The sequence below is a fragment of the Aulonocara sp. 'chitande type north' Nkhata Bay genome, linkage group LG18, assembly GCF_057382095.1.
Source record: "Aulonocara sp. 'chitande type north' Nkhata Bay isolate Kocher_YH1m ecotype deep benthic linkage group LG18, A_spYH_male_GT1.1, whole genome shotgun sequence".
Lineage (NCBI taxonomy): Eukaryota > Metazoa > Chordata > Actinopteri > Cichliformes > Cichlidae > Aulonocara > Aulonocara sp. 'chitande type north' Nkhata Bay.
The window spans coordinates 9,125,848-9,251,502 of NC_141361.1; the positions used below are offsets into that span (position 1 = coordinate 9,125,848).

The window sequence follows — 125,655 nt, forward strand, 5'->3', positions numbered from 1 at the left end:
CTTCTTTTTTTTAGAGGGATACACTGCACATCATTCTGAGAGATGACACATTTTCAGCTAATAGCTGGGAATCACCTTGTTTGTGCAAATATATTATTTCATGCCTGTCAAACTGTTATCTTTGGCATTTGTTGCAGATTCAGCCAAAGAAATGGGAATATATTGGATGTTTTGGTGGCAGGCTGCAAGTAGCAGCGCCTAAAGACATAATTAGAATTGTTTTTTGTTTTTTTTTGCTAAGCTGTATGTTAACAGTGTTGCATTATCTGTGGACACAACACTGGGTCATCTCTTAAGTGGCTCTTTTATGGTTTGCTAAAAGTAAAATTGTTAAGCAGCTTAATAAACATTCATCATTCAATTAAACTATAGCCCATGATAACTTAAAGTCTGTTTTTAGAGCAAAATCCAAAGAAATGAGGAGTGACTCAAGAGTTTTAAATAGGATTCTCATTATTTTCAGTGCTTGTTGATAAAAATTGGAAGAAAAAAAATATATATATCTGTCTGCATGTGACAAAGCAACACTGAAGAAAGAAAAGTGTGCACACATGAAAAAAAGATATCAGTAAACATTTTTGTTTGGTTTTAAAATAAACAGCCTGGTGGAAGTAGAGTGAGGAAGAAGAAGATTGTTGCACAAAAAATTTAAATAATTTTTAGCCCTCAAGATTTAATACTCATCTATCCTAATAGGAGCTAAAAGGCTCAGTCTGACATGAGATTAAACATATACAAGTATCAGGCTTACCTCATTGACCTCTAAGGTAGCAATTTTCCCTTAAGATGAAAAACATTTTAGCTTTTGTTCCGCTATTGCCCTCACTGATTTTTAACAAACCAGAACTATAAACCAACCACGGCAGGCAAGTCCTCTACTGCCACCTACTGGTTGTAATTTAATGTAACGGCAGCTGTTACCTCTGACAAATACAAAATGCCTTCTGTGATTGGTGGATGGATGTGTGCCGCTTATCTGAATTTGGGCTTGTAAAGACATTTCAAAATGTTTATAAAATTGCAGAAAGCAACCAAAAGTGACATAAAATAACCACAACAAGATGCAAAACTACAAAGACAAAAAGTGATGGACTTAACCAAAGAGAGAAACACACACAGACACGCTAAAAAAGTGATGCACAAACAACCTAAAAAAGAAAAGGTGTGAATCAACAAAAAACTGAGGAAAATAACGACAAAAGGATGAAAAACGGCTTCAGAGAGATCTGAAATGCTTCATGCTAACTGTTGGAAATGAATAAAACCAGAGATACAAAATGATTGAAGAAGAAACAACAACAACAACAACAAAAAAGGCAAAGTCTTAATAAAAATTAATTAAACTAAATCAGACATGCATTAATGAGCACAAAGAAAGAGAAATAGGACAGGGGTGTCTACCTCAAGGGCCGGTGTCCTGCAGGTGTTAGATATCACCCTGGGTCAACACACCTGAATCAAATAATTAGTTCATTACCAGGCCTCTGAAGAACTGCAAAACATTTTGAGGAGGTAATTTAGCCATTTAAATCAGCTGTGTTGGATCGAGGACACGTCTAAAACCTGCAGGACACTGGCTTTTGAGGCCTGGATTAGACACCCCTGGCATAGGGTACCAAATCAAACCTCTGGTTCACTAAACTGCTGAAATCCTTGGTAATAATAAGGTATGTGTATGTAAACACTGTATGTGTTTCCAAATCCTGACAACAACCCAAACCCAGGAAACTCGTCTATATGTCAGGCTGATTATGTTTCCATTTGCAAACAAGCTTACAAAAAAAACCCCACAAAGCAAAAAGCAAGCATCAGATTTAATCACAAGGTTGCTTCACCACATCAACTTCCATCTTGCATCCCCCCCCCTCTCTGTTGTTATGTCATGTCTGATGTGAAATCACTAGTTCCTACAAAAAATGGACTCTGAATATAGAACAACTGCTGCTTAGTTTTGACTCCCCTCATGATCCACACAGCAACTGAACAACAGTAAGAGCAACAATCGGCTGTGTCACGAATATTTATAAAAGCTTGATTAACTCCATTTATAACTAAAAGTGCACACTTGGAGTAAAAGTCTATTATTAGTGTTTATTTTCATAATAACCTGGATACTGGGGGAGGTTTGTCTAATAACAGCTGCTTATATGCTGTCTAATCATCCTCTTCAAGCTTTCAAAATGCTGTTAGAAAACTCTTTTTGTTGCTTTGCGTCCTCATAATCCCCACTGCATATTTCCCCTCTAATTGCAAATTAAAGCTGGAACCAGCCATGCATATAATCTGTCATTTGCTCATGGGTGAGTAAGATAATTGCTAGATTGCATGGATTCATACTCATAGATTGCAATTCTTCTTACCACTCAAAGGACACATGATGATTTTTAATAATAATGGCTCATAACTCAATAGTTTATGAATGGCTGATCTCAGGAGATATTGTGGTCTGCAGCCCTGTGGGCTTTCTGGCATTGTAAAAATGTTTCCTGGTCTCACAGCGCCACCTGGTGATACGTCTTCATTTAGATTTAGGATATCCAAACAAAACGGAAAAAACTCTCTCATTTTTAGTATTTTACTCTGTTTTGAATCGGTGCCAAAAACTATTACATTACTTTTTTTGTTCTACATACGTTATACATTAAAACATCTCTTTGCAGATAGCTCGATTCAAAAGTTACAGGATGTCTTCTACTACCACTTTTAGGTTAGATGACAGTGACGTTTAAAGCATCCACACTTGTATAAGTGGCTTACTTATTATCCCAGTTACATGTGATTGATTACAGCGGTATGTGAATAAATTCTGAATGTCTTCTTTACTCCAAGATTATTCGTATGCTCAGCATTTTACTGTCTATCAAGTCGTTAGATACCTGAGTCTGTAATGAGTTGATTGAGTTCTTGCAGCTGAACTATAAACTCTGATGTGGATTGATAACATGCGTGTAAAAGAAGATTTAAGTAGCTTTAAGTCCTCTTGCATACATAAAGTAATGGAGTGTCATTTTTGGACTTTTCCCACTCATATCATTCCTCAAAATATATCAGGCATGATTTTGTGCCTCTACTATACAGTATTACAATATGGATGAAGCTTCCAGGTCAGAAGCCTTGAACCTGCATCCTATCTGAAGGCCAGCAGATGGCGATAGATGTGGCTGCAAAAAACATTTCCGTTCAAAGTCTATGGGAAAAGGGCTTTCTTGTCTTATCTTAATGCTTCAGCAGACTTTTCTGCTGAGCTTATGTGTTCAGTCCCTTATTTTGATTCATATTCTACAAAAAAAGTTTGAATAACACTGATATACTGAAATATTAAATTCTCACCTTTTAATGTACATGAAAAAAAAGTTTTCTTTTTCATCATTATGAGGGAAGTCTGTCTCTTTTACTGTTCAGATCATCTCAGTAGCTGCTTGATAAACACACGACTTATATTCATATATTTATATAAATATTCATAGAAATATTTGCACTTTGCATTTTTTTTTCTTTTTTTGATATATTTATAGATGGAAAGACCTCCGGTGTTACTTGAAACCTGAGGAAACGACCTTACAGAAAATTTCCATCAGATGACTAACAAAACAATCCAGTCAGTTTGAATTGCTGTCTTACATTTTATTGTGATGGGGAGTCATAGAAATGGAGCAAACCTAAAATAAAAACAATACAAAAAGACAGTGGATTTACAAAGGGTGCGGAGAGGACAAACAATATGCAGCCTTCAACAGTACAATGGAACAAGTTGGCACAGAACGGAAAACAGGGTGACGGGACGTTGGAAATTTGGCTTCAAAATAAAAAGAAATTTAAAAAGGGGAGGAGTAACGTCTTCATAACAAGATCCTTCATTTAAACGGCGACGACTCATGCTTTTAAAAAGTTTTAGAATTCAGTAGCTTTATAACGACGCAAAGAGCGGATGCACATGTAACAGTTTCTATTTGTCACTTCATTCCTGTTTTTTTTTTTCTTTTTCTTTTTAGCTTAAAACAGAAGTCAAGTTTACAGAATACATGTTTTATATTTTTAGGGTTTTTTTCCTTTAATGTCTTTCTTTTTTTCATTTTTTGTTAAAACAAACTTCATTTCCCAGAACCACATTTTGGGATTTTTTTTTTTTTGTTTGTCTCGAGATTATTTTTCATACTAAAATATATTATTGTATCAATTCAAACTACAGTAATGTACACTACAATGTGTAATAAATAACCATAAAAGAAAATATAAAAATAAGACACATAAATATAAAAAAGTCTTCTAAAAACTAAACAGGTATATTTTTTTTAATCTGTGGAAAGGGTTCTAATACTGCCATTGTTGACAAAAACATACAGAGGACATAGTTTTAAAACAAAAAAAAGTAAAACAGATTAATACTATAAACACTGTCTGGTAAAACCAAAGCAAAACTCTTCAACAGAGACCACATTCACTAACGCTTGTTACCTCAAGTGCGGGACAGCTTGCCACAATGAATTTGTTTCTTTTAATCGTCATCTGAAAATAATAAGTGCACAAGTGAGACTAACTTACTGAGTCTCTCTATCATTGTTTTATACTTTAAACTTTTGTGGGTTTGGTCTGGTTTATCTCTTCCTGAGCCGACCTGGTGAGGCACATTACTGAGTTTGAGTGTTGAGGGGTTCTTAAAAATTTGGATTTATGCAGTTCGAAAGTTGGAAACTGATTATCTTACATTAGAAGGCATTTTAAAAACATTGCTCTAAACCTCAGACTTTGGACCTACAAGCTGCAGCCATTGGATACTGATGAGTTAGTAATTCATAACAAAAAAGTTTTAGTCAAGAGCAAATATGCAATTTTAAGTACCAGGAACAAAAGCAGAACTTTTAGACATGCCTGTAGATTTAATTTACTGATAGAAAAGTGCTAAACATTCTCTGGCTTTAACTTGTCTTTTTGAAAAACAATCATTGTAAACTAAATAATTCTAGCTTTTAGTTTGGCAGATAAAATAAAACAAGACGTCACCCCCAAGTGGGCTATTTGGACAAGGGGTCTGTCTTTTTACAGACAAAACAGCCCAAATACTGTTTCTCAAGTGTCCTTCTTTGTTGCTGTGACAAATCTGCTGTTCTGTGCAAGTCAACAAACATTAGTCAACATGGCTCCTGTGTAAGTAACAGAGGGACATAATACTGGCTACATGTGTGAGGAAAAAAAATAATAACACTGTTCAATGGCACTTTTAACAGCACACAGGTCTTGCATAAGGCTGGAGGCATTGGGGTGGAGCAGGAAAAAAAGCCCCGATCCTTCACGTACAGTTTGACTTCATATATAAGCCGATAATACTGAAACACTCGCTGAGAACTAAAGTCAACCAAAATAAGGAGAAGCTTGGTAAGAACAGGCGCGTCTGTTTTGGATCCACAGCCGAGCCACGAGGTCGGAGTCTGCTTTTATGTCTTCACCTGGAGACTCCACCCGTTCGGGCAGTGCTGAGCAGCAAAACAAAGGCGCGCCATGCTGGCTTTGAGGTTGTGACTCTGCCTTCCCTGATAGGACAAATTTGGTTATGGCGTACAGAAGCCGCATTCTCATCCCGGACTCCCCATCCCACCCCCCAACCCTCCCCAAGAATACTTTGTTTTCCTTAAGGCTAACAGTCAAACTGAAATCAACAGTAATGCTAGCTAGCAAAGAGTAACACTAACACAAACAACATTTCGCTAGCTAGTGTACATATATAACACTGAAGGGCATACAATGCATGAGGCATGTATCCATAGGTAAACCAGGAATACTGTAGTGCAGAGGTTTTTGTTCGTAGAACTCAATAAAATACTGATTTTAGGAAACTTCATTGGCAATAAAAAGGTATAGAAATCTTTCTCATCTTTAAAGGTTAAAAGGTTTTCAAACAAGAACACGATTAGTTAACACTGATTGAATGAAAAGAAACAACAAAGCAACCTGGGATGTCTCAGTAACAAGTCTAATGAGTTGATGGGTGAGTTCTACTTTAAAATCTGTACTTCTATAAACAATTTTAAACACTGATATTTCATTTTCACAAAGAAAAAGTCACGTTTTTTCTTTTTTTCGATTTCTTTTTTTCTTTTTTCAAGTTCAGGCACACCTGGGTTTTTGTACACAGTAGTGGACCGTTAAGATCAGGCAACTGCCGTGACTTTCTTCTGATGGCAAGATGTGGTTTTTGTCTAAGATTACCCGACTTCAATAACCGACACACTCAAACTGTCCCGAAGAATATTCTTCCTTCATTTGGTGTCTGTCACCGCTTCCTCTGTTGTTTCGGTGTTTCCTGTCCCGTCCCTGATGCTGCTGTCTGTATTGACTTCACAGTCTGCCGCTTTCTCTGCATCCACACTTGCTGATTCCTCCTTTTCTTCGGTTCTTTCCTCCATCTCGGCGTCCTCCACGTGGTCATCTCCCAGCTCCACTTCTACTACGTCACAGGCAAACTCCTCCTGCTCCTTCTCTTTTTCAGTCTCTTCTTCTTCTGCTGTCGCCTCTTCCTCTGCTAATTCCTCTCCCTCTTCCTCCTCATCATCGTCGTCAAAGTTACCCTCGTAGATCTCGCACTCGCCGTCGTCCACCTGCACCACCCGTATGTCGTCCATGCAGATGGCCTCGTCTTCCTCTTCCTCACTCTCCCTCTCGTCTGAGTCCATTTGGGAGGGCGGGGTCGTGGTCCGGCTGTCTGACTGCAGTCTGCCGCTTGGGCTGCCGAGCTCTGACTGATCCCTGGGTGGCCCCGAGCCAGAGCCCGAGTTTGGCCCGTCCTTCTTGCAATAGGAGTAGCGGTGATTCATATGCTGGGAGTACGAGCCTGAGTGAGAGAAACGCTTCCCGCACTTGTCGCACTGGTAAGGTTTCTCACCGGAGTGCAGCCTCGAGTGTTCGATCAGGTGGTGTTTGTGTTTGAAAGCCTTCTTGCAGACGTTGCACTCGTGGGGTCGTTTTCCTGCAGATGAAACCAGAGCGAGTTAGAGAGGAACTGTGCTTAGTATAGAAAAGTATAGAAAAAAATATTCAAAGCAAGTGTTCCTTATTTTGGTTTGATTTGTTTTATTATTATTTATTATTTTGTTGTTTCACTGCCTGTGGCACGCTTTTATACTTGTAATGAAATGCACTATATAAATAAACATGCCCTGCCATCAATCAAGCTTGCGTGTTCATTCAAATAAACATAAGCAGGTTTGAACAATTCAAATATTACATAAATATAATTAAAATAGCATAAATAAATGAATGCGTTTGTAACTATAATAATTAGGTGATACAGAATAGAGATTTGTTACCGTAGCTAAACATCGGTCTCTTTGTCAGCATGAATATAACAATAAAGATTTCACACAAGTTTGTTTGTCCACTTCACTGTCCTTGTACCAGCAGCAGTGCAGGCCTATCTGAGGTTTACACTGGACAGGTAAATAAGACTGCAGCCGAATCACAGGTCTCTTTAACACAAACCCAGATGCATTAAAGGTACTCTGCAGTGAGGGAAGCAGACAGCTGCTGGCAGTGGCTGTCACTGCCATCAATCTCCAGATGCACTACAGATAAAGATTAACATGCATGACTAAATCTAGTTCATTTACATGATGAACCTAAGGGCTCATGTTAATTATATGCATTGTACCTTTAAATTAAAAACAGACAGAAACTGCTGCTTTATTTCCCAAACAACTGAATGTTTAACTTTAAGATTTACTAGCGCCAGTTCCAAAAATGTGAATATTTCTAGCATTTCTTCATTGGGAGCCATATTATACTAAATATCAGAGTTTGTTCTAGCAAAAACATTTTGGAAATACAACAAAACGCCTAAAGGCAAAACAATTAACTATGAAAAAATAACCTGATACTTTACAATCCATTGGGAGAATTACACAAATATATATATATTTTTTTTTAATTTGCTCAAATCAGGGAATCAGAAGTTTAAATTGTTAAAAAGCAAAAAAAGCTTGGGAGCCAATGTTTGTTTTAAGTATTCAGAACTCTCAGCACCTGGAAAAGTAATTGCTGACATACCCATACAAAATGATCAAAGCCACACATTATCAGAGGCTTTTATGGAACAGACTTTAAAGTGTCTTTAGAGTATAGCATTTAATAGTTTTTAACATCCCCTGCCAAAAGAAAATCTCACTAACAAAGCTCATATGTTATAAGAGTACGGCAAATTTGAAGGATAAGGATGTTTTCTTTCTTTCTCTTTTCTTTCCTTTTTTTAAAGTGGATGTCAAGGCTGAACCAAAACACAGTAGTGCAGAGTAAAGATAACCGCTAACAGATTTGAATAAAACCACTGCCAATATGATGCTACCTGGAGCTACTAGGAAAATATCCTTTTTAATTCACCGCACGAGTTACGTGTCTATAAGCACTGATGACAACTGGGACATTTACAGGCCAGGTGTCCCATAAAAGTCTCAGAGTACCGCGTAGTTAACGAGGGATGATGTCACACGTAAAAACACAGCCTTCAAAAGTAGAACTCTTTTGAGAAGTAACAGAAATCCTGCTTAATAGACTAAAGCTGAAAAATTCACTTAAACAAGACGTACCTGTGTGTTCATATTTGTGCCTGAGCAGGGAGCTGCCCTTCTGGAAGACCTTGGAACAAAGATCACAGGGGTAGACGCCATTTTCTAGCCGCCGCTTCTTCATCGCCACGGCTGAATCTGAGTCGTTCTGCTCCTCCACTGTGGAAACACCCTCAGAGCTGCTCTCCAAACGCTTCTCCTGTTGTAAACAGAATTACAGTATGTCGGAGTCACATTATTTACTCTCCCATCCTACCCTTCAGGAAAGCAATTTCACCATAAATATTGTGTGACAGGTATGTGAAGAGCTCATTCTTTGACTGAGTTGTTCTTGAAAATGTTTTCCTGAGAGCCTGCAGTGAAGCTCTTCACTTTAGAGGTAGATAATTCTCCTAGTGTGAATACTCTAACTTACTGAGAATTAAGCAGCAACAATCATGGGTGGAAATGTGAAGCTAAGACCCGAGTGCAAACATAAAAAATCCTCTAGGTGACACTATAGGCTGGCTACAAAAGCAAGTCGATACCTTAAGACTCACATTTAAAATGCATGTTTACAGCCCTGCACATATAACAGCCTCGTATTTGAGCTCTTTGGATAGTTTTTCCCTTCATAAGAACTCGTCCCCCCCTAACTCAATCATCTGGATAATCATTAAGGTTTAAAGATATAGATTAACTAATGCTGGATTAACTGAGCTGTCTCCCCTTTGCTAATTTAAGTCAATGGCTGCTTGGCCCTGAGCGTGGTTCTGTTGGAGATTTTTCCTCTTAAAAGGGAGTTTATCCCCTCCACTGTTGCCATGTGCTCACTCACAGGGGGTCGTTTGATTTTGGACATTTTCTCTCTATTATATTAGCGTCTTTACGTTACAAAATAAAGTGCCTTGAAGCGACTGCTGTTGTGATTTGGTGCTATATAAATAAAACTGAACTGAACTGGATAGTTCGACCCACATCTACTGATGAAATTCATGCTGCGGTGCACTGTCCAGATGGTTTCTATCAGCAGCTCCACAGACACGAGGTTTCATGTTTAAGTAAATTTGGTTTGAGGATATCGTATTACTCAAAGGCAGTTTGGGTGTTCTACAAAGTCATCACATGTAACGAGGACAGGATGTTATTGAAATGTTTAATGAGTTCACGGGGCTACTGCCATCGATTGAAACTGAGCTAATGGTATTGGTGAAGTAGATATGAACAGTTCAAGTTAATGGAATCAGAGAATTACCTAAAAACTAATGAGTCATTACTGGTAAAATAATGACTTCAGGTCATCGTAAGTGGCAACCGCAATGCTAACGATGTCTGGTACATTCTGACTCTGACTGGCTCCAGCTCAAGTAACTAATGTTTGTTGCCGTTTCTTATATAGCATATAATGGCTTCTTGCAGACTTTTATGACTGCTTTGTGGCTTGACTACCGATTCTCACTTTGACTGCTGAACTCAGCATGTCTCAGGCTTTTGGAATTTTCTATTTCTCTTGACGCACATTTCTTCAGTTTTTTTGTGTTGAAGGACTGACACTAACAGGATGCTTTTTATTTTGGGTTAACTCTGGTACTTTCCACAGCAAAATGCACCTAAAGGTAGCATGTTAGTCTTTCCAGTAATCTATAGATGCTTAGTTTGTAAGTAGTTTGTTTCAGTGTAAAAGGAAACAACCCTCACTCCCGGCAAAGAAACTTGATTAAAAAAAGAAATAGTCATTGCAATAATCAATTCTGGACTGGTCAAAAGTGAGAATTTTCTCCTTTTCTTAAATTTCCAGTTAAAGGGGAAAATTTTAGTTACATAAAACAAATAGTGCAGTGTCAAGTTAGGCCCTGGGAAAGTCGTATAGAAATTTGAAGAACTAACTAACCAATAAAAACTGCAAGCTGCAACAACAAGGTTTTTATACCTCTTCCACTTCAGTGTTTTTGGGGTTTTTTTGTAATTAAGACTTATGTATAGTCGACTCTCCAGGTACTGAATTTGTCTCAGTACAAATAGACACATACTCTTTGCTTCAGTACTTCAAAGTAGGCGTGCATGACAACCATTCACTTTAGGGAATCAAACAGAGCTCTAATTAGAAACCTCTTGCTAACTTTTTTTACATATAACTTTGTTATCACTCGCCGCAATGATCAGCTTCCCATTTATTCTGATGTTGGATGACAGACTACACAAGCAGCTATGTCTCGCTCTCAAAGTACTTTCATAATGTGACTTGAAAAGTTTCAGTTCTTTCTCAGTTATTCAGCACAAGCAAATTAATTCAAATCCATTCATTTGAGTTGCTAGTTCCTGGTGACTGGTGATCACACAGTGATCAAATAAAAGATATAAAACCTTTTATAATAAGAAAAAATAATCACATTGTATAAATAAAAAAGAAGTAACTGTTTTGCATTACTAACCTTATGACCATTGAGAACAACAGTCTTTGCTCCAGTGGCGTTGCCAGCTGTAGTGGCGTAGGTATATGTGAGCTGGGGGATGAGGATGGTGCGCTTCGTGGTGGTGTTGAGGCAGCCCTGACCAGCGATGGCAACTAAGGTAGGAAGCTGTGCGGCAGTGACGATGTTAACAGGTCTTCCGGTCTGAGGTGTGGTCACATAGATGGTTCGACCCTCGAGCTCCTCCTTCCTTAAGCAGGTCAGGTTCAGAGGCTGTTCTTGCTGCTTGGCGGGAGGTGTAGTCATTTTGTTTTCCGATTCTGTTGCGATCTGTTTAGGAAGAGAGAGGTCCAGAGGTTCCGCCTGGGAGTCAGAAGCTTCCGGGTCTTCTGGTTCACTTTTAACGATGACAAGGTCCTCGTTGTTGAGTGATTCAGAGTCTGATGGGGAGGCGCTGCGAGAGTCTGACGAGGCTTTGTTGGATACCTCCTTGATTGTATTGTCTTCTTCTTCCTTTTCATTCTGATTCACAGTGACCTCTGAGCTGGAATTTGTGGCTTCAGTGTCTTTAGAAACTGCGGTTGCATCATTGTGGCGCTTGCTCACACTTTTCCCCGAGTTCATCTTCATAAACCACTTTCTAACCACATCCACTGGGATACTGACAGACTCTGAGATCTTTGTCAGCTCCTCATCACTGGGATTGGCATTGGAGGCAAAGTATGTCTTAAGAAGTGAGAGGAGATCGACGACAGGCGGCTCCTCCAGGGTCACCCCTGCCTCGTTTAGCAAGGCGGCGAAAGACGGGTCCAAAGCAGCAGAGTCGACGGCCTCTCCGTTGGCTGCTTTGCGATGCTGGAGGAGATGCAGCGCCTCCAGATTGTCAGGACAGTCATCGCAAAGTAAACATGTACTGGTGCTGTTGGGCTTTGGCTTCTGAGCTGCTTCTGAAGTTTTATCGGTTGCCTTTTCTGTCTGCGTGGATGCCTCCTTCTCCACATCTGCGATGGGGACTGTTTCCGGTTCTTTCTTGATAATCGTAAGGTCGGCCGCCTCTTGGGTTTGGGGTTTAGTTGTTGTGGTTGGAGTGGGAGCTGCAGCATCCACAGTCGTGATAGTGGGAGGCAGAGTAGGGTTATTTTTGACAACAAGCGGTGTAGGCTGGGCGGTGGCAGTTGTGGCAGCAGCAGGGCTAATGCTGTAGTTGATGATGATCTTCGTGGTACCGTCGTGATCCACGAAGGCAGGAAGGCTGATGATCTGTTGCTGCGGCTGCTGGACCACAATTCCCTGCTTCCCCTGCGTCACCACCCCATTGGCTGAACCCAGCACCTGCCTGAGCACATTTCCATCCATCGCCACCTTGAGCACATTCTGCAAGTCATTAAGATTGATACTGATGGGTGACATCAGACCTACTGTTGGTACAACCATAGCCACACCCTGAGGCAGGGTTGCAGCTGGGACCACAATCGGCTGTGCTGTTCCTCCGTTCACCACGCCGTTACTGCCGGCTGAAGTTGCCGGTGCCGCCGTCACAGGCTTGCACTCAATTTCCACAGGTTCTGATTTGATCTGGGTGACAGGCAGCTGCTCCTGGAGGGGTTTGCTTTCAGTCTTGTCTTTAAGAACCACACGAGCTGGAGCGATCACAACAGGTCTCGTCTGTGCAGGGGCTGGGGGGGACTTAATCGATGTTCGAGCAACACCGTTGGGGGGTGTAGCACCCACACACTTTTTGCTACTGATGTGCGAGCTGTAGGAGCCTGAGTGGGAGAACCGCTTCTTGCAGTTTGAGCATTCGTATGGTTTCTCACCTAAAAGTATCAGAGAGCGAGAAAGAAATGACAAAACTTTCAAAGAGAAGATTCGAAACATGAAAAACCAAAAACAATTCAAATTTTTAGTAACTTATTTTGAAAAGTGTTGGGATTTGATACTGAGCCCAACTTACAGAATTGACAAATTGATTCATTACAGCAGAAAAACAGAGTTTGGTCACTCCGGCCATAAAACCATTTAAAAATACTTGTTATATGTAAAGGGTATTAACTTCCTTCTTTAAGGAAAGCAGGGCATTTAAACTTCCTTTGGTATGGCAACTGGAGTGGACACCCATTACCAATCTGTAGCAAAAGATGATGCAGTAGGTCAGTGCAACCTTCATTTAACTAGATCAATTCATCAAAACACATTCCTATGTTCCCTTTTGAAGAAACAGGGATGGGGTAAAAAGCGTTAAACAGCAGCACAGATTCAAAAAAGCTTTAAAGCCCCCGACTGATAAAACAAGCACTTTTATGAGACTTTATTAAAAAAAATGTACTGACCAATTTTGCACTAGAGGCCTCATGATGTCATATTTGGACAAACTGCATTAGTGTGTCTACAGCAGGGATGCCAAACTCATCGAGGCCCACACACAGCCCACTCTGATCTTAAGTGGGCCGGACGAGTGAAACGTCACTTTCTGTCAATGTAAAGACGTTTAACTACACATGTAACCCCTGAGATATCTTAATATAAGATAAAGAAGTGCAATTTTAACACCACTTCTCAGTTTTTCTACACAATGAAATTCACTGCCCAGGCTGTCCTGTATTTATAAAACATAAAGATTTGGTTGATTGATGAAAATGGTCTTTTTTTTTAAACTAAATTTTTCTGTAATTTAACTGTTTAACTCTTACTTAAATATTTTCTTTGTAGTATATATGGCTGTGGGGGAACTTTATCAGCAGGGAAAGCTGTAAAACTTGTTTGTCCTCCTACATGTTTTCCAAAGCCGTCCAGCAGCCCATTCTGAGCCAATTCTGGCATCCAGGCCTTATGTTATTGACATAGCTTACCAAGTGCACTAAGGAAATGCTCTATATTAACCAGCTTTAATGGAACACCTGAAATCTGGTGTCCATTAACATACACAGTGCCAATTAAATACACGAACGAAAAAACAACCTAAAATTTTCAGTCGGTTAATGTGTACATTTAATGATAATTATTAGTCAGTTGTAAATGCAGTAATTGCAGACAAATGTTCGATGATTAGAGGCCTGCAGTTTGGAACAGCTACACAGGTTGTAGCAGACTGTGCATGTGTGCAGCAGCTCACCGCTGTGAATGCGCAGGTGCTCCTTCAGGTGGTGTTTGTATTTGAAGGCCTTGGAACACTCGGTACACTTGAACTTGCGAGTTCCACCTGTTCCTACCGATCCTCCTGTTGACTGCGAAACGTGACGCTGAGTCAGAAAAGAAGAAGGTCTCTATTATTTTTCTGTGTCGTTCAGTTCTTTTAATATCAGATGAATATTTCATAGGAATTCTGTGTGAAAGCTTTAACATTTTTGAAAACTGTAGCTCGAAGGTTTGAAAGGAGCACTGGGGACGTGTTTTTGCTTACATAACAGACCGAATCTCATGCATAATAAATCAAAGTGCACAAAATTTTAAAACCGAAAAAGAAATATCAGTGAATTAAAGTTGAACAACATGACAAAATGTTCATCCTAGTGATCCTGAGGCAGAGATTTGAGTCTGGGTAACAGTTTCACGTATCAGACCTGATTTCGCTCTTAGTTTGGCGCATTGCGTCTTCGGTTCTCATGCTAAGAGGTGTTACCTGCTCTCTGGAGCCCCTGTGGTGGCTCATGTGCCTCTCCAGCTGCGAGCGATAGGTAAAGGTGTAGCTGCAGTGCGAGCAGCTGTAGTTATCCTCACTGGTCTCGTGGCGATACTTGATGTGTTCCTTCAGTGAGGCGTTGCGTTTGTAGCCCCGGGAGCAGTAGGGGCAAGTGTGCAACTGGGAAAAAGAATCAGGTGTTCCTGTGGTGGAAGAAAAAGGGAAACGTGGATGATAGATGATGATTTTTTTTTTTCTTACACTTCATATGAAGAGCATGTCGGACAGTCTAACAGCTCCTCCTCCTCCTACACCTTTCTGATGTTGGTTAGCTCATTTCCTTAACTTTGCTCTCCAGCATCCACAACTCTCCATACAGTAACTAGCCAGCTGGATGGAAGGAAAAAGTGACATTCCTGTGCATCTACCTCTGGTTTTCCCAAACATTTTTTGTGTTAAGTCCAACACATAAGCTAAATATTTTGGATATAAACAACATAGTTTCCCCACTCTCTGTATGAAGGCCTGAGAATAACCTGCCCTTCATAAAACCTCTCTAGACTGTATAAGTTTTACTATTGTCTTTGCCCTTAAATCTTCCTTAAAGCTATAACAAGCCAGCTACTGTTATTATTTCAGCATTTATGCCTTTCTCGTGCTCCAGAACATTCAGAGCTTCCTCCAAGTAAGTAATGTTCTTTGACCTGTGCTATCTCAACTTTATCCTCAACTTGAGTTTAGTGGTTATACTTTGGAGTTTGAACCTTAGTGTCTCAACTGTAAATGGCAGATTTGTGTGACAATATCTCACTTTTCTGATTGTATCTTTTATTATAACCTCAGAGGTCCATTATCAAGAAAATGTGTTCTGAGATCTTCAGTGTTTGAAATAAAAGCTCTGAAAATGCAGCCGTTTGTTATCCACCCCAACAACTAGTTTACCTGTCAGCTTTTCAAACAATTCACAATCCCACTTATTTACTGCTCACTTCTGAAGTGAGTACTAAGCTGAGTATAGCATGCTATGAACTCCAGAATGCTGAGCAGGAAGAAGTTGGAAATTTGTAGTGCTTGACATCAAAGAATTTGAAATTTTGACACAGCAATAGTAATACCTGAACATCTGCATCATGACATTCAGTATAATATGTGATGTTGGCGTGTTACCGTTTTCATCGGCTCCTCCCGTCTCTGTCGGACTCTGCTCGTCCTCGGGGGCTTCAGGATAGATGATGGCTGTGTCTCCCTGCTGGAGAATCTCCTCCACTAGAGCATCCTTCTCCACCTCCTCTTCTTCCTCTGATGCACACTCCTCCTTCACTAAAAACACAAATGCACAAAGGTTAGTGTTGCTGTATACAAAGAACCCAATTATCCACCACGGACAGCACTACAGATACAGACAGACTGAATGACTTTGTGTTTAAATCATTTTAAACGACTTATTTTCTCTGTGAGGAATCCCTTCTATGAGCTAATGCTTGAAGTACCACCACTAGAGGGCGCCATATAACTTGTAAATGATTTGATAACGGGCTCATCACTTGAGCTATCGTTGTGCACTTTGTATTCTCAAAAAACATTTGTTGGGCAATTTAAAAATGGCATAGCTGCCGAACATTATTCTTAAAGAAACCTGGACTAGTTCTGCTAACAATGTTCAGAGATCCCTAAAATCAGAAGATTCTGAATTTGGGAAGTTGTAGCTACAATGCTGTGGAAAACTATGGAGCAGCTTGTTTTAGCAGCAGTAACTTGAAGGGATCATTTATTGTATGACTTTATCAGTCTCTCTCGTCATTGTGGAGGAATTTGGGCCCACTCTTTTTTACAACATTCCTTCAGTTCATTGAGGTTTGTGGGCATTTGTTTATGCACAGGTCTCATAAGTTCCTGCTACATCATTCAGGTTGAGTTTTGAGTCCCTTGATTCTTTTCTTTTTCAGCCATTACGATGTAGTGTACATAAGACCATCCTGTTGCATGACCCAGTTTCATCCAAGCTTTAGCTGCTGGACAGAGCTCACATTTGGCTCTAGAATTCTTTGGTACACAGAGTTGACTCAATGACTGCTGGGGCTGAAGTCCCGTGGCTGTAAAACCACCCTAAATGATCACCACTGTGTTTGACAGTTGGTATGAGATGTTTGTGCTGATATGCTGTGTTTGACTTTCATCAATGTGGCACTGTACATTCAGGCCAAATATCTCCATCTTGGGCTTGTATATCCAAAGGACACTGTTCCAGGAGTGGTCTGTTCACATGCAACTTTGCAAACGTAAACGAGAAGGGGATGGCTTTCTCTTGGCAAACCTCCAAAAAAGCATACACATTCATGTTTCTCTAACCGTACAGTCAAGAACTTTGCAGACCTCAGTTAGCATGGTTGATGTCAATGTCTGCCACATAGCTCTTGGGCTTTTTGCTGTTTATTTGCATCTTGACATTGGCATGAATTTGCTTCAGACCAGCAAACTGCTAAAACATCTGCTTGTATCCAAAGTGGTCACACCTGCTGATGATCCGTTAATCAAGAGCATTTGATTAGAAGCACTTGATAGCTTCTTACCCTCCTAATTAATATAGAAGCAGTAAGGACATAATTAGAAAGCTCTGACGTGAGTATGCAGACCAGTGAAAAACTGAGCCACGCGACTGTAATGCTGACCAAACATACAGCATGAACCTCTGTAAATGTTATCATATTTAAATATTGGAAAACTAAACACACTTGAAGTAATTAGAATTAACACTCTACTACAAAGTCCCAGCACATACTGTTCGCTAAGATGAAATAAAATCAAACCTTATTATACTGAACTTTTAAAAATTAATTTGGAGCCAAATATTAGACAGACCAAACCGTACTGTGATGCTGTACTGTCATGTTACTTAGGACAATATTAAAAACAGAAACCCTTGCTTCCTACATACCTGCTAATATTCATACATCTTTAATCATCTATAGCTACAGCCAGCTGAACTGTTAGCGATGTTTGAGTTAGGGCTGAACGATTATGGAAAATAATCTAATTGCGATTTTTTGCCCCAATATTGCGATTGCGATGCGATATGCGATTATTTTTTAAGGTCTTTGTCTTCTGTATTATTAAACAAAGACAAGCAATACATCATATAGTATGGCCAATACTATATTACATTAATTTTAAACTGTTCTTTCCTGGAAGACAGACCTCTGTTATGATGACATGAGGTGATGCATGAATTGATGACTGACATTTTTATTTAACTTCTTCAATCACAACAGTATATTTGAACATACACAATAGTTTATTTTTAGCTTACAAACATCTGAGCATAAAGTGCTGACAAGGAACCCTGGTGTAAACATTAAAATGAAAGTCAGTACAATGTGCAGATTGCAGAAATATACATAAAAAAAAATCAGTGGCTTTACCACACTCAGTTTTTCGACATCTGTGAACTACTAGACAGTCATTCAATTAAAAAATAATATTAAATAAATAAAACTAATAAATAAAAAATACACACATCTTACTGATCTCTGCAGTCAGTAACATTACACATAAAGTGCAAACATAATAGCAATTGTATAAACACACACACAAACACGGCTTTAAAGTTTAAAGGCGTGAAATTGGACGGTCTAGTTCTGATTAGCGTCACCGCTGTCTCGGTGGAGTTTAATAAACTCGGCCGTCTGCTTCTTGCTATCTAAAATATAACCAGACACTGGTGTAAATTCTCGACTGTCTCATACTTCTGTTTAATAAGTTTTCTGTTTGACGTTTAGTCAGCTGTGTGAAAACCAAGGAGGAACCCACCCGGGGGATTAATAAAGTTTTATTTTATCTAATCTAATAACTTTAATCTCAGCCAAACCGATTTACTCACGAACAAACAAAACACTGAAAAAAGCCCAACAATAACATTTTTAGGTTGTCTAAGTGACTTATATATTACGTTTAACCCGAGCAGCGAAACTCCGCGGTGATCTGAAAATGATGTGCCGGGAGTTGTGCCGTTCTCGGCCACATCAGTAACCCTCGAGTTCCCGGCTAGCTGTCGAGCTGGTGGGTAGCAGACGCCTCTGAAAACGTCGAAGCACTTTTGCAAATATGGGATATCTTGATAAACCGAGCAGATATTTGATGTTTACACAACTACTTTCTCGCCTGAAAATATGTTAAAAGTTTATTTTGTGACCCAGAAAGATTAGTATGAGTAATTTTAAAACTTAGTAGCGGCCGCCATTGCTGGAAACTGGAGTTTGGCTGGGATATGAATTCTATGAATTCTGGGATATGGTAGTAATTTGGACAGCCTTATAATCGCAGTATAATCGCAGCCTTTGCGGTTAGAAAATTGCACTTGATCATGTCGCGATATTATCGCAAATGCGATATATCGTTCAGCCCTAGTTTGAGTTCACTTGGAACAGCTGGTTTGCTGCACAGACACAGACAGTATGTTTCCCTGCAACCATAATGAGCCTTACAAAGAATAATTACAGCCCTGGGCGTGATTCAAACGTGGCACTTCAGAGGGAAATGAGTCAGGGACGTAACAGTGGCACCACACTGACAGTCTGTCCTCTACCCAAACACTCCCTCTCATTAAACCAAACACACTCCTCTATTCAAATTAACCTTAAGTAGCCGACATGGAACAAAACAGATAGCAATGAATATGCTCAGGCAAACTTGGCATCTACAAGTGCTTCAAAAAAGCACTGCGTGCAATTTTATATCAAATGCATTTTGAAAAGATGGTGACCTGAATGCAAGTAATAATTTGCTGTTACCTGTTACTTCAAATGTTTGCAGAGCACCATCAAAGAAATGGCAAAGAAGGCCAAGCCACTTAATTGAAGAAATCAGTTTAGGATCAAAGGCTTCCTCATTCCTATTTTTTTTGCCTTTTTTTCTTAAATATGCGAAGACTGTGACGCATTTTCCAACACTCGTCTTATTTTTTCCATCCACGATCATTCACAGCATACAGTTAAACTAGACAGCCATGCAGATAACACTTCAGACTGCAGAAGAAACAGAGTAACACTGCACCGCCTGTTTATAACACAAGGTCCCCGTTAAGTAATTGAAGTCTCAACACCAATCTGAGATAATGCTGATGGCATGATTTATTTTTCCACTAACCCCCAGCCCCATCTGATTTACTTGTTCAAGTACACTAAACTCCTCTGTAAAACTGGTAGAGTGGTGAAAGTGAGTCTAATGTTAAGGCATGCATAATAAGCAGATTATCTACTCATTTAAATAGCCAGTTGTTTGATTCCTGACTTCTACAGTCAGCATGTAGAATAACTTTAGGCAAGATACAAATGCATGAATGTGTGTGGCTGAATATTCCTTTGAGCAGTGCACTGATAAATGGATGCATAGTATATACTGTACAGTATACAGTGATTTTCTTTATTTTAGAGCTCAGTCAGGGTTTTATTCTTGATTTTTTGCAGTTACAGCATTTTTTGTGTGCATATTGCTCTAAGCAGGATTTCATCCCTCTGAGACAAAGACTCTTGCCGCTCTTCCCTTGATCAGATCGGATGCTGTGCTAAGTGCAAATATCATAACAAGTGTAGAAGAGGAACTTAGGCAGAGCGCTTACTTCACTTTCTGAGTATAAAAACACTGATAAGAGAAAGCAGTGAGGTGAAACTGTGACCAGTGTTGTCATGGTGCTCAAGTATTTTAAATGCAGGCAGAATCAGCAGGAAAGGCCACGCCTCTTCCTGCTGAGCCGTGTCAGGGACAGGTGCAGCTGCGTGTGTGTGTAGTCAGCAGGATCTGCAATCACAGAACCAGTCATAAAAAGAAAAAGAAAGGAGGGGTCTATGCTGAACTGTGTGTGTGTGTGTACGCCTTTATAAAGAATAGGCGGGCCCAGGCCGAGCCCTGTTAAGCCTCATATTAAACACACAGATCTTTACTTCCCATGATCTCATCCAAAAGCTTTCCAAATCTCTTTTCCCCCTCTGAGACTCGCTCATCTACCCTTCAAGCTTCCTTCCCCACCTCTCTTTGCTCATTCCTTTCTCTTATAGCCTCTTATATCGTCATTTTCTCCTTATCTTAGTCCTTCCTTCAGTTTATTTATGTAGCTCACTAACATGTACAGCATTCAGCATCGTCTGTCTTTAAACTCTTCAATGAAAAAAGGGAAAAACTTCACTCCTCGAAAAAAAAGAAACCTCAACTAAAAGGAAAACATGAAAAAGACTTCAAGAAGAGCAGAGCAGAGGAGTCTCTTAAATCCGTTCTAGAATATGCCCTCACTAAGCAAGCTAAAAACACATTTTGGCCCCCTGGCATTTGAAAGCCGAGCTCTTTGAAAACAGTCTCCATTTAGGAAAGTGCAGGGATGAATGTGAAAATGCTGACCTTGACTGACTGCAGACCTTTGTGTCAGTAAAATCAAGGACACAGGTCGACTCTGACTCTGATTTTAAACATAAATACTTCTAGTTACACAATGCAGCTCCATTAAGCCATTTCCATGATGATTTTGGGGGCTTTTACTATAATACTGTGTCAAGGTTGACTGCAACAGCTGACGAGTTCCTGCCGGATTAATGTGTCGTATTCATCAGATGCAATTCACAGTTTTCTAATTGTTCAACTATTAAACAGTCAAAAGTGTCACAGCTTCCATAAACGACTTGTGCATCGTTCTTATGCATGTAAGCATGTGTCCACCTACCGCAAAGGCAACAAGTCTGATAACATATGTGGCAGAATCTTATTTCCGATCATTTGATGAACAAATATATCGCTCTATGCTGAACCCCTATTCGTGGCGGTAGTTAACAAAATGCAGTGCAGTGTTGGGTATTTTCATTTGGCTCTGGCTGAAACTGTTTTGCAGAGGTTACCAAAAATAAAGACCCCGCTAAAGAGTAAGCGAACAACAGTTTGGAAAATGGCAGGTTTAGCAAGCTGAGACTACTTATTTACTGAGTTATTATTTAGAGAACTTTACAGCCACAATAAGATTATTTCCAACTGTCCCTAAGCTGCAGAAAGTTGCAGGTCTTAAAGATTTAATTGAGAAAGGATGTCACTTTCTGTTAAACGACTACTTGATTAACAGACACATGTTTACGGATTAAAAAGGTTTAAGCTGCAATACTATTCTTTGTTCGTTTGCCATTCAAAAAAGAAGAAACAAACATGTTCTATTTTCAGCTCACTACACTTGGCTGCATTGCTGTCATGTTTTCTTTTTAAATTAGCTTCCTCCTCTCCCTTTCTGTCTTTGTCTCTTCCTCTTCCTTCTCTTCAACCACGTTACCAACTGCTTGTTTCCTCAACCTCTCCCCTCCCCACAATTTCTTTAATCTAACTTCATCTCCCTCCCTCCTTCACTTACTTTATTTCCCTCCATCACCCCTTCGTTCCAATCCCCCCCTCACTTGATACACCTCTCTGCATATTTTCCCACCACACTCTACAATTACTCTTAATGCCTCACAAAAAACATACATGCTGTAATGACAACCAGGACCCTGCAACACACACATGTGGAATATCAGAATGGAATGAAAACAGGAAATCATGTGGTTCGCACACACGCAAACACACACATACACTTGCATACTTACACCAGCCGAGTTATTCACAGGCACATGCACTCTCTGCACACAGCACTCGTATACCTTGCCAGAACCTGTCACTGTGAGTCCGTGGTGAATTTATAAGGCAGGATGGATTGGAGCTGCAGTGCGGCCTAGACTGCAGGGGGAGTAGCGCACACTAATCTCTCACCAGAGGACCAATTCAACACCAGCTGCTCTCCGTTCTTTCTCCTTTCGCCTCAGACGGGGAGGAAAGAAAGGACTCAAAGTCAGACTATCCAAAAATATCACGCAAAGCCTTTGAAGGGTTCCCACCGTGGCCTTACAGCGCTGCAACATTTCATGACTTTTCCATGACTTCCCTCCAACACCGTCAGAGCTCCTCTGCACACACTAAATATGTAACTCCTTCCTGGTTTGTTAATGTTTTTCTAAAGGAGTGAACAGGCTGCTTTCTATCGCAGGTGCAGTTGAAAAATAACAAGTACTGCCGTGAAAGCACGAGTCAATTCAATTCGTTATATTATACATTTATATCAAGACCCCAAAGAACATACTACTACTACTACTACTACTACTATCACCACCTCTGCTGATGCTTTCCTTGTTTAAACTGTCAAGGTTTTGCAAACTGAGCATTTTTAAGATGTAAAATGTAATTGTTAATGGCACATTTATTCTATTTAAAAACTCTTCTTACTGTGAAGTCAAGAGAATTAGTGCATAACTACATATACAAGTTCACCATCCTACCTTATTACAACAAAAAGGCACCTGACAGGACCGGTCAAAGGTGAAAAAAACAGAACATTCAGTCAATAAATGAAGTCTCTCTCTGCTCAGCACTGCATATTTTTCTCACATTGCAATCTTTAATCAAAGTGTTTATCTAAAGCTATGAAAAAAGTTCGATTTTATTAAGAAAAGTGTACAAATCTAGGTATTTTAAAAAAGTCGTTTTAGCTAACCAAACACACCTTTTTATTAGCAGAAATTAATAAATAAATGAAATCACTCTGATTGGCTGCCCTTTTCAAACAGAAGCTTTGAATACAAAGGTGCGTGCTGCTTCTGTGCTCACAGTCAAAGTTGGTGATCATGAAAAAAAAATTTTTAAAAAAAAGAAAGAAACACAAATGTGTATGCCTGGAAATTTTAAAGTCAGGCCCAGTGCTAACAGTATCACATGTATTTCCATCATTATTCTCTGTAAAGCCCTCTAAAATACCAATCAAACCCTGCACTACTGTGAATATTTGATGCAGACCTGTTTAAATAAATATACATGCTGCAGGTCAGGAGGTAGAGTGGGCTGTCTGAGTATATGTGTGACAGTTAGATAGACAGTGAATATTCAGCCCTGTATAAACGTGACTTGTAGTAGTATTTGAGTGGAAAACTGCTGTATAAGAACAGTCCAAACCTACTAAACTTTGCTATGTAGTCTGGGTGTACAATCATATGTACTATTCTGATGTCAGGCTAATAAGTGAATGTATTATTTCACCTGACGTGCTAGTTTATTGTGAGAATAAGGCTTAGAAGTTTTAGCTTGTCCCAAAAAGTTGAGGTTTACTGAACAACAACAAGCGTAGGAAAACCTCCATGGATAATTAATAATATCCAAAGTCAGAGCACCACCTATCACTTCAAACACTGTGGGGAGGCTTTCCTACAATATCTGTAGTTGGATACTCAGCCGAAAAAGAAGGGAAACAAAAGCAAGAGAAAGCAAGACGAAAGCCTGGCAGAAAAATACAAAGAAATGAGAAGGGATCAGTGACTGCAGAAAAGTAGTGAGTACAGAGGAGAAAGGATAGAGCTGAGAGAAAGAGGGAGAGAAATAAAGCATGGTGTGAGCAGCACTCATGAGCACTGCTCACACCATGTAAGGCTTTATTCAGGAACAATGAAACAAGCCTTGAGAGCAATATCTCTGAGTGTCACATTCTCGCCGTCTCCATGGTTTTAGTATTTCCTGCTTGGCTGTAACTAACTGCTGTCGAGATGAAGGCAGATGCTTGCGTAGGCTGAGCTGTTTGAGAGGAATCGAGGATTAAAAGGGCATTGAGAATCGGCGTAAACACAAGCCAATCAACTTCGGCTGTTGAATGCAGAGTTGGTTCTGCTTCTGCTCGTTAAAGCTTGTGACACTTTTGCTGTTTTGTTTGGATCCTGAGGTGTGTTTTTGAAAGTGTGCGAGCACGGGTAAGCGCTGATCCTGCAAACGTACTTACTTCGGGGTATCTGGAGGTTTAAAGAGTTTTAAAGAGCTTTACCATGCTGCCTGAACGTGGAGTGGAAACCAATTAAAAAAATAAAATAAACACAAAGTCTCTAGAAAGTCTATTTCTGTCTGCGCTTCCTGCAGCTGGTAAAACTTTAGAACTTCGGAGTAGGAAGAAGGACGGCAGGAAGTTGATGGATGAGCAACTTTAGGTCCAAAACTGTTGACTGCATCAGATGTGAATCATCATGATATGACTAAACCTGTTCCGCGGTTCCCAGCGGACGTGCAGCGCACAAAAACCCTGTCTGCAAAGGGAAACAACAAGCAGTTCAGCTGACTCAACTCCACACAGTCACACACCATGTCAGCAGTGTTAATGAGGGAACTCATTAAGCTGTTATTTCACTAATATATAAACCAAATCTCTTGTTTTTATGTTGTTTGAATTATAGAAATAGCACTGTAGAACTGAAGCGATAAGCTGATTTTATAATATTCAATCAATTATTCATTTATGTAAATGAGCACAATATTTAAATTAGAATTAAGTGATTATATAATTTGGTCTTTCCTAATGAATATTAATGCAGCAAAGGGTCAACTGCAAGAGCCTACAGACAGAGCCTGTTAAAGTCTGACATGAGGAACGTGGCGTTGTTGCCTGCACACATTTGCTATGCATCTGCAAGCCACTTAGCAACCCACCACCATCGCAACTCTTCTTTTTATGCTGTATCTGACATGGTTAATGTCTGTTGTCACTAGTGTCATATCCTCTGTACTGTGCGGGTCTTGCTGATCTCTCCTTGCCTCATGCTGTCCTCGTATGCATGTGGAAGGAACAGATTCATACTTTAAAATATAATTAAGAAATAAAATTCTTCTTCCTTTACTCCAGCAGTCCTGACTGAAAGGTGTGACACATCAGCAGGAAGAACACTGAGATCCTGACTGTCTATTTAGCTTAAGCTAAATGTTGTCACTGACAAATCTAAGGCTACGTTCACACTGCAGGTCTTAATGCTCAAATCCGATTTTTTTGTCTGCTTGTTCACACTACAAATAAAATGTGACAGCAAACGCGCTCTTGTGTGACCCCTCAAAGCGGCCCGCATGCGCAAAAGAAGACGTCACACACAACGCGCTCTGTTTCGACCCAGAACAAACAGTATTGTTTGACTGATGGCCTTAATATAAAGACTTGTTTCGGACTTTACGTTTCCCAATTTTGCTTTAAGTTATAAAGTTATTTTGTTATTTACAAATGGCCTAATAATGATCCTTATTGCTGTTTTAGAGAAGAGCGGTGCTTCAAAGGATAGTTGGAAATTTCTGTCAGAATCTGCCGATTATACAGTACAAATAAAATGTTCACGTTTCTCCAACGTTGTCTTCCCAACAGTTTCACTGGATGACCAGGAAGCGTTCGCGATGTCTTCTCCGGCGCTGATAATTGCCGTCTGTCAGTGACGTAAAAGACGGATTTAATGCGACATGACCATTCAAACAGCAGTCATTTTCTGAAACATCAGATATGTATCAGATTCAGTACCACATACCAAAGTGATATTTGAAAATATCGGATTTGTACTGTTCAAACTGTCATACCATGATCGGGTATGGGTCGCATAGGGTCAAAAAAGTTGGATTTGATGCGCTTTCGCCTGCAGTGTGAACGTAGCCTAATATGTGAACATCACTAATATTTTGAGCCACCTTGAAACATGTTATTAGTATTTTAGCACTCTGCAGCATATCTGTTAACAACTCTTTTCCCCTCCAGTGGGCGGGGCTTTCACTTACACTACGTCTAGTGTTTATCTAATTTATAGACACACAGTGATGACAAGAGAGGATATTAAAAAAAATGCTCTTTTTTACATTTTAATGTACATTTTGTCACCAGAAAGAAATTCAAGATGTTTCTGGCATGTCACCTGTCAGTGAGCACTTATTGTTTGGAGAACAGATAAGCAGTCAGACACCAGTCAGAGGAGAAAGATGACAAGGAATGATGATGAAGCTTGTCTCTGTGTTTTATTAAAGAAGAATAGAGAGGGAGAAATTCGATTCAGAGGGAGGAGAGAGTGGATGTGTTGGTGGATGTGTGTGTGTGTCATAGTTAGATTAGCCTTTAGGATGTGGTGTCATACAGGCTGACCTACAAGTGCGAGACAGAAAGAGCAGAACATCTGGCTGTGGCGGGCGAACGGGCGTTCCCCGAGGCTTGGAGGAGGATGAACTAATCCGATCAAAGAGAGAGATGAGATGTACAGACAAACAGTCTTATACAACTGGGCTCTATCAGCAATATGGCTGTCTTTCTACATGTCACACTGCAAGATGGTGCTAATAAAATCTTGGGAGTACAACCTCAATATTGGAACAGATCAGATTGTGTGATGGATACCTAGTGGACACAGGCTCTGTGATTTAAAAAGGAAGGAAAAACGCATGCAGATCTGCAACACAGGCTCTCATGCTGATTGGTTAGCTTGTACATGTGGGTTGTATACCGTCAGAAACAATGGTACCATAAAAATCCACCTATGTCCGTAAAGGTAAAATTCAATGTATCTCTCCAAGGCTAATTACAAAACTGCAAGGTGTAACATTTAAGGTCTCTGCATGCAGTTACAGGTGCATATTTGCACCATTTCTATTTGATTTTTGTAATATACCATTTCTGTAATATACTTACATATCTATACTATTGCTAATATATATTGTAATATATCTATATCACTAAAGCACTTCTGGATGGATGCAAACTGCATTTCGTTGCCCTGTACCTGTGCATGTGCAATGACAATAAAGTTGAATTCTATTCTATTCTGATTTCAAGGTGCAGTCCAAGGACACAGTCTGTTTTCAAGCAAAAAATGCATGAATCTGCTCAGATTTCAAGATTTGATCACTTAAGCTAAAAAAAAAAAAGCATTAAATACACACTGACAGAATTTATTTTGCATCTGTCAAAATGAGATGGCACAAAGGTTAGTAAGTAAGGATCTTCTTTGTTAGTACTACTAGAAAATGGTTGAAAATGTGCCAGTACAGCTCCTTGTTTGTGCTGATGCTATTCTTGTAGGAATTGGAGACGATGTGTGGCTTGTAACAATCAGCAACACTTGGTCCCGGTGTGCCTGTGCTCCATAAAACACTTTTTTAGAGCTTAGTTGCTGTTCTGAGGGGTATTCTATGAACAAAGCTCAACACAACCAGGTTTTCTTTCCCTTTGCTGGATTAAAAAACTTGAAACCCCAGTTGGAGATAATGGGTATGACGGTGGTGGTTATTAACGTCCTTTTCTAAACCGGACTTTCTGCCTCAGGCTCTGTGCGTGCTCACATAAAACGGGGCATTTCACAGGTCATATGATCCTTCTGCAAAAAAATATCCCCGAGCGCCACCAACTCCAATCAGAGACATTATCAGATCTATAAAGAAAATAAAAAACAGAAACAGAAAAACCCAACACAGTTCCAAACAACACAAGAGAATAATGCTGCAGGAAATTGTAATCTTGTGATTGAATGCACAGAGCGGTAAAGTTTATATTTTATATAGTTGCTTGTTGCTTTGAACTTCTGTTAGTTAATTACATTAAGATCCATACAAACACACATCACACTCCAGTCCAGTCGCTTTTCTTTCCAAGCTCCCTAGATTATTTTGGACAGTTAACCTGAAATTCTCACAACTCACTAGATTGGCCGGTAGACCTAAAAACCCTCGTAGGGGTTTTTTTTTTAGGTATTTTCCACATTTTAGATGCTAAAGCGAAGAACAAGTTGATGTGCAAAGCTTGAAATACAGCAGACTTTCTTCAAGAAATGACTGATTAAACATCTGAAAACTCATCCCTAATATTATTACCACATTGGTTGGCTGCATGCCAAATATCCCTGGGCAAGAGACTACCCCATGTTTGCCTACTGGTGGTGGTCAGAGGGCCTGGTGGCGCCTCGCCTCTGTCAGTGCGCCCCAGGGCAGCTGTGGCTACAATGTAGCTTGCCATTGCCAGTGTGTGAATGTGTGTGTGAATGGGTGGATGACTGAATGTAGTGTAAAGCGCTTTGGGGTCCTTATGGACTGAGTAAAGCGCTATACAAATGCAGGCCATTTACCATTTACCATTTACAATTGATCTACTTGCAATCAACACCATTTATCAGCATAGCAAAACATTCTGAAAATCTCCGACTGGGTTAGAGTTTCCCTCTGAGTCTCACTTCACCAGCCGTCACTTTAATCTCAGCTGAAATCACATGTGAGCATCTACTGTGTTTACACTATGCGGCATGCCGTGTGTAAAGCAGCATATGGAAATGGTTACCACTTATCTGTATTATACGTAACAAGTTAATAAGTGAAAATGTTAAAACGCAAAGGGTCAATCTTACAGAAGGTAAGGTAAGGTTACAGAAAAATGTAGGAATAAGATGTTGCTTTAAGTATTACTGGCACTGACAAAAATGTTCAAGCACAGAAGATGCAGCATAAACTGCATGTAAAGACCTGCCCTTAGGCAGAGCATTGTATTATTAAAAGGAATCTTTGCCAGTTAGGGAGTAGATGGGATTTATTAAAGTTTGCTGGATGTGAGAACTGGAGATTATAGAGAGAAACCTCTGCAAGACTGCCGGCTAGATTAAGGATTAATGAGGGCGTTACAGAAACATGTCTATTCCTCAGACGAGCTTACTTCCCCTCCTTATTTATATATCTCTTTCCTCATTTGCATCCTCTCTCTCGCTGCTATAAATTCTTGGTTTCTGGTTACTCTTTACTACTCTTTACTTCTCTTCTGATCTGAAAAAGGCACACCACACTGAGCTGTGATCGTGTTCAGCTGACTCATGCCTCCAGATTTTACACCCACCAGCACCGCATGCAGGTTGCTTGGTTCCTGTGTTCATGTGTGTGCCCCCTTCAGATCACTTAATTCAATAAAAGCACTACGTATGTGCTTAAGTTAGTACAGTTCTTCTCCACAATGATCCACAACAAAGTCAGTGAACATAACGCTACTGCTGCTCTGATTTGGATTTACTTGCTAACAGTTGGGTGGGTAATCTCCCCACCTGCGCTAATATACAGTATCTCCTGAAACACAGAAGCCAACACTTGATTACATAAATATGAGTACTGAGCGGACCCGTTGCTGTATTAATGCACCTTTTAAGCTTCACTTACAACAGCAATAAGGACAAATTACACATGCCAGCCCTAAGGACATTTTTGTGAAAAATACTGGCTGTTACCCTCCAGTGTGATAATTGACTTCAAGGCATTTGGGGTCAAGATTTGTTGATTCAATTCTGCAGAAAGGCTGCATGAATTACAGAGAATTATACTGAAACCACCATGAACTACTCTTACCAAGATACAGCTGAGTAAACGTCTAACGTATTTCCCGTGAAGTGCTACACATCTGTGTGGAAACAGCTTGTATAAGCCCGTGGGTGTAGCGAGCATCTCCTGGATGAGATGCTAAGAAAGCGCAAGCATGCCCAGGAAACTGTCCCAGATTAAAAGATAATAAGATCAGTCTTAAAGGCCTAGTCTTAAGATATATAAATATAAACAGAGAAATTATGAGAGAAAGAAATGCCAATCAGAGAGTGAACTGAAAAAAATGCAGTGACCAATGAAATAAAAGGTTTTTTAATGTATTATCTAAATTATCTAATCAGAGGTTTTTGAAGATGGCTGCTAAGTGGCAAGATTGGCTCCTAGAAACACTTTGGACCTGGTACCTGTGTTTAATCTCACCTACATACTAATAGTTTGTTTACTCTAGTCCGAATCAGTTTATAACTTTTTTCCAGCTTTTCCCCATCATTTGGCTTCTAAAACCCAAATAAACTCTAAGCAAACAAAAATGCGTCACTACAAACCACGTGAGAATGTTCAGTGCGCTCACTGGCCAGATGTGTCTGGGGTCAGAGCAACAAAAGTAAACAGAAATAAGGTGGAGAACTTATATTAATCTTAGAGCTATTTTAGCCCGTACAGATATATAATACCTTTCTGCATCGCAAAAAACAAAGCATACAAAGCTACAGGAAGTTTTTTACCTTAAACTTGCGACGTACATGTGGTAGCTGGTTCAGATCACATTCACATTATTAAAGAACCACTACACCTACATCCTCCGCCACATCCTCCAAAAGGTCTCGATGCAGTTGTTTTGGTCCGCACCCGAGTTTGATTCAAAGAAACTAAACACTGCAGGTGTGAAAACACCCTGAAAAGCACCTGTTGCTGTGCTAAACACACATTCCTCATGGCTCGTGCCTCACCTCCATTCCAGGACCCGTTGTGGGGTAATACTGTTACGGTGGCGTCATGGTCATGGCTGTCCAGCGATGTGGTTCCATCAGCATCTGTAACCTCAGGCTCCTGCAGGCTGTCCTCCTCCACAATGTGTAGCTTGTCCTCGTCATCGGAGTCTGAGCTGGCCTCCAAGCCATTGTTGAAGTTTGTCACTGCAAGGAAGGAAAAAAAAAGATTTAGTGTTTTGAAATGATCTAACCACTTGATAACCACATAAACAACTCGTTCTCAACCCCAGCACTGAAAAGCCAGCACCCTGTTGCTGTAATCAGTGTTTGATTCACATGTGGTGAACAGAATAAAGGCAATTAACTTCAGTGTGATTAGCATCTGAGCTGCATGGGGAAAAAGCCTCTATGTGCCCCCTTAATGTCTCCCATTCGTACATTTCACATCATAAAAGAAATTTCTTGAATTCAACTTATGCTTCTAGTTTGTGTGTAACAAAACAGAAAGTTGAAATGTATGTGTTGCAAAAATACATAACAGGCCATGCTGACATTAAATCATCTACTTCATTTGTACTGCAAGCACCTGTGATCCTGTATATACATAATGCTGGGCTTACACTGCGATTTTTGGCCCATTTTGAGCCGATTTTTGAGTCGTGCGACCGTTTTGGCGACCGGCCCGATTTTGGCCTTCATCGTGCGTCGTGCATCGTGTAGTATACGTGGGGTAACGAGAATCGATTAACACCTCACGACCAGCTCCCAATCATCAATCGCTTGGTCGCAGGGGATTTCAAACCCTCGCGACCGTCGTGAGGCTGTCAGCGCAGCTTCTCACACTGCGCACGCGCAAACACAAATGTCAGCGAAAAAGACGGAGTAGCACGGCAGTGCAGCGTGTGATCTGGACACAAGCGATGGAGGCACAACTTGTAGAACTATGGCAAGCTCATCCGAGCCTTTTCCATGTGGCCTCACAAAATTATCACGACCACAACAACCGTGAAAATAGCTGGATCTAGACTGCTGCCTGATCAATGTTTTTCATTAGCAATTTAGCAAAGTTGATGGTGGTGGTGTGCGTGTCTGTATGAGTGAAAGACAGAGAGGGAGAGCGAGCGACAGAATTTCTGTTATAACCTTCATTTTATGGACGCACAGTGTGAGCACTCAGGTCGCATCAGAGCATCGGGCCGTATAGTGTGAGACCCTGCATCGTGACCTACGAACTTCTAACCCCCGCGAGTCAATCGTGCAGTTTGAGCAGAAGCTGGTTAACGCGACTGAAAAAAATCACACAGTGTATGCCCAGCTTAACCCTGCTATCCAGCAGGAAACGCATCACTCCCTGATATGAAACCCTGACTCTGCCTCTGAAGAATATGCTGTATTTTCTTGTCTGTTCACTCTTTTGTTTTTAGCATTTATTGAATTAGACACAAGGGAGGGAACAAGGGGGACTCGCATGCAGGAAACTGTCTGAGGCAAAATCAAACCCTGGCCCCTGCAGCCTCTCTGCCTCAGTGTATGTGGGTCACCTGCTCAACCAGGTAAGCTATAGCAGCACCTGACTTGTTTTTCCAGGAAAGCACTGACTGTAATATTTTGACCTTCAAGTTAAGCCTGTAAAATCTGTGAAACGCATTCATAAGTGAAATGACTGTGTGTGTGTGTGTGTGTGTGTGTGTGTGTGTGTGTGTGTGTGTGTGTGTGTGTGTGTGTGTGTGAAGTTTGCGGACGACACTACAGTGGTGGGTCTTATCACCAACGGCAAAGACAAAGGAGTTGATAGTGGACTTCCGGAGGTGCAGAGAAGTACACACCGCCATCACCATCAACGGCGCTGCTGTGGAGAGAGTGAGCAGCTTCCGGTTCCTTGGAGTACATCTGGCTGAGGATCTTACGTGGTCAGTACACACAAACAAAACAGTGAAGAAGGCGCAGCAGCGCCTCTTCTTTCTCAGGAGACTGAAAAGATTCGGCATGAGCCCCCGCATCCTCAGGACCTTCTATCGCTGTGCCATTGAGAGCATCCTCACTGGATGCATCACCACCTGGTATGGCAACAGCACCGCCTACAACTGCAAAGCTCTCCAGCGAGTAGTGCGGTGCTCTGAACGGATAATTGGAGGTGAGCTTCCCTCCCTCCAAGACATCTACAGGAAGCGGTGCCTGAGGAAAGCGGGGAGGATCATCAAGGACTCCAGTCACCCCAGCCATAAACTGTTCAGACTGCTTCCATCAGGAAGGAGGTTCTGCAGCATCCGGTCCCGTACCAGCAGACTGAGAGACAGCTTTTTCCATCAGGCCATCAGACTGCTGAACACGTCATAGACACCTCAGCTTCACTACTGGAACTTCAACATTATGCACTCCACACTGTATATAAATGCCACTTGTTTTGCACATATTTTATATATTTTATTATTATTATTTTATTTTATTTTTTTACTATTTAATTTGTAAAAATGTGTATATACACACACACACACACAGACACACACACACACACACACACACACACACACACACACACACACACACGTAGGAAAATATTTAGTATACACATCCAGAAATGCATACACTATTATATATTGTACATATATTTATTAGTTTCAGGTTGGCCATTCTTGTATTTTGCTCGTTTGTGTTGTTGTGTTTGCACATCTCTGTTGCTTGTGGGGCTCGCACACAAGAATTTCACTCGCATGTGCTGTGCCAGTGTGCCTGCACATGTGATGTGACAATAAAAAGTGATTTGTGATTTGTGATTTTGTGTGTGTGTGTGTGTATATGTGGACGGGTATTAACATCTTTGTGGGGACCAAAAATTGGAAGTTTACTATATTCGTGGGAACCGACAGGCCTCATGAGGACCAAAATCCCAGTCCCCACAAGTTTGAAGGCATTTTTGAGGCTCAAAATGCGGTTTTAGTTACAATTAGGTTATGGTTAGGTTTAGGGTAAGGGTTAAGCATTCATTTTTGATGATTAGGGTTAGGGTAAGCGGCTAGGGAAAGCATTATGTCAATGAGATGTCCCCACACTGCTAACATAAAACACAATAAAATGTCAATGCCCACTGAATACAGAAAGAAATCCATTATTTTGAACATGTTTGTATTAAATGTGACAAAACAAATGTATCTTATTTGAGCCACAAATGTTGGTTTTAGTGCCTTCTCTCTGTGAACACTGCAAAAACCTTTTTAATAGACCATATTATCATATCTTAATCTTTAAATCCTGAAATCTGATCCTCAAAATCGTTGCTGCCCTAAAACCTGCATCAACAAAAATAAACCATTGACTTTATGCACGTGCAATTTTCATCTCCAAATACGAGGAGACGATATTAAAAAAGGACAAATGGCAGCCGAGGGTAAAAATAATCACTTGTTTACCAGCCTCTGAAAGCAAATCTATTTCACACTGCGCTGCAGTCACTGAGTTTGTCTGTAGGATACGACTTCTTAATGGAAGCTCGGTGTGAAAAATGGACCAACTGGACCGATCTGAATGAAATTAAGAGCGAGAAGTGTGCGGGGGGGGATTTAGCACAAAGCTGTAGATGCTCGAGACACGGATGCATACAAGTAAGTGATGATGAGCAAAATATGCTGCAGTGGCTTTTTAACTGTCAGCATGAAAACACAAACGAGCGCGAGCGAGCACACGAGAGTGTGTATATAAGTGAATAAAACTGCGTGTAAGTGTGTGCGCTCCACAGGGAAGATGTACGTCTCTGCAGAGGTGCTGAAGACGCCTAATGAGGAGAAGAGCTCGGGCTGTTTGTTCACAGGTGACAGGTGCACACACACACACATAAAAAATGCACGCACGTCTTCAACCACAAGACAAGCTCTACATGTATAGTTCAGGTTGTGCCGTTACCTCATACCTCTTTGCATGCAAACACTGCACACCAGATCACACACACCTACTGAAACCCACCTACATTTAGCCTATGACACCTACTGAGCTCACACACTTTATTTAAACACACAGAGACTCCAACACCACCCCTCAAGAAGTGAGGTGGTGCTTTCTGGAGACAATTCAGTCACTGCTCCAGGCAGACGAGCAGAGCTGTGAATGCAAAGCCCTGTCTGTGTGTTTATGGTGTGAGGTCGATGCCTGTCTGGATCGATGTAAGAGGCTGGAGAGTCATAAAAAACATTTGCTGGGGCTTCAGTTTATGATGTAACACCAACCAAATGATGGAAATACGAGTACTCGAAACATTTTAAAGGTTGGTGTTAGAAATCCTTGAATGTGTTTATGTTAAAAAGCAATACAGGAATAATTTTCATATGGCATCATGTATCTGTGATGAGCAGAGCAACAACAAAAATGAATAAATATCTCATCTGTACACTGTGATGAAGCTGGTGACCTCAACTATATCTGTAATTATTTAAATCTTCGCGTTAGTCTCCCAAACACTTAGTAAAAGATTTATAGACATATCTATCTGACCAATAGTCTAAAACCCAAACACCCATGTTTGGACTCAACATGCAAGCTGGAGCTTTGTATGTATACACGGATTTGTATCTTTGTTCAAAAAAGAGAAAAACCAAATGATCCAGTGATCTGCTATGAGCAAACACTCCAACAGCAGGGAGAAAAAAAGCTCCTTTTAAACTAGGCTCAGGGAGGGCGGCCATCTGTCGCGACCGGTTATTCTGTGGGAAATGGCTTCTGGATAGTGAAAGCATCAAAGTGTGAAAGTGATCACTGTTAAAATTCATTGAAGCTGTTTATAAATAAACTGCAGTGCCCATTTCCTGTGTTCGACTTATCACTGAGTTTTTTTTAGTGTTTGGGTGGTCAGTTAAGCTGTGTGTCACTATTGTGTGGCTATAGCAGTGTTGGGTAAGTTACTTTAAAAAAGTAATTAATTACTAATTACTTAGTCAATATTGTATCTAAAATACTTATCTAATTACTGTGTCAGAAAAGTAACTTAATTGGTAAATAAGTAATTTAACTAAATACTTCTTAAAATCCCTATAAACCTTGAGTGGGCAAACAATAGAAATTAAACTCTTTAAATAATAAATACATTTTTTTAAAGATGGAGACTCTACGCAGCAACAGTATATAAAACATGGACGTTGACCAATGGTTGAGGACTTGTGACAAGACGGTGGGGTGAAAAATGAAGTAAAAGACCAAAGCAAAAGCTTCATGGATATACCTCATACTGGACATGAGGATATATTATTTGTGAGATAATGCAAGTAAAATGCTCCAAAAGGTACCAACAGCACAAATACATTTTTAATGCTGTTAAGGTGGACATTAGGAGTCTATCGGGACTGACTGGACCAGCCTCTAGTGGCCACTCAAGACACTGCAGTTATTAGCATGTCAATGCAGGTCTAGCTCTTTGGTCCTAAAAGATTTTTTTTATCGGTCGTCCAAGTTAAACAGACAAAACTGTTACCAAATTTCAAATTATTGATAAAAAAAATGTCGGTTTAGCTACTTGCTGTCTTGCTGCTCAGTCTTATAAAAATAATGCTTTCTTTCCTGACCTCAAACTCAGCAACTTTAAACACATTGTTGTCATTTAAACTAATCTTAGCATCAAAATATGATTAGTCTTAAATAGTGTGACCAAAAACCTTAATGGTATTTTAGGTGAACCACTGTGGTTTGGCTAGATGCAGATTAATAATGTGTTTAAGTACCACACCGCAGGCATTCAGCGTAAACACACCACCGTAGGCAGCAAGTTCCTACATAAAAAGTCAACAAACTGTGTCTCTCTTCATTTAAACAAAAAGTCACATTATTAACCAGGCAGGCTTGTGACAGTTCCGATAATAGAAAGCACTTCTTCTTTCCTACACACCAGAGGCTGCCTGTTGCAAAATGGTTTGGAATTCTTAACAGAACTGGCTGGAGGGAAGCGCGAGCAGCTGAGCCCCTGATAAAACTGCTTAAGCATCACACACATAAATTCTTTTTTCCTGGATTTTAGTCAGCGTGTTGAATTTAACAGAATTAATCTTGGGAGCACGATAGTGAAGGTGACAAATCATGTGCATTAGCAGATGAAAATGTAGTTTCTTAAACTGCATTCCTAAATCTCACTCTGTACTTTGTTTCTGGTGTCTAGTTAGCATGCTAACTCAGTGATGAGCAATGCTAGGTCACAGTAAGGTTAAACCCCACGCAGGGCTCCTTCTGTGGCTCCATCGTGGCTATGTGTGCACCTCTGGGAGAATGTAATTCATTATTACTGCCAGAAGGGGAGCACTTGTGCTTGTTTAATGGTGACTGTTTCACAATCACCATTAAACAACAGAAATAGAAAACGGATGCAAATGAATGTAAATGAGATCCAGTGCACACTCTGTCAGATAAAGCTACACTGTCACAAGTCTGCAACACTCTCACAGTCAAGTGAGAGCGGTTTGAGGTGGGAGGGGATCAAATAAAATACAGCTGACAGAAAAGTCGAGTAGTTCTCAGTGCACATCCCTGATATGGAGAGGAGTGATCTTCTCCACGTTCATTTAATTCCATCCATCCATCCATCCATCTTCATCCGCTTTGTCCGGGGCCGGGTCGCGGGGGCAGCAGCCTAAGCAAAGAGGCCCAGACCTCCCTCTCCCCAGCCACCTCCTCCAGCTTATCCGGGGGAACACCAAGGCGTTCCCAGGCCAGCCGAGAGATATAATCTCTCCAGCGTGTCCTGGGTCTGCCCCGGGGCCTCCTCCCGGTGGGACATGCCTGGAACACCTCACCCAGGAGGCGCCCAGGGGGCATCCTTGTCAGATGCCCGAACCACCTCAGCTGGCTCCTTTCGATGTGGAGCAGCAGCTGCTCTACTCTGAGCCCCTCCCGGATGGCCGAACTTCTCACCCTATCTCTAAGGGAGAGGCCAGCCACCCTTCGGAGGAAGCTCATTTCTGCCGCTTGTATCCGCGATCTCGTTCTTTCGGTCACTACCCACAGCTCATGGCCATAGGTGAGGGTAGGGACGTAGATCGACCGGTAAATTGAGAGCTTCATTTAATTGCACTGATAAAAATTTTTAAAAAAAAGAAAAACACCCTCTCTGTCAGGTACCGTCTCGAAGTGCTGCCGTAACAGACATGTCTCATTTCATGTAATTAAGGTACACTTTAATACACTTTTCCCTGGTTGCCCAAATAATTTTTGGGTATTTACCAAGACGAAATAAGAACACAACAAACTTTAAAGGAGGTACAACTCTGCACTTAGAAAGCTGAACTCAGCACCCTAAATCTGCCCCCCCCCTTTCACCATGAGATTTAATCACAAACTCATCTGTTAAGCAGATATGAGCATGATGTGTGTGGTTAAATATGATTAGTTTAAGGATTTGTGATTTGAGACGTTTACATCCTTATGCAATGTTGAAATTCGCTGTGGTCCAACTATTGCTCTGAAGACACCTTAATGAAAACCTATAACCAAACAGCAGCTGAGCGGAGCACACCCTGAATACAAATGATCCTGAGACTCATAATTCTTGCAGACCCTGTTCCTCCTCTGCTGTATTTTACATAGTTTTGTTACAAAGTCAACAGACAGGGGGCAGCACTGAGCAGAGCAGGACAGACAAAAACATAATAGGTAAGCCAGAGAGGGTTATTGTGTAGGAGAAAGAGAGAGACACAGAGACCTGTCCACATCATCATGACAATGCGTCAAGTGAACTGTTAATCCCCCATCTGGAGCTCTGTGAAGAGGAGAGGCCGGCTAAGAGAGGAAGAGAAAAGTCTAGACAAAAGCATTCCTCCCTTCCTGCCATCCATCTCTCTGATTAAATCTGTTTCATAACAGGCTCCTTCATTACTACTCCAAACTAATGTTTTTTTCTGATTTTTTTTCTGCCAGTTTGAGTTTAAAAACTAGCACAAAAATACATGCATTTTTCCTGCTTTTTTTCTGTTCATGATTGAAATCATTTTTCTTTATGAAAGGCCACATATTTTACTTAAAATATAAACTTTATGTACCATATGATTCAGCTTAGGTTAACATCAGTGAATTAATAAATAGGTAATAAAACTGTGGAGAGCAAGTGAAAAGTTTTCATCCTTTCTCACCTTATTCAAGCACATTTTCTAAGCTTACACATTGTTGTAAGATATATATGAAACAGGTTAAGAGTCATATATTGATATTATGGCCTATATTCAATAACAGCAAGGGCTGCGTGCCACCACTGAATAAAAAGACCAGGTTTCATTTCAATAGCACTCTGCTGGCACACACAAAGATGCGGAAACAACATGTCACAGGTTGGAATTTACAATATCTTGGAATTTATGTTTGCAGTTTTAAATTATTTATCCATTTAAAGAGGTATTCTCACTGAAATTAAAAAAAAAACATCTTTGAAATAAGAATTGAACTGGTGGTTAAAAACATCAATAAATAATAGACTTTAAGAACAAACAGCTGCTCTAAGAAATCACTACTATAAATACACAATTTCCCTCACTGTCACCTCTGCAGCTACTGCCCTCTACACAAAGCCTTCATTTATCGTTCAGCAACTGAAAAAATAGTAAATGAAAAATTTCTCCCAACATTTGCTTTACGGAAAACCATACGCAAAGCAAAAATCATCAACGGTTCACTGAGTGATCAGCAAGGCAACTGATTTCCTCAGTTTTAGCATCAGGCAGCCAAACCCACATCAAGACACGTGACCATGGAGAGGAAATCACGTTGGCCTGACACACCACAACATAACCCGAAGTGGACCACATGGTCTGGTATCTGGGTTAAAGGTCAGCTGCTGTGCAGGGACAGAAGGGGGGAGGGAGAGCAAAAGCTAGAAATAGATTACTATCAGTCTGCATATGTGATTTATCAGTACTATGCTATTTATCAGTACTATATAAGTATGTGCATGTATGTGAGGCTGTACTAACTAAGTTAAGTTGTTTAACAAGTCCTCTAATTAAATGATCCTTCCTGAAATAACTATTGTAAGGACTTCTGATATGATAAATAGGGTCATTTCCACTGTAAATGTACAATCATGCCTGACTCATGTCTGAAGCTATTCTTCAGTTTCAGTTTCACTCAATTTATTTTCGTTTTCACTCGCTGTTTGGCTGGTATAAGTTTGATTACTAAGTTAGGATTAGAGAAAATTTACTCGAGTTCTACTGCAGGTGAAAATCCCTCCTCGTGCTGTTAAACAACTATGAGAAATTCCCATTTTCTAGGTTACTAAAGTCTAAAGGTGATGACATCAGAGCTCATTGTACTTGCACGTATTCACACAGCCACTAGCTGTCAATTAATGCTAAAACTAAATTAGAGGTTGTAATAAAAGCTTGCTCGATTGACCTGTGAGGTCATTTTTCTAGGAGAAGGCTACTGTTACATATTACAATTCATTCTGAGGGGACATGAATGTCTGTAAAAAACTTTGATCAGTTTCACTAAAACCACACACATCAACCTCATGATGATACTAGAGAAAAATCCAAAGGATCGTTTGTACAGAGGTTACCAGACACCATATCTTTATTGGTTTCAACGGTCACTGAAGCCCACAAAATCGCAGACCCCAAAACATTTGAGTCTGGAACAGTCATAAACTGACTGACCCACTCCGTCTTTAGATCTTCCCGTAGCTAAACAAATGAATCAATGTGTCTTGGCATATATTTAAGTTGAATACTAATATATTACTCATTATTGTCAACACATGACTAAAGACTAAAGACTCCAGCTGAGCAAGTACTACTGGGGATGAATGAAAAAAAAAATCACTTTTTAAAAAAGTCCCAACTAAAGAAAGATGTGTGAGCAAAACATCACACTGTGACAAAACCGCAGCTAGTTTGCTTGGTGGGTGTGTGTGCATGTGTGTGTGTATTGACCCAGTGCAGCTGTGCAGCTTGGGATCTTTGCCAAACCTCTAACAGACAATTACCCCACTGTGTGTGTGTGTGTGTGTGTGTGTGTGTGTGTGTGTGTGTGTGTGTGTGTGTGTGTGTGTGTGTGTGTGTGAGACAGCCAAAGAGGAGTGTACATCACTAAAGCTGCCTGTCTGCTACTAGATGTGACCAGACTTTAACATGGTGAGCAGCTGCAGAGAGAGGCAGCCCACTTAAAGGTGTAGTCACACATTTTCTTTCCTTTGTAGTCGACAACTATGGTAGTTTATGTGAGAGACAATCTATATTTAAACTCTAAATGACGATGACATAGAAGATACCTATATAAAATTATTTTTTTCCAATAAATACTCAGGGTTCATAATTTATAACATTCAGTGGCGTGTGTTGGAAAGCTGCAACATGCAGCTGGCCTGCCAAGATCCTAGCATGCACACCTATCTTGTCATCTCTGTTATTTTATCTCCACAGCAATGCTAGTCATTCATAATGAGAAGCTCAACAGTATCCTCCAGCTCACCACAACAAAAAGGAAACACGCCTTGGTGCACTATTCAGGCGTTGCTGTTGATAAATTACTTACTGAATTAAGTTCTTGAGGCAGCAACAAATTAGCAAATGCAAATACGAAAATCAGGCAAAAACCCCCCCAAAAAAGACAGCCCACAAATCGTGATGGACCAGACTGTAATCTGATAGCTGATTATTTTTGTCCAATCATCCGACCCCTGCTATAAAAGATTAGACCGCATAACAGATGCACGTAGCTATCATGAAATCATCCACTGCTTTCTGAAATCCTGTTCTGAAGCCTCGAGATGAGCGATTCTGCCGCCGCCATCTTGGTTGCAAAAGAACGGATATGACAATAAGGGGCAGGTCTGACATTCAAGAGTTGCTAGCCAATGAAAGTACCACAGATAATCCTCCTGTTTGAAACAGAGTCAAACGGCCAAGACTTTTTTTTTATTCAGTAGAATTCAAAACAAGTATCTGAGCTCAGCAGAAAAGTGTTCACAGAGTAGGGCTGAACGATTATGGAAAATAATCTAATTGCGATTTTTTGCCCCAATATTGCGATTGCGATGCGATATGCGATTATTTTTTAAGGTCTTTGTCTTCTGTATTATTAAACAAAGACAAGCAATACATCATATAGTATGGCCAATACAATATTACATTAATTTTAAACTGTTCTTTCCTGGAAGACAGACCTCTGTTATGATGACATGAGGTGATGCATGAATTGATGACTGACATTTTTATTTAACTTCTTCAATCACAACAGTATATTTGAACATACACAATAGTTTATTTTTAGCTTACAAACATCTGAGCATAAAGTGCTGACAAGGAACCCTGGTGTAAACATTAAAATGAAAGTCAGTACAATGTGCAGATTGCAGAAATATACATAAAAAAAAATCAGTGGCTTTACCACACTCAGTTTTTCGACATCTGTGAACTACTAGACAGTCATTCAATTAAAAAATAATATTAAATAAATAAAACGAATAAATAAAAAATACACACATCTTACTGATCTCTGCAGTCAGTAACATTACACATAAAGTGCAAACATAATAGCAATTGTATAAACACACACACAAACACGCCTTTAAAGTTTAAAGGCGTGAAATTGGACGGTCTAGTTCTGATTAGCGTCACCGCTGTCTCGGTGGAGTTTAATAAACTCGGCCGTCTGCTTCTTGCTATCTAAAATATAACCAGACACTGGTGTAAATTCTCGACTGTCTCATACTTCTGTTTAATAAGTTTTCTGTTTGACGTTTAGTCAGCTGTGTGAAAACCAAGGAGGAACCCACCCGGGGGATTAATAAAGTTTTATTTTATCTAATCTAATAACTTTAATCTCAGCCAAACCGATTTACTCACGAACAAACAAAACACTGAAAAAAGCCCAACAATAACATTTTTAGGTTGTCTAAGTGACTTATATATTACGTTTAACCCGAGCAGCGAAACTCCGCGGTGATCTGAAAATGATGTGCCGGGAGTTGTGCCGTTCTCGGCCGCATCAGTAACCCTCGAGCTCCCGGCTAGCTGTCGAGCTGGTGGGTAGCAGACGCCTCTGAAAACGTCGAAGCACTTTTGCAAATATGGGATATCTTGATAAACCGAGCAGATATTTGATGTTTACACAACTACTTTCTCGCCTGAAAATATGTTAAAAGTTTATTTTGTGACCCAGAAAGATTAGTATGAGTAATTTTAAAACTTAGTAGCGGCCGCCATTGCTGGAAACTGGAGTTTGGCTGGGCCGCGCTATGAATTCTGGGATATGGTAGTAATTTGGACAGCCTTATAATCGCAGTATAATCGCAGCCTTTGCGGTTAGAAAATTGCACTTGATCATGTCGCGATATTATCGCAAATGCGATATATCGTTCAGCCCTATCACAGAGGTGAAGCCACAAAGCTGTTTTCCCACAGACTTCTATAGGACTCCAAGTACTACTTTGTTTCTACAAATCCTGGTATTTGAGCAGCAAGTTTGCTCAGAGTACAGGTTTCTGGCATGGTTACACTTAACTTCCAAGATGCACGAAGAGGAACATAAAATCTAGACAGACTGAAGCTCCAGCAACACTTCTAGCATAAGGAACAACTTTTATTGCTTGACCAAGCAGTAAAAGTTGCCATTTTTGGACTGCTGGTAGAATAAACCAAGCTAAGCTTTGGGCTAACTGCCAATATTTCACTTTATTTTGCAACAATTTATAGCCATAACATTTCAGCAATGGAATCTGCAGCAAAGGAAAGACTGAATAGAAGAAAAAAAATGCTACTTGTATCATTTATAAGGTACCATTTCTATAAATCCCATCAACTCTTGCTGAAAAGAGGTTGTTATTTTCCTGACATTGTTTACTGAAAAGAATGAACATGAAGTATTTTGTCTGGTTTTCAGCATGCTGCATGCCTATAAGGGCTTTCCAGGCTACAAAGTGGTTATAGCAAAGACAAAACAGTCATCACTTTATGACTGGAAGTAGTTAACTGTAGCACTGAGTCATGTCCCTGAAGTTTCTGTTAAAGACGGGCATCATGAGGTAAGACTGTGGCTGCGTCATCGACACAGACAGATGGAGGTGAGGTGCGGTCGCTTATTTCCCTGGCACACAACGGCGAGTTTCCATGCCCACCTTGCTTTAACACAGCTGACAACCTCTGGACAAGCATGCGCTGTACAACTCTAAACGCAGCAGCTCCACACACATACTCAGGAAAGCCCCTCTGGCTCCAGCCAGCAATGTAAGTCACAAGCCAGGGACTCTCCCACCCTCCTCCCCCCAAAAGAGATAGAGCATCTGCCACGTGTATGTTCGTATATGTGTGTTTATTACTGTGACAGAGAGAGGGAGGCAACCTTTAAGGGCTTGGGTGTGATTAATAACCATCCAGTGAATCTCTATAAGTCACTGAGGGCTAACCTGCATTGAGAACTGTGCATGAGAACGTCTATGTGTGTGTCCACAGAGTAATCAGGACTGTCCAGCTGCTTCCTGCACTGCCCAGGTGCTCAAGCAGACCTTTTTCTCTTTCTTTGAAGGGTTGGTTCCTCAGTAAGCACGAAGTAAAGAAAAGCTGCCTGACCTCTGTATTCTGCACAAGGCCTACAGCTTACACAGAGAGAACAGCCTGGGACTTTAAATGGGATATAGGCTGAGCTCATATTTAGAAGGCTTGACTAGTTTTGGTAAACGGCTACTTTTCTGACACTGTGTCCTAAATCTAATTTCACACTGAACCAAATAAGTCATGTGCACTATCTTCCTTTAACATATCCATAAAATGACATTTGCATGATTCTGAATTCTCAATTTACTACTTACTATTGTATAAACTATTGCATATCTATTACATGTGCTTTCGGTCTTTATGATAAGCTAAAGTAATGATGGCTGGGCTCTGTATAGCATGGCATCTTCTAACCCAGTGGTTCTCAAACTTTTTCTAGCATTCTCCATTTCAGAAGCCAAAAAAGTTCACAGTGTGACTCAATCTCAAGTGGGTTGTACCAGTAAAACTATTGCGTAACCTACAAGAAAAAGACTTCTACATGTTCCATAAAATACAAGTAAATTAAAAAAATATTTACATATCTTCAGAGAACAAAACAGATGATCACCAGCCTCAACTTAATTGAAAATTAAATCAGTCTTCTGTCATTGCAAAAACTTTTACTGAAGATCACATCAGCCTATCCTCTCTTATTTTGGTGTGGTATGGCAGATTATTGGTTATGTCTTTGTTAAGATTCATGTTCTACGAACACTCTCCATTCTTGATGATATATCATGAACTTGCAACACAATTATGGTTTATGGTGACATATGTCCAAAATAATACCCTCTTTCTCTGCACAATCCACAAACCATCCAGTAAACCTGAGTGAACAACTTAGAGGGTTGTTTCTGGCCTGTGTAGGGACGTGCGACACCCCAACTTAAAAAGTATATGCTAGAAAATGCTAGCATCTTCTCAGGACCCTAATGCTAAGTCCTTACAATATAACAGAGAAAAAGACCTATGATTCAGGTTGTGCGTGCTGTTGGCAAAAGCTGTAGTTAACGTCATACAAAGTGCAGTAAATGGAAAACAGCTAAATCAAATCAGTATTTGATGTGACCTTCCTTCACCTTGGAAATAGCACTAGCTCTCTCTAGTACAGTTTTCAAGATATCTGACCAGTAGAGAAAGAAATGTGTCTGCAACAGTACAAATCTGGTTTGTAACATATATAATCAAAACCTCAAAATTAATTTCAGTATTTAATGATGGACACAATATCTCGCCACAGACCAGACAACTTAATGAATGCATAAAAAAGGAAAGTACCAGTTTTTATCTATTATTTACCATTACAGTCTTAGCAGGTTACTGAAAATGTTCAGAGAGTGAGGGAGTGAGAGTTGACTACCTGATCTACCTCTTCTTGTCTTTCTGAGTGAGAGAATCATCACGAATCTAGGTTAGTCCCACTGAGATCAAGGATCCTCTTTACAAGGTAGACCTTTTAGCACAGCTCCATGAATGTGAAGTGTGAGCGATTGATTTTAAAAGTTTCATTGCACTCTGGAGGCAAAGGAAAATCTATGAGAAATTCACATTTCAGTGTCACAGCAGAGGTCTAAAGCACGTAGAAATGCTTTGGTTGTGTGGCTATGAGATTCTGTTTTAGAACGTTTGAGGAAATTAGGATGCGTAAGGAGATTTAATCCATGAAGAAACCTTGGTATGGGATGTTAGTCCTTTTAACTGTTAAATTAGTACAATATGAAAAAAATTGACCAATGAAAAAACGTAAAAAAAAAAAAAAAAAAGTAAAAAAAATAATGCAGTATTATATTATAAGATGCATAGTCTGTCCTTATTACTGGTAAAAATAGCAGTCAATGGTCAACCATTACTTTGTGTCCAACCAAAGTTTCTCATTATCACTGTGATCCATTAAGCTCCTGACAAAACTGATTATATGTACCTGAGTATACAGCTCCTACAGCTCCCATAATTCATGTGGAAATGAAAAGTGTAATACATCATATCCAATAACAGAAAACTCGCAGTGCTGTTATCAGTCAACTGCACCATGTTCTAACAGCAAACTAGAGGACGGAGCTTAAAATCCAATGTCATATCGGAAAAAGCCTTTTAAAAAAAAAAGTCAAGTACTCGACCACAATCAAATTCTAACATTCACATTAATCATACAAGAGGTACAAACTCACAAGAGAGATAAATTCCCAAATAACAAGTTTAGCCATAACAAATGATTCATAACTCTAATCGTAACCACGTTACCGTTTTTTCAGAGTGCATTTTTAATATTTGGCATTTAGAAAACTTGCACACTCTTCATAAAGAAGACACATACAGACCTCGAGTGACTCTTATACCTTAATCCCGTAATCTTCCGAGATGATGTTGGGTGGCTTATGTGGTACAAACCATGGGTGATGTCATTTCCCTCTGAAGCTACCATTTATTGTAAAGTATGGTCTCACTAGTGACTGACGGAAGCAACACATGATCGTAATTTAAATAAAGCATTGGAGGACTTTAGTAGTTAAGAAACGTATTAATACATTTGTTTAAAATGGTTTAATATTGTTGTGCTTGAACACAATTCCATATTTGGGGTGGTGAGCAGTGAGATAAATTAAACTGGTGACTCAGTTTTTGATTAGTCCTCACACCAAGAAGGCCCTGGGGTTTTTTGATTTTTTTCTGGGAGCTCCCCTTTATTACTTTATCACTCTTTATCAAAAAATATGGTAATTTAATAAGAGCTATCTTGGCCTCAGAAGAAAACAGAGGCTAACAGGATAATGATAAAGGATATTCTAAATCTCAAAAGTTTCACTTACTGGTTAAAATAAATAAACAAATAAAAATAGTCTTTCAGTCCACTATGTGCATTTATCTGACAAATATATATGTAAAGAAATATTAAAATGTAGATATAAACAAATGTGGCTGATTAAATTGGCCCAGGCAGATTCAGACCGTGTGATTATAAGTGTAAAATTCAAAACATGGACAACTGGAACATCGAGCACAAGTAAATCTTTTTGGGTCATCATCTGTGTCTACAGTTACATTTAAGTATTCAGACAATGAAATTATTTTTGTAAGTTTGCCGCTGATTTCAAATCCACTGTGGTAGCGTGCAAACAATCAAGTTGTGAATGAAGTGCAGATGTTTAGCTTTAATTTAACAGGTTTAACAAAAGTACATTGACTGTTTAGGAATCACAGGCACAACTATATATCTAACTATACCTAACTAACTTGGGATGTGCACACAGAAAGCAGTTACCGAGGACAAGTAGTATTAGTTGTTATACTTTTTTTTTGTCCAGTGCATGCCAGCTATAAGAGTGATTAATATATGTCTTTATCTTAAAATAAAGATTTGTATTTGTTTTTACTGCCACCTGGTGCAATACACTACTACTGCCAGGAGGTGTTGGTAATGTACCTAGAAGCTGTTTGTCAGACACAGCAAACACAGCAGAAGAACAAAACATGCTAACATATGTAAACCCAGTAGAAACCAAAAGTTACATTGCTCTTGTGCTATTATTTAAGTAAATAACAAACTAAATCCACTGAGCTGGACTCCTCTGAGAAGTCAGAAATTAATGAAACCACTAAAATAAATTTTTCTGTTCTGCCTTTTTTTTTTTTTAAACACTAAATTAGAAAATTCATTGACAACAACAATAATTATATTTTAGCATAACAAATATAATTATGATTAAAAAGCTTGTGCTTACTGTTGGATTTTGGTAATTACCAATATTTTTAATTTAGGGTAGCTGTGGAATAAATCACTGGGCGGTATACGTGCATTACATATATACACCAACACAACCGTACATAAATAACACAAATAAATGATACAAATAAAATGAAATGATGACAAATGTGAATGATCAAATCATGAATTTTAATATGCATCAGGCTAATGAGCTGCCCAGTGGTACATGCTGAATTTCTGCAGTGTATGTGTGTAATGAGTCATGCTCCACAGGGGGTGGCAGTGCACCGGGGCATTACGTAACATTCTCAGCTCAGATCTCAGTGCTGCTATAGCTGCCTGGAAAAACCAGCAGTTTGACTGCACCTCTGCTCTACATCATAATCTGTCTAATCAAGTACAGTTCATCGGTGAGTCATATCAACACTAATGGGTGATGAGGTATGCACTGAAGCTGCTCTGGAGAAAGATTTTCAGATAAAAGTCTTCCAGTCTCATCAGTCTCCCTAAAGTGAGGCTTCAAGTCGAGAATGTCATTTGAGCAATCTGTGTCTGAGTGTCACTGTTAGGTCAGATTAGCTTTAAAAAAAATGAAATCAACAAGTAAAAAAAAAAAAAGCAGTAAACAAGCACTCTGTTTACAGAAGGCCAGAGTCAACAACAGCAAGTCATCTTCTTGTTTTACCAAGAATGCTTCAAAATGTGGAACCGGCAAACCTAATGACGCAACTCAGATGGAAACCGCCTGAGAACTAGTGTTGCTATTTAAAGGACATTTCACAAACCGCAAAAAGGCAATAACTATGATGTCCATACAGTGTAAAAAGCATATTTGGAATGTTTCTTTAATAGAAATTTCCATTTATTTTCAGAATAAAACTGTCTATTTAAAAACACTTAATAAAGTGTTCCATGTTATGACACAGAGCTATTTGGTCCAATCAAATCCACCTCAAAACTGACAGCTGTGCACCATCAATGTCATCAAACGTATTGAAAATTTATTTTTTGCAATTTGCAATTAACCCTGCCACAGTGTTCTGCTGAGTCACATTCTCCAAACAATACCAACAGCCCCGAGCTGATCCTTTTGGAGTAGGAGCCGAAACATATTAAGCAACAGTTAGATGATCATAAGACTGCACTGCAAAAAAGGCAGAAGACCCTAGAAGAGACAGAGTATCTACACTAGACCGGGAAACACTTTTAAAGATCAAAGTAAACATAAATACAGTTTATATCAACACAATAAAACGTGGCCTATGTGCTTGTTGACTCTTCTCTTATTGTGTATGTTTTGGGCAAATATCTTCATTCAATAGCCTTCCACTGATGCATGCAAATAATAAACAAAATAATTATTTAAAAAGTATACCAACCTATGTAAATAGGTTAAATAAATTACTATAAATGACCTGAAGCAGAAGCTTTAGCATCTCTTTAATGTTTCTAAATAAGGAAGCTCAAAAGTATTATTTCTGTTTAAAATAAAAATGATTATTTTACATTATTTTAATGTATTTTTTTTATATTTTGAGAATACTTTGAGAACTTTGGGAGTCTGGGATTGGGTAGTGAAATAGCCACTGAAGATAAACAACAGTTGAATTAATGGTGCAGGAAAGCACAAAGAGCCTGTTCCTCACCGTCAAATCAAACTCTCTTCTCGTGTGAATGTGTCACATAGAGAGGTGAAACAATACGCTTAATAACTGAAGGTTTTCAACTAAAAAGTCTTTTCTGACGCCAGACTGAAGGCGTTTCTCTGCATGTGACCCGGCCTTCTGACCTCTGATCCTACGGGGGGGATGCAAGACAAAAGAAACTGTGCTTTTGTAAGTGCAGCTTCACAGTGAAAGCAAAGCTGGATTTTGAGATTTGCCCCAAGTCCCACTGAGCCTGTAAGTTGGTAAAAAGTGATCCACAGCCTAGATGCGTGCCTGACATTCACCTGCCATACTAGCTTACCGCTGCCTGCCTAACAAACTCAGAGTCCAGACTGTTTGACGGGTGTACATTCAGCAGGATTTAACTCACCATGACAACAACTGGGTCACACGCTAATATGACAGGATTGGGAATTGACTCCAATACAGTATAAACACAGCTTTGACCTACACATCACACACCACACTCCAACCAACTCACACTTTTGCTACAGAGGTGCGCATTCACCATTTGTGACAAATGTAACCTGAACGCGCTTACAATAAGCAGCCCTTCACATTCAGGAAGCGACATATTGGGAAGTGGGGGGTTTGCGTGGTGAGTGGTCACTTCCTGTTTACCTTAGTACCTCCCCCCTCGAGTCTTCCTCTATATACCCAGTCCTCTACTCTCAGCTCTGCTCTGCCTTCATTCCTTAAATCAGCGGCTGCTTTCTGTTCTTTTAGCCACACAAGGCATCAACATTTTGGTTTAACTGATGTAACAACGAAGCGAATAAAGTATCTGCAGGACTGTGTATTATGGAGATGAGTTGGGCAAACTAGATCCAGGCCAGAGCTTTTAGAAATGCTGTCCAGGTACTTTTAACTGCACAAGAACACCAAACTGACATTTTGCTCCTTTTCTTTTTCAATCCTAAATTCGGAAAGAAGTAATAATTGATGATTACATCTCTGGGACATTTCTACTGTTGTTTTCAGTCTTCTGCTTCAGTGACAATGATACTTCAGCATATCTATCTGCAGGTAGCAAAGCAACAACAATGCTCCCCCTTTCTCAAAATTAAATTAAACTTTGCACCTAAATCTCACTTGCTGTTCCATCATAAACTCATTAATGTGACTGAATCTGATATGAAAGCTGACAAATATACTGTATTTTCTCTTGTCCCTTTGTTGCAGATTTCCAGTCTGGCTCAGGCTAAGCTTCAGTGCCTACCCACTGTATTGGACTGGTCCGTGGCTTTACAAAACATAATCTAATATCATGCTTGCTAACAGCTTCCCAGCTGATCCTCTCTTCTATTTTTGTTGTTTCAGTGCAGTCTTAAACATCGCAGTATAAATGTAATATAAATGTAATGGGCTGTAATGACAAAGAGGCTATGCTTCTGTTTTGATGAGTAAAAATCTAGTATGTCACACTTGTAATTGGGTTTGTATGTCTGTGTGATGCACCAACATAGCTTACAGCTGCAGTATGCTAACCAAATATGGTAACGTCTGTCTTTATCTTAAAAAATTCAAATGCTGTCACAGCCCCCAAGATGTCATGGGGGCTGTGCTCATCTTTTATATGCAGTCCATGATCAGGGTCCATTCCACTGGCAGTAATGTCACATTACTTGATATGGTTTAGGTAAAATTCCTTGTGTTGATGAAACTATCCATCCACTCTGATGACATCCCTCAATTCTGCCTTTGCTTCCATAAGAAGCTAAGAAGCTGAAGATGGTTTAAGTTCTTTCAAAATACGATCAATGACCAGGATCCATTCACAAAAACACAGTCTGATATGCTGTAAAACAACGGTATCGATTTATTAGTAAATCGATTCATTAATCATACAAAGGCACCGTATGACACCAAAAACCAAGAGCTACAGATGAGCATGTGTAATTGTTTTCAGCTCTCACAGACTGATTTCTCACATGCTGGAAACTCCCTGCTGCCGGTCCAGTTCTTTTAAATGCATGGGAGGAGAAACAAGAGTACTCACTTCAAAACAATGAGTACCTAACAGCCTGCAGCCTGTTGGCGTGTGTTTGTGCATGAGAAGTAAAGTGAGCGAGAGATGAGGCAGGTCATCCAACATATAACCTGCATTGTCATACTCACTCAAATTTCCCACCTCCCACACACATGTGCATACACTTTCTCTATTTTAACACACACAAACACACACGAGTGCTCACTCATACAACCTCTCTGGCAGGGCGTTTCCCTTCTTCTTCACTACAGAGGCTGCAGCGGAGAGCTTAAATCTAATTTAATACTACAGTACATGCATTAATCTGCTGCATCAGGAGGCACACACACTCACTAATCTTCCCTTGCCAGAAGGCCATCCATACCAGCTCTACACCTGGATTAAATGGTTTCATACAGTAATCTATCATAGGTGATTTATTGCATACAGCTACTGTTTGTACACTGAACTCAGTGGGTTTTACCTCTTGTGTGGCAATTAAATCAGTGATGAGATCAGACATAGGCTAACAAGGTCACAACTAATGAGATAGCTGCAGCAACATTTTCATTCAATTGTTCAGTCCAGAAAATGTCACAAAAATGTCAACATCCCAAAATGTCCAGAGGAAGGAGAGGAAATCACTTTCATCAAGATGAATTCTGACTAAATGTAGTGAGGTTACAACAAAAGGTCTATTTAACATAGCATAACATAGTATAAAAGATGGCTGTAGCCATGTGGTTAGAGAGATACTGTTATGAAGCTTTGAATCTCACACACTCATTGACTAACGACTTGTCACTCACAAGTCAGTTGACATACCCTGGATAATTCTTACTTCTTATTCTAATAAAGGTTAGGTTTAGTCAATACGACCTGCAACATTATGACTGAATGCGTTAAGTTATCAGTAAACTACTTTCCGAGGTAGCACCAAGACAGTTTACAGCCATTTTCACATACATATCAATTAGGGCTGCACGATTAATCGTTCATACTTATGTGCGATCTCATTTCCAAATGACAACGATTTTTTTAAAAAAAAGAAAAAAAAAAGAAAAAAAAAAGACGACGACGATTTTGATCCGGGACGTACTCTGCATGAAAACAAGCGCTCACTCTTCCTGCTCAACAAATGACAAGGGCGGAGCCTTATACCACGTGATACAGAAGCTGTGCCGTGTGATGCTAAAATTAGCAGGGAAAAAACAACGGAGAGCACGTCAGGGATGACGAGAAAGTGACCGTCCCCGTCAACCACCCAAACATCAATAACGGGAACCTTATACAGCGCTATGTCGAACTCCCGCAGGCACAAAGAAATTACGGAGGCTATCACATATCACCTGACCAAAGATATGGCTCCCATCAACACTGTGCAAAACTAGGGATTTAGGAAAATGATCAACACCCTAGACAAACGCTACACAGTGCTGTCCCGCAACTATTTTTCTATTGTTGCACTTCTTGCTCTATGCACGCAGTGTCGAGCGACGGTGGAGACGGAATTTCAAGCAGTACAACATTTTGCGGCAACCACAAAACGTGAGACATTTGTTGTTTTTATGTTTATTTATTGTTTTTATGTTCAGTCTCAACTGTTACGAAGTTGATGTGCAGTTAATAAGTGCAATAAATATTTATACTGGAAAAGAAAATCGTGAGAGAATCGTGATCTCAATTCTAAGCCAAAAAATCGTGATTCTCATTTTATGCAAAATCGTGCAGCCCTAATATCAATACAATCAGAAGTGTTTTTGCAACCAGAGGAGTCGCCCCCTGCTGACCAGTGGAAAAGATGCAGGTCAGACCAGGAAGTTGGCTTCATCTTTTATGTTATCTAAAGACACAGTTCACTTCAGTTTGCTAATTGAGATGAAAAATATAGAAGTTGAAAGTTGTTAAATATGAAGCAAAAGACTGAACGAACTGAAAAAACGGCACATTTCCAAATGTGTTTGTGTGAAGCACCACAGCAGAGCTGAAACAAGCTGATTAATCAGCCACTGCTCCAATAATCGTCACAGCTTGTCAAGTTATATGATTTATAGCTTCTTTTTTTATCATTTAAATAAAATATTTTTTTAAGTTTTTGTATTTAGTCAGCTACAAGATGAAAATTTCCCCTCAGGCTCCAGGAAGGTCACTTCTTACTTTTTTCTGACAGTTTTAAAGAGTGGGCCAGAAAAAGACAAGTAGACCAGAGAATAATGTACGTTATATTTTACAACAGAAGTCCTTATCTAGCAACCGAGATTTCTATGTTTTCATGTGGTTTCACTAATATACATCAGTAAACAGGAAAAGCACAAAGTTCTTAAGGGAACTAGAACTGATCAGTGTCTGTCTATCAAAGTAACTTCTGCTTTGCTAATCTGCTTTCTTACATTTTTCAGAATTACTTTCAACAGTGGACTAAAATTGGGGACACAAACACTTCTGGTAAATTATTTAGACACAACATACATATTGATAAGACATGAGCATGTGTAATTCTGGCTTCGGCCTCCTGTTCATCTTGATGAGCCAATCTACTTAATTCATTATTAATGGGGTACAGAAACCAGTTTCTGCCTCTTCCAGGGAGGATTTCTTCCTGTTTAAAGGCCTTTTTTCACAGCAGACATTCTGACTTGTCATAACAGGAGTTACAAAAAACTTTAACAATGGTTTTATTCCATTCAAGTGTCCCAGTAAGCCATGACAGTGTTACAATAATTTCATTGTTAACATCTGTACTTTTCTTACTCTGACATGTCAAAATGTGCTCTGTAAAAAAATACAGGCCTTTTGTAAATCATCCGCGAAAAGTGAAATGTGTAGATAAAAGCCCTCCTTTTTTTGCAAATTGGACAGCTTTCTGATATCTGACTTCACATAACAGGACTAACAATTATTTTTATTCTAAAATAAAAGCCGTTTACATTTTTTTTTTATTAAATGTGTCCTACATGCCCCAGATCTGCCTTGAAACCCATTATTTTTTCCTTTTAAACACATGATTTTAAACATTACATTTTTGACATTTAACTCGAGACAAAAAACAACAGCAAAAATTACCACCGAGCACAAAAGGTCTGGGAATTCAAGAAAATCTGTCCATTTGAGATTATCAAAACAATTAAGCTGTTTTAAGTAAGCTGGGATTTTTTTTTTCTTCTTATAAGCCGAACAGCTTCTCAGCTCAGCCTGACTAACACTGGGACACCACTATAGGTCCCTATACTAAAGTCTCAGGACACCTTTAAAAATACTATTTAGGACAAACATTGTAGCTGATAGGGTCTCTGCTACAATCACCCACCTATGAGTAAGAGGATATAAAACTGATCAGAGTGATGCTGCCTGACCCTTTAGTCTGACATTCAGCCTGCGAAACAAGACATTGAATTTTGGTGAAATATTTCTTTAATCGTCTTCTGAATCCGGAGGTTTAGTTGGAGGACAGGGTTGAGGGCAGGACCTGAAGTCAGGCAGAAAATAGCTCAAGAAGACGTGTGTGTGTGTGTGGTGTCTCAAGGCTGCTTGGCCAAGAATAAGCGATTAAGAGGAGGCGCTCTGACCCTGTTTTCTAGTAGTCTATGAAGCACACCCGTGGGAATAAAAGAGAAGGGAGGTTACATAAGCTTTACTCTGAGAAACCCTCACATACAGCATCCGCTGTCACTGCCACAGAAAGACTGACTGACTATGCAGACTTACTACATGGTAGGAAGTGAGATAAGTCGAAAATAATAGTGATGATAAGCAGGGGCTCTAATGACTTCTGCAGGCAGACCCCAAGTTACCTGCTTCTAAGACTTTCAGCTCTGCTGGATCTACTCAAATAGTCAGACCATCCCTGATACACTAGGCAGAACAGAGGGGAAGCCGACTGTGAGAGCGAAAATCAATCTGATAGCTTGAGTTTCCATGATAGGGGCCGCATGAGAGCCAGAGCAACCGGGGAGCAACTGATTGAATTTACCTAAGAAACCCAGCTGCTACTGAGTGAGAGGGAGAGGGAGGAGACGTGTGTGTGTGTGTGTGTGTGTGTGTGTGTGTGTGTGTGCGCGCGCCTATGGCAAGAAAAACTGCCATACTAGCACTTTCCTTTCTTCTCTCTTTCTTTATGTAATTATGTAGGTCTCCACTTTGGCAGACGTGAGATCTGAGGCTAAGACATTAAATCTTTTTGGTCTGTTAAACGACTCGTGTGTGCGCATGCTCGTTCACAGTGCTCAGGCTCATGGCAGGCTATACATCATGCATACAGCACCTGCCTGTGACTCTTTGATTTTATTATGAGCACAAATATACCGCGGTGCATGAGCTGCATGACCTGCAGTAAACCGGTTCCTTACAGAAAGCTGCTTCTTCATTTTATATTACCGTTTATAGCCTGCGAGTTAAGGCTCATCCTCCACTTTAGTGCAGTGTGCAGTTTAATGTGGCAAATTTAAACAACTTGCTTGTTAAAAGCCATTATAACCTTTGATATAGAATGTCATATTGCAGTCTCTGCTCTCCCTGGTTTAACTCGTTTTTGGAGGCGTCTGGATTCCTGAAAACACCCCAGAAGGCAACACAAAGTGTTAATGAACAGGCCTCGGCACAAGCATTGTTGATCAATCACATGCTGAATCAGGTGACATATGTTCTTAAATGTCTTATATTAAAAAAGAAACTATATTCTGTTCAGACAACTCAAGCGTGAAAATAACTAATGCAGAAGTAGATTCTAATTAGTTTGGTTTCTATCCTCTGAGCTCATTATTATATACACAAATATAGTATATGTGATGATGTATGATGACTAAATATCCGCCAGCGCCTTTAGGTGACAGATCATTTTAGGGTCCAATATAGCAACTGAAACCACTCCTATTCAAGATGATGGCTGCAATTACAGCGTACTAGAAGCACCTCTCCACTCTGCATCACCTTTAAAAATAGGGGCAGGTCTATTTGTGTCAGTAGACCTTGGCAGGAAGTCACACACAGGAACAGGAACTGCATAGAGAAACCAGTCAACTTCCAAAATAAAAGACCAAAGGTAGAAATGCTCCTGGTTAGATTTGATTCTCTTCAAAGGAATCGAATCTGCATCTGAGACATCACAGTGTATTCCTGGGGTGAAGCATGTAAGTGTGTTTGGCACAGCACAGTTCGAGTTACTTGCCTGAACTATCTTGCAGGCTTGGCTCCATTTAGCTCCCAGCACATTTTTTCTCAACCGTTCTTCATGCTGAGTCGTTAAAAATGTATTATTAGATTTTAGGGAAAATTCCTCCTGTTACTTGGGAAAAGAAATGATTCTGGAAAAACAAGCCGGATGTGATAATAAAATCTGTCAACAGTGCCAGACACTAATGTGTCGGTATGACAATATGATACTGAATCATGATACTCGTTCTTTTGCTTTGTGCTCCTTGGAGAGCTGCAAGTCTCTCACCTCTCCACTACACTCTGTCTATAAAAACCTGACTCACCCAGAAAACCCCCTCTACAATATAACACAAGTATGACCACCAGACTGACAGATAAATAGTTTCCTCATAGCGAACCCAAGCTGGAGATACCAGTCCACGAGTTTACTGAAAACACAGTTCCAGAGCTGAGGCTAATTATTCGTCAGAGCTGATGAGCCTTGGCACCCAGAGCAGGAGAAGGTCAGGGAATACAGAGGCCTCGCTTTGAGCAAAACCACCCAGCATATTACTGCTGTCCAACATTTATATCTTGCTTACCCGGTGTAGAAAGGTGCAGCAATAAGCCCTGTTTAGATGAAATAGCAAAGGACATAAGGGATGTCGAGGACAATCTTTCAGTAGTGAATCAGCATTTAAATTTTTTTTTTTTCGTGTGTTCTGCCGATCCCTGCACCATCAGATCAATACGGGTGACAAATTAGGCCAGACTTGATTATTTGTATTCTGCTTGATGCACTGACAAGACCTTCTTGTGAGGTAATGAGGTCAGTCCTTTCCCAGGACTTCGCAGTCACCGACCGTCTGCAGCAGGACGCAGTGGATTACAAATGAGACAAAGGAGGGAACAACTAAGCTGTAGTGCCTCTTCACCTCACTGTGCAATACCTTTTGTGCAATACTTTTGTAAATAGTCAACGGTGCAATAGACTCAATACTTGAAATGTGCAATTCACTTGTATTTTTATTTTTATTCCTATTTATTCTATTTATCCCCTTCGTATATTTTATTTATATTGTCTCTGTATTTATATATATGTGTGTGTGTGTATAACTCTGTAACTTCTGTCGGTGCTGTGCTTTTTTGGAAATCGAATTTCCCAGAGGAACCCACCCGAGGGATTAATAAAGTTCTATCTTATCTTATCTTATCTTATCTTATCTTATCTTATTTAATTTAATGACTACAAATCAGATTTCTTCACTTAGCACAAAAAAGTGTCACTTGCACGCAGAACTGAATACTTATTGCTAATCAAATGTGACTTTAAATTACAGTTTTGATGTCAACATTTATGTTAAAATGCTTCTGTGTTGCAGTGATGTAACTGTTTTGTCTTGTCTTGTCTCTATTTTTTAATTTGTTTTTAAGTTCAACAAATTTATGATTAGCCTAATTGTGTTAAATAATCTTCATTTCAGTGTCGATAATTAAGTAGTTTTACTTCTTAGTTGGTGATTTCTGTATATTAAAGACTTGAATCTGCATGAAAAACCTTTCCTCTTTGTTTGTAGCTGTTTGTAGGTTTTCTTACTAATGAATAGCACACTCATTTAGCTTTCATTGCTTAGTAGAGAAATTACAATACAATAAAAAACATTTGAAACATATTAAGTACTATTAACTGAGTGCACTCATTGATGAAGTGCAGATGGTGACCACCATGCTGATGGTTACCAACAGCTTCTGCCACCCCCCAATGAGCAGCCTCGTTTTAGTGTAAGACCAGAGGCCAGAAAGAAGACGACGCAGCCAAGCTCAGAGCCACACAGTGTCCATTCGCTCTAAAGAGGTCGGAAAGGTCGCTACCCAGCCGTTGCCGTCCACTGACTGGAAACGACCAGTGATAAAGCATGCAGAGGCCATCTCATGGAAGGAGGAGGAGGCTGCAGGAGGAGGAGGAGGAGACAGGACAGGTTAGTGTGTTGGGGAGGGTGGAGAAACTAAGCGCATGGCCTTTAGCCACATGACACTCACTGAGGAAAAAAAGAAAGCAGGGCAGCTAGCTTGCGGTTAAAATTCAGAAATTCGTTGAGCTGGAGCTGAATCCATTCATTTGAATATAAATCAGTTTATCTTCCAGCAGACGCCGGGGAATCTTCCCCAGTGGCACCGGCACAGATGTAATTTACACTGTTGCATTACATGAGTTTTTTTTTTTTATTCCAGCCCAAGCAGTCGGGTTCGTCTGCCAAAACGAGCTGGAAAGACACCCACAAATGTCACAATGTTGAAATGATAATATTCCTAAGCATAGATTGAATTACAATTTCAAACATTAAGCCGGGACCATGTGTATTTACTTTAGTACTAATGAAAACATCAAGCTGGCATGTACTGAACAGCAGGGATGCACTCGGCCAGAGGATGATACACAGGCTTTCTACAGCGCTCCTGTTTTATTGCTCCCACCACATTGGCCAAAATTTCTCTACACAGCTACCATCGACTGATCCAAAGAGTACATGTGCTTTCAAACAAAGCAAATGTAGCAAGAGTAGGATGTAGTGACTAAAAGCCAGTTCATGCTCTGCCAGAAGTAGTTTCTGAGACATGCTGTCCAGTGATGTCAGACGTGTTTATATCTGATCGAAATAGCTGCACTCAAAAGCAGAGTGAAAGACCGCCTGTCATAAAGAGTAGACAGACATGATGAAGCCTACATTTTTTGGGGATAATAGCATGTTTCCAGTTAGTTTCCCCAGAGAGACATTGATAGCATTGCTCAGGGATGTGCACATGAAAAGTGCACAAACACTAAAAAATTTAAACTCAGCCTGCTTTCTCACCTCCGCAACCCTGACGAACGCTGGTGATGTGAAGTCGGATAATTGGTTTCAGAAAAAATACAGAAGTAGAGAAGTGGAGACAAAACCCTCATCTTTGTGAAGAGAGTCACAAAGGTATTCCTCCCTTTAGCAAGCTGCACAGACACTAAGGGTGTGTGGTACAGATTTTATCATAGTAGCACTCATTACCGTGATAAACGCACATAGGTCTGGATTTAAAAACATAAAAAGGGAAATTTACCTCCCGCAGCACCTGATGAACTACACCATTGCCACAGGTTATATACATTAACCAGACGCCCCTGGTAGGTAGTGCTTCTTTCAATCCATTAGCAATTATTCTGTCTTGGAACTAGGGCCAGATTCGTTATCGAATCCCAAATCGATTCCTGATCAATTTTGTGTTCGTAAAGAATTAGGCCCACACAGGTTTTGGCACTGATTTAATTGTTTCATTACCTCTGAGTCTGAGCACAGTGCAGAAACAGTAAAACAGAGGCTTGCATGTTTTCCAGTGTGCCAGAAAAACATGTCAGAACTGATAAAAGCAATTGATAAGCCTGGACACGTGCTGTTCCAGTGCACTGGACGATTCCTATCCCGAGGTCTCACACTCACTCATTTCGTTCCGGAGGATAAAGATCTTTTCTCTTAATGTTTTTTGGCCAGCAGTATTGTAGGTAACATACTCTTCCTAACATTAGGTTATTGTTAAGACAAAACACTGTGAATAAAAGTCTTTATTCACTGAAATGAAATGATTTGAGTATCTGAATGACCTTAACTTGTCATAGGACCTTTCTGTAATGCAGCCTCTGGTGCATATGAAGAGGAAGTCCTCTACTTTATTATTTTCCAGCCTCAGATTCATGAAATGTGCCTATCCAACAGTTTCCCTTCCATACAGCTGCCGCATTATGATCAGCAAAACACACAACAAACCGGCAGCTGTGTAGCAGACGACACATTCATAAAGAATTGAAGGTACCCTGGACTTGTCCTTTGTTTTTGCAATCCCGTAGGAGCCTCTGTTGTTCTGCTGGAGTGACAGATACTGGTGAGAGTAAATCTAGGTCATCGCTGTGTATTCGAGGCTCAGCATTAGTGTTTGACCCAGTAGTTTCACCCCACGGTGTTTTTCAAATTTTTGTGTCTGACTCTCAACCTCTGGATTCACCCTGAGAACAATAGAGTGATGAATCGTGTCTCATATCAGTAAAGTCAGGTGAAACTTTTCTGCCACTTTCGACAGCTAATCACATTTCAGTCCTCGTTTCCATGACAATAAAACCGAAACGAAAGACTCCAAAAAGAGTATTTGTAGAGCGGTTCATCACATCGCAGCTGGGAGAAGCAGAATACTGATTGCGCAGGTCTCGATGAGTCCGTGTGTTGGAATGAATTTAAAGAAAGACTCAATCAATAGCTTGTATAATAGTATACGTGATTTGTAACTGAAAACTACAACAACTCAAATACACAACAACAATATTACGTGTGACTCAGCAGGGATTCAGGAGAAGAATGAAAACGGGAAAAAAAATTCCCGTGGAGCAATTCTGCCAGCTCGAAACAAAAGAGAAAAAAAAAATCCAAAGCCAGTCACACATTAAAATATTTTTCTATTCTTGTGCATCATTTACTGTTCCTTGGCCCTGATCATGAGATATTCATCTTTGTACTTTCAGGCAGGTCTGCATCCACAGTGATCACAAACGACTCTTTTAGTGTACTTTTGTACAATCATTTATGTGAATTTGATGCTGATAATAATGCATGTGGAACGCAACAAAAGTACATAATGCCTGTTAAGCATGAAGCTCTGTTATGCACATGCATTGGTACAACAACACAATTGGCTCCTACTTTCACTAGCTCTTTGGAAACAAGCTTTCTCCTGCAGCTTTCTCTTCATGCTCCGTCTCTCTCTTTACTATGTCTGCCAGTTTGCACAGCCATCAGGAATTGGACTGTGAGTGGAGATATGTTGTTGGGAGAAACCCAAACAGCTGGTTTAACCCCTCAAACACCCAACCTGCTTAAGTGTCCTTGATGGAAAATCTCTTCTTCTTCCAGCTGAGATGCAGTTATGCAGCTGCTGCTGACCTGTAACCTCCATGTGCCAGAAGAGCAATTCATTGTGCCTCAAACTGTCCGTGCAGTACTTCCTTATACCCTTTAACAGAAAGCCCAGCCCCCTTTCTTTTGCTTCCATCTTTCCTGTCACTCTACCCTGTGAGTGGGGGGTTGTTCAGTCTCTGGTAGGTGCAGCAAGGTTAATATCCTCTCAATCAAGCCGCCCATCATCTATGGCCTCATGTGAAACTGTCTGGAAAAGCTACAAAGGGCTACTGGAAAGTAAAAACACAACGGATGGAAAAACACTTGACTTCTGCTGGTTTCTGCTTTACATGTTAATACTGTCTCCACTGACCTTTCCTTTAAGACTGCTGCGGGTTATCGCACTCAAAATGTCATTAAGGTTCACCTATTAAGTCTTCAATCGCCTATAGCGCTCTTCTCCCTGCCTGCCACAGCATTAGAAACATTTATAATGTAATAATTACCATTAAATATAATGGGAAAAACTGCGGTTGACAGCTTCTTGAACATGTGCCACCTGGAGGACTCTGTTACCTGCAAAATGACCTGTTTTTAAATCCATGCCTTCCGTTTTGTAAGATATGCTGTGGTTCATTTCCAATTTATAGAGGGACAACTTTAATATCCATTAGGCCCTTGGTATTGTATTACTGGTGCAAGACAAAGGATATCCTATAGCTATAGCCAAACCAGCTACTGCTGAAGCATGCAGCTAATCATACCATTGATCAATAAAACTCCAGCATCTGTTCTCATGGAGATGCTGCAATGCAAATATTTATATTGCCAAACCTATTCTTGACTAGGAATGGGTACCGGTATCCGGTGCCATAATGTGGCACCGGATCTGACATAAACGGTAGTAACCAGACCGAAAAGCAGCGCACATTTTGGTGCTTTATTTCTGCGCTTTTTTTTCTTGAGACGTCATACACTTTGGATTCTAGACAATCATTTTACGTTTCCAAGGATAGTAGGCAGGCCCAGGTACGTACGTTCTTTTAGAGCAGAGCTACAGATTAAAAATGCCCAAGGCGAAGCGGTCAAAGTCTGGCTGTACTTCACAGCAAAAGATGCAAACTCAGCAGCCTGCAACAAGTGCTTTAAGGTGATACTGTGCAAAGGAGGTAACACCTCGAATCTGATGAAACACCTAGCGATGCATAGCATTTTTTTAAAAGCCGAGAAATGCACCGTTTTTGATAGCTTGCTGCAAGACCTCACACCGAGCACATCTACTGCGGGTGTGGTGCCTGTTATCGGACCCGGAGTTAGCAACATCCTCCAAGAACCCGAAGAGTAGAGTCCTGGCCCCTAGCCCTGCCAGTGTAGCAGAAATGATGACGGATGATGATGGCAGCAGCAGCCGTTCTTTTCAACGTGAGTAGCTTAATTTTGCTCGTGTGTAATTTACGTTGAGTAGGCTAACCACGCTATTAAATTAATGCATGTAAGGTGAACTAGCAAACACCGTCGTAGTTACATGCGGCTGTCTTCTTGTTTGATAGAGTGATACCATATATGCCCTATAGCTGCAAAAAAGGCTAACATTGTTATCTTTTTACAAAAAAAACCAAAAAAAAAAACCATGAGAGGTTTTAGGACAAAGTTTGTGTTTTCCATTGTTTAAGCACCAGTTCCAACCCAAGGAGGTATGTTGTATCAACAGAAAAGGCTAACTTGGTTATCATTTTGCAGAAAAAAAGAGAATGCTAAAAATAAAAACATGAGAGGTTTTTGGACAAAGTTTGTGTTCTCCATTCTTTAAGCACCAGTTCGAGCACCGTTTAAGCTCCGGCACCGTTTCAAAAGTACCGGTTTGGCACCGGTATCGGATAAAACCTAAACGATACCCATCCCTATTCTTGACTGGCTGATGAGCTTGTAGCACAGCTGATATCGCAACGCACAGGAACATTTTCTCCTCCACTGTGTGATTCACCACAGGTGCCTAAAAGAATCATGAGGTATTTATATTCAGTATCTTATTTTACAGTTAAGTCATAAATCTTTTTTCTCTTCACCTTGCTTTTAGTCTGTACACTTGGAAAAGTCCTGCCTTCATAATTCATGTCCTTCCTTGCCTCACATTGGTCACTGAGTTTTACCAGGAAAAACACTTCCATCTTATCCATAATAATATCTGTGAGCCTGATTTATGCCCCAGCAGGTACCACTGCACTGCTGTGGTCATCTTGTACTCTCCACTAGCTCTCCCAACATTTTCCTTCTCACCTGCTCAGTATTCAAATCACACACTCTCCCTCACTGGCACAAAACTTCTTCGGAAATGGGTCGGAGAACTGTGCTGGTTACAAAGTGCTGCTTAGCATCAGCAAAATCTGAGCTCTATGATGTGCAAACATGACATCTGTGTGTTTAGCTGTGTCTCTGTGAGAGCTAGCCTTTAGGGTAGAGGGGTGTATTGCCGCAAGCAATTTCTGTATCCGTGCTGTGCTTCACTAGGCTAAACTACGCTAAACTAAGCGCCCAGATTAACACTGAGACAGTCATTGTGTGGGACTGGCCTCAGCTTCAGGGTAAGCATGCCGAAGCACAAACGGCTATTGCTGTCATGTCAGAAATATTCTTGGATCACACCGCTGCCCTCAGATATCTGGGCAAATGAAGGTCAACGTTAAGGTAACATCACTCAAAATGTTTCCTTTGGAAACCAGTCTTCTCGATGAGAAATGAGTTTGTTTAGCTTCGTACCAATTCCTTAAGTGTAGAGTAACATAAGGAGGTTGTTAAAATGGCTAGGTTAACATCTGGCCAGGGGACAAGCGTTGAAAATGAGGCATTTGGCTAACACGGGCAGTTTTACGGTTCTGCTGATTAATGTGCACTGTTCCTGGTTCTTTGTTCAACTGTTACTGGATATTTGGAGGGTAATTCAAATCTTTTTTTTCCCCTGATATATTTACTGATAGTCTTAATCAGCATGCAGTTGGCTAATTCAGGGGTTTGTTGCAAATGAGCTGAGTTCAACTAGTTATCAGCCTACCGTGAAAAAGTTTACTCGACTTCAACAGTGATACTATTCTTCTACGTATGCTGCAGATGGTGCTGTAAACACCAGTCAGAGCTGCTCTGACAGACAAACAGATGACGGCACCAATTATTTTTATATGAGATATCTCAGGGATTAAATGTGTAGTTAAACATCTGTACATTGGCAAAAAAAAGCAGTTTTCATCTTTACTTAAATGTGATTATTAAACAAAGCTAGACCCTGTTTTGCAAACTGCAACCACTCTTACAGATTTGAATTTGAACATTTTAAATATAAAATATAATATAAATATCATCTAGCAATGCATTTTCACTTTAGCTACTGTACTAGTCCATCTGTGTTATTGCACAGTCCCACCTTCCTCGCAGATTAAGCCCTGGTGAATGGGTCGGTGTATCCAGTCGGCAGCCTAATCTCATAATCAAAGCGCAGATGGAGAATGGACGCAGCTCCAGCTCCATCATCCGTTCCCTACTAACCATATCTCCATCTTTCACATCCAGCAGGCTGCTTCACACCATCCCACCATCTTACATCATATTACTTAATCAGCCCAGAGTATTTTTGGCACAGCCAGCACAATACCGCCCATCTACTGTATGTCAGGAGTTGGCAGCAGCCATTGCAAGCTCTGCAGGCAGCAATCTGGCAGCAGACTCGCCTGGCATGGGAGTTCTGTCCAAACTAAATGAAGACCAGCCGCTGCCGTCTGGATGCCGGACGGTTAGCTAGCTCTGTTTGAACGGCTGTCAGCGAGGGGCGTGTCAAGCTGGGAGATGAGACTGTGCCCAGGCACCAGAGAAGCTGGCACTGCTGAGGACAGCTTCATGTTTGAGTGTTAGTAAAATCAAGCAAGGCAACGACACCCATATGCTTTCCACTGTTAGATTTCAAGTTCAGCTGAACCTCTCGGATGGAGGGAGATGGAATGGGAAGTACTTTATTAAAGTGTTTCCAATTGTGTGCGTTTAGTGTAAATTCGAAAGGCTCAGTTCTCACAGCACTGTCTGAGAACATTTCAAGTGTCTTAGATGATCTATTATTGTACACACAAGCAGATCAATAAGTCGTATTTGGTGCTTTAAAACTTAGTTCCGCCTACGATTTGCAGCTCCTAATGTCTGAACACAGGAAGGACTGAGCAGTGATCCTCCCTGTATAGCCTGTGGAAAATACTGCTTTGTTCGGAGAGCATAATGAGATGCTACCCTACTTTTCTTTTACAGGTGTGTTTAGGGAAAACATCAAAAATAAACAACTCAAAGCTGTTCCGTGCGTGGCAGGCAGTAAAGACAAAGGCATAATCCTCAGCTTGCAGCCGTACAAAGCAAACTCCCCAGATGTATAGGTAGTCTGTGAGGATACACACGTGAGGTTTGTGTGTGTGTGCGTGAGTGCCTGCCTGTTTACCCAGTCGCACAATGCAGGGAGGAGGGGAAGGAAAACACAGGGACAGGCAGGACCTTCCGAACGCAGTTTAACAAAATGTCAAGCGCATTCAGAACGCCATTCGACTGAAATGCCATCCAGGCGAGGTAGCAGAGCGACAAACAGTGCAGAGATGGAGCTGCGTAAAGCGAATGCCAGACAAATATTTATAATTATAACACCTTCTGACTGATAATGTACTTGAATTTCTATAACAGTTTATGGATTCAGAGACTTAAAAATTCCAAACACCTAGGCCTGCACAGTGTTGATTTTCAGCACGGCTGAATGGGATTTACACACAGTGCTTCTGGAAGTGTGTGCAGTAAAGTTAAGTATGTGTTTTGGACAGGGTTGGAGTTAAAAATAAGAAAGTGTGGCAGGGGACACTGCAAATTCAAGAAGCATCCTGTTTTACAAATAACAAAAAAAGTCAAGTCTAATGAATTCACGAGGCCATTTTAAAGAAACAGGTTTCTGCCTTAAATGAGGGGAAAAAACAGTCCGAAGACTCTACTTGAGAGAAAGCATGTTTACTCAGACCAGCTCGGTCTGTTAAGAGGTACTGGGCAGGAGTCTAGCTTTCTTCCCCTGAAGTGTGGTATAATATAATTGTGCTGAAGGGCTGCACGCCACAGGAGGAGAGTTTTATATCGAAGCCTGCCTGCTGTAACGGTGTCAGGTGGTATTTATGAGACTTGTAATGGCGCTGAAGCCTAGGCACACCTGCCATGCTGGGAAGGGTACACACACACGCACACACAAAAGCACACATACACGTTCACTGGCAGCAAATCCTTCAGTTTCCTTGTTTCCGCTTGTTTTTAGCTGTTGTTTGGATGCATTTCGGTGCTCGGTTGCTTGAAGAATCTGAGGGTTTTATGTACACAAATAAAAACAGAACATGTCTTCACGTGGATTCAGTCTGAGAGAAAGCAGTGTGACATAAACAGTTTTCCCTTTTTCAATAGAGCAGCGTTTTTCAAGTCAAATCATCATCCAGCCGAAAATGAAACCAGTGTTTAAAGTAATCATTTTTATTAATCTGCCGATAATTTTCTCAAACTTTAATGCCTGAAAAACCGGCTTAACATTGATCAGTGAACACGGTGACACATCTGAACTGTTGTTTTGTCAGAGTAAAAGTAAAATACATATATAAATATATTTAAGCATAGTAAAGATAATGGAGCTCAATAGAATAAACTAATAATGGCTTCCTATAAAAGTGGTATTTGGGTTTCTCCTAAGGCTTTTCTGCCTCTTCAAATTAGAGAAGGCAGACTAACTAAAGGTTGGTGAGATTAACTCAAAGCACCTCTGAGCTCACATTAAGATGGCTGCTGCATGAGACTGAGAGGAAAAACAAACCGTGTTGATGAAATCAAGTCAAGACGTGAAAGCTGCAGCCTCTGAGCTGCACCTGTGCCAAATCTCTCGTACCTCTAACCCAAAAAGGGAAACTGCAGCTCAGACAGACTTGTGCTTAAGTTTCGTACATGATGAAAGCAGGAAATTAAACTTTTTACCCATTGACTAGAGGGGCTGAGTTTCCAAAAGCCAGCAGCTAATCTGGTATCAGAAGTGTCGACTTATTTTGCTGTCAGTTTGATATTCCCGTAACAGTCTGTATGAGGAAACCCATCATTTAAAGCACAGTTTCTGTTCAAGCCCAGCAGCTCGCCAGGCTTTGGGAGAATTTTTAAAATGATTTTCTTAAACAAAACAACTCTCAAGTTAGCAAAAGTATATTATTTACCTATTGTCACTTTTGTTAGGGTTGGAATGAAAGAGGTTAACCACCATCAGATGTCCTCTGGCTGGTAGAGGCTGTGTTACTTGCTCTTCATGCTGGAAATGGGAAATAACCTCTCTTCTTTTAACAGCGGGAGAGTCTCCCTAAAGTCTGATGTGGAGCCATCCCAACATACTGGTTTTACTAGAGCAAGACGGGAACATACATTTGAATCCTGTAACAAGTGCATCAACCTTGACATGTCAGTTATTGAGACCTCTACATTTTTTATCTGCATGATTTTCTTTTTTCCTGAAAAACCTGATTCCTACAATCACACACATGCAGTGCACAGATAATCCACCAGGGATCAGTAATTCATGCAGAGGGTCTATTGAGTCATCCAAAATGGCTGCTGTCAGTCAGTGACCCACAAGTGACTTTTCAAGAATATCTTTGCCAGAGTAAGAAAGATTGTTACTGATACTTCAATAGGAATATTTAATGGATTAACGCAATGTAAAACTGCTTACTTTTAAAATCGCCAGATGCAGATGTAGCAAAAGTTGATACAAGTTAAAACTCACATATGTAAATTGATATTATATTTCTTTTTTTTTTTATTCAGAAGGTTCAATAAACACTGTAGTTTCAAAAAATGTGAATTTTCTGGTAATTAATTCATAGTTCAGGCTTTACAGGGGCAAGTATTCCTGTAATGGTGCACTGCTTTCCCACACAGCTGCTTGACAATATAAGTCCTCCCACCTCATTCACTGGACTAATGTCACAATGCTTGAATTAGTAAACACGGTGTACATATACATGGACCCAAACCAGCTAATCTGAAGCAATATGGCCTATTTTTAAGATTAATTTTAAAATCGTATACTTTTAATGCAAAAAAAAGAAATGTTTTACATAGTCTACAAACTTGATCCAAAAACTAAATATCGCCTCATTTTCCACCTAAAACTGTTGCTTTCGATAGACATTAATAGTGTTCGTATAAACTGCAACCTATTCTGAATGCTTTTGTGGTTTGACATCTGATATTTATACTTCACAGCGCACACTGAAAATTACACATGATCAACAGGTGTAAAGGTTACATCTTCCCAGCATTAAGAAGAGACACCTCTGCAAAAATAATCCTAGGCTCGCTACAGTTTTATGCAATGAGCCCAATATATACTGCAGCAAAATTAGAGAGGAAACACTGGGAGGACACAGAGGTCCTGCTACAGTGACACATTTTTATAAGCAAACACCCCACAAAATCACACCTACGTGTATGTTTATGGCTAGCTTCCATCTTCAAAGCTATTTTCTAATGTTTGCACACAGAGTGCAGTGTACATATAGACTCTAAAGCCAATGAAGGTGGCCTTCTCAAACGTGTCTTCTTATGTGAACGCAAAGCAAGCCAAAATCCCACGGAGAGACAGCAACACAAACACGCAAACAAAAAGATGAGAAAGCCTGCGCTGTCGCTGCTCCACTCTCCACCTCTTGTCAACTCAACAGCTGACACCTCAGCAATCACGCTGCAACAGCAACACTGACACCAAAACTGCTTTGATCAACAGAAATATAAGTGCGTAAGCACAGCGGCGTTCTCAGCGGCACCGGAGAAGACTGTGTCCTATATATCCTGAATGCTCACCAAAAAAAACAAAGCGAACGGGAAATAACCATAAATCCAGCAAAGAATAAAAGCAGTAAAAACAGGAAGGAGACAATTTTTACTCCAATGACCTGTAGTTTTTTATGAATTAATATTCAACCATGAAACTAGACAACAGCTGCTGCTTTTGAATTGAATTTCTGAATCAATTTGATCAATAAAATGTCAAAAATGAATATCCTGTGAAACAAAGAAAAGCCTTACAGCTGAGCAGCTGAATATGCTCCATGTTAACCAACTGATGAACAAATTGTTTCAGCTCTACATCTACTAGGATATGAAATACAAAACATTTCAGCTGCTACTGCCTGGGACACAAATGAGGGACACAAAATCACACTTTAAGCACCGTTTGATTAAAAACTACTATCGCCAAATGTCCTCATCAAGTATGGATGCTGCACGAAGATATTCATGGCTTTTTTTTCTTGTCCATGTTTATTCTCTGTTCATTCCTGTAGCGCTCATTTCTGCTCCTGAAGGGTCCAATCACTGCAAAATTAGGATCCTTACCTTACAATATAATGCGCCTTGACACCAATGTTGTTGTGATTTAGCGCTATATAAATAAATTGAATTTAACTGATTGCATCTGGAGAGAGTTACTAGTGCTTAAGCTGATCAAAAAAGCCCCTTAATGTTAAAAAGTGTCTTTGGTGACAACCTTCAATCCTAAACCCTAAATATATATATTTGAAAGTATTTTTACTCACTTCTACTCCACAAGGTCGAACCAGGAAATATTTTGCACATTTATCAACCATTCGATGAGTCATTTTTGCATTTTTTAAATTTTTTGTTTTTTCATCAGTCCGTTAAAACGATGACTACCACAATTGGTATGCTAGTGGAAAATCCCCTTGCTTTTATTTTGATCTTCGATATAACTTAGTCTCCTCCTCCAGATGAATTCCAGTTTTGGACTACACCTGGTGATGACAGTTCTTCTTTTGCTCTGACGAGCCAGGGAAGGGTCGCTCTTACCAGAAACGTCTGGAGGTGGCAAGCTGCTTCACGTGATACCACACCAAGCTCCCCAAGGCTTCAAAGTAGCACAAAAAAATAGCAGCTGCGGTCCAAGAGTGTGGAATTACAGTGTGCCTGTGTGACGAGAGGAAGTTCATTAAATTCCTCAATTATATTTGTCACAAAGCACTTGGAGATTAAGACACAAACACTGCTACTGCCAGGAATAGAATCCAAATCTGTGCAAAACTGTCACAGAGTCGCTATAGGCTGAGTCGCTATCACGGCGTGATTCAATAACAGCAGCAAAAACACATATTCAAATAAAATGCTTGCAGAGTATGACTTTCAGATAGTGCTGACACCCTGCCAAGAACCACTGTGGAGTGCTAATGTGGTTATTGTCACAGCTTCAGTACAAACGTGTTGCTTCTTGCCTACAGCCCATCAAAACCCGTGCGATCTTCTCACGCAGCAAGCCACCTCAATTACGGCAGCGTCACCTCCGGCTCCATCGGCCCTTCATCCTTCCAGTCTGGGAGTAATTCATGAGGGCTGTGTGGCCTCCATTAGCACTCCTCCGCAGGGACGGGACAGACTCTAAAGCACAGCATTCAGGGAGCACACAGGGGCCCCGCACTTTACCCTAACAGCTTCATCAACCCTCCATCCCTAGAGCCTCACACATACACACACACACAATCTCTGGAGGGCCCAATTAGCAGCCATCACCTGTAATTCAATAACAACACTCCCTTTCTTTCAGCCACTCCAGCTCTCTCTTTCTCTCGACTGTGAATTTGCTTGCATAATTTAAAAAGAACGGTGCTTAATGTTCTCCTGCATCAACAAACTAATCTAAATCTACAATGACAGTCTAATAGATTTGAATAGACTTTCAGATCATGTGTGCAAGCGAGGTGCGTTCCACCTTCTGGTGTTCGCTTTCACAAGCTTCATACATCATCCTGCTGGCTCCACGGACAGCAAATCAAGCCCACGGGATACAGAACAGATGAGAGACAGAGTTCACAATCCACGTCTCTAATCAAATCCTCTGTTCTCTCCTAACTTATTCAGCTTCTATGCCTCCTATGTGGCAAGTGAAGGAAGGGAGTGAACCCCACAATAAAGAGTAGCTTAACCACAAAAACTACAGGCAACAGAACCAATGAAAGATGTGTCCTGCAAGCAACTTCTTTTGTCCCAACAACAGATCAAAAGACACAAAAAGAGACATTTTCATTCTGGATTTGAGAAGTCTAAACTGTCAAATGCATTTTTGTTACAAAAAGAAAACAAACATGAGTCTTTTAGTTTCCAATTAACTTTCTGTTGATCGAGCAGACATGTGTTATATCAATAAACCTAAAAACACCCATTTCTACAAGAAGACTCAAAATTATGAGTCAACACAGCAAGTGTTCAAGCAGCAGTGTGAAAGGTGAGAATAAATCGCTCAGCTTTGCCTCCAATCTCTTCTCCAATCTTTCTTCCAGTCCCAGCAGCAGCACAGCAGGACTGCTGGGACACTCCTCTGAGTCTCAGGAGTGTCTTTAATGAGTCGGGCCATTCCTAACCCACCTGTCCACTGCTCTTGATTTATGTCTCCTGAGACCAGAAGCACTGCCAGGACGTCGCCCTCCTACTCCTACAGTTATTTTTTTTCATATTGTTTTCCTTTTTTGATTTGGATGGAAGTCGCTTACTATGAAGAATGAAAACAGAAATGGAATTAATCACAGTGACGTCAGACAGAAAGTAAAAAAATACTCACATTTGCTCTCAAATAAGCAAAGAAACACAAAGGGAAGCACATTTCAGATGCAAGAACTAAAGAATATGGTGTCTGAAAGGTTACTGTCAGACAGCACTAAAAACTTTAAAGTCGTTTATTTTGCAGAATATATATTTTTCCACTTCTGGAGCAGAGATACATAATGCAAATCTGGCATTACAAAACCTGATTCATTGGTGTATGTCTAATGTTTAGTCAGCTGACCAGCTCATTACTCAAACAGTCACTACAGCTCAGCTTGCTGCTATGACTCAGTGGTAGTAAGAGAAGAAAAACTCTTTAGTTCTGTATTGTGTCAAATGTGGAGATCAGAAGTGAACTAAGGTTTTATTCTTTTAATGATTCCACTGCTGTGCACATTACTGCACTTTAGTTTATTCATTTCCACTTTTACTCTGCTCTCAGCTCTGCGTGCATTTTTTGCACCAGCCTCCCCACACCTGTCGCTTTTTGGTTTACCTTTGAGAAGTGTCCCAATTTTAAACAGTAAATCAAAGCGAGTATAGCCTATCACAGGCAGGTGGCACTCCACTTCAGTGACCAGCACACGCAAAAATTACAAATCAGCTTAATCTCTACTGTACGGCGCCCTCGCCCTCGGATCGGCACTTTGCCTGGAGGCGGCGTTCACTGATTTCCTCTGTTCTCCTTTTCCGCCGGCAGAAGAAGAAAAGAGAATGGAGGATGGCAGGGTATGCAAATTGTACCACCGCCAAAGAAGAAGGAGAGGAGTTTCCCACCGGCTGAGTGCGAAACGAGTGCTCCCCCTCTCCCAGGACTTTGAATGGGACTCTTTCTTTTTGAACACACTTGCCTGCACGCGCACACACACACACACACACACACAAACATAACCCACAAAATCTCACAAAAGAGTTAATGCATTCAATATCTGAGTGCATTAAAGCGCTCTTATAAATGAACACGTATGCATTATTTTAAGGCGGTGGTCAGCAGCAGCAGATCGGCCTCCCTCCCACCCTTAGCTGCTAGGGGAACCTCTCGAATGCATGAATATTCAGGTGGCAGAAAGGGAACAAAAAAAGGCAACAGCAAAGCGTGTTAATTGTGAAAACGGGTTAGACCACCTGTAAGACGTTTGGCAGTTCCTCCGAGATTTTATGCACTGGTGGCGCTGGAGGTAATTTTCAGTTCTGGTTCCACATTTGGCTTTGTTTAGAGCGTAGGTGGCAGAGAGCAAACTTTGTATTCAAAACATCGATTTTTAACGGCGCTGTAAAGTCAGAAGGATTTGGCCTAACGATAATCTTATTTTAATATGACACGGCAGAAAATGAGCTTTCTGGTGCCTCTCAAAACATTTTGTTTTCTGGGAAGAATAATGACTACAGTCTTGCTTTTTTTCAGCAGCATGAAGCACAGGATGACTGAAAGAAATATAGAATCTGCTAAAGTAAATGCAGCTTTTACAGTAGCAACTAACAGAACAAAGGTATTATTTAGTGCTAATGCAGAAACGCAGTGGTGATGATGATGGACACCTACAAAACAACATGTTTTAATGGACAAAGACGTCATCACATTTTAAAGCGAGCTCTTTTAAAATGACATTAGTAAACAGGCACAGTTTAGTTTTCACAGCCTTTTATTTGACTACTTCCTTGTAATCTTCATGCAGAACAGAAAGAAATTAACACCGAAACTCTGAGCATCCTCATTCTGGTCACCGCTGCACAGTTTCTCTCAGCATACGGCATCTTGTACTGTACCTTCTGCTATAACACAGCTTGAGGGCTGCTCCACTGACCTCTGACCTCGCCGTGAAGGACACAGAATTTGCCTGCATCTTTTTTTTAAAAAATCTTTATTTAGACAACTCTGCTCTTTGCAGCCTGAATGACACAATTAGTTGCTCTCAGTTTCATGTTAAATCAGAGGGCGCCGCACCATTTCCTTTTCACCTTGACTAAAAATAAGTCTCACGTTGAGTGTTCACGAGCTGCAGGGGCAAAGCGCTCACACCTGCATGACAACAGGCACGGCTGGGCTGGGTCATGTTTTTAGTCATCTGTCAAGCCAGCACAGCTAATAAGTTGATTGTGATTGTTGCTGCTATATTGGGTTTACCTCAGAGCCTTCACACATGTACAGTAAGGCAACATGAATGCGACGCATCAAAAGAAGCTGCTACAAAAGAAAATGTTTCTTATGTTGGTCACACACAAATGTAGAGGATGAGGTAATAACGTCCGCTGAAAGGTGGAGAAGCTGCTCTGCTTTTCGATAAGGTCGTGGTGCACTACTTCAACAGATTTCTGTGTTGACTTTACAAATCTAAGTGGAGCACATGAGTCACTGCTGGATATCTATCAAAAAGGACTCGTGTTTTATTAACCTGATCACGGATAGACAGCATTAAAAACTATCAGCTTTCCAATACTCCCTGTTTGGGCCATTCGTTCAAATATAGTATCTGATCAGCTTTTTAATGTGCATAAAACATGAATACAACCAAAGCAATAAATGTAACAGTGACTTGAAATGAAGAAAACTGACAGTATAGCTATCAAATACCTGACTGTGTTACCGTTTTTGTTGTTGTTTGATTGTTTTATATTTACCAATTCATAGAAAGAGCTACGTTCAGCAGCTCTCTTGTTCAGAAAGGTTCACCAAAGATGGTAACCCCACATGATTTGGCAGCTTTTAGTCCCGACGTCCTTCATGATGTGATTTGTGTTTCCTCCTGCTGACTGTGATAAACTCATCGACGTATTCACATTTAACTTTGATGTTTACATTTGTTACCAACAGATACACCATACAAACTTCAACCTAATGAACTGTCTGACTCTTTTATCTGATTTAAAGCTAGCACTACAGAAACACTGTACAATTCAGAAAGCTTAAAAGCTTAAACAGCCATTCAAATCTAATGCACACGCCTCGATTAGGCCACAATGAGTCGGCTGCCTTCACTTTCCGTGCCTGATCTGTCAAGGTGCCTTTATCAGCACACGTCATCTAATTGAAGCAACAGCATTCAGCGGGAACCGCTGATGTTCCCTCACAGGCACTTTGTTAATGCATGTAAATCCAAACAAGCAAGTCTGTGTTGTCATGCAAAGCCTGGAGGAAAGTAGCAGCTTCCCACCTTGATGCTAACATCCCCACAATACACAATGCACACACACACAGAGCTCAATTAGTCACAGCAGCAGCATCAGTTAGCCCTGATGCACCTCCCCCTCTGAACCATAAAAAGCGATAGGGAGGGGCTAAAGCTGAGCGGCTAAAGACATCCTGTAGTGCTTTGTCATTCCATAGCCCCATTTGTGCAAAGGAAACACACACACACACACACACAGCTTCAGGCTTTTTAGCACAAGGAGAAAGTAACTTCAATGATCACTGGCCATAGATCAATTAACAGCTAATGTTGACCACAACCACTTCTAATACCAGTCAGACCACTTCCCTCTGAAGCGCTCATCTCCCTCACAAACAGCAGAGGCGGCTGTGCGAGTAAGTGTTCACATAACACTCAAGTAATATTAAAAATAATAGCCTTACATGCAACAACTGCATTGGCTAGAGCATGTCCAGATAAAAATACAGGGTTGCATTACAGAAACAACTTGGATTTTGTGTAATTCCATTTGCTAAATGCAATTATAAGCCATTATAACGTCAATCATTTGATACCCAGCTAATCTAATGAGTGTAACAGCCAGTGTTAGCTTGCAAATAAATGTTCAGCATTACCTCTGAGGCCTCACATGACTCTGTGGGACTGTGTGAAAGACAGCTGCAACTGGAGCACCTGAGGGTGACCTCAAGAATATAGTTCAGACATAAAGATAAAAGAGACCTATTAAACAGGCTGCCACTTTTATATGCAACCCATCTTCCCGTAACGAAAGTATGTGTGCAGCTTTTCTGTGTTGCTTTGCACCAAAAATACAGTCCTGCACAGTGAAATATCAAGCAGTGATTTCAGATAATAAGCTCAATTAAATAGCAGCTATGGTCCTTTCACAATCAGGCGAAGCTTGGTGGTACAACATGCAAGACATTAACAGTGCAATACGGCAACTAGAGAGGAGTGCTCATAAATACGAGGGAGAAGGAAAATGCCATTCATCCACACATCAAACAACAGCAGCCTGATCAAAGAGGCCCAGCATTCACTGATTCACACCAAGAAATGTCTGTTTTGTTGACCTGATATTAAAGAGCAGTCACTGAGAAGAGTCACTGAAAGCTGTCTGTCACTGCAGCAGCATTGATTCTACTGGCAATGCTGCATGTCATTTCTCCAAATGCACATCTGCCAGTTAAATATTGATTATGAATAAGAATATTTGCATTAGCACAACATCAATTATAGAGGTACAGCTGAAATCAAAATGGCAACCTAAACAAAAACAACCCCATCAGCAATCACTCCGAGAACAACTCTCACTTCCAGAGTACAGACGGTGGTGACGGCAGAGTCCTGGCTCGCTTTTACGTACAGTATGAGTATCCAAGCCTGGGAGTAGGCCGCTGTGTTTATCCTGTCAAGGTATGTTAACACCAGGCTGCATTCCTGTAGTCCCTAAATTGCAGTGTTAGATTACAGCCCAGCTGAGAGTGCAGCACTTTAAAGGCGCTGGATGATGAAGCCGTGACCAAAGCAGCGGCAGCAACAGGCAGGGCACATGGAGGGCACACACCTGCCATTTACAGTTGTACTGCAGACAGTTAGCATGGCAAAAACAACTTCACACTTTAGCTTGAGCTATTTTTCCTGCCAGACATCTGTATTATATACTTCAAAAATAGTATATTTGTTTTATGTGCACTAAATGTACAGATTAACTTCATCTTGGAAAAAAATGAGGGTTACTGGAGGTCTTTGCTTGGCTTTTGCATCGACATGTTCACAGGAAAATCATTTATGTTGAGAGCCAGAGGAAGGCAAGCTCTCTGCCAGCTATCATTAAAACCAGACAGGTTGGGTTTAGTTTGTTTAGATAGGCGAGAACAATGCTATTTGAAGTTGGGTGGCACAATATCACAGCACAGAGACAAGTGGAAATGAGACCCAGTGCTCTTTCAAGAAAACTGCCATGTGGCTTGTTATTAATGGATAAAGGCACAACTCCAGAAAATGACAAAAACCAGACGTGAAGATGTTAAACCTGACATTCTGTGCTGCTCATACATAAATAATATGAGTCAAAGACAAATCAAATTATGTAGTTTTTTTATCTTTTGGTTCCTAACTAGCTCCAGAGGAGGCACTGCAGCAAAGACCACAGTCAATGATTAGCTTAAATTACAAGGTCTGGAAGCAGATCGCTATCATCGCCAACTTGACTTCTATCAGTGACAGATTACCTGCTCCATCTGATAACGATCTGCTAATGTTTTTGTTAAGTGCTCTGGTTCAGTAAAACCTAATTGTCCAAAGTAAAGAAATGCAAAAAATCAAACTGGAGATTTTGAGCAAGAGGAAGACAAATCAAGTCATAAATGGGCCCTTAGAACATAAACAAAGCAGATATTAGGCTAATAATGTACAATACAGCTATCAGTGATTTCAGTCATTCTTCTAACGTGTAACTGTAAAATGTGCTATGATTCATTATAAAAACTTAATTAAAGGGAACAAGGCAGACTGGACCCAGGCAAATGTGAGTTGTTAGGAGCAGAGCTATAAACAATTACCTGATTGTTCTACTGACAGAAGATTAATTGAAGAACCATTCTCATATTCTTTTAGTTGATTAGGTAATATTATTAATAAAAAAGTAAACAGCCTCTATTTCCAGCATCTGAAATGACTGCTTTTGCTTTTTAAGCTTAATCTAGGTTCTCTCTCTACTGTTTGTGGAGCACAGCAATAGGGCTGCAGTAGTATAGAGACCGTGTGCTTTACCAAAAATTGACAGATTGTTATTATTTTTAAGCATTTGCTGATCTACAGCGTTTAAAAAAAAATTAACAAGCTAGTGATGGGATTGGAAAGCTGTAGCAAATTGTTTAATGTGTCAGAAACACACACAAACTTACAGCTTACAGCTTTTCTGGCAGTTTATTGCAAAACAGAGACATCAAACTTGTGGCAGTGGAGCTTTGGTACACCTGAGTCACACACAATGCTCTGTCCTACTCTGATTCTGCACTAGAATCAGACTAAGTGATAACAAAGCAGTTGCACAGATGCTAAAAATCTACTTGTCTTCCCAAACATAAAGTAGACCGGGACTTAATAAAGCAATCAGAACCCAATCGATCAAATAAATACAGCTGATGATGTAAGTGACATCTAATGGACATTCATAACAGACAGAATCTGACAGGTGTATCATCTCCTTGCTTCCTCAAAAACCTGTACATACATATTTGACCGATCAACAACGTGCTTCTGTTTTCATTCTTACCTGATGCAATAACTGTAGAAGGCCACATATATTTCTGATATGTACACAACATAAAAAAAAAACATAAACCACTGCAATTCTACAAAGTCAGCAACTTGAAAATGTTATCTGTGGATTAGTGAAATTATAACAAGCATCTTTGGTAAATATGTGATAATTTATAGGGAAAATATACAAGCATTTAATCACAAAATGAATCAGCATATACCTAATTAAGATGTCATCCTCCTTAATGAGTAAAATCTAAAAGATGAAATCTAGCTAAAATTACCTAAGCAACCTGAGTATTCACCTGCAAGACCAAGGATGAGGAAGTAATCCAGCTTTATTTAATTATAAAGGGTCCATTTATATGAGTATCAGGTAAGGTGAGCATTTTAACGTGACAAAGAAAGAAGCTTTTCAGGGACTTTAGTTGATTAAATCAGCAGCTGGTTGCCACATCACGGTGACGACGACTGGTTGGAGGTCATGGTACATTAGCACAGGCTAATATTTGGTACATCAGCTCTTTTAAAAATCGAAGAGGTAGCTGAGGACAAACATCGTGTGTGCCACCTGGATCAAAAGGTAACAGGAAACGAAAAAGAAAACACACACGTGTAAAGAGGAAGGGTGGAAACGAACCGAAAGGCAGAAGGCGGATGAGTTTCACCTGCAGCACATGAAAGCGCTGCGCACTGAATCACAACACCTTTTGCCATCTTGATTGTGCGCCCCATTACACGGACCGGGATGCGCTCCTTTCCCGTTACAGGCTCGTTTCACCTCAAATTTTAGAGGATGTACAGAAATGAGGAGCTAAGAAGCATTCCCATCAAGAAACCGTGGCTTAAACGCCGAGATCGCCACGAGAAAATCGGTGAAAATACACCTTTATAGGTGTTGCATCACCTTGCGTACCTGGCTGTCTCCGGTCCAGAAAAAAAGCAGCAACCCCGCCTTCACTGCAGTAATGGTACTGACCGCCATTCCCTTCCGCACACTGCTCGGGAAATTGTATAACGAACTATCAGCACAATGGATGGACACGGGAGGTTTGACGGTGAGCCACATAATCAACACTGTTATCGCACATGGTGAGGAATAGGGGAAGAATAGCCACCTTATGCCCCGCTCATTTTCCAGAGCAGACACACACACGGAGAGCTGTGGGGGTGCACTCGAACAAACGAGGCAACCGGTCCCACAAAAAATACATAAAAGGGGGATAAATCATGTTCAAGTGGGTCAGAAAAACGTGTCGATGCCATAAACACCGCCAGAATAAAGAGGGGTTGTTTAAAAAAAGGGGAGACGAGCAACCATTCGAAGCTGGCATGGTGCACACGGTGAGAAGTACCAGAAATAAATATTTAAATAATCACGTCTACCTGCACAAGTTGACATTTGGAGCGGTTTTTCTGGCTCCTCACGACACGCAGAGCTTTTAGGAAACGGCGAGCAGATCCTGTTCCGTGAACGGTCGAGAGCCGCAGGTGTTATTTGTGTTTATTTATAGGCCATTGGTCAGCCCCGTTATCCGCGTTCAGGTAAACATGATGATGATGATGGTGATGATGATGATGGCTCCCGTGTAGACGCGCAGAGTCACCGTCGTGTCGTCAGCAGGAGGGGGAAAAAGGTGCTTTCCAGCCCCTCGGCTCACAGACACACCATGCCTCATAACGGTACCCAAAAATATATATATTTATGGGTTTACTTTTTTTATTGGTGGATGCAACGAAAGAGGGGGAGAGTACAGGTAAGGAACTGGCCAATGAGGGAGTCCGGATGTAGGTGGGTGTAATAACGTTAAATTTAGACAGTCCTTTGGAGCCAAACTCTATTTACACTTTCTTTACTTCGTAAAAAGAATGAGATCGTTTTCATAATGAGATATGTGAGATAAATCCCCGCGATCCTGTATAAACACCACTAAGCAGCTAACCGGTAATTACGTATTATTTCCTTTTAATACATAAAAAGCAGCAAAAACAATATATATTTCCAGTATTGTGGCATGTAAACAAACCCGAATTTACCAGTAAAAGAAGCAAAAGTCGAAAACGTGTAATTGAAGCAATCTGCGAGGGAATCGAGAAAAAGCACGCCGAATAAGGAGAAAATGCTAAATGAATAAAGGTACGCTGGTTCAAACGGAGACTAAATGCATGCACGCGTGAAAATAAACTCGCGAAACCTACCTACTTCTGCAGAGTAAACAATACAATATACACGCTTACCTTAAGTAAGACAGCATGTGTACTTGCAGTTGGAGCAGGGAGGGGTAAAGTGGACTTGAAATAAACATCCCATGTCTTTGCCATCACCGGAGCAGCACAAAAATAAATAAATAAATAAGTCCACCACAACAGCGTGATCCACCATCCGGCCATCAAAACAACACCCATAAAGTAAAGTTATCTTCAACAGAGAGCGACCACCAGCTCCGTCAGGGGGGCCGAGCAAGCAGCAAGTTAGCATGAAACTAACTAACACCGCAACAACCTCGCCCTAAAAGCTCACACTCTCAACTACAAGCTGCGCTCAGCGGGCCACGTTGTTATGCGAAAGCCCCGCAACCTGCCGCCAAGTGCTGCCGTCGTTACAAAACTGACCAAAAAAAAAAGAAAAGTGGAAAAAACAAAGAGCAAAGTGGAAAATGCAAACAAGTCTAAAAGCGCTCCTCGGGTTATTCTAGCAGGCAGATAACGGTTCACTCAGTCGGGTTTGCCCCATGCACCGCTAGGCGGAGAGAGAGAAGCCAGCCAGGTATAACGGTACACCACCACACTGGGATATGAACGCACTAATACGGACCAAAACTCCCTGAAATGTGCTCCAACTAACTTCCAAAAGTCCCCAGAAGAGGTGGACAGCTCATCGACAGCCCGCCTGCCTCGACCAGCAGCGGTTACGGCAGAGTTTGGACTTACCGCTGCTCCTCCTCGGGTTCGCCTGTTTTCTGCGCTTACACCTGGGGCCATCCGCCATGATCCTCTCGCTGAGTCTGAAACGCAGCGGCTCGCAAGTCACCTCCCTCCCTCCTCCTCCTCCTGTCTCTCCCGCCTCCCCCCACCTCCTCTCTTCCTCACCCCTCCCATCCACTTTACGACATCACCTTCTTCCTCGCAGAAACACCTGGTTTGCGACAGACTGCCCGCTTTTACGGCATCACCTTCTCAAACACCTCAGCACATGGCCCCTCCTACTGGCCGCACATGGGCGAGCTGGGAGCTCAGCTGCTGCTGCTGCTAACACTGCTGCTGTGTCAGAGTGGGTCCTGCTCGCACGCTGGCTGTGCCACCCACCTGACTGCTGAGTGGGAGATTGAAAAGTGTAGCAGTAAGGTGTTTCTCTGCAGGTGGAAAAGTAGAAACGTGGCGACACAGAAGAGCTAAGGGGGGTGTCAATAAGTCACTGATAAGAAGTGCTGGAGGAACACTGGGAAACATACAAGTCAAAGCCATGAACTAATTGATTAATTAAGAAGTCAGCTGGGTTTCAGTTTTCACACTTTATCAGCAAAGTGGCAAATTTGTTGTTGATTAGTTACAATTGATAGTTACACTGGAGTAGGTGATAATGGAAATACTCAAGTTCAAATTAGTACTCAAAGTTCCTGAGTGTTTCAAATTCAGCTTTAGTAGTCAGTGTTATCAGAGACACACAGAAGCCATAATTTACTGTATATTACATTGTTGTGTCATTATAAATAGTCTACAGTGTTGTTGAGGTGAAGCTAATTTACCTTTTTAATTTTAACTGTAACAGTGTAGTTTGCGTGTGTGTTTTTAAAGCGTGTTCTTAAAGTCCTTAAATAGATGTGATGTGGTTGAAGTGTGATGTATAAAGTAGCCGAGTGGTAAATATTGTACTTTTTAGCTCATTGCATGTGCTTGATACCTGTACTTACACTGCAGATTTAGATAATAAAGCAAACTATAGTCTAATCAATAAATGAAGCATGTTGTAAGTGCATGTGTTATATGTTAGAATATAGTAGACTGAGACTTTTTCAGTAATGTCATTTGCATGTGCATATTTATATATAAACAGTAATGTGCTGTGGGATGATGGGAAATAAGTGCAATAAAACATTGAAATATCTGCAAACATACATTGGAATACAGTATATAAGATGAAAACTGAGTTTTTACAATTCTAACAAGCACCTTTATTCTTCAGTGGTGCCTGAACTTTCACAGCTAAGCTTTCTTGTAATTTCCTAAAGTGGTCTTTAAAATCAGGTCTTCAGGGTTCTTGAAGGACATCCAGAGTTCTTCTCTGTCGGCTGGCTTTTGTTTCATTCTGTGCTTCTGTAATATTGAGATTCAGGATAGTGTTCCACTGTGTATTTTTCTATCCAGGTATACTTTTAGTGCATTGACAGTGTGTTTGGGATTATTTTCATGCTGAAATTGCTGTTTTATGGTATTGCAGAGCATTTCTCATGATGCTTCAGAGAAAAGTAGATTGATCAAATGAAGGACCAGATTTAACTCTGAGGTTCCATGTGAGGTCTTTGCTGTATTTTTCATCTTTTTTCAGATTTTCAAATGAAGACAACTTTCAGATACTGTTCATCTGCTATGGGTAGTTGTTTAGACTTTCAATTTTTCTTATGTCTTCCAGTTGTGCAATTTCTAATGATTTTTTTAAGGACAAACTTCTTACCATGTCGGGATATGCCAATTTTCCCATTGATAGCTCTCTGGAAATCACCTTGTTGCTGTAGGTATACTATTTTATGTCTGCCAAACTGTGTTATCGTTGACATTTCTTTACATTCAACTACATGAAACGGGGACAAGTCTGATAATAAAAAAATTGCTAAAGATAGAATTTAAAATTGGCTATTTGCTATATTTTCTGTTATTTGTAGACACTACACTGATTCATCCCACAGGTTAAGTGCTTTACATACAAAAACAGAGATTCCTCTGAAAACAGTTAGGTGCAAGGACTGAACTAAAAATGGCAGCCAATGAGGAAAGAAAAACTATTCTAGTGAGCTTTTGTTCAAGACCACCTAAAAATAGAAGGATAGAAAAGACTGGCTGCATGGTAACAAAATATAAAAAATGAGGGAATATATTTTTATTTTGATATTTTGATTATTTGACTTTGGGATGAACACATAACTATTAGGCAAAGGTTTATTTATTTATTGTATTTATTTAGTACTACTACTAAGGAAAGCATAGGCCAGCAAAGTTAATCTGATCTCAGTGCCAGCCCATATCATGAATTAATCATCTCATACCCTTCTACACAAAGTCACAAAGGACCTGCCAATTAACCTGCTTCACCAGGCTTGCAGTTGCTATGCACCTGCAAGCCCCTTTGCAACCCACCAAGCTTCACTCCAAATGTTTAATGTAGATTTAAAATGTCCCTAACAAATAAAAATAATAATATTTTTTTTGAATATTATTCTTGAAAGACAGATGATTATCACCTAAAGGCAGCAAGTTAATACCTCATAGGAAGAAGCACTCTTGCACTTTGATTTAATCTCTTCTGATTTTCTTGCTCCTGTCAGCCTATGACAAGTGCATGAAGAGAGGCGAAGGGAGGACACTCATGGGGTTTTACTCCGTTGCATCACCTCTTGTGACCACTTCTTGTATCTTATTTATATAAACTCAAATACACTTCCATATTTATTTACACTAAAAGAAGACTCTCCTCTCACTGTCTTGTGTGTTTGTGGAAATGACAGACCCGACACCAACAGTATTTACAGTTGTACACGCTTTTTTTGCTCTGTTTTTCACTGTGCAACTTTCCAGCTGCCCTGTTTGTAGCACACACACTCTTGTCCACCTCAGGTCCCGGCACATCTTTTATAGAAGAGCCTTGATCAGTTGATGGAGCTCAGGTGTGTGTCAGCCTCCTCTGACACCGCACCCTGAACCCACTGCTCCAGCCCTCCCCTGCAGCTGAGCCACAAACCACACCCTGGCACAGTGTCATAGTAATCTTCTTTCAAAACATGTAGAGTAAAATACTATGTAAACATAACCCAAATTAATGTGCTTGTTATTTATTTATTTAATTAATTATAACATCTTATAGTTAAAAACAACTAGTTATTAAAATCAAAACCTGTGAGCTAAGAAAAAGAAATATTATGGCTGAATGCAAGTAGAGCAAGGTTTTCCTCTGCAGAGACAGAAGTTCATAGACAGTTTGCAGCAGGTCAGAGGAATGACCTTTAAGGTCCACTCGAGCTATTCTTGTACCTGGTGACGATCAGGTTTCCAGTTCATACATACCAGGTGCTGCTGAACACCGAGACTTTCTCAACTAGTCAGGTTCCTCTGGATGTACCGACAGCGTGTGAAGAACGGTGGATCAAGTTAGACTGAAGGAGAATAACAGGGAAACAGCGATTACAAACAATATTTAAACACGAGAACAATCAAAACAGAACAATACAGAGTTGATATGCAGTTGCAACAGACCACAGTTACTTGATAGTCTGAAGTCTTAACCTTCAGTGCTCACAGCAACATCTTCTATGTGCTATAATAAAGTAGAATCTTTGCTTGTTTGTTTGTTTTAATGAAGGTTTCTTGTAAATTAGTTGCCTGAAGATAAGGAAAGGATTTCCATTTCCATAAACTTATTTTATTTTAATTTGGCCTGATATGTTTGTAAATGTCGAGATTTTGCCCTGAATGCAAAATACAATTCAGTACTTGACAACCCTACAGCAGATAAAGAGGCAGGGCTATTATAGTGGTCGAGAATGACTGCGGAGTATGAAAGTCATACTTTTTCATCTGTTAAATAACTCAATTTGCTGCTATGTCTGTATTTATTTGATGAACCACTACTTAAAGCATCACTTGAGTAAAATATGAAAAGCTGTATTGTAAAGACTGTAGAAAAGTGTTCAGGTGTGCCCTGGGGTCCTTGTGTAAAAATAAACCTCCTCAGATTACATAAGCAAAATTCAGTGCAATAATGAAGACTTGTGTATTAGTGGAACGTATTTAGTGTTGGAAATCTCACGTGACTACAAATCCCCTTTTAAAGTGCCCCTTTCTGTCATGCACTGCATATTTTTACTAGATGGGTGCGTAATACATTTTACTTTTTTTTATTGTTTGTCAGAACGTGTAGGATTGAGTTTGCGATTACAAATTTGTGATCAGTCTTTGTATCATTTCCTTTTGTTCATTTTACAGACTAAATGTGCCTCAATAGCTTTAGTTTCCTGCTGAAGTGCCTTAATCTCCTCAAACTGGAAATTAAGCAACTACCAGTGAAATTGGGAGGCAATATGAGCCTTTGGACAGTGGACAGTGTGACTAGTCATAGTGGGAAAACCACACTAGCAGCATTAACAATGGATGGGGTCAATCTGAGTGTTCCAGTAAAGCATGTTAGTATAACCATGAGCTAAAAACTCAGAAGCACCTAAAGGAAAATGTAGTTTTTACATGTTTTACTGTTGTGTATCAAAATGTCTGCATTACATCAGTTTTGCTGTCATAACCCTGAACAATACATCATAATAGACTCTGTATAAAAGATGGAAGTAGCCACCATCACATCAGTTTTCTCGAGTGAAGCCTCAATTTAATGGCACTTGTCATATTGGGTTTTTGTAAAGCCAGAAGTCACTACACTTAGAGTAGATGGTAAAATGCTAAGGTATGAGATAATGGAAGCTGCATAAAGTATACAAGTGCCATAAATGGACACACACGCCTGCTAATTTTTGAAGTAACAGACCAATTGCATGCTATGTTATATCTTTCCACAAAACTGATGGTAGACATAATATTTGTCTTAGACTTCCATGCTCCAAAATGCACCAAGAGAACAGGGTAAAAAGATCCATTCCAGTGTATGTAATTAGCAGAGGTGAAGCTCGGCAGACAACAATCAGCTACAGACACCAATATCAGCATGCGCTGTATGTCAAAGAAAGTGACCATGTCTCTGATTTAAGCCTTAATATTATCCAAATGGATTTGTAATAATTAAAAAACAGTATACTTGTGCCTTTCAAACATTTTAGATTCATGGGCAAAGATAAATACAGTGGGGCAAAAAAGTATTTAGTCAGCCACCGATTGTGCAAGTTCCCCCACTTAAAATGATGACAGAGGTCAGTAATTTGCACCAGAGGTACACTTCAACTGTGAGAGACAGAATGTGAAAAAAAAATCCATGAATTCACATGGTAGGATTTGTAAAGAATTTATTCGTAAATCAGGGTGGAAAATAAGTATTTGGTCACTTCAAACATGGAAAATCTCTGGCTCTCACAGACCTGTAACGTCTTCTGTAAGAAGCTTTTCTGTCCCCCACTCGTTACCTGTATGAATGGCACCTGTTTGAACTCATCATCTGTATAAAAGACACCTGTCCACAGCCTCAAACAGTCAGACTCCAAACTCCGCCATGGCCAAGACCAAAGAGCTTTCGAAGGACACCAGGAAAAGTATTGTAGACCTGCACCAGACTGGGAAGAGTGAATCTACAATAGGCAAGCAGCTTGGTGTGAAAAAATCAACTGTGGGAGCAATCATCAGAAAATGGAAGACATACAAGACCACTGATAATCTCCCTCGATCTGGGGCTCCACGCAAGATCTCATCCCGTGGGGTCAAAATGATCATGAGAACGGTGAGCTTTGATCCCAGAACCACACGGGGGGACCTGGTGAATGACCTGCAGAGAGCTGGGACCAAAGTAACAAAGGTCACCATCAGTAACACACTACAACGGCAGGGAATCAAATCCCGCAGTGCCAGACGTGTTCCGCTGCTGAAGCCAGTGCATGTCCAGGCCCGTCTGAAGTTTGCCAGAGAGCACATGGATGATACAGCAGAGGATTGGGAGAATGTCATGTGGTCAGATGGAACCAAAGTAGAACTTTTTGGTATAAACTCAACTCGTCGTGTTTGGAGGACGAAGAATACTGAGTTGCATCCCAAGAACACCATACCTACTGTGAAGCATGGGGGTGGAAACATCATGCTATGGGGCTGTTTTTCTGCCAAGGGGACAGGACGACTGATCCGTGTTAAGGACAGAATGAATGGGGCCATGTATCGTGAGATTTTGAGCCAAAACCTCCTTCCATCAGTGAGAACTTTGAAGATGAAACGAGGCTGGGTCTTCCAACATGACAATGATCCAAAACACACCGCCCGGGTAACAAAGGAGTGGCTCCGTAAGAAGCATTTGAAAGTCCTGGAGTGGCCTAGCCAGTCTCCAGACCTCAACCCCATAGAAAATCTGTGGCGGGAGTTGAAAGTCCGTGTTGCTCGGCGACAGCCCCAAAACATCACTGCTCTCGAGAAGATCTGCATGGAGGAATGGGCCAAAATACCAGCTACTGTGTGTGCAAACCTGGTAAAGACCTATAGTAAACGTTTGACCTCTGTTATTGCCAACAAAGGTTATGTTACAAAGTATTGAGTTGTATTTTTGTTATTGACCAAATACTTATTTTCCACCCTGATTTACGAATCAATTCTTTACAAATCCTACCATGTGGATTCATGGATTTTTTTTTTTTCACATTCTGTCTCTCACAGTTGAAGTGTACCTCTGGTGCAAATTACTGACCTCTGTCATCATTTTAGGTGGGGGAACTTGCACAATTGGTGGCTGACTAAATACTTTTTTGCCCCACTGTATGCGTAGGAAGATTAGCAGGCAGGGGATAGCTCAGTAGGTAGAGTGGTCGCCCCATGATCGGAAGGTTGGGGGTTCGAATCCACTGAACGGCTACCCTGAGATACCCCTGAGCAAGGTACCATCCCTACACACTGCTTCCCAGGCGCCTGCATAGTGGCTGCCCACTGCTTCACTGAGTGAATGGGTCAAATGCAGAGAAAAACAAGTGATTTCCCCACGGGGATCAATAAAGTGTACTTTATTATCAAGATGAAATACCCTCTGGGGGGAGAACTGCAAAGTCCAAAAAAGCCTCCTAAATTTCTTCAGACCTTTGTTTAAAACTTGGGTTGTTGAGATTGAAGGAGGTGATTCTTTACCTGACATGAATTCTTAAAAGAAAGAAAGTCAGATGTGTAAGATCTGTGCCTCATATTGAAAATTTTAAGTCAGAATATCACTACTTACTGTATGAGGAACTAGACACCAAGTTTTGATGGAACGCTGATCTGCTAACGAATTTGAACTCAACCTTTTAACAGTTTAAAACACCCTTTACCACATCAGCAACAGAATGTCCCACTAGCGGGATGTGAATTGGTATAGAGTTGTCTGCTATCCAGGAAGTCCTGCCCTGCTACATCATAATGTCTCTGCAGGCCACTGATGTCCTGCTGCCTGAAAAATAAAAGAGAATATGGATGCCATTATTCAATGTTAATTTGGGACTGGCATGAATATTGGGCTCAAAGGGATTTTGAGCTTTTCTTCTTCTCATCTTCATGTATATATTGCTGGAAAATCCTTCTCAACGCGAAGTCAGCCAGTGAACTAGTGAGCATCGTTCTTTGAAGAATATTTCACCCTTCAGGCTAAACTTCTCTTTATTCCTTCCTCAGCAGTTTCCTTTGTCAGGTTGCAGGTAGGCTAAAGGTTAACGAGGCTGTGGATCTCACTGAGATATACAAGGAATTTAAGGCCTAAACCTGTTAGCACTTATAGTACTAACCATCTGTTTGCACATGGACAATTTTCTGCACTGAGGTAATAATATAGATTAGGAATATTTGCCCTTTAGCTGGTATAGTCAGGGGGAAAAGATTGTACACTCCAGGTATGAATAAAGTCATAAGTATACTTTAAATAAAAATATTAGAAGTTCATTCAGTCCTGATGTTTTGCTTATTCATAGTCAGATTTGGAGGTAGCAGGCAAAAAACCTAATAAAGGAGAAAATGACATGTTTACCTCACCTGTAAGATGGATTTTTTGAAGCATGAATAGTTGGTATAGGTTTAAAGTGGACCTGTTTTGCTCATTTCCACCTCCATATTTTTATTCTTTGATTTTATTAGAGTACATTTGAATCATGCAAAGTTTTTTTTTTTTTTTTTTTAAATCCTTATCAGTGTTATAGCGGGCCCTCACGGAGCGCCTCAATGTATCCACCATCTGAATCAAAACAAACTTTTTCTGTTTGACTGCTGCTTGCAAAAAGAAAGTCTGAAGATGCATCTTCTCTGATCAGTGTGATGAGCTTAAATGTACAAATAAACTACCAGAAAGTGTGAATGAAGTGTTTAGAGAGGTCTGAATCCAGAGCCTGGATCACCTGCATCCATCATTTTAACAGTAATTATATATATACCACACAACCTTAATGGTTTTAATGGTGAATAATGGAAACATGTGAAGTGAGGTTAAAAGTTGTGGAGCACTTTTGAAATGCTAATGCAATGGTAATGTTAAAAGCTGACACCAACACAACGGGGGCTAAAATTGTGCAATAAACCTACATTGGTGCCTTTGATGCCAGATCTATTTTATTCTAATGTCACGTGTTGGTCCTCTTAGGGTTCATCTTTGAAGCAGGTCTGTTGTTCACTACTTGATGTTTTATTTTAATGTGTGGTACATAGATTAGTGTAAGAAAAGACAAAGGTTTGCCATAGCTCTGTCCTTGATATGTTAATCGACCCAAACATGTAGCATTTCCTCAGAAGAAATCAATTAACTTCGACTCTACTGTCCTCCAGTCCAGGACTGTTGAGGGGGTTTCATGCCCAAAAGATGAATAATGTAATTTTTCTGTCATGACGAGTGATGTGAGTAAAAATCACTCGTCTCGATGAGTGGCTGGGGAGATGATAATGGTAAGTCCTCACACAGAGTTTATATGGCAGGAGGAGAGACAAAGATTATTCATCCTCTCTCTTGGTCACTCTTTCCATTTAGGATAAGCTGTAAAGACTACAAAGCTGCATTACATTATGAATGAAGAGTAGGGCATGAACGTGAAATAAAGGGAACTAGCTGCTGAGAAACGTTAACTTTATGACAAGGTTAATTAAAGGCTTCCTCTTGAAGCCTCAGTGGAGATATAACCTTGTAATAAATGTCTTTACTGAGCGATATGGCTGTAATGGTCGTTTTCAGTGATTCATTAATCTGTTGAAGGGAACCTGGGGTATTTCTAAAGCTTCATTACTTGCTTTCCATGAAATAGAAAACATCATTTTATTGATCATTCATTGACTGAAACAGTTAAGAGTTTCAAATTTTTTCTCCCCCGCATGTCAGATTTCCTCATGTTACCTGAGATAAGGGCTTGTTTGACAAGCCAAAGTCTGAGGGGCGTTTTGGCAACAGACAGGTAAACCAGGGTCAGTTTACTGAGTGCTCTCCCAGGTGTGTGTGTGTGCATGTGTAGAGTTTATGTTTGTGCTATTGTATATTTTCCATCAATGTCACAACTGTTTAAACATCATCAGGAAAACAAGTAATGGGTTCAGATGCCACAATATCTTGAAACACACAAACACAGTTTATTCAAACACAAATACATAAAAATGAAGATGTTTGCATTAATTTCTCCAAGTAAAAATTGAATTTAGACCTTTAATCCACTTGTAGGTCTTTTTCCATTTTGTTTTATAGGCTGCATATTAGCAGGCTTAGCAGGTCCTGTTTTCCATTTCAACAAGATAGCTCGAATAATGATGTATTATACAAATGTTATTATTGGGAGCATAACTGGGAGTGTCTAATGGCCAATTCTGTCAGTCTGCTCCAGGGCAGCTGTGGCTACAACTGTAGCTTGCCTCCACCAGTGTGTGAATGTGAGAGTGAATGAATAGTGGAATTGTAAAGTGCTTTGGGTGCCTTGACAAGCGCTATATAAATGCAATCCATTATTATTATTATTATTATTATTCATTATCATTTACTTATTAAAATGCCCCAAATATTAGATAACAACAATGCCATCATTACCTGCACAACAATACAAATAAAATCTTAACATATGCTTAAATTCAGTCATTAATGCTTTTAAAATTGAATGATTCACAGTTTTTTTTGCTATTAAAGACTCTACCATCTCCTTAGTAGCTCATATAATTTACATAATTTACACTCATCTGGTCAGCAGCAGAAAATTAGTGGTTGGATGAATTAGCAAGGGTTTGGTGCTTTCAGTTCTGCAAACAATGCGTGTTAGGTGGCATTGCTATAAAACCACTGTGCACCCACACTGAAGATTTACTGGTAAGGCCTACCAGACACAAGCCTCTGTTTAAAATTAGCATTTCTTATTGTAAAACCAATCAAGCAAACAGAAATAGACACAAAATGACTCCAAAGATATTGCAAAAACAATCAGAAAGAGAAAAGAAGGCACCAAGGACTCCAAATGACCACAGAGCAGCAGGAAGAAAAAAACTAGTGTGAGATACAGAATAACCACAAACGATGAAAGATGCAGGCAGATCACAGGGAGATTAAAAGCTTTAAGACAAAGACACTAAACAAACCCAAATATACAGCTACATCCTTGTTGCTCATTCTCACCTTCTCTCTAGTTTCAGAGTCCAGCTTCTGTGTAGGAAGGTGGGGAATCTTTTACAAGCCCATGAGGAGGAGCCTGCTGTCTTATAATTTGCTCATTGTACATGGACTTGTGCAGCACTGCACAAGTAGACCAGCAGAGTTCAAAGCTATAGTTGGTGATATTCAGATAATTTTCTCAGGAGTAAGGGAGCAAAAATTAAAATTATAACTAAGACTAAAGCTCCATGTCTGCAGTGAAAAGAGCTGATTGTTTGCTAACACATTAGCTAAGACCTTCAAAACTTGCTCATATTTGTTTATGCTGTGTTGGGGTTGTGCTCTTCTTGTGCTTTTCTGCCCTCTGGCAGCGAAAAATGGATCAGTGCAGCTTTGTGGTTACAAATACACACACACACACACACACACACACACACACACACACACACACACACACACACACACACACACACACACACACACACATACATCAACACCACAACATTCATTTCCTGTCCTCCTCACATCACACTGGTGATCAATAGACTCATGTGCACTTCAGGTGATGTGTGTGGTGATAACCTGGCCTGTTTTTTTGCTCTCAGCAGAGATAATGGTGAATCTTTAGAGCCAGTGTAATGAGTCACATGCGGAAGCGGGAGCGACTCGTGTCATTTTGCATCACTTCATTTTCTTTGGGGCCAGACAGTCTGTGTTTTTTGTGCACGTATTAGCGTGCCACTGTGTGGGCCTTTACATGTGCATTAGTTTGCGTTCATTGCATGTGTGTGTGTAAAGCAGTGCTCATCCTGAGGCTCTGCCTGCTGTTCAAGCCCATACCTGGAGGCTGACCTCATTTATTGTAGCACGCATCTCTGGACACATGGAAATCATGTGATTAAGCCCTTCTGACTCCATATGGAGCAAAAGGCTCTTGCTGAATGTCCTGCCCACCCTATTATGAAAGTGGCCCTTTTGAGCTTTGTGCAGGGAAACCTAAGCTCCTCTACACTTTCTCTGTCTCTCTATAATTATCAGGTTTACCAATTACCATTACCAATAAATAATAAAATAAAAAGCCTACATGCACAAACCATGTGTTTAGAAACATCTCTATAGAAAAACACTCAATAGATCACAGTCAGCGGTACAAGCTGTCATTGTACAGATAAATTCTGATGTTCTGATCAATGGAAAAACATCCTGCTAGGGAGTCAGGAGAGCAACCCAGGTGATATAATAAAATGTGACCCTTTATTTGACTGTTATTCAGAAATAAAGTAGAAACATTAAACGTAAGAAAAGGAATCTGATCTGAAACAACCACAGACCACAAGCAGGAGTAAACGGAGACACAGGTGCGAACGGGCAACAAGTGAATGAATGAATCAAATACAGTTGAAACTACTGAAGCAAGGGAATAAAGCAGCAACAAGTAAAACTGTGGTAAGACACACAAGAATCTTTCAAAATAAAACAGGAAGTGACCAGGTGGGAAATAAACAATGATGCATGTAGTCCAAATCTAAAAATGATTATGAAGACACGGCAACAGAGGAAACAGGAGAAAGTAGAAACACAAAAACTTTGCTTGTGACTGTAGTTTTCAACCAGGTGAAGATATCAGCAGGTGGTTTCCAACCTTAATTGGATGTTTCGACCATGAACCGCAATGTCCTTCAACTAATGGCCAGTCATTGCCCACCATCCTGCCGGCTTAGAGGTCAACTCCTCCCACTTATTTTAGAGCTAGCAAGATTCTCGCATCCCCCCAATCTGCATGCTGCTATCATAAAAGACACCATAAAAATAAAATGCCAAAAAGTTAAAAAAAACTTTGTTGTCATTGCTTAGAACGATATTAATCTTTTAATTGCATGCGAATTATATATTAATTTCCATCTGTCATCCATTTTTAACCACTTGTCCAATGAGGTGTTGTGTTACAGGCCGTTTAGAAATTAACCAAGTTGATACTGGGAGTGAAATGGGGCACATCTGGACAGGTTGTCAGTCCATTGCAGAGCTAACTACAAGAGCCAGACAGTCAGTCAAATTCACATGCAGATTTACAGCTAATTTAGGATCAGTAATTAACCTTAATGTGCATGTCTTCGGAGTCAGAAGCACCCAGAGGAAACAAAAAGGCCCCAGCCAACCTGGTGTGCAATAATTTATAAAGTATAGAATGTCCAAAAAAGGACTATTTGATGGTTAAAAGTGAAACAAACAAGAAAAACCACTCATGTGTTCAAACAGATTGATGACCTTTTACACCTGACAAAACGCTTTGGAACCTTAACAGTTAATAACAGTGATTTTTTGGGAGGGGGCTCTATTTTCCAGCTGTTTCCCAGTGTGATATACAAGGCACACTGTCAACGCTTGGCTGTGTGATTTTCAATCTAATTGTAAAGTCTTTACCGAGTCCAAATGCGCAATGTCCCATATCAATGAATGTACACAAAGACACCTGTGCCAGCATTTTAATCACACCCTATGTTAGACCTTTTGCCGCAGCTGCACTGCAGTAGCTTGCATTAACACTGAGTATAAGCTCAGTGGGCATATGCGTGGGAAGATGAAATACTCTTTGCACACAGGCATGAAAACTATGTCAAATTAAACCACTTACTCTGGTGAAATGCACTCATATCTATGAAATTTCCATAGAAATGAATTACAGCTGTGACATCTTTACCCTGACTTCGGTTCTTCACGTTTCACTGACACATTAAATTATTATTTTTTTGTACATTTGTTTGTGCTTCTGTGTATTTGTTCCTTTTAATTTTTTCTCCCAGAATTCAGGAGGTTAATATATTATTCCAAAGTCATCCCTTAGGGTCCCAGCAATGATCTCACCCTGCCTCTGCCTCAGTCTATGACGGTACAGAAAGCAGCGCTCAGTGTCTGAGCAGATAAGTCACTGCTCAGACACACTCTGTGACTCATCCCACTTGATATTATTGAAGATGAAAGTCAGACTTTCTGCTTGTCACACTTTCACATTTACTGGAAGGAAAGGAAAGGGTTCAAAGAAAGGAAAGAACATCCTGATTTATTATTGATGCAGTAAATAGAATTACTGGCTGACTTCAGCGGTGTAACCTCACTTGTTGCAAGATGAATAAACATCAAGTGCCTGTAATCTTTTATGGCTTAGTTTTAGTCTAATGTCAATGATTAGATTTTTTCTACAAATCTGAATTGTGAAAAAAAAAAATCCAGTCATCTTTTCAGTCTCACTTTCTACCTAGATGTTAACAAATTATTCAGCTACAGGCTAATCCAACTGTGTTATTAACTGAGGATTGTTTATGGTGATATCTGTTAAATTTTTGCACTTTTTTTCCTTTTTATTAATTTGAATGACTATTTACAATACACATGTTTAACTCACTAGCTCACTCATTAGGTACTCTTCACCAGTTGGGGCCTTTTTGCCTTTAGAATAGATTTACTTATTTCTGGCAAAGAAGCATTTCTCAGAGATTTTGGTCTGTATAGACATGAAAGCTTGAAAGGTGCTCTACTGGATTGAGATCTGGTGGCTGGAGAGTGTATTTGAGTTGGAGGCAGTCATCAGAAGATGGTACACTGTGGTCAAAAAGGGAAGGACATGGTCACCAACAATACCGAGGTAGGCTGTGGCATTTAAACAATGCTCAGTTGGTACCAAGGGGCCCAAAATGTGCCAAGAATACATCCCCCCCACACCATCACACCACCACCTGGCACCAGTCTCAATCATTGATACAAGGCAGGAGGAATCCATGCTGTCACGTTGTTTATGCCAAATTCTGACATTAGCACGAATGTCAGCAGAAATCGAGACTCTTCAGACACAGCAAAGTTTGCTAACCATCTATTGTTCTGAAAACATATGGAAGCTAACTCAAAATGGACAATACATAATTTGCATATTCAAACATATTGTCAATGTAAATAATCTTTCATTACATGTCAGCTGATCGTGTTGCTATGACTCACAAGGAACAATATTTAGGAGCAATTAATGTTTGCACTAAATCTCGTGAAAGTCTATCTCATAGTTCTTGAGATAATTCAGTGTGGACTGAAGTGTGGGACGAGCTGTACATGGCGATGAATTATATGCTGAAAGCTAAAATGTCACAAAATAACACACAACTTGTCCAAGACTGTTATAGAAGAAGTACAGCTCTATAAAGGAAGTGTTTATATCTGTCAGTACAAACTAAGCTAAGACAGTTTTGACATTGCTTTCACCAACAGAGAGTCAGCTTGGGTCATTTCCATTACCTCCACCCATTAGATCTTGATAGGTACCTGTAAACACACTTAAATTGCTGTATTTGAATCCACTGAGCACGATTCATCAGCACAGAGGTAACACCCCCCCTGCTCTCAGCTTCGCCCTGCCATCACCCTCAGATCAGCAGAAGCCATCTAGCCTCCACTCCTCACTGTTTTGACACTAATTGCACTTTGTCGAGATCAAACTGACTCACTGTGTTTTCTCCACTCAGCCCAAAATTCATTCTGACACTTGATAGTCAGTGAAAGGGGCTTCATATCTCACACATCAGACAGGTATGTAGCGTGATGTGATAAAGGTTGACTTTAATATTCAAACCTCTTAAACCCCCCCCCCCCCCCCCCACACACACACACACACTACACTCAACAGCTCCTCTCAAGTTTAGAACAGCACTTTAATCTTCCAGGTCACGTTCAAAGTGGGTGAAAGCACCAGCAGTGTGTGATGAACTCTTACTGCAGATGAAGATTTACTTTCAGAAAATAATCTGGAACATGACTCCAGATCTAAAATGCAGAGGAAGCTAAATATAAAAGCTGACCCTCACACAAGCTTCTCTGTTGTGTTGATTTTCTGCACTTCCGAGTAAAATAAGTATTCAAAAGATTTATTATGACTTAGAATTCAAATTCAAAGTGGTCATGAGGAGCTCTTAGTGAATCTTTCACCAGGAGCTTTGAGGAAGTCCTCTGTGTTTGCAGTGTTTTCGCTCTACTAGTGAAGTGCTCTCCAATGGTTCATTAGTGCACACACACCGAAGCAAAATACAGGAAATTGAATCTTAAACACACAGAACTTGTTTAGATTAAGAAACAACAACAACAAAACAAAACAAAAAACAAATTTCACTTAATGTAAAAAAAGAAAGATCAGATGTTAGCGGTGGTCCCCAACCCCCGGGCCACGGACCGGTACTGGTCCGTGAGTCGTTTGGTACCAGGCCACGAGAGTTGAGCCTCCGGTGTGAAATTTATGGTTTTCAGTGTTTTAATCATTATTTTTTTTATCGTTTTTATCGCAATCTCAGTTTCCCTGGGTCTTTTACTGTGTGCTATGAATAAATCTTCTTTTTTTTGGTACCGGTACTGTTTTTATCTTGTTGTATTTATCTGCGACACATTGAAGGCCGGTCCGTGAAAATATTGCCCGACATAAACCGGTCCGTGGCGCAAAAAAGGTTGGGGACCGCTGTCCTACAGAACTGCAGTCAGTCTTAATAAATGCTCTAACACACAGTCTTCTACATGTGGACACAGTGCAGTCATATTTCAGAATAAGTTTGGAAATGAGCTTCTTACCGATAAAGTCACATGAACACTCCCTGAAGATGTAACTCAGAAGACAGAAACATTGTAAATGGATGTAAATGTGTGGTTTGCATCCCTAATATTATTTATTTGCTAACATTTAATTGGACATATAGTGCTTTCTAGTCATCTGTCGTAATAAAGTGTTTAATAAGAATACAACAAAGTTGAAAATATGACTGACTATATGACGATATGAATAAGAACAATACTGTCATTGGAGTGGCAGAGACACCTCTGACTTCTAAATAGTTTTACCCCAGGGGCAAATCACCGTGGACCTAAATTGTTTAGCACTGTATTTGGCCTCTGCAGTTATCGCTGCCAGGTAGGTACACTTTGTAGGCTCATATAATAGCTGAAAAGGCAATTGGAGATTATGCATCAGAATTTCAGGAGCGGGACCACGCCTCCAAACACGCTCCTTCCGGTTGTCATCTACATAGGCTCCCCCAGTTCTGCAAGCTGTTTTCAGTTCTTTAACTTCTTCACTTCTATTTAGTACACGGAGATCTGCCAGGTGCGGGAGCCGCCGCCAGTCCCCTTCGAGGCCTTCCCCAAACCACAGCTCAATTCATGTCCATGCATTCACCTTTACCTACTAAAACACTGTCAAACCTAAATTGAGGATGTGGGCCCAGCTAGTGAAATGCTAATAAAATGTAAGCTGATGCTGTTGTATCTGTCTGGTTGTAGAGAAATAATTCTATAAAGTTCAGCTGGAAAGACAGTAATGCTTGCAAGTCCTCCTTTGCTCTTTGTGTTTTGTTTCATCCAGCTTTTTTCTCTAGTTTCAGTCTCAACCCACATGTAAACAGCACCAGAAGACCAACAACCTCTTTAACTCATAATTAACCCAAAATATTGCCAGACACCATCTCCGGGCCTGCAGGATGTCTCCTGGCTTTGTTTTGCCCTTCTCTGTCTACCTTGCCAGGAGTGCTGGCAACACCTAGAACAGGGGAAGTGCATAAAGGATTAAATTATGAATGGAGATGCAGAGAGGCAGAAGAAATGGCTGTGATAATAGCACGACAGCATATTTAATTTGCAGATAATTGCACTTTGGGGGCTTTTAAGAGGCTCGTCTCACACTGGCATTTTTAATGAAATAGGCAAATGATGGCTTACAGGACAGAAAAAAACACAGAGTCATAAAAGAACCATGGCTAGGATTGGGTCAGCCGTTTTAATCATTCAGATTGTGGTGAAAAGGGAAACCGGGCCTTTGCAAACCAAAAATGTTGCATGTGACTTTAGCATTATAAGGGACAGTGATGTGTAAATGTTTAGGTGACGGTGGGTAAATGAGAAAATTGTATTTTTTTAATGAAAAGAAGTCAGTGTCATGATTGCAGTGAAACACACAGAGTTTGCTGCTCTTCCATGTAATCTCTGCAAGGTTTTTATAGTGTAATATTTTCCAGTACTTCTTTTTAATATTACAATTTACTTTTAAATTTCATTTTCATTTCAGTTTAGTTTTGGTTAGTTTCTAGACCTGGTTTCAGAATTCATTTTAGCTTTCGTTATTATGATACGTGTGGTATTTGTCACATTTCAGCAGTTTAGAAAAACACATTCAACACAACAACTTACTGTAATGACTCGACACTTCGTCGGAAATCCCGGTGCTATTAAACACAGTCATCTCTTCTTCAGGCTGTTTGTATTAACAGACTTGACAAAAGTGTTTTCCAGTATGTTGTATTTTACCCCAGTTAGTTCATTCAGTCATTCAGTGCATTTTCATTTTGGTTAATTAAAGTGTTTATTTGAAAATTTGGATTTAGTTTATTTAGTTAACTAAAATCAGTAAAGCCAATTTATTAAATTAAATTGTTATCATAGCCTGTTTAAATCTAACTATGGGTTTTCAGACTTTCTAAATCGACTCCAAAAGCTTGTGTTTCTGAAAAAGTTCATGGAGGATTGAGAGGTCTGCTTTGGATCAGCATCCTGTTGTTAAAGTCAAAATCTTATCAGTTTCACTTTTGTGACTGTTTGACATTTACATCCAAAATGTGATATTTAATGGAATTCACTTTTCTCTTTACAGGTGCAATGTTCCCTGTGACCACAAAGAAGAAAATTTCCCCCCACCCACCCATTCACAGAGTGGAACCATCAGTCCCGTATCAGATAAACCTTCCTGTGACTCTTTGTAGTCATATCTGAATATTTTAATTCACCTCCTCCACAGATTTCACCTCAACCGATCCCATTAACTGTCATTTCTTTACACAGTGGACACTGCAAGCTGGAAGTACGCTTGTGTTACTTTTATAACAGGTGCTGGTTCACAGGCAATAGTTGGCTCTTTCACTTGCTTCACTGGAGTCCATAGCTGACTGTTACCACAAGTTAACAATCACATTAATGCTTTAGCTGCCCTATGATCCTGAGTGGAGGCCCAGTGAGTCACGGTTAGAAATGTGCGCATGCCACAAGCACTTGTGTAATTTTCTTTTTAGTTCTAACTAAAATTGGCATATCATTAAAAAATTGAAGAACTTTATTTTCTGTGTTTAGTTGTATTTTGTAGAGAAATAGAAGACATAACCATAATCAGCTTTTAAACAGAAGACTTTTTTTCTACACATCCAATTCAGTTACACTAGCAGCTTTTCAAATCCTGCCCTGAATTTGAGACTCAAATCAGATCTCTTTAAGACTTAGTTTGTTTTTTGAGGGATTATATTATCATATATAACAATTAATTTTGGAATAGGAAATTGCTCTCAACCTTAGTCTAAAATCCTGATTGCAGCTAAATGCTGTCATTGTCATGGTAACAAGCTTACAATGTGAACACAAAATTTTTAATTTTTGAAAGGTTTTGAAGATGGAGCTGCTGGGCAGGAAGAAAAGAGGAAGACCACAGGGAAGATTCATGGATGTAGTGAAGCGGGACAGAGGATTGGTGTGACAGAGGCAGGATGCTAGGGATAGAGCAAGATGGATGCCACTGTGGTAACCCCTAAAGGGAACGGTCGAAGAAGAAAAAGAAGAAAGAGACGGAGAAGAAGGATAAACTGATTACCTTTAAGTTTATGAAAGGTGACATATTTTATAGGATTAATTATATATTTCACCAAAATCATTGAGATTCATCCTTTGTTGTCGATTATTCATCTGCACTGAATTTCATGACAATCAATCAAATGCCTGACAAGACAGGTGACTGAAGGCCAAAAACATCAGTCTGGTGGTGACAATGGAGGAAAAGTGTGGTCATAATGTGGAAACCCTGAAGGTCAGCAGTGACCTGCCCTAGTAGTTGTTAGGCTATACAACTCTGAAATAAGGTACAGTGTTTTTTGGTTCAGATTTGGTTCATGATTTTAAAGCCTTTTTCCTGAGTTTCCAGCTGATGATGTGGCTGTTTCTCCGTCTGCAAAACAGAAAGCTGATGTTTGTTTTCAGATTTTATTCAGTCTCTAGTACACCTCATGTTTTCCACCACAGTTGCATGTGGTGTCAGCACTGTCTGGGCAGAGGATGCATTTAATTTATGAGCTGAATCCTCTGGCACTGTGGACACTGTGGATTTAGCACAGAAACAGAAAAACACCTTTATGTCATCATCCAAAGACAACTCTGTTACACCAGCTCGTCCAATTCTGGCCTACATACTGTAAATGTAATTCTCACATTTTTTAAGTAATAACCTCACTGAATGTGGAGCGAATCTTGCACGTATGAGACATGTTTGGTCAAAAGCAGCATTTGCATGAGTGTGGGATAGCTTATGTATTTATGAAATGAGAGTAGCTAAAACACGTTTAACCCATTTCTGCTTATTTTGCAGACAAGTGCTTTGTAGAAACTTAAATCTGCAGATATATAAATGTATTTTATATAACATTTACATTTATATTGTATATAACATTTATATAGCACATATGATGAGATGATCAATGTCATTCACTTCTCCTGGCAGTGGTTTTAGTTAATCATGTGTTGTGCAGCACTGCAGCAGTCCCACTAAAGGGTCGGGTATATATTTGATTTTCGCACCAGCATCTTCATCTGTGAACACTGTGACATTGTTATGAAGCTGATGGTGCCTTAAAATATCATTAGCTACACTTTGAGAGCCTGTGTCCTCTACATATAACGCAGCACTCCTCCACCTGCGACAGTTGTCTGCAGCAGACATTTGTAATATCTCCTCCTTCTGACTGCTTTCTTGCTGGTCAGTTTGCCACTTTGAGTCTTGTGAGCACAGAAGTGGAAAAAGGTAATCTGTGTCTGTGAGGAAGCAGTGCACACGCTTGACAGCTCACGAGTGCCCAAACAAACTGTAGGTGGAGATTCCCATTTTGCAGATTAATGAGGTAATTCACGCAAATGGTTTGGTTTCTAATTAGCATACTGTAATGAAGGGAGCAGCCCACTTCATTCTTTTACTTCTATCTTCTGCCTTAGGTTTGTTGTATCTTACACTGGCATTCACGGGCAAATTAATACAAAGAGACAACTGTGACCTCCTGAAGAGGATGTGCGCGTGAGTGTGTGTGCACCACCTGTTTTTTTCAGCCATCTGTGGTGTCAGATGTTTGGAAGGAAGCTAGAAGTTGCTTAACCCGGTGTGACAAACATTATTTGGCGTTTACGCTGCACACACACACACACACACACACACACACACACACACACACACACACACACACACACACACACACACACACGCACCCACTGCTCATCTTTGCTAAATGACTCGTTCTGCTTGTTCATGATTTTTTTTCTATGTCCTCTCCCTCTTTCTCCTTTCTGTTCAGCTCTGTTATATTTTTTCTCTTAATGACATTGCCTAATGGCCACAGGAGTGTCTGTGACAAAATTAATGATTACAGAACAACAACTAAACTGCAGAAGTAATATTATATGTGTCAACATGTTGCTGCAGATCAGTTCATTTACATGAAGAAGAGCTTTTAGGAGAATGGATTAGATTCATAAACCTATATTTCAACATTACATTACAAAGTGAGCAACTGGCTGTGTTTAAAAAATGAGCTCTGAGTTATTAATACTGATGTTTTACTTCATATCTTCCGCTATATAAGTTATGATAACATTGTACTCAGTGAGTTAATTTGCCTTTTTTTAAAATTAAGCTTCACTCTGTAGAATACAAACACACTGAACTACTGACCCAAACAGTCAAGAGTGTCCCGAACTGTCAAAATAATCATGCAGTTACTAATGTAACTATTTTAGTTCCTTGATCAAAGAAATGTAACTTGTGAAATATGATAACTTTTGAGGATTTATGTGGTTTGTCTTATAAACAATATGAACAATATTGTCCTCATGACATCTGAGAAGAGTTTGAATATCATATTACAAGGAAATACTGGCAATCCCTGCAAGACTGATTGATAAAATGTCAAACCTGAGGACAAACTTAAAGCCTGTATAGGACACTTCTGGGCTTATTTGAACAGTTAGAAACACTTCACGTTACAGACTCGGGTTGCTTAGAGCAACGCAATGTTACTGGCAGATGAGCCGAGGTGCAAATTAAAACAGGTAAACTAAATGGATCCTGCGTAGCCAAAGGAAAACCTCCTTCAAGCCATTGTACTCTTGCACTGCCTTTGAAGAATTGCTTTTCATCCAATCATCATATTTACATTGATATGTGTCCATTAATATGGTCTGTTCCTTTTAGATAAATAAATTGAAATTTATTTGAGAGACTGAATATTACTGCATTATAACTGCATGTCCAAAAATGTAACCAGTATTTTGATTATTGCCTTAAATTACTTTCGTAGTAACTATACCTGATTCAAATTGCATTGGTCATTGTGATGTTAATTCAGTTAAGTAACTTTCACAGCAGTATTAACAAAAGCTCCTCCTCAGCACTTCTACAGAGTGATTTTGTTACCTTAATTTGTATTTGTATTTTGCTCTCGGGACATGAATGCTTTGACTTTCTAAGAAGTGGAGCCACACAGCAGTAAGTACGAAATAAGACTCAAGCCCAGACTTTTTAATGACTTTAGTTTGTGTGGGTTTTGGATACTGAGGGATTACATTAACATATACAATAATTTATGTAATTACAATAAGTAATTTTCCATAATAAGATAACATAAAAATATATATTAACCCAAAAGCAAAAAGTAAAAAACAGCTTAATAAAATCAATATAACAAAATATCTAAAGGAGGAGTTTAGGTACATAGAAAATATGAATGACTGAATCATTGAGATTCATCCTCTGGTGCTCATTGGCTGTGCTGGATTTAATGACACTGAAGGCCAAATATATTCATCTGTTTGCAATACTGTAGGAAACATGTAGAGTAAAGTAAGAATCTGTGTACTATGAGTGTGAGAGGCAAAGCGTGAATCTGTGTGAAGAAGTATCTGTACAAAAGGTGTCTGATATCTGTTTCCAGTGTTCATTTAGTTTCTTGTATGTCTCTATATTTCCTGCAGCAATTGCATGCGTGTCAGTGTTCTAGTTTTACTATTTGGGCATGTTCTAGCTTTAATTTATGATGTTATGTGAACTAAATCCATTGTCCTGATGGAACAATGTGTGGAAAAGTTAGGCTATAACCCCTGACTGCTTCACTGACAGAGCAGCAAAAGATTATGTTTTACTGGCATGTGGGGATCTGGATGGATGTAAAACTTGGCAATTGTGAGTGAACTGCTCAGATAAATGTGTTTAAAAAAAGGCTACTTCAGCTGGACTACATCCTATCTTCTCAGAAATGACTCCATAAAGCAAGCCGTTCTCCTTCAGCTGATCACCCATGTGATCAGCGTCAATGCCAGGATGCTGTAAAGAATTAAAGACCTGATGTCCGAACAGGACGGCAGAGCAGAGAGCTGCGAGATCCTTCCATGTACCTGTCAGCCTGAAATGATGGCTCACTTCCTGCTGGCTGGAGAAACACTAATCATCTCCATCTGGATGGAGAGAAATCTTCAATGTGTGTGTGTGTGTGTGTGTGTTTGCTTCAAACAGCAGGAAACCTTACACCTACGTTAGGTCAGTGGATGACTTGAACATATGTGTTCACCTGATGCCGTACTTTCTGGAAAGAGGAAGAAACGATTGGTCAAACTCCAAGAGCTTGAGAATAAAATCGGAGGTGACTTCATGATTACTACACTTTCTCACATGCTGGGGATTTCTCCCCTGCTGTCAGGTCGATAAGACTGTGGAGGTTTGGCTAAACCGTATCTTATTTTTTACAGACTGCCAAAGCTGTCTACTACTATTATAGAGCCAGCTATGAGATGAGCAAATAATAGGGCGGGTATATTGTGAAAAAGTCGGCCAAGATACCTGAAAAGATGTGTTCACACAGCTGTATGAAACAGTCTTACAGGGTAGATTTAACAGTTTAACTGCTCGGTTGCTGCTATTAAAAAATACAAATGTAAAAAAAATTCTAGCATTAGCTGAACCAACACAGGAAAAACAGTGAGGCGCAATCAGAGTATCTGAAGGCAAGACAAGTTTATTTATGTAGCACAATTCAACAGCAAGGTGATTCAAAGTGCTTTACAGAGACATTAAAAAACAGAAACAAATAAAAAGCATGATTTAAAATGGAAAAAAAAGAGTAAGTTTCAAAATTCAAGCTTAAAAGTAAAACAGTGCGGATTTGGTGCTTTATTCAAATGCAGCTGAGAACAGGTGAGTCTTCAACCCGGATTTAAATAAACTGAGTGTTTCAGCTGATCTGAGGCTTTCTAGGAGTTTGTTCCAGATATATGGAGCATAATAGCTGAATGCAGCTTCTCCGTGTCTGGTTCTGACTCTGGGAACTGATAAAAAAACAGATCCAGATGACCTGAGGGATCTGGAAGGTTCATACTGGGTCAGGAGGTCACTGATGTATTTTGGTCCTAAACCATTCAGAGCTTTATAGACCAGCATCAGAATTATCTTCTGACGGACAGGCAGCCAGTGTAAAGACCTCAGAACTGGACTGATGTGGTCCACTTTTTTGGTCTTAGTGAGGACTCGAGCAGCAGAGTTGAACTTTTTTATCAAACTGAATCTCTTTTAGGCTTTAAACATCGACCACATTAACAGGAAAAAAAAAGGCGTCATTCGTCAGTCGGTGAAGAATTCCAGTCTCGACCAGCTTGTTTTTTTAAACAGGACATGCTGAGCAAAGGGAGTATCTGGCGGAGAAACTAAGGGACGATGGACACTAATAGTAGGGAGGCTTTTTAACCAAAAACATAATGCAACAATCAGCGACCTGTCAGAGAACTGAAAACAAAACACTGTCACAAGAAATTTGTGTATGACAACACACTTTATTTCACAACTGTCACACTTTAAACTGGAGACGTTAGATAGCGGTTGGGGAGGATAGACATGTTGCCTGCCTGGTTAAATGCAAGACCTCGCCCCCAGGTTTTTAGCATTTTCTAGCATTACTAAAAAATGGTCAGAGATATGAATTCCCACATAAAAAAAGTGTTGAGTGCTAATGCATAAGGACAGCATTTTGGAAGCAGCAGACGAGGCCTAGTAAGGAGCATTGATGATGGTATCTTGCATTTATGGGGCGCCGTTTTCATATTTAAAACACGATTTTAAATGTTAAATCTAAATGTTAAATGTTAAATCTAAATATTATATTTAAATCTAAATGTTACAGGAAACTAAAGCTAACATGCAAATTGATTTCATGTTAGCAATCAATTTGCCGCTGGTCATGTGCTGCAGCAATAGTGAAGTGGAGACTGCAGCTGCTGAGAGTGCACTACTGCTGAACCTTTGAATGGCTGACAAAACGGATCTTCTGATGTTTTAGCTAAATCGCTGGACGTGCTGGTAGGCAAGAAGTGAAGCAGCTCATGGTGGTGAGAAGTGACCATCATTGGAGAGCAGACACAATCTGACCACTACCGGCACACTTTTCCACTGGAGGTTTTTGTAAAGCTTTTATTTTGGTATTTCCGTTGAGCCGTACAGTAAATTTGCATGTTAGCTAAATATTTAGTTTCCTGTAACATTTAGATTTAACAATTAACATGTAGTTTTAAATACAATATTATATTTAGATTTAAATATATTTAGATTTAACATTTAAAATTGTGTTTTAAATATGAAAAGTTACAAATATTTTACTAAATAATGTAAAAAATGACTTGAAAAAACATGTTTTTGTAAGGTTTTGAGCTAATTGTGGAAAAATGTTGCCGTTAATTTCAGCATGTTTCACTTTACAAACGGCGCCCCATATGCATTACTACCCGGAGCCCTACATTAACTAAGCAAGGCAACAAGCCTCCCATCCTAATACAGGAACACTGACCCCTTCATTATCTGCCTTCATTCACAGCAGCCCTAACCAGCTGCGAACGACACCCTCCTCTAAGGTGAATGCAGTCCCACCATGTAGCTTCCTGCTCCTTCTTACACACACACTTCCCAAATGCCCTTTTAATCAAATCCTACAATCCCAAACACTGTGCAGTTAACCACACCTGATATCAATCAGTCATTCCTGTTGGACCAATGATAAGTTCAAAGTTCATCTCAGTCACATTATAATCATTTGCCCTATTGATAGTGTCTGTCTGCTAAGGGGGCAGTGTGTCGCTAGATTAACCACATAGAATCAAATCTGAGTGATTGTGACCTTCTCAGGTCAATATTTAAGATATTATAGGAGCACAGGTGCCTCATTAACTGTCTTTGCAGCCAGCAAAATGGCATTAGCAGCTGCACTTTTCACCACTGGAGCTTCTTTGATAACTAACAAAGAATGAGACTCTACAATGTGAAAACTTTTAATTATAGCTCTGCAAAGATGCATATTAAGGTTGGACTGAAGATGTTTTGAAGACTCAAGGAAAAATTTAAGAGGTAAGACAGAGCGCATGCTGTAAAAGTTAAGTGTAGGTTGTTCCCGTTATACGAGGCACACTCACCTTTAGTCACAGTGACCTTTCCTTGATGGCATCCTAAACTTGTAACAAACTTCTTACGGCCAACTGTTTTTTGAAGCTTTTTTCTGGTCATTATTTTGTAATTGACTGCATGCACTTATTGCTGTATCACACTTAATCCCTGAATATAACGAAACCTGCTGTAAATTGGACAAACTTTTCTTTCTGTAGAAAAAGACCATGTCTCTTATTTCTGGGTCAAAGCATCTACTGCACTGGATATTTGGATGGATTTATATGGATTTTTAATGTGCTGCAGCACTTTGTCCCTTGCTGTTGAAGGGACACAGGTCATAAAATGATTCAGTCATTCCAGCCTTCTGGAGCATTTTATTAGTATTTTCCAAGTGTAGCATGCCTTTAAGCTACGGTTTTTAAAAGAAACTCTCTGTGTATGCAACACTTGGTTTCCTGGACACCAAAACTAAAATTATGGTATGGAGATTCAGCTGAAGACCACAATTCTTAATATATTAATGCCTAACCTTGTGTTGTGTACTTATAGCAACAACTGTATCCATTCTCAGTGTCTTTTTGTTATATTCCACATTTGCCAGTCAGATGCAGGTGCTGCACCATCTCTGACTCAAAACAATCTAATGCTTATCCTTAAACTTTTAGATGTTGTAGCCCGTACTGACCTGATTACATTTTGATTAGCTATGAAATAAAGGAGTGTGTCTTCCATTAAATTCTAACTTAGAAATATTAGTTCAGGAAACCAATAAATAATATATTCTCCTCACTTAATGATTATGGATCAGCTGCACTGCATCACAAACATTTTAACTTCAAAGTGATGCACAAGTTGTTATATGTTGAGGTGCAACATGAACTTATTGTGTGGCAGATTCAATTTATTTTTAACATCCTTTTACTGAATTTTTATTACATTTTATTCTCTCGTTTGGAGCACTGGGTGGGCATTAGGGGCACAGCACTGGAGTGGTTCAGGTCCTACTTGACGGGGCGAACTTTTTGTGTCAGCCTTGTGACTGTGTCGTCCTCCGCTCCCCTCTTGTGTGGTGTCCCACAGGGCTCAGTTCTAGGCCCCCTCCTCTTCTCTTTATATTTGCTTCCTCTTGGTTCTGTACTGAGAAAGCACGGCATTGCTTACCACTTTTATGCTGATGACTGTCAGATCTATGTCCCTCTAAAGAAAAAAGGCAGATACCTTACACAGCCATTACTTCAGTGTCTCGATGACATTAAGGCTTGGATGTCTGTTAACTTTTTAAAATTCAATGATAAAAAGACAGAGGTGATGGTTTTTGGTAGCTCCACTGAGACCCCCAATGTGTATGTAGATTCCCTGGCACAGTATGTTAAGCCAACTGTCACAAACCTGGGGGTCAAAGTGGACTGTGATCTGAAGTTTGATAATCAAATTAAGGCAGTGGTAAAATCTAGCTTCTTTCACCTCAGGCAGCTGGCAAAAATAAAGCCAATTCTTTCACGGCAGCACTTTGAGACAGTGATCCACGCCTTTGTTAGCACTCGGCTGGATTACTGTAATGCACTTTATATTGGGGTCAGTGCATTATATATTAGTCATCTACAGAGGGTGCAAAATGCTGCAGCTCGTCTTTTAACAGGCACTTGAAAGTTTGAGCACATTTCCCCTGTTTTAGCTTCACTTCACTGGCTGCCCATTTCTTTTAGGATTCATTTTAAAATTCTTTTATTTACTTTTAAAGCTCTCCATGGCCTAGCTCCATCTTATCTCTCTGAGCTGCTACAGCCTTATACACCCACCCGCTCTCTCAGGTCAGCTGATCAGCTGCTCCTGAAGATACCCAGGACTGGGCGTAAACTTAGAGGAGATCGTGCTTTTGCTGTAGCAGCTCCAAAACTGTGGAACGAGCTTCCTTTAGAGATCAGACAGGCCACTTCTTTATCTGTTTTTAAGTCACTCTTGAAAACCCACCTCTTTACCCTGGCCTTTGACACCACGTGAGATGTTGGTTTTTTATTTTAGTTGTTTTTAGGTGATTTGATGCCGTTTTATCTTGTTTTTGTTTTAACATAGGGCTGTTTTAATTTTGTTTTATGTGTTTTATTTATTTATTTTGCTGTTTTCTGTTATTCTATTGTTTTAACTTATTTTCTGTACAGCACTTTGTTCCTGTGCTGGGTATTTTAAAGTGCTTTATAAATAAAATTGGATTGGATTATCTCACTTTACTTTGACCATAAGCAATCTGTCACATCCACCAACTCAGCTCTAGTCAGAGTATTTCAGAAACTGCAGATATGCTGGCATTTGAAGATGTCAGAAAAAGAAAATATCCAGTGAGTGGCAAAAATGCTTTGTTGATACTAGAGGTCAAAAAGTAACTTAAGTAACCACTCATTACAAAAAAGCTATGCACGAGAGTCTCTGAATGCACAATAGGTTGAACCTTGAAACAGATGGAGTACATCTACGCAAGACCGGGTGTCAATCGTGTAAGAACAGGATATTAAGAGCTCGATTCACATGGGGTAACCAAAATTGGACAACAGAAAATAAAGTTGGGGGGGGAAATGGCCTTGTCTGATATATCTCAAATTCTATTGCAATGTTCAGATGGTACGATCAGAATTTGGAGTAATCAACATGAAAGCATGGATCCTTCCTCGCTATCAGTGGGATTAGAGTTGGGGCTGTTTTTGTTTTTTTTGTTTTTTTTTTTCCCTTGGGAAATATCTTCTCACAGTCTTTGAGCTTAGTACCAGCTGACCACAGGCTACATGATTACTGCTGCTGATCATGTCCTTCATGACCTTAAACATGACAATGAGTTCCATGTACTCAAATTGCTTTCACAGTTACCAGATCTCAGTCCAGTAGAGCGACCACGGAATGTAGCAGAACAGGAGATTCCCATCATTGATGTGTAGCCAACAGATCTATGTGATGCTGTCATGTTATCATTTTGTTGAATCCTTGATCCAGAACAATCTCAGTCTCATCAAAGTTTTTTTTTCTATTCAAGTGAGAACTTCCTCTTGTAATCCTGTTGTGTATGTTTCACAGCACAGACATCCATGGAGTCCTGTCACTTCTTAAATTACTGTTTTGATCAGACAAGGAAAAACTGCAGATCTCTCTCGGGACAGAGACAAACATTTCTCTTTCAAACATGCATCCTAGTGTTCCTCAGGACGAACAGATGGAAATAATTCCTTGTATTCATTTTAAAGTGTTGGGTTAGCACACAATCGCGCATCTTGATGTAGACTTTTAGATATTTTGCTCCTATTGCTTGAATTCCTGTTCATTGCCCTACAAGGTCTGCAAAAACAATTTTCCCTGGTCAGATCTACTCAAAGAGTGGGAATGAAACCATATTGAAATCATTAAAGGACCTGTGCACTGTTGGCTGCATTTCTCAGCCTCTTGCAGGTAAGAGCTGAAGTCAAACCACAATGCATATCTGAAATATCTGGCTGGAGGAATGTGTGTGTGCCATGCTGATTTCTATCCTGAGGTGTGTTTTCAAGGTCTCAGGCTGCATGGAGGTCCCTGCTCCGGGCCTGCTCCACATTAAAGCCACATGTCTATGTTTTTCTTTCCTACAGGCATGTGATACCTGCAGCTCTCATACTGGCACATGTGCACAATGCTGTCTTAGGATGGAAACCTCATGAGTCCATATGATCTTACTCAGTGTAAAAGATTAGATGACTCACAGAGGTTTTATAAACATTTATAGGTGCGTGAAGCCTGTTTGAAATGTATAATCTTTGATGACTCCAAAGAACAGGTGAGGTAAATGGTAATTGTTGGAAAAAATTACCAAATGCACCAGTTACATTGCATGTATTTATTAGGGAACATACACTTAAAGAAACTGGCAATAAAAGTCTTCACTAGTGCCTATAAAATATTGCAATGTTTCATAACGCAAAATTAAATCATAAAGCTGCAAAAACGGATATTTTTGCCCATTAGCGGACAGAAAAGTTTGCAAACGAATGTATGGGGTTGGGGGTGTGTTACGGTACCTTTTTTACGCCTCAGTGTGAGCAGGCACCTGTGAAACTGAAGGATGATGCACCCTCATACAGTAACTTTTCCATCATAAGGTAGGCCCAACCATATTCATCTACCTTTTTGACTCTAATGAGGACCATCATTTACAAAATGAACATAATATTTTATTAAATAACACCCTTGAACTTCCGAGGAAAGAATTTATTGAGGTCATAGTTCAAACGGACCAAAGGGGGTATTTCCATCCAACTCTACATAAGCAGGTTTGCTTTTGCAACCAGAACAGCTCCCTCTCCAGGTCATTAGAAAGATGCAGCTGTGTGCTGTAGATTAAATGGCCCGTTATACCTGCCTCTGTTGCCCTTGTGAATGGTGAATGAAATATGAGCGTGCAACCATGTTGGTTCTTATTTTTTGGTGAAAACATTAAAAAAAGAAAAGAACTCTGTTTTTGCACAGATGTGTTTAAAATGTATGTCGTAGTCATACAGTTTATTCACACAAAGACCCAGAAATGTGATGGTTATGATATAATCTTGTTCTCCCTTACTTGCACACACTAACACACACTCAGAGTTGGACAGGAAGGGGTTGAGTTTTGCGTTTCCTGTGCTGTATTCCCCACTCTCGGCTCATGCCTTGATGTGAAACGTTCCCCATTTCCTGCAGCTCCCAGGTGAGTGTGTGGCTGGAAACTAATGTTTTCACTGGGAAATTGAAAATCTCCTATATTCACCTTCTTTCCAGCAGTTATTTTCAATGTTTTTCCACTGCCTTTCTCTATTGCAAAGACAGGTATGTGGGCCTTTTTTTTTTCTTTTTTTTTTTTTTGCAAATTTGCTGCAAATTTACAGATTAATTTGGGGATATAGTTGAGTAATCAGAACTAACAATGAAATGAAATGTATCCAGCAACCTATCATGCAATTAAATTCTGTCTGGCCGTGTCGACAACAGTTTCTCAAAGCCAATTAAAAAAAACCATATAGGGCTGTAATGGGCCTTGGAAAGAGGTCCTGACCTTTTTCTCATTCATTAGCTGGTAAAAATTCATGTCTGCAAATCAATGATTTTGAAAACATAATCTAACTATTATTGTTTCTGTATATTGTTCTTTATACTGTAGAAACACTAAAATTCTTCCCAGATGGAAAACACATGAACTCTACCTGGATTTGGTGTTGAGCTGCAGCCTGTCTGCATTTTTTTTTCTGCCTCTGTCTGTTTTCCCCTTCTTCCTTCAAGCTCTACCTGTCTTCTTGTCTTCCCATCTTTTCCATAACCTCTTTCTGTTTACTTCATCTTCTCCCTGTTCACTCAGTTTCTTTTATATTCAGTTTCAACGCTGCTGAGGCGGAGTTGTCTGTCTTTACGATGTGCCGGTTACGATGCCTTAGGGCGCTCCATTTCCATGTTGATCCGCTCCTCAAAACAGACTCAGACATGCTTTGCTGTGCACAATATCTGATAGCAATGATGTATTACAATACCTGCAACCTCTTTTTAAAAAAGACCAGAATTGTGCTGAATTAGGTAGAAAAGAGTCCCTACAGTTTATAGGGACACTCAGGAGTGAACTCAGCATGCCTGCAGCAAACTACTTGGAGGGGGCGGAAGACTGGACTGGGAATGTAGGAGCTAAACATTTTAGTCCAAGTTTCAGTAAAATACTGTTGGGATGGAACTACACAAATCATTTTACAGTAGCTGTGTTGATGTTCAGCGTAGCAGCTGCAGGCTTACTCTTTTAAGGTTTAAATGAGTGAGAGGAAGAGACACCAGGGCTGACAGCAGCAACTGCGGTGCAGTTCAACATCAATGTTTTTTAATTAGAGGTGAGAATTTAAACCTTCTGAAGCAGTGTGGCTATTATAATGAAAGACTCTACCTACTCTATAAAATGTCTTCTTAAAAAAAAACCCCAAAAAACAATCATATAAGAACACATCCACCCATCCACATTAAGGGGACGGCTGTGGAGCGTGTGAGCAGCTTCAAGTTCCTGGGAGTCCACATCTCCGAGGATCTCATCTGGACGACCAACTGCTCCAAGCTGGTCAAGAAGGCTCACCAGCGCCTCCTCTTCTTGAGGACTCTGAGGAAGAACCACCTGTCCTCAGACATCCTGGTGAACTTCTATCGTTGCACCATCGAGAGCATCCTGACCAACTGTATAACAGTTTGGTACGGGAACTGCTCTGCCTCAGACCGGAAGGCGTTGCAGAGGGTCATGAAAATTGCCCAGTGCATCGCCGGAGCACCACTTCCTGCCATAAAAGACATCTACAGGAAGCGGTGTCTGAAAAGGGCTGGGAAAATCATCAGAGACCCCAGTCACCCATCACATGGACTCTTCACCCTCCTGCCCTCTGGGAGGCGCTACAGGAGCCTCCGGACTAAGACCACCAGGTACCGGAACAGCTTCTTCCCCACAGCTGTCACACTCCTGAACTCTGCCTCCTGACATCTGACCCACGTTAACACATGGACTGAACATACACACACCCACAATGGACAACTGTACCCTCAAACACACAATAATAACATGGACTGAACCACCACTCACAACAACTAGCACTTTATATAGCCTCTGTAGGAATTATATCTCACTTATCTTAACTGCACTACTGTATAGCTCTGTGTAAATAATCATTCTGTACATTCGATAATTTTTAATCCTACAACTGTTTACAACTTGCATAGTTCCCATTTCTGTATAACTGTATATCTCAGATTTCTGTAAAGTTATTTAGTTCATATTCTGTATAGTTTTTCATATTTATATCCTGTTCATAGCCTGTACATACCTATAGTTATAGAATATTCACAACATACTTCATACCGTGTACATTATAACATACCATAATAGACCCATTTCTGTAATATACTTACATATCTATATTATTGCTAATATATATTGTAATATATCTATATCACTAAAGCACTTCTGGATGGATGCAAACTGCATTTCTTTGCCCTGTACCTGTGCATGTGCAATGACAATAAAGTTGAATTCTATTCTATTCTATTCTATTCATGCTAAACAAAGAGTCCTGAATGGTCCAGTCAGGACTTGACAGTTTTGTAGAGTGTAAATGTTTCAGAGGAGGAGGGCTACATTTTTGGGCTTTTCACTATGACATTATCTATGGCTTACCATAACACATGGTGGTTAAGCCAAGTAACCTTTCCAGTAAATAAAATAGAACAGATTTGTCAAAAATAGCTGGAGGAAGGACACAAATGCAAAGCAGAGAGGCAAAAATGATCTTTAATACAAATGAATAAAGAAAAAATACATAAAGTGCAACAATTAAAGCAAAAACAGAAATGCAAAAACCCAAGAGAGTATTGAAACTTTCTCCTTGAACTTTTTTTCAGGCTGTTGGTCACTGGTTTTGTTGTAAATGTTTTCAGAATATATATGCACTTTTTCTTACACAAAAGAAGCCACAAGTTACCATGTTTTTAACATACAAATAAAATGAGAATACGTTTAATCACACAACAATGTGTGTTAGACTGGTAGGGCCCTGTGGCTGTCTATCAAAGAGCTGATGCCCCTATTAATACACACCTTTACTTTGGGGATACTTTTTAAGCTCTTCAGGTCGTATCAGAGGGTAACGTTTGAGCTCATCTGCTCATTTGTTTAATGCAGGAGTCTGTGGGAACCTGTATTCCCTATGTGCGATGATGGAAACTCTATTGAATCACTTCAGGTACAGTTGTTGATACAGTTGGTAGAGAGAGAAAAAAATCACCTCAGCAGCAACAGAAGAAGTGACTTGTCTCTGAATACCTCACTCAGCTAAATATAGCAAAGAGATCCTTGTCTGTCAGCCTCCCCCCCCCCCCCCCCCCCGCCCTTATCTTAATTATTTCCAGACCTCTCAGTCTACACCCAAACATTCACAAACACACGCATATGCACACAAGGCTGATGGAGAAGAAAATGCAAGTGTTGTATTGATTGGCTTTTCCTGTTAAAGCCAGCCTGGGGTGTGACCCTGTATGTGTGTGTGTGTGTGTGTGTGTGTGTGTGTGTGTGTGTGTGTGTGTGTGGAGGGGGGGGCATCTGTGTGCCTATGTAGGATATATTGTTTTAGTGCATGATCTTTGATCTTTTCAGACAAATAAGGAGCTGGAACAGAAATACAATTCTTTTAATTGTTAATTGGGATTCTTCTGAAAAACATTCAATCAGTTTACAGTAACTATCTAATAATTTCACATGATTACCATAAGATAATCTAGCATAGAAAGTTCAGCAGTGGTTAAATATGCCACAATGGGTTTTTTTTCTTTTCACACATGCAATCCTGTGTCACTGGTGCAGTGATTAGAACTGTCGTCTCGGAGCAAGAACGTTCAGGTTTAAAATCATCTGATTGGCTGGTGCATTAACCTGTTCTCCCTGGACCTGCATGCTTTTATCTCCAGGTGATCCAGCGAGAGGTTAATTGCTACTTGGCTGTAAGTGCTGTTGTTATCATGTCTGAGACTTCAACAGACTCAACAGAAACATCTTGGGTGTAATGTGCTCCCTTGCCATCATCAGCTGGGGTAGGTTTAGTCTCCTATAAACATTTAGAGCGGTCATTCCCAACGGCAAGAGTGCTGCGGCCCCTTAAAAACCAGAAAATCCCACAAGGCCCAGCCAATCCTAAATATTCACTTTAATTAAAATACAAGAAAAAGTGATGTATTTCCTTGAAAGGTTTATCCAAAAAACCTAACCTACATTCGTTGTTGGCTATAAATTGCTAATTCTATCCACTCATATGCCAAATATTGAGGCCTGAGGGTGACACACCGGCCACTGGGACACAAACTTTAATAAAAAGCCAGCAAATTTCGATCAGAGTAATTAATAATATCACAAACTAACAACCTTCTATTTCCACTTTTATTTAACTCTTTATATAAAGAGATAAATTTATATAGATATGCAACTGTACATACTTCTCTATGTACTATACATCTGTTATTACTGCGGACCACCTGGAATACCTTTGTGACCCACATTTTAGGAATGACTGATTTAACGGCTGTAGCATGAACCTAGCTTTACTAGCTTTAATGTAGCTTTGATACCAATGACTGTATTGGATGATACATAACTTGACATTTTGGTTTGTTTTGTAGACATAGATACAACAGAGTTTTCTAGGGAAAAAAAAAAAAAATCCCTCAAAATTTTAAGATGCAGCTAGTTGCGATGTGACGTGTGCATAACACATAGTTAAAACCTGTGAAGACTATTGCATATTCTTTAAATAGCTCAGGTATTTTGGCTCAGCATTATCGACTGCAGCTCCAGGGTAACAAGTGTGTGGAGACGGCCATGTGTTGGCATAGATTATTAGATTATGCCCATTTTCTGGCGTCTCCTGTGCACCCCAGTCTTTTAAAGCTCCACCTATCAAACCTGGTTGAGAAACAGTCCACATAATGTTCCTGCGCAGACAGCATTATTGCTCCTCATGGATCCAAACCTCATATCTGCAATACGAAGAACATCAGCCTTTATTAACCCAAGTGCCTTCCAGCAGCAGGGGTGCATATTTCAGGTAATTGTTGACTCATATAATCTGAATGCCTGATGATTTTTTTAATGATAAAAGGATTTTAAATGGCTATCATCAGGGCTGTGTGTGTTTGAGAAATAACATTAGATGAAACTTTACTGATCTCAGTAGGCAAATTGGGCAGCAGCAGCAGCAACAGCAAGGAATAAAATGGCAAAAAAAAAAGAAGACAAAATTGAGGTTTAGTACATATGTATGAAATAAACAGCTGTGAACACTGCAGGAATTATAAGCATCAGATATGTTTTACTGAGATAAATTACCTAATGGCATGGCTATCCGTCCATCAGTTATTAATAATGTCATTTGGCTAATGAGCTCGTCCTCCAGAAAACCCTTTAAATCTCAAACACACTAAGAACAAGCATGGATGGTTTGTTTCTGTCAGAGGCGATAATCATATGAGCGGATTTTGACACTGAAAAGTGAAAATGCCACTGAAATAATTGAGGTACATACGTCAAACTGGTGTGGTTGTCTCTAAACTCAGAGACGCAGGCTCTGATTAAAACACATCAGTGAGCAGCTCAGTCACATTATCCTAAGCACAAACAAATAGGTTGTTTATTTTTATTTAGTCCCACATACTGCATTATCATGCTCAAGGAAATTCTCCCCAGATGTGTGTTTATCCGCTACTGAAAATAGTCCCCAGCAAATAAACTGTTTGCATACAGATTTTTTTTATTTAGTGCTTTTATTTTTCTTTAATGAGTTTAATCTTCCAGATGATGCAAAAAGCACCATTTTATTTGTTTGTTTTATAGTTTCATTATCATTTCCAGTTTATCAATATTGTTAATTCCTTCTGGTTTCACATCTGTGATTGGATCAGTTTGGGCTTTCCGGTTGTTTAAAATAATGTATTTTTAAAGATAAATGTGGCAACAGGAAGTCAAAAATCAAAAAGAATCCCCACTGCAGAAAACCTTTGATGTTTGGGTGATCGGCCTGATTCAGAAAGGAAAGGTTGAGAGAAAGGACATTAAAAACAAGTGTGTGTGTGTGTGTGTGTGTGTGTGTGTGTGTGTGTGTGTGTGTGTGTGTGTGTGTGTGTGTGTGTGTGTGTATATATAAGCAGGTACCAGTCTATTGGTGGGGTGCCTCCCTGCAGTAAGGAAGCTGTGTCTGTGTTTAGTTGTGTTTAATATGGATATTTGTGCATTTGAAAATGAATGTGTGTGTCATGTGTGTCTCCATTTATTTTACATCATATTAATCTCTGTCTCTAGTTGCAGTCTTTTCAGGTTGTGTGTATGTTTTTCAAACAGGAAGTAATCCGTCTTTTCAAATATAATATAATATTTTAATATATATGCAGTACTTTGGATAGTTAGGGGTTCTTTACTTGCTTACATTTAGTATTTAGATTATTTAAATGCTTTTATTCCAAGCAACTGTGCAAAATGACTCCTCACAACCACTAGGGGGCAGACAGGCAAAATCATTTATTCACTTTTCAGAAACTAAATCACTGAAAAGTGGGTGTAAGTGGCTGAAAAGTTACTTTCCCTTAAGAGAAAACGGAAGTTGTTGTTGGGGACTGAAAGTTAATGACACACTGAAATCCCTAAAGTTTATGGAATTTTGGTTAATTGTATGGATTAAACAAATGACACTAATGGCTCTTGGCTCTGGAGTAATCGCTGAAATTACTCCAGAGATCTAAAGCGTATCTTATATGAATATTTCCCATAATGCTGAAATGCCAAGTGTATCATATTTAATACATTAGTTTTTATGACTTTTTTGAGACTTCCACATTATTAGTGTGAATTTTCCCCCTGAGAAATCTGAAGAAATTGCACAATAAAATTTCAAGCAATAAATTGCACAAAAATGCCAGCTGAAGTAAAAAAAATAAAAATATTAATTAAATTAAGACTCATACATGCACATTGATATTTAATTTTTTTTATGGGTCTAAAGTTAAAAAAATACCTGTGTCAAAAAGATGAACCATTTTGTAGTTATTTCATGGTTCAGGCTTTACAGGGTTAAAAACGAGTTCAACTGTTGTTTCATTCTTTTATTCTGAAGCACATTTGAATTCATGGGATTATTTTCTTCTTTTCTTATGTATGTGTACTTTTGATATTTGTTTTGTTTTCTGTTCATTATTAATCATACTGTCTGTGTAAAACACCAGCTTCTAATCTAGGCATGGGGATATCTTTAGAGTCCTGCATATGCAAACCATGCATATGTCACAGAGGGACAACACAACAATAAACAAGGGGAGACTGAGACAACATGAAGACAATATAGATACAGTATAATGAGACGGGGGAAGTTAGCTCAACACAAAACACATTACATATCCATTACCAAAATAAAACAGGAAATGTGACACAACATGAATCCATCCATCTTCTTCTGCTTATGTAATCCAGGGTCACAGCGAGAACATAAATCATTTGACAAAATGAGCTCTTAAGACACCGAGACCATGACAGCTGTATATAGATTCAAGGACTCAAGAGATTTTTCAAATTAGCAAAGAAAAAAAATATATCAACATTTTTCTGGAAATGTATGTTTCCATTAAAATAGTAAATGGCCTGTATTTGTATAGCGCTTTACTAGTCCCTAAGGACCCCAAAGCGCTTTACACAACCAGTCATCCACCCATTCACATTCACACACCGGTAATGGCAAACTACATCGTAGCCACAGCCACCCTGGGGCGCACTTCGTAATCCATTTAAAAATTCATCTTAAGTCACTGTCTGCTTATTCAGAAAAGTCCTGTTTAATTTTTTATAGGAGATGTACTCCAGAGAAGCTCCTCACTGTACAGGTGAGACGCTCGTGACTGACTCGCAACACAAAAGCTGCCAAAATAAGTGAAAAGCAAGGATTCTGGTATCTTACTGCCCCTGAGGATTTTTATCCCTTTCCAAATTTATTTAACAACACAAATTCAAAACAGCTGATTATTCAGCTTCATTATATGACATAAACCCTGTATTCTCTCTCCCCTTGAGCTTTTCTCTCTTAACTGTCACCAGATTTTTGTTATCTTGTCCACACAAACAGTTTTATTTGAATGTAGTTTGCAATTTTTCTTGCACAGAATTTATGCAGATAAAGTTATCACATCATTCCACCAAATGTTACAGTTTATGGCAATAAGACATGGAAGAAAAGCACAAAACTGCATAAAAGGTCAACCTAAACCTCCAGACATTTGAACACTTTTACTAATTTGTAATCCATGATCATTTCTGCACTAACATCTGAATGTGAAATAAAGCTTCACTCTGCTGATCTGTTACTTACAATCATCTAAAAGCCTTTATGTCCCATTAATTTATTTTACTTGTGATGTGACAGATGGACGGTGGGAGTATGTAAATAATCATAACAACAGCAAAAATGTACTGACAAGGTGAAAGTGAGGGTCTAGAATCTAGTTATAGTTCAATCACTATATCAAGCTAAATGAAAAGGCTTTAAGCTGAATTCATACTGATGTAGATGTAAACTTTACATAAACTGATTTTTGTGCTCTGAGGCTGAAAAGTATGCCAAAAACTGCCATTCTTTTAACGGGCACCTGAGGCTATATCCAAAGAAGTGAGTAACTCTCAGCAGTAGGAATACACTTGTTTACAGCTTGGACCAAAGCCGTTTTTTGTATCTATGGCTAATTTTCTACTTGTAACAGCTTCATGCAGGGTGGAATTTTATATAACTTACCCATTTAAATTGTGTGCAAGTGGATGTAGCCACATTTAGTGACAGGTGCGTGGAAACTAGGTCAGTACTGTTTTAGTGGGCCTCACCGAAATTGACCTCTCAGCCACGTAACTGGGTAAGTTTTGTATTATTTAAAAATGCAAATCATCAGCTAGTCCAAGAACTTTGTGCTCCAATTCTAGTGTGTGATGTTCAAGTATTTAGTTTGTTACACCAATATATTGTATTGATATAGTTTGCTTACCAAGCTTGGAAGCATTGGGTGATAACTACATCCTCTTGCTAACGCACTGCTTACACCAGGCTGTTTTTCTGTTTGTTTGTTTTTCATTGTTATTTTTAAGTATGAGTGATAGAGTGAAATAACATGTTTTAATTCAAGTTTATTATTTATTACATCAACGCTAAAAAGAGTTTAGTATTGATTGCTTAACTACAAAGGATTGGAAACAAATCTTTCATCCATTCTGTTTGGGAAATCTATCCATTCATTTACTTCCACTTACCTAATTCCGGGTCACAGGGGGCGGGGGGAGCCTATGCCACCTGTCATAGGGAAAGCTGGGTTCCACCATGGACAGGTTGCCAATCTCTCACAGGGCAACACATCCATTCACACTCACATTCACACCTACAGTCAATTTAGCATGACTAATTAACCTAATTGCATGCATGTTTTTGGGCTGTCCAAAGAAGCCAGAAAGGCAAAGAACATGCACACACAAACTGGGTTGAGACTCAGAACCTTGTTGCTTTGATATTCAGTACAAATCACTGGTCCACTCTGCTTGACACTCAGGAAGCTTTAGGTTTTAAATGTGGTGCCTAAAGTTAGATATTTGGGTCACATCATGACTGATCTCTGCAATGATGATGTGCAGCACCACTGCTGCACAGTATATGCACAAGCAAATATGCAAGTCTTTAAATTCTACATGTGTACAGATGATGTTAAAAGCTCCTTTTAGATGGCTTTTTTTTATTGTACTCCATCTTAAACCACAATTATGGCACAAAAATGAAAGAAAAAAGCTTTAGGATGTTGCTCAAGCTTGTGCAAGTGCAACACTAAATGTGTATTGTTTTAAGTTTTGATTGAGTAGTGTTAGTTTGTTCTTTTCCTTTGTTTGATGACTTCATTTACTTTTGTTTGAGCAACCAAAAAAAAGTCAAGTGGATTTCATAATGGTTTTGAACACACTAACAATAAAAAGCCCATTTAAGCCTCTCAGAAAATTCCTAATAGAACATCTCAGCTTTTCATTAGTTATCTATTGTTTTACAGAGTTTTTCAAATCCTGCAGGAGGCATTACTCTCAAAACAGAAATAGTAACACCCATGATGTTAACCTATTGCTCCCTCTTGATGCAGTGTAACCACTGCACTGTTAAGCCAGGGGGCTTTTTTAAAAAAAATCTACATAAATATACACGGTACGGTATCATATACCAAACATTAAATGTATTTTTTTTCCTAAAAACTATGAAAATACAGATTTCCATGCAGTAGTGTTGCAACACAGAATCTGACATGATGTCTATGCCTATTCAGGCCTCACTGGGAACAATGTAAAGCACAAAATGTGTGGGATAAACATGTAATTGTTATACTTTTACCAGAAACGTGGAAATCTTTGATCATCTGTTTTCAAAAGCAGGCCAACACGTTCGCTGTCTGCATGTTGGCAAGAGCCCGAGGACCACTGCCAAACACAAGGGCCGCAGAGGGATTTGAATAAATGTTTCTACAATCACTGTTTCCTCGTGTCCTTTTTAGATGAATTAAAAGGAGATGATATGGTGGCTCTGCTTGTTTTGGATGCACTGTGCAAGGAATGAGACAAAGACTAAAGAAAAGCGCTCTTGCGTAAATCAAAAGTTGTTTGACTTTGGAGACCAACTTTTTCCTTTGTGTGTTGATAAAATCAAGAACTACACAAAAAGTGTACAAGAACTAAGGAATTTTCTACACCAGTCATTGCAGTTAATCAAATCGCAATCACTATTGCTAGGATTTAGTTTCCCGTGAAAGCTCCAAGAGCAAGGCAGCTCTCAGATTGTGGTTTTTGATTGTTTTGCCAGTTTCATAAAAAAATTATAGTATGAGACATGTGCTACAGATATATATATATAAAAAAATTATTTACTGACCTCTTACAGCTACAATCAATAAGATTTATTAATAACATAATGTAGGGTGCGATCGTGGCTCAAGAGTTCGTCTTGTAATCGGAAGGTTGCCGGTTTGAGCCCCGGCTCCGACAGTCTTGGTCGTTGTGTCCTTGGGAAGACACTTCACCCGTTGCCTACTGGTGGTGGTCAGAGGGCCCGGTGGCGCCTGTGTCCGGCAGCCTCGCCTCTGTCAGTGCGCCCCAGGGCAGCTGTGGCTACAATGTAGCTTGCCATCACCAGTGTGTGAATGTGTGTGTGAATGGGTGAATGACTGAATGTAGTGTAAAGTGCTTTGGGGTCCATAGGGACTAAGTAAAGCACTATACAAATACAGACCATTTACCATTATGTTTAGAAACAGAGTGGACCTTTCAAATTATTTCACACATTTCCTCTAGGTTCAAATTTGTAGCTCTTTCTCAAAAAATTTGAGTGATTTCATTATTGTAAACCCAGTAAATGTGCTTTTAAAGTGCAATCAACACTTTGAAACGGTTCAAACACTGGATAATATCTCATTATGGCTTCCAGATGGACTAAATAAATAAAAAGAAGCTTGCAGCTAGCAGCATGAAATAGTGAAGAAAGGGGAGCCGATATCATGTGATGCATTATTGAGCAAAGTGTAAGAATAGTCTAAGAAGAATTTTGGCTTTCAAGTTTTCTTCAACTGACTTTAAAACAGTCTTTGTCTCTGTCCTTTGTTACTAAAGTCCTAAAGATACAACACAGTCTTAAAAATAAATACATCTGCACCACATGGGACAGAGATCTTGGCTCCTCTTGTCAGCAGCCTGCTGAGATAATTACACGGTGCAGACTACATGAACATGGCCTAATAATACACAGTGCAGACATGGCAGGCTTGTAAGGTTCACCAGATCAGCAGCTTGGCCCAAAACCATTCTCGTTCTTACTGTTTTTTAATCAGTTGGAAGAAAAAGGTGAACACCTGAAACAGACAGTATTATTTGTAATTGTTACTGTACGGGGGACTTCTTGAAGAAAGAAATCAGCTGCTAATCTGACCGAAAGCTTGTTTGTGTCAATGAAACTTTGAACTTTATAAGCCGATCTTTTAAACTATTCACTGAATTCTCAGCGTCACAAATTACCAACATGATGTTAACAACAATCCAAGGGAGAGCAGCAGCTCCAGTCCTTCATTAAATACCACAAGCGATTAGATGATGAGAGAGAAACTACAGGAAAAGGAAACTCCATCCACAGGTGGACCCACAAGGAAGCGTCACAGAAGAATGAAAGGGACAGAAGGACTGAGAGAGAGTGAGTGAGAGGGAAAAAAACAGGGAAAATCCCAAAAAGTTATTGTTAGAGGCCAAAAACCAGGGGTATTAATATCCAGGTAAAATACCCCAGCTTGCTCCAGATCCTTTAAATCACCTTCAATTAATTCAGTGAGATTTTTTAGGTGTAACTGATTTTGCAGAAATGGAAATGTTTTCCAAATTCAATGTTTTTTAATGTGACATAAACAAAAGTACAAATGTTGGACTAGAGTAGGATTAACCTCTTCAAATCTTATGTTATTTAGTTCCATTTAGTTTGATTAAATCTTCTTTAAATAGCACCAAAACAATACAATTATTCAGCAAAGAATTCAACCCCAGCAGTTTTTATGGGTTGTTTTGAGTTAACTCTAGTATTCAGTGAGGTTTCACGGAGTCCTGAAAACTTCACCCCTGATAAAGTCTTTTGGAGCATCATGACCTGCCTCCTGTCTGTTTTGGCTCCACAATGGGCCACAACAAACAGCTCACCATTAACAACAGAAAGTTAATGTCAAGTGGACATTGGATAGTGTTCAGAACCCAGCCTTAACTTCTCTGATCACCTATTCTGCTTGTCTCTAAAGCCTGTATGTTTTATACCTTGTACTTGTGAAATACTTTTAACATCTCAGTTACAGTTCTGGTATCTGCTGGTATCTGCATGCAGTTTAAATTTGAATGGCTATACACAAATGAATTAATCATCATTTACTCATAAACACAGAAGCATAAAGTCAATCTCAAGTTCCCACAGAACATACATCCCTTAGTGCAGGTATAATGCCTTTCAAAGGCCAGAAGCTGACGTGAGCTCCACTGAGCTGAAATGACAGAAAGGGAGCAGTCAGATACAGAAACACAAAGAACAGGAGAGATAGAGAAGGAGCTTTTCAACAATGCTGCTTAATAAATCAAACAGGCAGATGAAGGTTCTGCAGTCTTCATGAACTCCCTGCACTGTAGCAAGCATGTTATCTCCCATCTCAGAGGTGAAAAATGAGGTTGAGGTAGGTACTAGTACGTCAGGTTTTGTTCCCCGCTTCCCATTTCTTGTTTAAATTCCTCTTCCGCTCTGCCAAAGTTGCTTTGAGGTGATTAGTTTGGTTGAGTTTTATGGTGAGTTATTATATTTTTTCAAGACTTTAGTGTAATGTTGCCCAAAACTCTGTTCACTTAACAGTAATCTCCAACACTCGGTCTTCCTCCCACAGTCCAGCACCATGCAGGTTGGGATAGATGATGCTCTAAATTCGTTGTAGATGTGATTCTGTTTCTTTCTGTGTGGGAGCACTAGCCAGAG

At 39.9% G+C, this 125,655-nt stretch overlaps 1 protein-coding gene across 2 annotated transcripts; it reads right to left on the reverse strand.

Moving 5' to 3' along the window:
- Nucleotides 1-5,606: 5,606 nt before the first annotated feature.
- On the reverse strand, nt 5,607-81,630 carry LOC147307951 (zinc finger E-box-binding homeobox 1-like). 2 transcript variants are annotated; one of them, XM_086273544.1, is made up of 8 exons: nt 81,522-81,630; nt 30,680-30,865; nt 15,729-15,881; nt 14,562-14,764; nt 14,055-14,181; nt 10,964-12,759; nt 8,574-8,751; nt 5,607-6,961 (listed from the first exon to the last, which is right to left on the reverse strand). In XM_086273544.1, the coding sequence occupies exons 1-8, from the start codon at nt 81,577-81,579 to the stop codon at nt 6,255-6,257; spliced, it is 3,408 nt and encodes a 1,135-aa protein (XP_086129670.1). In that variant the 5' UTR covers nt 81,580-81,630; the 3' UTR covers nt 5,607-6,254. The 2 variants fall into 2 exon arrangements, with proteins under 2 accessions (XP_086129670.1, XP_086129671.1); XM_086273545.1 differs by lacking the exon at nt 81,522-81,630 and adding an exon at nt 79,977-80,280.
- Nucleotides 81,631-125,655: the final 44,025 nt, after the last annotated feature.

What these genes read in the sequence shown, in the direction of transcription:
- LOC147307951 (XM_086273544.1), bottom strand. Translation starts at nt 81,579, where the DNA reads ATGGCGGATGGCCCCAGGTGTAAGCGCAGAAAACAGGCGAACCCGAGG. An exon ending in GAACCCGAGGAGGAGCAGCG is followed by an intron (nt 30,866 to 81,521) that starts GTAAGTCCAAAC and finishes CCTTCCTTGCAG; the next exon opens with TGACAAACTTCAACAATGGC. An exon ending in CAACGGGTCCTGGAATGGAG is followed by an intron (nt 15,882 to 30,679) that starts GTGAGGCACGAG and finishes TTGTGTTTTTAG; the next exon opens with TGAAGGAGGAGTGTGCATCA.